The 144179-nt window shown below is 45.2% G+C and overlaps 4 protein-coding genes across 7 annotated transcripts in view; 2 read left to right on the forward strand and 2 right to left on the reverse strand.

Moving 5' to 3' along the window:
- Positions 1–33395: 33395 nt before the first annotated feature.
- LOC137791514 (chemokine-like protein TAFA-2) lies at positions 33396–84752 on the reverse strand. Its single transcript, XM_068586509.1, has 6 exons — positions 84379–84752; positions 51832–51935; positions 42160–42315; positions 38702–38826; positions 38117–38168; positions 33396–34261 (listed from the first exon to the last, which is right to left on the reverse strand). The coding sequence occupies exons 2-5, from the start codon at positions 51932–51934 to the stop codon at positions 38139–38141; spliced, it is 414 nt and encodes a 137-aa protein (XP_068442610.1). The 5' UTR covers position 51935; positions 84379–84752; the 3' UTR covers positions 33396–34261; positions 38117–38138.
- Positions 84753–85831: 1079 nt separating this feature from the next.
- On the reverse strand, positions 85832–110058 carry etv6 (ETS variant transcription factor 6). 2 transcript variants are annotated; one of them, XM_068587091.1, is made up of 8 exons: positions 109692–110058; positions 106174–106300; positions 94023–94187; positions 90090–90224; positions 87742–88347; positions 87409–87551; positions 86497–86597; positions 85832–86402 (listed from the first exon to the last, which is right to left on the reverse strand). In XM_068587091.1, the coding sequence occupies exons 1-8, from the start codon at positions 109719–109721 to the stop codon at positions 86300–86302; spliced, it is 1410 nt and encodes a 469-aa protein (XP_068443192.1). In that variant the 5' UTR covers positions 109722–110058; the 3' UTR covers positions 85832–86299. The 2 variants fall into 2 exon arrangements, with proteins under 2 accessions (XP_068443192.1, XP_068443191.1); XM_068587090.1 differs by having other exon boundaries at positions 106174–106303.
- A 3178-nt stretch (positions 110059–113236) lies between these two features.
- Positions 113237–123013, forward strand: si:ch73-252i11.1 (uncharacterized protein LOC553517 homolog). Of its 2 annotated transcripts, none has more exons than XM_068585951.1 (12): positions 113237–113586; positions 114335–114470; positions 114940–115954; positions 116061–116111; positions 116212–116338; positions 116922–117087; positions 118717–118837; positions 118922–119018; positions 119111–119180; positions 121022–121152; positions 121420–121571; positions 122123–123013. In XM_068585951.1, exons 1-12 carry the CDS (start codon positions 113324–113326, stop codon positions 122671–122673), a joined length of 2880 nt encoding a protein of 959 aa, XP_068442052.1. In that variant the 5' UTR covers positions 113237–113323; the 3' UTR covers positions 122674–123013. The 2 variants fall into 2 exon arrangements, with proteins under 2 accessions (XP_068442052.1, XP_068442054.1); XM_068585953.1 differs by having other exon boundaries at positions 114940–115255.
- Positions 123014–129032: 6019 nt separating this feature from the next.
- The window catches only part of syn3 (synapsin III), a 99995-nt gene continuing 84848 nt past the window's right edge, over positions 129033–144179 (forward strand). For both annotated transcript variants that reach the window (XM_068586233.1, XM_068586235.1), the window contains exons 1-2: positions 129033–129198; positions 143909–144179. The exon at positions 143909–144179 is cut by the window's right edge and continues 245 nt beyond it. In XM_068586233.1, coding sequence (XP_068442334.1) covers positions 143961–144179 — 219 coding nt within the window. In that variant the 5' untranslated portion in view covers positions 129033–129198; positions 143909–143960. The remainder of the gene's footprint in view (positions 129199–143908) is intronic.

Consider the following 144179-nt stretch of genomic DNA (forward strand, 5'->3'; position numbering starts at 1 on the left):
TGCACGGAGTCCACCGTAACAAACGTCTCTTTTCATTTAGCTCAACAAGGCGGTACATGCTACTAACTAGCCGGTTGACTAGCAAGAACACGAATGCTAGCATGGTGAAGGCACGACCCGAATAACTCTGCCTCTCATTGGCTTATCCCGATATAAAATATGAAACCATAACCAATCCAAGCAGGAAAGGCAACAAGTTGAAGTCAATCAAGAGCAGAGTTGGGCGGGTCATTTGTAATTTAGAGAGCAGGGCGACGTGATTGGCTGAAAGGTGGAGGGGTGCACATCGCTCCAGAAGCGATGTAATCAAATAAATGGTGCCATTGAGAAAAATATCATAGAATACAAACAGGCTTTTTTGTAAATATCATGCGGAAGAAAAAAAACACATAATATGACAGTGAAATATTAATTAGAGTGTTAGTAAGGTGTTATAAAATTGTGTAAAATACATTGATGAACAAATAAAAAAGTGAATTATTTGTTTATTTAATATTGACCGCTCAGGGTGGCCGTCCCGCTAAAACTGTCCCGAACCAAACCAGACACCATCTGAAGCTGTGACCTGGTCGAACGTTTGAAATCCACACGCAGGAGAAGATGTTGCCGAGGCGCTGTATGATCTCAGTCTGCATCCTGATCAATATAACATCCTCGTTAGCGAGACAAATTATCCCCGGTCTGGCTGCACGGCTGTGCCGCTGCTGGAACGCTCCGCCTCTGTCCTCCGCCCGCAGCTCCTTTCTAATCACACCTAAAAGGGGAATTTTGATCGAGATTAATTGCATCCCTTGAAACCCTCGCTCCCACCTGCCAGTTTGGGCCCTCGCCACCCCATCCGGCCCCTGAGAGTATCAGTTTAACCCGAGTAAAACACTGAGAGGCTGCCAGGGAGGAGGAGGAAGAGGAGGAGGAGGAGGGAGCTGTGGAGTCTGGGGCAGTAATGCAGGAAGGGAAGTATCGCTGATGGATTTTGGGAATTTGAGTGAACCTGTGTGTGTGTGTGTGTGTGTGTGTGTGTGTGTTGCTCTTTTCCCCCGGCTACCTCATATACCACGCCTGAGTGGCTGCCGGATCTGACAGCCCGGCTTCCCAGGATTCCCGCGTGGCCGACCTCTTGAGGTTGGAGAGTCTCGTTGCCATGTGAACAGGACGCGTCACACCAGGAGCCTTTTTTTCTCCCACCTGAGCAGCGAGGCTGCGTCACACCTGCTCTTCAGGCCCGACCCGACCCGACCGCTTCACCCGGGCGTGTTTCTGGTTTGTTTGGTTTTGAAGAGAAACGGCTCGTGAGCGACGGGACGCCAGCTTGTTTATTGGACACTTCTAGTGACAGATGGGCTGTGTTTTAATTAAATAAACTTGAAATTAATTCCTAAATTTGCATATTGTGTCATTCTAGCAGGAAAGACGCTGAGAGGCAGAGGGGTAGGACTTTTTTTTTCTCTTTTCTTTTCTTTTTTACTGCTGATCAAATTCAGAAATTGTATTGCTTTCTTTTGGCCGCTGAAGTGTGATGATGCGCTGCCAAGACACGGATCCAGACAGAGAGCGCTAATAAACTCCTGAAGTGACAGTAAACTTTGACAAATAAAGGTTTGCTGTGCTTTTTATAAAGCTCCACGCACCTGCTGGCTTTCATTTCTGGTATTGCTCCTTCGCCTTCTTCGGGTTGATTATTTTCTTGGCATGTCTTTTGTGTTTGGCGTTCTTTTGTTTCTTCTATTTTCATTTGGTTTTTCTCACTTTTATTTATTTAGTTTTGTAGTTTCCTTGTCAGTATTCTTTTCCTTGTCTCAGTTTGAAACCGTAACCATTTGGGAAAACAAGTTTTTTCAACTCATTTTGTGCTGCGGGGATTTCCTGTGAGTTGGATTGCCGGCCTCCACGCCTCCACGCCTCCACGCCTCCACGCCACTCCAGAGGGAAGTCTCTTCAGCATCTTGTCTCTGGGCATCGCGGACTAATGAACCTGTAGCAAATCACCAAATACCTGTCCCGAACACTAGTTTACGGCATATAATCAGAGTTATACATGCCTCTCTGTGTACGTTCTTGGTCTCCGCCAACTGCACAAACAGGAAAGGGTCATTTTTTTCTGTGTTAACAATGTCATGACCCTTGCTGAAACTCACACACGCTAAGCTAAATATCAAACAGCTTGCTGCTGAACCTTTCAGACGTGTGCTCGGCTAATCATCATCATTGCTGTTGCAGCTTAAAGACTACAATGCTGACCAGTTGCGTTCAGAGAAAATTCAAACCTAATGCTGTTTTCGTAGTTCAAGGCCTTCCAGCTCCATGAAGGTCCTCAGCTGGACAAAGTGAAGCAGGAAACCTGCAACATCGGACAACCTCCAACTAAAATGGACCCCAGACTGACGCGTACGAACGTGTTCTCACGCGGCGATAAAAGGGAAACTAATATGAGACACGTCGCCGCTCAGATTGCTGTCCATGTCTTCGTTACTCGTCACAGTCTGTGTGACCTCTGACCGGCATAATCTTTTAATATCTGAAGATGCGTCTGCCGCGGCGAAACTTCGGGTCAGTCCCACTGTGATGGAGATTTTGAGACGGCGGAAGATTCCTTCTTGCAGTCTTATCGCCGGCCTCAGTTCACCCTTCGGAAAATTAAAAACCGAAGCACAGGCAAAGGAACGCACACACAGCTGCACTATAATGGTGCACACAGTCATCCGGCAGTCCTGCTCAAAAAAAACCATATTTTTAATTTGACTATTTTCTTTCGTTTTACTACAAAGTGCTCCTGAAAGTACAAAGTCATTTGCATGTAAAGTGTCTTGACTTCCAAACCCCCACTGCGTTTTTATTTTGGCTGCAGCGGAGGTAGACGATATCTCTCCCTCCCTCTCACACACAGATGAATGACGTCGCTCGTCTGGAAATTCAGACTGCTTCTGGAACCTCGCGCATGTTTCTGTCAAACCTCTGGTGTGGGACGGCGAGCAGATAGCAAGGCGAGGGGTTTTAGGAGGCTGATGCGGCTCCCTGGAAGCCTCCATTCACACGTTCATGACTATTCTGGGAGGAAAGCATGTGTGCAGTGAACAATGTGAGAAAGAGAAGGTGTGCAGAGTGTGTGACATCTGTGTTGTAGCGCTGCTATTTCCCCAATTACCAGTCAGGTTTCAAACTGTTTTCCCATTGTTATAGGATATTATATAATTGTAGCAAGTTTTCAGCAAACATGCCTAAGTATATATCCAGCAGACCAAGAGCAACATTAGCCTTTATTTGGGTTGCGGCTTTATTCCAATACTCTCCTATTAGCACCATTTTTGTCTCCACCAGCTCCTGAGGGAAGTATTTAGCTCTTGTTAGCCGCTTATTGCTCCATTTTGTTTCATAGCAAGTCACTAAGTTTATCTGTTTAGGCTGAGCAGATGCTGGACAGCAGGTTTAATAAGATTGTGTTTCTCTTGAGTGGTGAGACTGAGCTAAAGAAGAAAATCACGGACCGAAATAGCAAAAACATTGAGCTCAAAGACGCTAAAAAAATGCTCCTAAGAGCCGAGAGGAACTGCACAGTCGGGGGGGGACTTTCTTTCACAAAAACCTTTCCCATTGCACATCTGATGCGATGATATTCTAAAATGATAGAGCAGAGCAGCTATGAGTTTATTGCTGCTCAAAGAGTTCAAACCAGACGGCTGCTTTCCAATCGGCGTGAACAGTAAACATCTGCCAGCAGCAGTCCGGAGTGCATATAGACATGCGACAAATTGTTTTAGGCGCCCCAAGGATCTTGTGACGTGATTTATTTCAACGTCGCCATGACAAGTAAATCTCATGCAATTCACCCAAGACGGAGGTGGCATCAAGCTGAGCAGATAAGGCGAGAACACTCCATCGCCTTTCCCATTTTTCTTTCTCTTATCATAAACCGATGCAGTGGTTAAAAACTTTTATTCAAGGAGCGGCGGCCCACAGCAGGAACCCGTGCGAGAGGAGGGCCGTGACGTCGCGTCTGCTGTTTTCCTCCAGGTCCCCGAAGATTTGAAGGGCAGAATAAGCATGTTGTCATCGCTCCCTACCCGTCGCCTTAATGAAGAAAAGATTAACTCCAATCAGCGCCTGTGACACTGACAGTCGTCGGAGCATGAACCCGCACCACAACAAATGTATTTTTACTTCGCCGAGCTGTGGATTAAAGTCCGAGGCCCGAGGTCACGTTGACTGGGATGTGAAATGCGTTCGCGACAAGCGTGACGCCGTTCCGTTGAACTCGCCGAGATTTGTTAACGAGACGATGTTCACACTTCTGGGAGAGAAGAAAGACCCATTCCCTCCACGACTTATTTAGATTTAAGCCTCCCTGTGCTTTCTCTCCCCATCGCATGGCTAACCCATTTGTCAGCGGAAAAAAGCACATTTCATCACTTGCAGGGCTTTGCTTGGAAATCATTCACCTATATAATTACCGATCGACAAAAGGCAATTTGTACAGTATCTGATTGCAGGTGAAAGACGCATAGGAATCAATATCCCCTCGCCATCTTTTCTTGTGGAATTAAGGTCTTAGGGGTGTTCTTTGTCCCGGCTCAGACACCCATATGGTCCTTTCTTCTGCCTCGTCACACTTTTCTTTTTTCATTCTGTATTTGGTTATATTTTGTCCTGCTTTCAATTTATTCTGCTTGTTCATCTGATTCTCACTCTGCCCCCGCTCCATATTTCATTACCTCAACCGAACCCAAGAGATTTAGAAATGGTGATTGAGCTAACTGAAGGGAAGCTGGTCAATTATAATAACACAAAATATCCGGCTGTGACCGACTTTTTAGGATCAATGACATTGTTTTCCGTCTTTCTTTTGGATACATTTTATTTACCTCGCCAGAGTAAAAAACATCCCTAAATCACGGTCCACTTACTCGTTTTTACCAGAAGAAGTCTGATTGTATAAAAGTCTATGAGGAAACCTCTCACACACCCGTGTTTGTGGTCTCAGTTGCTAGTTTCAAATCATCTTCAATGCATTATGATGTTCATTTAGTCAATTATGGTCCCATTTAGAGCAGAAACTGACGTCACAGCAGGCTTTAGGGCGGGGCTAGATTGTGATTGACAAGTTGCTACCAGAGCTGTATACGGCGTCTCAACCACAACGTCCTACAAATATGGTCACTGTCTCGAAAAACAAGGATGACAGCGGCCAAACCTGAGCATTTGGTCCCTTGATGTTGAACTGAAGATGGCGAGATATAATCCAACGCTCTTGGAGAAAGTTAGCTAGAGAACCTGAAGTTGAGATTATTATTTTCAAGGCCAAGATTGAACAATTATGTTTCATAAAAAGTAATTTCTTATGTCCGCCCACTGAGTTCTCGCTATTTCTGCCGCAAGAAATAAGTTTATGACTGAAACGACATCAATTTACAGAGAATGGATCAGCGGGCATGTCGTCACGACAGTAAAGTTGATTGACATGAGGACATTGATGGTAACGGAAGAATCCCACATTTCATTTCCATCTCTTTACTGAGAGGAATGAAGCAGAAGATAAATACAGTATAATGCAAGGCCAGCTGAGTTTAAATGGTCTACTTCTGTGGTGTGTGACACCGCTGTGACTTGGTGTCAGCATATCTTCCGTTGTAAATGGGAGACATGGCGTTTGATGCAGTGCATGTCTGAGATTGTTTGTCCATTGTGTCATGTGATCGCAGCGCTTGGGAGTGAGTTCAATCCCACAGGACAGAGCAGAATATTGCTGCTGCTGAACTGGCCAACCTTGGATACAGTGAGTGTGATGGTGCCTTTACATTGTATTTTGCTGCCGAGACATGTTATGATTTGTGAGACGACAAAAGCAGACACAATACTTTCTTCTTTGACGGATAAATTGCAGTTTGATCTTTTATTAGAGGAGAAAACTGCTTCTCCTGGGCCGGGAGTTGCACTCGATTTGTAACAATAACTCCTCAGTTATGTAAGGCTTTAGAAGAAATTGCTAGTTACAGAGTGTTTTGGAGAAAGAGACACACAGATTATACAAAATAGACTACCTCTTTGTATGAAGTTTACATCCCCACAAGCACTTTGCAGGAGACGCAATTAGATTTGAAACCTTGCTTGAAATTACCTGCTTCCGTTTCTTTACGTGGGTGTCAGGTGATTGATACCAAGCAGAAATACACAATATGCAGCAGCAAAATAGGGATAAAAACAAACTTTCTCTCTGTTTACCGTGATGGATTATCTCATTTTGTTGAAGCGGGAATGTCTAACAGCAGCAAATGGCTTTTTCTAAAGAAGGAAAACACGCACTCATAAAGAAGTGGAGACTACAGTATCTCCAACGACGCCGACTGTGTGCAGAATCCAAAAGGCTTCTTCATTTCTGCCAAACACCATAGTGGCGTTATCCTCAACACAAAAGCTTGCAAACACGTTATTCTCTTGTTTTCACTTGTTTGCGTTCAGACTTCTGCAAAGTTCAATAAAGTAGGATGTTGTTTAGCTAATTTACTGAGAGAAAATAGGTCTGCAGCTGCCGCTAATCACTCAGTTGTCACGGTGGAACAGAGCAACAGAGCAGCGAGAATAAACGGTGGAAGCGTTTGATAAAAAAAAACACAGCCCCAAAATATACTACATATGGCAGCAAAGACTGAGCTGTTGTATACAATATAGAGCTGAAATGAAGCTTGACACTAAGTTCAGTCATGTGGGCGTTAACACACAGGTGATTCACCACGCTCACATTTTCATGTCATTTTCTTTTCCTCATCTGAAGATGAATATAAAAATATCATTCCCTCACCTTTCCCACATTCATGACTGGCGTACCTAAACAATTACTCAGACGCAAATGAATGGATGCACGATACATGTCCAGAAAATAGACTGCTGTAATCCCCGTATCTTCTTTTATTCACAGTGCAGCACAGGAGTTATGTCTGTCAACGTTTAAGAGCGCATTCCATTATTTATCTCTGGATATTATCGAGGTTGACGGCAGAAAGAGACAAGACATAGTTACAGTAGAAAGAGCGGAGCGAGCCGTTTCCCTCTGCTTCCAGTGTTTTTGCTAAGCCGAGCTAATAGCCTCCTGGGACTAGCTCCTTGCTTGATATCGTGCATCATTTTTATTATCCGTATTTCTCAAACTATTCCTCTTAGTGCTATGACGTGGGATCCGTAGCACCTACCTTCCACTTCCAGGTAAACACTGTTAGCACGTTTGCTGTTGTTAGCACTGTTAGCGCCGTTAGCATCGTTACCTGCGAGCCGTCGGTTCAGCCGACGCCATTTTCAGAGCAGTTCAGCGGCAACATAAATGTTTTTAAACCTGTTTGAAGCACCTTAATTACATTGCTTTTCCACTCCAAATAGTGTAATCACTTTTTCAAGCTTTTTTAAAAGCAAGGACTAAAAGGTTCGTTCACGCTGGCAGTTCATAGGATTTATACTGACAGCAACTTTTCAGAAACAGTGTCCTGGCTACTCAAGATAGTAGTAATACAAAATAGCTCACTGTGAACAGATTCCTTTGGTAGGACATTCAGTAACTCCAATGAACTGTGGGTAATGTCTGTGGGCTTTTTTTAGGTGCAAAAAACCCAATTAAAACCAATAACTGCATGGATACCACGAACGGAATGTAAGAAAATGTTGTTTTTCCAAGTTAGGTGATACAAACCTTGAATAAATAGGAAATGTGGGCTATTTCTAATCTAGGAAATGGAAATACATGGCAGCATATATAGGACATGATACAATCACCCCATGTGTTTATTCATGCACTATCAGAGACAGAAGGCACATTTTTTAGCTTCTCAATCCTCTTGCATTAGAATGATATAATTTGCGTGTGTGTGTGTGTGCGTGTGTGTGTATGTGTGTACATGCAATTTCCCTCTGTGTATCCAAGATGTGAATATATGGGATGTGTCTCTGGCTGACGATAAGAGCTGCAGCTCTACCTGTGGCCGCCTGTCATGGCTCTGTTGTGCTATCGGCCGGGATGAAGGTGACTGAGGATGACAGGCAGCCAAATGCCTTTTCACCTGCAGCTGATTTCTGAACGCAAACGCCCCGGTTTAGACAATTGGGGAACGGGACGCAGCAATTACGTCTGGGCTGACCTTCAGCTTGTGCATGCGACAGCGCTCAGTGATGGAGCTGTCACACGCTTCATGCTTGGCCCCTTTTACCTTATCGCAGTCACAGTGTCTGAGCCAAAGGCAAGCCATTTCTTTTGATTTTTAGTCACTTAAAGTAGATTATTAGTTTTTTTTAATTGTGTTAATTTGCTAGACTCTTCATCACTGCACTTCCTGGGAATTTTTTCCGAGGAAGATCTCCTGGACAGACAAGGGGAAATGCAGCTAATAAATTCTGCATGTAATGATTAAATTTAAATACAGAGGTCAAGAGCCCTCATTATTTGCACTAAAATATTAAAACACTGTTAATATTTTATGCGGCCAAATATGCAGCACTGAATTAATTTCAAAAGAGAAATGTTTGCACAGAATGAAGTGCTTTTGGGGCCAAGCGTGAGAAACTTTTATCCCGGAGCTGAATTCTTAATTTGTGCGTGCCGAGCCTTGTTGCGTCCGCGGGTTGTTCCTTTGCCTCGGTGTCAATGAATGACTCGATGAATCATGGGGGGAAAACGAACAGATTACTCACCTGATTACTCCTACGTACACTGATTTATATATTACTCTCTGTCCATTAAGCACATTAAATGCACTTTAAGTAGAAATCAATGTTTTGCTAGAAATGTGTGCTCCTCTCATCTCGCACGATAATGATCTGATTTAGCTCAGATGCTGACACATGTTCATAGTGTGTGAACTGGAAATATAATTATCCTCACTTTCTATTGAAGGAAACATAGACTATCATGATATTGCATCTGTATTGACATTTCTATTTAAAAAAAAAGGATGAAAACCTCTTTTGGACGTTTGCTAGTTGTTAGCTCGCCAGACCTCCACTAAGAGGAAGATAGCTTCTTCAGCTTCATGACGTGAGGACCGATTCCTGCTCGATGTTGCTTCGTATTGTTCAAACCAAGCGAGGAAATAAAAAACAATAACTTCAACCAGAATTACAAGTTTTAATAGACAAGTTGTGTCATTTCTGGCAGGTGAAGAGTAACCCATAATGACCTATAAATAAAGCACACTCAAATTTCCTTTCACCCCACCGTGCAGCGCGTCCTTCGGCTCATTCACATGAACAACTCGACTATTGGTGCAGTTCACAGCAAAAAAAAAGATCCGCTAAGATACAGACGTCTCTTTCCTGTTCTGAATCTATGGAAAAGCCTGGAATTGTAATCCATTTGGCCACTTTGTACAATTTGCCTCAAAGCCCGGGGCCTCTCCTCGGGGCTTAGCTCTAACTAGCGTTAGCAGTCTAGTTGTTGCTCAAATGACCAGCAACAGGTAACTTCTGCACTCAAACTCCAGCACGGAGTGACCAGCGTACGTACTCACGGCGTAGCAGTGCTTAAACCACGGATGGTGCAAAGTGACGGCTCACTGCCCAGCGGGTTAACAGCGTGTTTGGCCGTTGGAATCGGGGTCATCATGAATCGTAGTGCACACAGAGATAACGCCAAGCTAATAACCAGCACTGGTAAATGTTGTAAATTGAAATAAAACGCAACAAAAATGGTACAAAAGTACTTTGTTTGGTTGCGTAAAAAACATCATGGTTTGGCTTCAAATTAATACAAAATTTAAACAAAATGAAACAAAAGTACTTTGTTTTGAAGTACTACTATTTAGTTATGTCTTCTTGGCAATACACAGAACAATAAGATTCTCACAAATAGTAATCGACAGAGCAGTTTTGTTGAATGTGAACATAATTTGTCGGCGACGGGGCTGGTTATCACACCAGAAGAAAAAAACAAACTACATGTTTTGGGTTATTGCAAATATTGACTGAATAAGTCCGAACTAAAACTGAGGACATGCTCACTTCTTCCGAAAACTAATTCGCAGAAATCAAAGGAGACTGTTTCCAGACAGCTTTTCCCTTCATATCAGACAACATGACTGGCTGACAGTCAGAATCTAATAGACTAATACATCAGTCTAAACCTGTTAATTACTATATAATCACCTCTTGACACACTCAATCACTCTTGCTGATCAATTACACAGACGACAGATGAACTCCACTTGTCTCTCACGGCGCAACAGATCGGCTTCCCCTCGGCACACCGGAGAGAGTCTGCATATGAAATCCACTTTGCTGTGCTTCTGTTCATGGCTTGCACACATTGGTAGGACAAGTCACGCATGGACAGCAGTGGGGGCAAGTCTCTTCTCCAGCCTGATTAGTTCTGCTCCAGAAATGTGGAGAGTGACAAGCTAATCGCGGCCGTGGCGGCGCCGAACGGAGGCCTCCGAGGCCCCCGGAGAGACGGATCGATGATCCGCCGGCTCGGCGACATGCGGGGAGACGCGCGGCTTCATCCTGCAAACAATGTCAGTATGAGGCCTGCGAGACACACGCCAAGGAGGACAAGTTGTCAGGCGGCAAGTTTGGTCCTGCTCCTGTGTCCAACGGCATGTTGAAGATGCAACGGTCTTGGTCCTTTCGTACGCTCCTCTTCAGTGTGATGTAACTCCAGGTGTTTTTTTTTACAGAGCACGGTCTGAAAAGTACCCAAACTGCACCTGGAAACTTGGTGGTTCATGCCACAGGTCCACATGTGGAGGAAATGTTCTGACTGTACCAGTGCATGTGAGAAATAGAAGTAGACTGTTTTAAGTTGTGCTGTATAATGAGCCATTAGCTGCAATAAGATTATGTATTTGATAAATGCATTGATGCTTTTTCCTGTTGACACAACTTTTAAATCTGCCAATGATTTTTGTGTTCAATCTTTTGAGTATCTAGTAGTCCACCGATTGCTACCTCTACGCTTTGTAGTCCTGTACATATTTTAATATGGTAAGAATGGTCATGTGTCATGTGCGTCGTATGATACGCCATCTTGAGCTTTACCTATTGACAGATGTGTGTTTTGGTTTATTCCACCAAAATGAAACAGCAGGAGAAATCTGGAGACGACCTAATAACTCCACCACCAAGTGCTCATCCATTAGTGGTGGAGTTATTCTGACTGACCCACCAGAACGGCCATATTGGTCCCAGTCTGGCCTCTGAGGCTTCAATGGACCAGAACCACCACACAGTTTAACTTATTCCAGCAGTTATGTAGCAGAACCGAAAAACAACCAGAACAAAGATAAATTACAGTTGAAATATAATATTCAGAAGTGTTATCATGTGTGCATTATCACCTGTAACTGAGTGTTTTTCTAAGCTCAGAATGAGCCGGTTATGCCTGCGAGGGACCATGTTCTACAGGAGCCCAGACTGGACAAAAGCAGAGAGGGAAGAAGAAAAAAAAAAGGTGTTCATTTCTTTCTAGCAGTCTGGTCTGAACCTGTTTGAAAGTCTGGGCATGCTTCTTCCCCAAACATGACAATTTCCCAAGAATATACATTCATTTTTCCAATAGTACATGTCAGCTCACGGCGTGGGTGAAGATGAGGAAAGACTACCGAGTGCTGCAGCACGGTGCTGGTGGACGTGCGACTGTTTACTCCGAGACGTAATTCCTGTTATGAAGCAGAGGCACACTTGATGTGAGGCGCCACCTTGTCCTTCCCTGCCCGTCCTGCTTCAGATGAATTTACATGCTCGGAGTGATTTCCACACTAAACTCTTTCTCGTCTCGTGTCAGGACCGATTTAGACAATGTCCCCGCGACCATATTCATTTCTTTCTAATCGTCTTTCCTCACCTGTCCTTGCATCACCTGTCCCCTATACCCATCTATCTCCCCTCCCTCCCTTCCCCTCCTCCTCCTCCTCCTCCTCCTCTCTCCCTCTCGGCTGAGTGACTCGTCGAGATGGACGTAATGAGACGGGTGCATGCAGGGAGGGAGATAGAGGCAGTGCCGCTGTAAACAAGGTGAAAGATAATCAGGTGAGGGTGGACTGCGGCTCTCTGAGGGACCGCTGCAGCCACCGGCGCAGCAGCCGGCACAGACATGCAACAATACATCACTTTCTCCTTAGAAAATGACTTCTTTACCTGCAGTCAGCTCTCGTTAGCTCGCTCACCGTTCAGCTTTTTCGGTTATTTGCTTTTTACGCCCGTCTTGATTTAGCCTCGACTCGCCTTATTACGTGTTTGCGCTCAGCCGATTTGATTATTCCTATAAATCATTTCTCACATCTCAGTCTTTGACCTTTGCAGGCGCAAGTGTAAATTTCAGGTTTAGTGCCGAAGATGGCAAGGTATTCAGTTGTTTTTTTCTGTTTCGGTGGCTGAAAATGCATCAAAATGCACGTCTACGGTGGATGGATGTGTCTAAATTAGCCATCTTTAAACGTCTAAGGCGGATTACGTACATCGACCCATCTGTGTATGGACACAAGAGGAACGTGAGCCTTACACAACATTTATATTCACTCCCCTTTTAATGACGACAACTATGATGAGAAGCAACTCCTGAGGGAAATATCTGGCTCTTTATCTGCCAAATGCTCCGCATGTTCCCCAGCCAACAGTCACTAACTTCTGTCTGTCTGCACTTTGCTTCTCAGCAGGTAGTGTTCAGGGTGTTAGGCTGAGCTTTTTATGCTAAAAACAGCTGCCTGCTTCCAAATGGAAATTCCCCTAATGAGAGCCGAGGCGGTAGAAAACCTGAAAACCTGTTCTCTGAAAAGTAACTGTAGCTGTCTGACAAATGTAGTGAAGTAAAAACCACATGAGATGTGGATGATGAAGTGTATAGTTGAATAAAATGCCTATAGTTTATCCTTAAATATAGTCAATATACATTCCACCATGCATACTAGAATATGAATAAGCTTTAATAATGCAATGCAATAATACACACGGCTTGAAGCCATTTTTACTGAAAATAAGAAAGTCCCCGTGTGAAAGGTAACAGCGTGGAACGATATCAAACGTTCCCACAGTTAAGACGTTGTCTTGAAGTCACAGTTTGAGTTGAGCAAATTATTGTAATATTGGTATTTATGCAATTGGTATTGCATCAACGTAAAACTCACAATGTATTCTCCAACGCTGCAGGTCATGAACACCGACTGATTTACGGGTAGTTTGATCTCCAGTTCTCCATTACTTCATGAATCAACCTTACTTTGGGTTTGACGTTCAGGTCAAGACTTTTAGGCATTTATTCCTTGACTTATATGTCAGTTAGCTGTCATGAAGTCAATTCTTATGGAAGACATTGAACCCCGTTGCTCACGATTGCGGCTCTATGGGCGCATGAACGCGTGTGATTGGGAATGTATTCACCTATAAATAGCTTTGGAAAGGTGAACGCTGCGTGGTGTGAAGCAGAAAGGGCTTCATGAAGACGACAGAGGCGTATTTTCCGTCGGAGAGCAGTGGAGGTCCGACCACGTGACTCAGATGCGATGGTTCGACCCCTCGGTGAGGCCTGCAGACCGCAGCGACTGATGACCCGCCCCGACGGCCGCCGAAGGCAATTAAAAGTGGCCGGTGGGCAGCCTTTCAACTAGGAAACCCATGGAAATGTTAGACTTCAGAAATGCCTCCCAGAGGCCCCGTTTCCTCCGCATTGTGCAGACTGTGAAGGTGGGAAGCTGTGTACAAAGAGGATCCTCTGATGATGAGCCGTGAAGGCGTTAACTTTAACTTCAGAGTGTTTGTCCTCATTTAAATTATCAGAGCTTTCTTATTCAAGTTATCTCAAAAAGATCCAAGAGGACTTTCATATTAAAACTCATGGGAACTAAGTTTCATCGCGAACTCTGCGAGCACATACTTGTTAGGCTTTCCCATTAGACTGTGCTAAATGAGACCCACCGGAGGAAGCCGGCGTCATTTCAAAGAGCGGTCCCTTGGCTGTCGTCCGTCTGTCCGGGTAAAGGTCAGAGGAAGTTGTTTTAAGGTCAGGGTAGGGTTATGTTTTATCATCTTGTAAAATGTGGAAGCGAGAGCGCCTGTGGGGAGAGCCGAGGAGGAGTTCAGAGGAGAGGATTGTTAACAGTCTGATATTTCATGACTGGTCCCAAACGATCGACTCTATCTCACAATTGCACTCGCAAGATAAGGACTGATTCCAGATATTAGATGTTGTTTTTTTATGAAATATAATGTCAATAACAACACCAGCATCGATGCGTTTCATCACAGCACATAGTGCTTATTTAAACGTGTACAGCTTACTTTAACTCTTTAATTTGACTGCCACCATTTGATTAGTTTCAAGAACATACATAACATATTTTCCAATAAAAGCATGTTGTTGTTGTTGTTGTGAGGGTTGCCTCCTCTTGGTGGATTAGTCAAATAATCAGACATTGTTTTGTGCTTTTATGTTCTTTTAAAGAAACCTATGAGCGTATCTCTGGTAAACACAAGATTTAAAGTGGTGCTTTTACATTATTTATTTTATTTAATTAACTAATTATTTAGTTGACAAAGAGTTGCTCTGGTCAAGGACAACCTAGTTGTTGTTGCATTAGCTACAAATGAGTTGTTTGGCTAACACTTGCACATTTAGATTGCTTTTTAAGAGCCACAGATTTGATAAATGTTCGATGGTCCGAAGAAATAAAGAAGTAAACTAGAAAATATCGCACTTGCTGTTAATCAATGAGAGTTAAGACGTTTGTGTTGCTTGGTTTGTCCTCACGAGGTGTTTCAGGAGCCAACACGAGGAGGGACATGGAAACGCAAAATGTATTATAGAATTACAATCTGTGTAGAAATGTTCGTCCTCAAAGGTTTATTTCACCCACCAGCAGTCCGGACAACACTCCTTTGCATGTTTGCATAAATGATCCATACAGGAACAAATCAAATGATCAAATAATGCACCTGAACCTCTCTTGAAATGAATCGTCCTCCACTGAAGTTGAATGTCTTGTGTTGAGGTGACACTACACAATAAAGATGATCACGTTGCTCTATCGTTGAGTCATAAACGATGAGACCAATCACAGCACCAAATGTTTTCATATCTAAACACAGTTTTAGAAATCAAGCTGATTTGCAGGCGTGATTTTATTTTTTCCAGTGTTGCGCTACGTTCACACCAAAAGCGTTGCGAATTTGACGCGCGAGTGGATTACACGCAAAGTCAGAAAAAGCAAATAACAGCGGATAATATTATGAACCCAGACACGATGGAGTTTGATGTTCCAACGTATGTAGAATTCACACAGCAAGTATGAAGCAGAACTAGAGGTTGTATCCATGGTGGATGGCGGAAAAGGTAACCGTTTTTACGGAGATAAGCCACGTCCCCTCTCAAGCGCGAGTAACATTCGCAACCCTTTTGGTGTGAACGCAGCTTCATTGTCGAGCGAGGAAACTGACACACGAATATTCGCAACGCTTTTGGTGTGAACGGCGCATTAGAAAAAGGGGGAGTCGCCCTAAAAATGATGTCATCAAGCACGACAGGATAAGAGAAGGCTAAAAGACACATTTACAAAGTCGGTCGTGTGCTGCTTAGCTGCAAAAGACAAAGACTGCGATGGAAGCAGAGCGCTGAGCGACGGGACTCCATCCCGCTGCTGACTGAGAAGTCGATTAAACCGGTTCAGAAGCTGCCGCCGCCGCCGCCTCTTCCTCTGCTGCATCCCCCGTGTGCTGCACACTTCACTGACGTCACAGCGCTGACAGCAGCCACGCAGGAGAGAGACGCCGCTCAGCGTTCATTACTGAATTATGTCCAGGGCGCACGCTATTATTATTTCCTCGACTCTGTGCATATCTGATGTTTTCACATCGCAGACGATGATCGAGGGCAGTGAGACGTGAAGCTCCACCGTGTTTACACCTCCTTGCTCCAGTGGGCAAGTTGTTATCGTGCTCAGTGCGTGATGGCAAAAATGATTCTGACATGGTTGTCTTTTTGATAGGACTTTGGAAGGTGTCCCATATGCGGCGTCACTTTTCCCCAACTAGGTCACACGCAGGAAGGAAACGGGCATTTGTCACATCCAGTGCTCGTTTACCTGCCTGATGCCCAACATCTGGCTCACAGTCTGCATTTGGTCCTAAAACCCAGAAATGAGTCTGCATTTTTGCACTCCTGGTTCCCTCTTCTTGAGGGCGATATTTACACTCTTGCAACTACAACTGCGGCTGGCCACGCAGTTGCATCGACGGACTCGTTTTGGTTTATGGTTCCCGCCTTTTCCATACGCCAGAACAGCAGGTGACGCAACGACCGTTTAGAGTCGACTATCCCATGCCATCTTTGGGCGTGGAAGTCGTTTGAATTTACCGCCATCTGCGTGTCCTTATCCTCCGTCAGACGGGTTTTATAAATGCTCATATTAGCGGACCTCTTCAGCCAAACGTTCTTCGACGGGATCCTTTGTTCGTGTTTCTGCTGCGGCTTTTAAAAACAGCGGTATGATGCTATGAAACCGGAAATGCGAGACTCAGGAAGGACGTGGTAAGCGGACCAATCCCAGCCTTGCGGGCTGCGAACGGCTCGCGTAGCTTTGACGGACAGTCAGAAATCTTGGGCGACGCGCGCAAGCATGCAAGATGGCTGACAGGACGCAATGGGCCCTTAACCCGAGTATTAAGGACCCTTTAAGAGATTTTGACGCTATCTTTTCTTTCAGTAGATGCCCCTCTCGTGAAGCTTTTTCGCGCAAAAAGACGGTCGCTAACAAATGTTTGAAGAGCAAAGATCAGTGACAGTAATTTGATTCATGTTTATTTCTACATTTTCCTGCATCTTCTGCAGTGTTGCCAGATCTACTGTAAGCACAAGGTCTCTGTTTCCTTGCTGTGAGTATAAACTGACTACAGCGGTCAGCTTTGATCTCCACTGCGCCGCCGTGCAACACTTCAGCATCAACACTAAAGGTGAGCCCAACCAATGGCGTCTTCTGGCTCGTCCCACTGCTACACTGCTTTTTTTATTATTTATCCCAACTCGTGCTATAATCAAGGTTGCAGAGGCTGAATCGATCCAGTCTTGCAGTTCTGCTGTAAAACCATTTATTAAAACATCAAATACTCCACCGTGGTGGACGCGTGCCCAGTGATTACCTTTGCAAATCAATTAAGCTACCGGGTAATTGATTGGATACGAGTCCGCGGTTCCAGGATCTTGTGTTTCTGGAGCGAGTGAAGGTCAGCGCAGTTGCACCAGCTCTCCTTTAGGATCCCTCGCTTTCTATTGAAGGAAGTCGAGTTGAACATGGCGGCTCGGATCGATAGAGTAGGGATTGGATTTATGTTTTGGGCTCTCTGCGGGTAAAGACACTGTGAGGCTGTAATCAGTAAATGGACTTTCACTTAAAGTGAACATTTCTACACCGTAAGATTAAGATCTCAGTTAGTTTTCTGACTGAAAGGAACATGTCGTTCGTGCGTTATGCATTGTGAGGAAACATAAAATAAAAACTTAAGATCAAAATCTTTTGCAGATCTAAAAGATTGCTGTAGAAATAAGTTTGACTCGAGGGTTTCGTCATCAATGTCACGCACGGACTGGAACTCGGCTCCACCGGCTTTACTAAAACATGTGTTCGGCTCTATCGTTCAAATACTGATGGGAGTTTGCGGCCAGTGGCCTCTCTCAGGCGGGGAGCAAATGAAGGCAGGCGGTCAATGAGCCTCCTTCATCCTCCACCGTCTGAACGTGAACATAAAGCACCAGGGAGTCCAGACAACCTGTTATACAATAGCTGAACTCCCTGCAGCATGAAGATGTGAACGTCAATGCAATTAAAACCAGTTCATCCTCACGCCGCCGTCACGAGCTTCACTTAAAAACCGGTAGCAGTCGGAGCTCCGGTTGAGCGTGGGAGCTCGGCTCCACATTAGAGGCCGTATCCTCCGAGGCCTCCGCCATTATACTCGAAGAGGCAGGTTTTCAAGAAGGCAATTATTCATTAAATTAGTGTGGAAATGAGGTTCTGGTGGTTGTGTACTGATGAATTACAGTGGCCAGTAATTTGCACGGTAATTAAAGATTTGAGCTCCTCGCTGCGCCGTAAGCATAAATCACATTTGCAAAGATGTCGGCCAGAATCTGTGAAGCACTCCACCTCGTTAGAGCCGAACGCTGGAGTCCGAGCTGTGTGTGAACTCAAACCTTTACCACAAAGACTTTTCCACAAGCCGACAAGGTTGAACATAGACTTAACGTGTCAGAGTCAGCCCGAATGCGTCGGTTTTAAACAGATTCATGCCGACGCGGTCATGATACAAACACTGTATGTGTTGCTGTACGTGACAACACTGTGATCATAACTAATGAGACAATATGGTATCATATACGACGTAAGACTGATACATGTGCTTTTGTACTTTCTTATACAGCTTTTATTTTGAAGTGGCTAAGATGCTCTTACCCAAATGCTTAGTTTAAACGTACAAAAACAACTTGAGGGCTGATTCGACCAGCCTTCCCTTCACTGTGACACGTATAAACTCTCTGCGGCTTCACGTCTTTCCCTCTCCAGGCTCTTTGTTCCCTGCTTCCCCCCGGAAATAAAAAAGAAACAAGCGCGCCATACGCACGTCCAAGCTCATACCCAGGAGATTGTGAGTGCGAGAGACAGGCGGTCTGAAGAGAAGCAGGAAAGTCAAAGAGTGTCTCAGGCCGGCATATGAAAATAATGACGTGGCAATGAATATTTGTACTTAATGTTCACGATATGGTCATTTCATACAGCCGAGGCAAAAGAAGTCATAACAAATATATATATTCAATAGCTGAAACTATTTCTTGGTGACTAGTGACCAGGCAGCGTGAGTTACACTTATAGTCCCAATACCGCGATTGGTTCAAGGTTCAAGGTTTTTTATTGGCCGTTTGTGCATCGACCAGACGGTCCGGACACATTGTTGTGCAGGGCTCTGAGTCAATAGTCTCGGAGTTAAAAACACACTATGATGAGAAAGAGAAAGAGTTGTTATTGTATTTGCAGAGGCAAGTTTAAGATTTCAACTCAGTTCTTTCGTCATTTGTACAGTAAACACTTGGCTGGTTTCTCATAAAACGCGTGTCATCACGACACAAAGGATCCTGGGTGTTTACCCAGCTACCCACATGGCACCGTGCTGCTGTGGCGGGGAAGTGGATCATTACATCATTTCAATAAAAAAAAAAGCCACTTTGAACTACGCAGCGTTCAAACACTGAAACGAAACCTCGCCTTGAGCGTGTTACAGCGAGCGATCTGGGCCCACAGTAAGTGTGCATGTAAATATAGTTTTCCAGGATTATCCTGATAAAAAAAAACAATTCCTCCTCGCAGTGGCTCAGAAGATTCCTCACCAGAGGACTTTATGTAGCTCCAGCCTATTGTTTGAGTAGCGTGGTGCTTCATATAAACTGGGGTATCCATTACATAGATGGACTAAAGGATGCCGGGAAACATGAAAGCCAAAGAGGAGACACCATGTTAAAATGATGTATTCACTGGAAATGTAGTCAAAGCAATACTTGAACCAATGAGCGGCGGCATGCAGAGTACAATGAGCTCAGTCCAGCTTTGCCTGCTTAATGAACTTACATCCTGCGGTATTAACTCCGACTCTTTTCTATTTTCCCTTCAACAGACGGATCATTTCCACAGTCTGTGTCAAAGAATGTTTTCAGTGCTTGCCATTGTTTAATTACGAGGAGGTGTGCAACACGAGAGCACGCACACTCCGGTTGGATGAAGGAACTCCTCCGCTGGGACTTTATTCGTTTTGAGAGACTCGCGTGGGTGGAAGAGAGGAGATACGCTTGCCAGAGAAACGTACAGTACTCCACCAACACACTGAGCGCCCTGAGGGAGTCAAGGCAAAGAATTCCTCCTGGATTTTTCTCTCTCTCGCTTTTTTCCCTCTCCCTCGCGCCCCAACCCTGCCTCTCTCCTTCTTCATTTGGTTGTGGTAATTCATCACGGAAAATCAAAACCATTCAAATCTCCAGCGCAGAAAATGAAGGCTTGGGAGCCCGCGTGTAATTGGTTTCCGTGAGGTGCCGCCATCCCTATTGATCCTTCTTGACTTCCTGTCCCTAGCAGTGGGTCGGATGGTAAAGAGACAAGAAAAAGCCCGGGAGACACGGAGATGATGACGACAGCGAGAGGACGGAGGAGCCGGTGAGCGGCAAACGTTCATGAAATTACAAGCTTTTGATTTGCTTCTCGTTTTCGGGACATACATTCACATGGCTTCCTTTTGAACGCACACCAGAGGAAACTCGGATCGCGGCCTGAAGGCAGAACATCCGATGGGGCCCTTCTTCTTACTTCAACTATATTTTTCAGACCTGTAAATAAAATAAGTCATCACATCTAACGATACTAATAATAGCAGTAAGAAAATTCACTTCACAGCATAAATTATTAAAATAAATCTTTCATGTACCCAATTTTAATTTAGTCCCTCGACACTTGGATCATAGAGACTATCATCCCACGAAAAAAGGGCCGCATCAGTCGGCAAATCCCCCAAAACGACTTTTAAGTAACAAAGCCCCCCAGCATCTTAGATGTGGCCCGGTGAATGCAGATCATACCGCAGCGTCCTCAAGCCGACAACTAACCAAACCCAGATCCCTCGACGCCCGTGCAATGGTTCCACGCCGTCTGGAGCTAGTCTTGGTTAGAAGTTGTGTAATAGTTGTGTATTAGTCACGTTATCTGGAGCGGTTGGATGGAGATATATGTTTGAAAAAAGTTAAGTTTCTCTGTAAAAACCTCACATAGTAAGTTAGCACATCATTACCTAATGTTAGCACGTCTATGCTATGCTAGCTACTGAAGGTCTACTGAATGAATGCACATGTTGCTTGTGCTTTTTAATGATTGCAACAATAACTTCAAAAGGTGTAAAAGCGTCTGTCTGCAAAGATTAGATTTGATTCAGCGGGTGAAGTTAGTGACAGTGTGGACTCCATGGTAACGTGTACTTTTACAAGCTTTAAGGAGTTGCTTAGGGAGTGGGCTACAACAAAACATTAGTTTTCATGTTTTCCATTCCCTACATCAACAGTGCATGTTGTTGTTAACCATGAACAATATCGACTCTTTCTTTAGCTTCACCAACTCCACAAAACAATGCTGGTCTGTCTGGCTCTTGGTGCTGAGCAGGTCACATGTCAGTTTTTAGAATATTTTCATGTAAAAGAGCTGCCAGCTGTGGATGAAAACTAACCCAAACGCCATTTCATTATTTAATTTACCCCACATGTTTCCACTGTGGTTAAAAAACTTTGTTTGCAACAGAGACCTCATCAAAAGTTAATAATATATTAAAGGCTGCTTCAAAGTACTTGAACATCGCCGTATAATAGTTTGTGTCAGACCTCTGCTGTCTGCCTCTACTTTTAATCACAATCGAGACAGCTTCTTGAGCCTCCGCGACTGCAAAGCGCCAATGGCTTCGAACGCCATCTGCGACTTTGGCTTGACGGTTCCTGTATCCTGGCACAATCACGCCGATGATACACACAGCACCGCTGCAGCGACACTTCCAGTTGGGATCCGACAGTCATCTCCAGCCAACAAGCTCTCCCTTCCTTCCTCCCACCCGACTGCTGAGGCGGGCGAGCCCGAGCATGTCTCCTGGTTTTAACTGAGAGCTCTGCCGAGATGAGAGAGGCTCTCAGTTTACCGTGGCATCTGCTCCTTAAGACGGCATCATCCAGCCTCAGCCTGCAAGCTAATGAAGCCGTCTCTTCGTTTCATTGTTGTGGAGGCGTCCAGGAAGTTTGGATACCGCAGCGCCAATCAGTAGGACTTGCTCTTTGAACTAAGCCGGCGATTACGTGACCGATTAATACATAGCCGTGAGTTCCTGCATGTCTGAATCAGTGGATAACAACTAACAGACTTATGGAGATGATGAGACCATGACTCACTTAAGAGCTGTTTCTGATGTTTTTATTACTTTCTTACTACAAAGATCAGTTAAGAATAGTTGTGTGCCCTCGAGTAAAGTGCTGTGTCATATAAATGTCGTTGGATTGGAGCATTACAGCTGAATGATTAGTAAGACCAGGCAGACATATTCTTACCAACTCTTAGTGAGTCAATATTAAAATGCAGGTTTATATTATTAAGGCAAACAGGAATAACTAAAGTGCAATGAAGACTACTGCTGCTGGCTAACTTACGCCAGCAGATCTGTGGGGCTGGTTTGAGCTCAATGCTAACAGCAGCACGCTAACAATGATCATAACAATGCAATGTTCGCCGTCTTTGTTCAGCGTGCATGCTAACGTTTACTCAATAACACGGTAAAGCTGAGGCTGATGGGATGTTGTGAGGTCGTATGGCTACTTGATCACAAACCAAAGAATTGAACAAATAAATTCTACATCTGACGACGGCGCTAAACGAAAAGTGAAGCGCTCACCAAAGATATTACAACTCCTCCTGGAGGGAACATGAGCATGAATCCAAAAGACAGCTAGCTGGTGAACTCTTGTGTTTTAGTCAATATCGTGATCGTGTCCTGATGCTGCGCGACGGCCACGTCCTGGCAGTGTGGACACCGTGGGCGGCCTTTTTCAGTGGCTGTGTTCGGTCGTCAGCCGAGCCGTTACCGCGTGTGTTGGCCTCCGTGAGGGCGAGGGGATATCCTGTCATTTGGCCGATGCTTACAGGTGCTTGCCATGCAGCGCTCTCGACGAGAGAGCCGGCGAGCCGCGGAAATGAGCGGTCATTAAAGTAGCAGCCGAGTGTCCACATGAGCGCCGCTGCTCGCCAAGGTTTCTGTCTACAAAACAAACAGGCTGTCGGCTGGAGAGAGGGGATCAGAGCTGGAGAGCTGCGCCTCCTAATAAATCCCATGGCCTCACACACTCATGAATAGACAGTGAACAATGGGTAGGGGGGGTGTCGGGATTTACTGTCATTCCCCCGTATGTTAAATCGAGCAGCAGAGGATGTATTCATTAGCGACTCTGTTATCCAACTCCCCCAACACTGTTAATGAGGTGCTGCTGTGTTGTACAGTGTAACTAATGGCAGACATGGTTTCACTGCAGTGCATATTCACGCTGACATCAGTGCAGATCCCCAGATTAATTGTGTCTAATTCATGGGAATGAATGAATGCGCTTTGGGACCAAATGACGTGAACCCGTGTCGAACTGAGTTTAGAGATATTGACACATTTGATTTACATCTTTTTTTTTGTTGAGGCATGACGGTTTTATCTGTATAGCAGCTTTGAAACAACAAAGCAATTGCAATAGCTTTACATAAGACACAGAGGCGTTAAGACACGATATAAACGTGGGAAAATGAAAATGTGGTCCAAACATAACAGATTGAAGAATGTCTGTATTGATCAGACCTTTTCTAAAGGGAGGATCAGGAGACTGGCTAACTCACTTATGAGTTACATAACTAGCTGAGAGAATAAAGACAAAGCATGTTGCAAAAAGCGAAAGAAGTACAAACGCAAGTAGAATTTCAACAAATTAGCTCAATAGTCCGTCCTCCTGTATGTGGAGCCAAGGCCGGCATAATGAGTTTGAACTTACGGTGCAAACAAGACAACGTCGTGAGGCTGCTCTGTATTCGGATGAAGCAGATAAGAAGGGTTGAGAATTTGCATCTTCCTCTCTTAAAAGGTGCAATATCTGAAAGTCAGCGGCAAACAGCTATTTCAGTGAAATGAAGATACAGAGGTGTACTGTCTACCTAAGCTCACCTCAGTGTGTGTCGTGTCCTGAGTTTCTCCACACACATGCATGTTCGTCAGCCTCGTCAGCACTGTTGGCGTTGTTCACACTGTTTGCAAGGAGATATGCTCTGAATGTGGAATTCAGCAGCTTTAAATCCTGCATTTGTGATTGGGATGCTTTTCAGATGCCGTCTTAAAATGATCCTCGGTCGACGTCTTCTGGACTAAACGTAGGGAGACTTTGAGGTTACATAATTCATAAGTCTGATTCTGCGAGGCAACTCTAATGTAACAAGGTTTAAAGGCCACGTATCTTTGGGGATCTCTAACACAACCAACTCTGGTTTGAGTCGTCCATCCCGTACGAATGTGACATTATCGTGGCGTCTGCTCTCGATACTTGTCTGACACGACGTGAACAAGAAGAGCAGAAAGAGACTGGAAGGTGACCAGTTATTGTCTTCCACCTTCACAACCTGTTCAATAAAACAATTTGCTCTTCACAAAATGTTCCCGTGTTAGCCAAAACAAATTAAGTTTTCATCTGGCCAGTCGTTGTGAAAGCACCACGTCCCGTAGCGGTGCTGCTTTCTGCCTGTGCGGGTACTTCATTGCATTCAACTTGCATCCCAGACGTCAAATATTTCCTGATGAGATGGCGAGGAAGAAAAAAAGCCGCCGGACTGAGAACCACTAAATTACCACTCATCTGCTGGCAAAGTGTTTTTATTTATTGCATTTTGTTTTCTCTGCTCCTGCTTTGTACGTCGGGTGAAAACAACTGATCGAAACCCCAGTCACTCACACGGGTCAGCAGGTTGACGCGCACACCAGCTTGTCCCATTTAGAGGACTCTGGACCTCTGCTGTCTCAAGCGTGGCAGCATCCGCTGTTCCGCCTCTGTGCTCCCTTCATCCTCCTCCTCCTCCTCCTCCCTCCTCCCCTTGGCAGAAACCAGCGCAGCGTCCAAATAGAGTTGTAGAAACGCGAGAATCCGGGGCTTAAAGAACAAAAGGAGAGGCCAAGTTCGAGCGAGACGGAGAGAGTCGGCGAGATTAGAGCCGTCAATCCCCGGCATCTTTAGCACCTAGCGAGGCCTCCTCGTGGGATCAACCGCAAAGTTGTTATGGAGGCGAAGGAACTTTTCTTGTCCACCGCCGCACTCTGCCGCCCTACCCTCTTCCCTCCCCGGCAGCGCCGTGCCTGTGGGGGGAGATCGGTTTAGGCGGGGTGAGTGGGCGGGTCGGTTGCGGCGCTGAAGAACTTTCCCTGAACTCTTGCCGGCTTTGTGTCTCCTACTTTCATCTCAGGTCACTGTCAGTGGAGGGTTTATCTCGTTAAGAGCGGCCCGGAGATGAAACGGGGACCACTGCCGCTGAACTTTAAGGGCCCCCGGCTTCCGGTGCTGCGTTTTCCCCCCCACACACACACACACACACCTCGGAGTGAAGTTTTTCTTTGTGCTAAATATGGGCCGTTTAGTCTTGAGACGAAGTCACCCCACAGTCTCCACCTGATTAATTAACTTGTGACTGGAAAATTCCACACAGCGTGAAATTGCAAGGAATGAAATGGATTGTGCGCGGAGGAACCGGAGCCCTGAAAAATATCTAATCCCGTATTTTACTCCTCATAATTGAATGTGTAAAATAAGAAAAGCCGCTGCAAGGGAATAGAGAGAGAAACTCTATTATGATCCCGTAGCTCGGCATATATAGCAGCGAGTCACACTGGGAGGAAAATATCTCAGCCGGGCCTTGATGAATACAGAGGCACACCGAGACGACGTGTTTGGATCAGTCGGATAAAGACACTGTCAGGAAACAAAGACACTGACAAAGCTGACAAAAGACACATTCGTTGGGTTCTGATTCGCCACCAGACATCTGACGGTTATTAAAATGACTTGCTTTCACGAAAAAAGCCTGTGTTTTGTCACGCACGTGTGATTTGGTTATTGTCAACCTCCTCGAACTATTGTGGTGGCGGCGCCTGGTTTTATGATAGCAAATTCATCCAGATAATAAAGTCGTGGGCAGCGGCGGGAGGCACAATGGCGGCCGGCCCTTCCACGCCGCGCAGAGGTGTGTTTGGACGACGCTGACGGCTCACTCGGAGCATCGGCGCCGCGCGTTTGTCTGTAACGCTCGGCAGCGTCTCATTTGCTCCTGCTCCTACCAATTTCCAACCATTTTTTTGCTTTACAATAGAATCAGAAATTTGTGTCAGCGGGCAGACAATGAAGAGGCAGCTTTGAGGAAAACTGATTTCTACAGACATTATGCGGCGCCAGATGCCTTGTGTGTTCTTTGTATTCGTGCCTCCTTAATTTGGTTGCTAAACCTTGCTGGAGCATAATGCAAAGCTGCTCCCTCCTCTGAAAGCACAGCGTTGACAGCTTTTTCTTCTTCTAACAAAACTGGTGCCGATATGAATGAGTTTGGAATAAAATGTACATCAGTGCTTCTGCGTCTTCCTAGTTTTTTTGCTTTCATGGAAGTGAATAGAGCTCGAACTTTTGTGATTTATTCACCAAAAGTGCAGTCGCTGTTTGAGGTCAGCTGGAAGAGCAGATTGTGCTTATTATGCTTTGAATAGCAATGTTACTGGTACAGTACCAGTATTTCTCCGTGGAGGAGGTTTCCATTACATATTCAAATCCTGCAACAAAATCTGAAATCTCTAAAATGCTGGACGCCATCATCGTCCCGACTCTGAAGGCAAATGTTATTTGAGTGTGAGAGGCTGCAAAGGCACTTTATACAAGATGCAAGTAGGAAGGGACAGCGCTTCACGGCTATGAAACGTTACTATGGAAATGCCTAAACATGTTATAATGTACAATTGTGGGTTTGGGACTCCTAATTTTACACTTACACGGCCAAGGAAATGAAGGGACAGACTGTGTGACTTGATCGTCTTCCAGGCTCTGAGCTTAAAAAAGAGCAGCAGACTCGCTTTTGTCAAAGCAGCATCGTTAAAGTGGAACTTCCAAGTCCACCCACTGCATGGTTTTGGAAATAGCAAAAAAAAAAACATGGGGCAAAGGGACTGAGAGATGAAACCACGCCCACTCTCCTTCGCCAAACTCCCGGCCGCTGAAAGACTACTTCGCGTTGAGCGACTCCCGTTTATCCAGCACGAACCTCTGGCACCTGCTCTCCTCCCGGCTGGAGCTTCCCGGCGCCGAGGCAGCGAGGACCCAGTGTGCTCACAGAAAAACTGGAGAGCTCTCGTTACAGCGAGAGCCTCTTCAGGAAGGGACAGAGCAGGCTGTCCTTCCTCTAGGAGACTTGGGTTCCTTGCAGATTTTCTGTCCGTCTGTAGAAGCCAGTTGTCTGTTCTCCGCTGTGGGACTCTGGGACGGCGGCGTCAGCCAAGACGACAAGCCCGTGAGGAAGGCCCGCTGCGTGGTCCGGGCCTGGAACTGGACATGCTGGAGTCGGTTACGCAGAGGAGGCCATCTTGGATATCCTCTCTCAAATGCTCCACGCTACATACTATGCTTTATATTTTTTATATCACGTACTATGTGTAGTGTACCTCATGTGGTACTATATCAAACAGATCACCTTATATTATATTTTACCTCGTGTCCCACACTACAACTCTACTTTTCTGCTGAACGCTGTTATATTGATCGAGGTGTCATATTACTCTACAAGCACTGTGCTTTACTGCTAGTGACCACACCACTGTCACTCGCTAGAGACGGTGTTGCGATACTTACTGTACAACTCTGACTGTGGGTGCTGTTTATGAAGTCATTGCATTGTAATTTTGAGTCTAATTGCTATTTTATATTTTTCCGTGTACCTGTCGTTCTGCTGCTGCAGCACCAGAATCTCCTCTCTGGGGATCAATACGATCTTATCCGTCATCCTGTACAGACATAAATAAAGTACATCAAACATTGTTTAGCGGCCTAAATTGTAAACCGATTTTGCTCTTTGCTGTTTTTCTTTCCCATCCATGGGGGGGATGTCCTCGCTCTCACACAGAGAGGAAGTCAAGTGTTATAAGTGTGAGCGGGATGAATCCCCACCGCTTCCTTTGTCTTATTCACATGTAATCCAACGCCGCGCTGTGAGGGATGTTTCTCGTAGCTCAGGGGAACAAACCGGCGCGATCCATCCCGGTGCTAATTAGAGACGTCTCGGTTGTATTAGCCCGAGAAGGACCGGATTCTGTCGATGACGTCCGCAATCGGTCGGCGTACGTGCTCGGGGATCTATTCCTCATCGAGTATCCGATAACTAAATATAGTGAGAACGCCCCCGAGGGCAGTCTTGGCAACAATAATGGGTACAACCGTGATGCATCACTGTAGCACCTACAATAACAGTAAAGGATGTCCCCTGGGGGAGTTTCAGCATTTATGGAGCGGTTACCGATGCATGTGGTCTGAATAAAAAGTTGTCTTCACGATCATCAGTATGGGGAACACGTCTCGGGCCAATTACACTGCCGGGGTGAAACTACAGCACCTGTTGATTAAATAGAGCAATGCCTTCCATTTATTCTGAACATTTGTGTTTTCCCTTGCAGCTTTTCACAGCTGCAGTGAGACTTCACTGGCTTCTCGCACACGTATTACAGATTCATTTAAAGTATTGATTCAAGTTTTGTTTCCCATTTCCTGTTCGAAACTCCGGGTTTTTCTTTATTGTATATTTTCGACCACAAAGTATTGAAGACTGACGTCACAGTCCCACCCACCTACTTAGCTAACAGGTGAATTCTGGGAAAAGTGGGACAGAAGAGGTTTAAGTGCTTGACACCGAACTTTGGAAACAGACTGAAATGAAACAACGAAATTTTCACTGAGCTCCTATTGGTTTGAAAACTTAAGAAGAGTGTGCGTCGTGCTCAGGCCCACATGAAGCACGGCACCTGTCAGAAGTAATTACAATGTTCAAAGTGGGTGCACTAATTATGGAGCGCTAGTTTGCCAGATGGATGATGTATTGGCTGTATTAAAAATGCATTACCAAATATGTATTCTAATATAATTTATTTTGTATTAAGAGAAGATGATGAAAGCGGACATTTGTATCAGATTCATTTGCGCTACTCAAATACAAAGTGTTACGCGCCCTCAGACGGACATCAGGTCCATCACGTGAAAACATATCGAGGCGGTTGCATTTCAGCTCCGGTCTGAACAAACTGAGGAGGAAACAACAAGTTCTACAGACTGACACACTTTTGGTGATTGTCATCTTGCATCATCAGGACCCGTGAGGGGGAATCCAACGCTGGGAACCGACTGAACTGCTTCTGATTTGTGTTCTTTGATTGACGCCTGATGATAAAAACCTTCTGAGTATTATGAGACTGCAACTTGACTGCACGATACGATGAATAATGGCAGAGACGGGGCTGTGCAGAGAACCTTCGCGCGCTTCCAGATGGCTGGTTCGAGCACATATGAGCACGCGAGGGAGCGCACGGACGCGTGCATGAGGCGTATCGCCGTCACCTTTTATAAGGGACTCAATGACCAGACAAAGTCAGAACAGCTTTTTTACCTATTAATCTGAGAAAAAAAACCCGTCTGACGTGCTTATGTGGCCTTAAACGCACATGGATAAGATTTCACAATCACTCGATGGACTTATCAGTAGTTCAGCCTTTCAAAATCAAGCTGGAATCACATACCTGTCGTCAGAAAAACGAATAAACAGCGACGGAGTCCGCTTGGGGGCGGATCCGTGTCCCGCCTTTTAAAGCAGGCTGGCTTTGGTTGTCTGGTCTGCACACACCAATCCAAACTAACTGGACCAAACAGGTTGGCTGTGACGAGCCCATCGCCAATGAGGCTGTAGCTTTGGCCCCGCCCACTGAGGGCTGACTCAACCAATCCAAATGTCTCCCGCTGCAGTACAGAACTACCACTTCCTTGTAGCTTCAAGCTGTTAACAGGTGAATGTGCCCTTTTGATCCCTGATAACAGATGTTTATACTGACCCACACTCACCTCGTTGTGTCTTTTTCTTTTATTGTGAGACGGGTGGAATGAAGACTTCAGGAACAGCTTTCCATACTGTAAGCCGCTGTTTGTCTGCATTCCCGTCACGGCTGGAGAAGACGGAGGTTTCTCGGCTGAGACGAAGTAAAGTTTCCGACCGGAGTTCCCAGGCTTGGCTTAAAAGGATTTCAACACACAGCAGCGAGAAGGATACTGCGAATCAACACTCCCCACAGCTGTAGCCTTTATTATTCCTCCAGAAACATGTAAATAATTCCATTCCAGCCAGTGTCTCATTCGTCATTTGACGGCCTGATGAATGATGATGAATGCACCGGAGGATTTCCTCGTGCGCATCCATGGAAAAGTAAGCGCCATTCGTTAGCTGTACATCACGCATACATCTTGAGATGTCATACAGACTACTGCGTCGCACCGGGGGGGGGAAACAAATGACATGATCAGATGAAAAATAACACGCGTGTTGGTTCCTTTGCGAGAGACGTTCTCCACGTTCCAACCGGATCTCCTCTGGCCTGGAAAGTTTGCGAAGACGCCACGTCAGAGTGATTTACGTTCACATCTGTAGTTCGCCCTGGAACATGTGAGTCTTTTTGTTATGTAAAACGATTAAACGAAGTGAAATTTCTTCTCCCGGAGAATCAATGAGCTCCATTCCCCTGGTGGACTGTGTAATTACAAAACCCTCATTAGATTATGAAACTATACAACATATGGTGAGAGGAGGAGATTCCTTTGATGTGCTTGTGTAATGACTGCAGCAAAAAAGGAGAAGAAAAAAAATAAAAGAAGAGGGAGAATTGCCTGCCTTTACTTCATTTGAATCTTGTGAAAGAAATCACAGCATTGAAAGAGCGATGCTCTGTGTTTTGCAGCTCCCTCCTCCCTCTTCCTCCCTCCCCCGGACTCTCCTCTGACTCCTCTGAAGTGACTCACACACCAACCGGGAGTCTGGCAGTGACCCCAGAAATGTCAAACTGTTTGGACACGCCGAGGCCAGCGGTGTCACAGCCTTTTGATTCGTGGAGAATGTTTGTCGTTTTTATTTCTTTTTTTGCCAAAAGGACGCCTTCGGTGAAGAAGAATGAAAAGCTCGACGGTTGATGTCGGAAACGTCACGAAAGAAACATGAGAAAACGGCGCTTTGGGCAACGCGTCCACACAGGAGAAGGATGGCAGGCTGGGAAACAGAGTCATTCAGTTTGACTGTGTTTGACAAGCGACGGTGTTTACAGCGTCGCAAGAGGAGCACCGAGGTCCGTTTAAAAAACCTGAAGAAACACGAGCAATGCCTCTTTTTCAAATTGTCTCATTTATCTGTGTCAGTCAAGCGTCTGCAGCTGAATAACCTCCTGATAACACTATTGCCTCCGTTGTGGAAACTTTTTTCTTTTTCTTTTTTTTCCTTGTGATTTCCCGAAAGAGAGGCATTTTAAAAAATGTGTCAGCAATGCAACAAAAAAAAAAGCATGGAAAATCCTCAACAGTAATCTGGAGCCGGGCTTCTTAAGCTGTGGGTTGAGATCCAAATTGACTCACAGGCTTGTTGCTGGTGGGTCCCTTTATGGCGAGGATATGAAATTTTTTAATAAGCCCATTTCCCAAAGCAAGGGGAAGCTAATTTCTCACTGGGGTCCTCAGATAAAAACATTTAAGAAGCTCTCATCCTGACAACAGAATTATATGTAATTTCGGGACATTTGTAGGTGAAATAGTGTCAAAAACAACATACATTCATTTCTGGGAGGATCTTGTCTGTAAGGCAACCGAAGGTTTCAAACATTTAGCCTTTCAAGCTAAAAAATGTTATCCTATAATTCTGGTACCATTGAAATCATGCCAAATTAGCTATTAGAAGTGAAATGTTCAGACGATTCTCCCTGGATTGCTTTGATACTAAAACCCGATGATACTTATGAATCTTTGTCTATGACTTGTCAGCACATTTATGGACGTTTATTCCCAGTGGATGTCAGACATAATGGCATCCACATGAAGTGTTACTCTGGCTGAATCTCAAAAAAAACAATATTGTGTCTGGTGTGTTCATATTTGAGTTGTGAGTCAGAGAAGGAGTTCGGATTCAAAGACAATTTGAAAGAATTTCACAAGAAACTGGCAGGGGGTGGATCTGTCGCAGGGCTGTGCATTTGAGAATAAAGTGACCATTTTGCCTGCTGTTTTTCACCCACTGCGATAACGCGAGTCATGACAGGTCTTTTTTCAAAATTGCTGACCAACTTTGGCTGTTTATTTGATAACTTGAGCACCTGTCATGAGTGAGTAGTGTGGAAAGGGCCACTGATGATAGAAATGACAGATGAGCCCATGATTGAACTCCCATTCAGTCCTTGGTAAATCGTTAAGAAATGGGCTTACACAGCTTTTTTATGGATCATATAAGTTGTTTACAGATGTAAGAAGATGAGATGATGTAATCAGATGTCACACAGCAAAATAACTGAACAGCCAAGTCATCTCCACCTGGATCTGATAAGCTCCATCTATTGTATTAGAAAGGATGTGTATACAGTAGCGGTGTACCTCGCAACCTTGTAACACACCTTTTGATTATCCCCGCTACAATTTATACGATACTGAAAATCCATTAAATAATGATTACAGTAGGGTTGCGTTTCTTTCCCCCTCATTTCCTGTCACCTCTTTAACCGTGAGATGAAAGGCAAAGATACAACAACCACAAGGAAATCACTGTTGAAATGTGCTTGTACATGTCCTGGGAAACTACAGTTTGCCATTGAAGACATATGGAAAATGACAGACAAAGGAAAACATCCCGAGAAATGATTTCAACATTTTTTCCTTGATCTGAGAATAAACTACAAGGCTCTTTATTGGATCGCTCCGAAAAGCATTACTCTGCTATCTGACAGGGCGAAGTTATGTTCAGGATCATATCAACCTTCAAATTGTTGTTTGTGGACGAGATCATTTTGTTGTGGGAACACCTTGAACAACCCTCCAAAGTCACAACACATAGTAGTACATGTGTCATTGGAGAGACGGTTGGATTATAATGAAACACAGGGTCAACTCAACCAATGGCAGCCTAAAACACCGGCTGGCTAACGGTATGGCTAACTACTGGCTAATTGTATGGCTAAATACTGGCTACCGGTATGGCTAAATACTGGCTACCGGTATGGCTAAATACTGGCTACCGGTATGGCTAAATACTGGCTAACGGTATGGCTAACTACTGGCTAATGGTATGGCTAAATACTGGCTAACGGTATGGCTAAATACTGGCTACCGGTATGGCTAAATACTGGCTACCGGTATGGCTAAATACTGGCTACCGGTATGGCTAAATACTGGCTAATGGTATGGCTAACTACTGGCTAACGATATGGCTAAATACTGGCTAATGGTATGGCTAACTACTGGCTAACGATATGGCTAAATACTGGCTAATGGTATGGCTAAATACTGGCTAACGGCATGGCTAATACTGGCTAACGGTATGGCTAAATACTGGCTAACGATATGGCTAAATACTGGCTAATGGTATGGCTAAATACTGGCTAACGGTATGGCTAAATACTGGCTAACGATATGGCTAAATACTGGCTAACGGCATGGCTAAATACTGGCTAACGGTAGACAGATAATGTGGCTAAATACTAGCCATTGTTAGCATTTGCTAAAAAGACACAAGGCTTTAGTTACACAACCATAGTTTATTACTGATGTCATCACTTGCACAGACAAAGGAAGTGTCAGCGATACCTACTGAAAGGTGATCAGCAAATCATACTTGAGTGACGAGTCGAAAACCGTTTCAGGAGCGTTGTTGTCGCCACTCAGCCGGTGACCCGATGCCGTGTGTTTCATTTACACTGCTGTCGTCTGGAATCTGAACTCCAGAGCTGTGATACAAAAACAAAATCTGGCAGAAGCGGCAAGAGATGGCAGAGTGATTCACAAAGGAAAAATAAACCACCACTGGTTCCAACTCTGTGTGTGTTAACACCTGGTAGGTTGTGATCAGCGTCTACGGGCAGGCCTCATAATGGGTCGTAGGTTTCCAATTGAATTTAGTTAATTTGTTGGTTTACATTGATGAATGTGGTTGTGTATTTCTTTGAAATTCACCCTGAATATCCGCAGCTCAGCCACAAGTTTTCATCTAAGTCCGAACCCTCGAAACTACACATTGTTAGAGAAGAAAGCCACAATTGACTGATAAAACAAAAATCACATTTTGTATTGAGTATGTGCGATGTTTACAACAAACTGACCCGCTGCTCACCCTGGTCCACTCGTGATGCAAGTCCCCTGTCATGAACATCTTACTCTAGCAATGAACAAGCAGGCAAAGTTCACCGTCGTGTACAATGTCAGAGAGTAAATCCTGTCGTCCGGTAAGGCTAATCATAAGGAGTCCTTCCAAAAGAGGTGCTGAGTGATCAGTGCTTGATGTCCACAGAGTTCAGGAAGACGCATTCAGGGTTTTCCAACGATTAATTGCGGTCCAGAAGAAAGGAAGTCTCTATTTACAGAAAGGTCCTTTGAATTACTTCTCTTTTGATGATCTGACAAAGGCCGGAAGTGTTAGTTTGCCTGTGGAAGAAAGAAATAGTGTTAAAATGAAGTCAAAGCCATCAAAGCAGCGCCAGCATCAAAACTCAATCTAAGAAAGTAACCCCCACAAGCAACGCTGAATATTTTAGTGTCATTTTCATCTATATTGTACATGAACGCCTGCCTCTCTCGATCTGAGTGGTCTAACACCAAGCGCTTGACGTAAGCAGAGACTGATGCTATGGCCGAGCAGAAACAGGAAAAAGCATGATGTACAGTAATGAAAACAACAACTTTATCAACAGGAAAGTTCAAGTGAGAAGACATGAGACACCCGCCCACAGCAATTGACATGTCAAAGATGTTGGCAAAGCAGCTACGAAATCAGATGCATTATTCAACCTCTGTTGGTTTATTTAAAATGTGAGAAAGCTCATTATCTTCAGAGGAAAACTTAAGATAAAGGTCTAAAAGCCCTTCTCGTGGCCTTCAGAGGCGGTATGCTGAAAAAGAGTTGGATGAGACAAAATGCATGCTGAGCATGCTCAGCAGTAGTTTATCATCTGTATAAGCCACGGGGTCACTGAACAGAAGGGTTTATCAAGGGCCGAGCGATTGATCGAGTTTTATTTTCTATCTTCCAAAGAATATTGGAATCAAGATAACTGAGCTGAAATGACTGTTGTGCTCATTTGGCAGTGATGTTCTTGTTGTGTCTATAAATGGAGGATCCGCTGGCTGGCCTTCATTGGGGCACATTTCCTCCATGACAGTTCGTTGCGACCGACTTTAGGCCGGCTTGGAAAGGCCGGAGGAGAAAGTGGCTTCTGGGAGCTTTACGGCACCACTCGCCGTGGACTTAAGGCCCGCCCCCTCTTCCTGTGGGGATGGACGAGGTCCCCTGCTCGAGGAGGAGTGTCAGCCGTGTGTCCTCACTGCTTCACGGGGCAGTCTTGTCTTTTTAAATAATTTTTTATTAAGTTCCACTAAATGCATAAGGTTTACAAAGTCAATAAGAAATCGGGTTAAATGATCAATATTGACCAAAATAATTGTGATATTTGCCGTGAGGACAACCTTCTTATTGATTGTTTTGTGTGTTTGCATTGTCCGTTAGTTAATGATGCTAGCGGGGGGAATAAAACCATCATCTTTACTGACGAAACATGTTTTCCACTACTCATTCAGTGCAGCCCTGCCGGCTGAGTGAAAGACAGACGAGAGTAAAGGTCAAGTTGTGGAATTCTTTCAGATTCAATATCACTCCAGAAGCTCATAAAAGACTTATATTGGCTTCATGTATCAGCACATCGATCTATCAGTTAGACTGTGATGCAGTATTCAGGGTGAGGGATGCCGGCGAGGCGGGTTTGTGCTTCACACCACGCTCCTCTCACTCTCCTAGTTCGATGCTGTCAGGTACTCTGAAGACCTCCATTCTCCTTGAGAGTAAATTGCCTGTCATGAAGCCCAGTGGCTGACTGGCAGCTCCTCCGAAAGTACATTCTGGGAAAGACTCTCGAGGAACATAACATAACAACCTTCATAACGACGTCCGCTATCGATTCCAGCCGCCCGGCAGCCGCCACGTGAGTTTGACGGACTCGGGGAAGCCGTCGCCGAACTTGCGCGGCTTCACTATCGATGCTGAACTTCTGATAGGAGGCCGGCAGCCCCGGCGGCCCAGTTGAGATGATTACACATGACGAAGGATGAGGAAGAGCACGGGGCCGGCGGCGCACGGCACGGCGTTGTGTATAATTCGTCCTCGATTATGCAGAAGAGGCTAAACAATCCTGAAACCATCAGGCCATCACTTGACAAGAAAACCTGCATAATCATATCAAGCCCAGGCTAAAGAGATTCCATAAATTGAGGTTGTCGCAGCACTTCGCCGGCCTCTGCACAGGCTGTAATAAATTCTTCCCTTTACAGAGTCATTTACATTCTCAGCTGTCACTGTGATTAATGTGGTACTAATTTGAGAATAATTCCACGCCGAAAAGACAAAGAGCGGAGCCGCTTCTTGTCAGAGGAGAAAAAACGTCTTCAGAGATGGAGCTTCGCCGTGTTAGTGAGGGGAGGGGAGGGAGAGAGATCATTAACAGCATTTGAGTGACTGTCTGAAACAATGCTAAAAATACTGAGAGGAAAACTAAGTCTTCAGCGGGTGTTGCGTTCGTATAATTGGTGGCTGACAAGTGCTAATTCAACTGGCAGAGGATTCATTTCCATTCAGGGCCTGAAGTAAGGTTGGCGGAGAGATTTAACACAGCAGGTGCACGCGCCTGTGTTTGTGTAATTCAGCCGTGTAATTGGCACAGCGCAGTGTCCTGCTCAGCAATATGGTTTGTGCTGTAACTACAGAGGTTGGGTTTTTTCATAGTATTGGCTATTTCTTAAAGCGGCACGGTATAGGCGATATTTTCAAGTGAGAATCCGGCTGTGAAATCAGCGGAAACAGACTCTTTTTGACCTGATTTACCGGTTAACGCGCCCCACAAATCAATGTTAGTGTTCTGGAGGGGGACGTCAAAGGCAAGATGTCACTCAGCGTTTATTTGCATGGTAGCGCAGGAATGTAGTAGTTGAGCATCAAGGAGAATATAGGATAGAAGGAGGAGAAAACCTTCTGTGTTCATTTGTCTGGCTCAACTGTTAATGAAAACCTGCGTCTGTTACAAGCTCAGTTCAGTCAGAGCATCCAGAGGCTGAGCAGCCAAAGTGGAGTTGCACCATGAAATTAACTTCCCCGAGTGGCAACCGGAGAACTCTTTTTCTGAGTTTTGAGAATCGACCCAAAACGCCTAATTCTGATCGTTAAAGACAAAAAATATATTATGTTGTTGTCGTGGACTGTTGATTGTCGTTTGTCTGACGTCTCATGTCTAATGTTGCACCTTCCGCCAAGGAAAATTCCTCGTTTGTGAAAACATTCCTGGCAAATAAACGGTTTCAGATTCAGATTTCTGATTCTAAATGACCTGGTTCAGGTCACTGCATCCGGACAGGAGGCCACGGTTGACTTTCAGACTAACATTGTTGGTAAATTACAGCAAAACACGGCAAAAGGAAAAACATCCCAACGTCTTTTTGTTGATGTAACAAGTGAGAATTTCCCCACCGGCCTGAAAAATACGTCCTAATTAATAGCATAGTGCATGCAGCAGCACGTAAACATTTATTTTTTCTCTTCCTTCTTCCAGGATTTCTGTCCAAAAGACACGGTTACCTCTGGCTGCCATTTCGGGTGCTGTCAATGTACATCGTAACGCTTGCAGCTCAACATCTTTGCATGTCATCGCACGCCCCGAGAGTCTTCCCCGCTTGTGTCCTGGGACTCGGAGCCGGTCGCTGCTTTAGCTGCCAGTGTGCATGAATGCATGCACGTATGCTACAGAGCGGTAGAGGTCAGTATCGCTGGAGGTTCCAGGTTCATCTTGGGCTGTTTTTTTCCCAAAATCTCTGCAGAGGTAAAGAAGAAAGCCCGACCCCTCGCTGCTTCAAGCAGCCTGCAGAAGGATTTGAAACTGAAGAAGCGTGTTCCTCCAGCTGAGTTCAAAGGCGTGCGACATAAATCCGCCGGGTACCGCCGACGCTTTGAACGCGTCCATGTTGTTGTCTTTGAGCGGCGTGCCTCTCTTCTCCCTCTCCTCTCCATCCCGGGGGGAAAAAGTGCTCAACAACACCCTTTAGCTTGTCTGTTTTAATGAAAATGTAAGGTGACGCAGTAAATGATGAGCAGGCGTTCTGTTTGTGCAGTGAAGTGAAAACGAGACACATTAATGATCCCTGTTGAGAGTTTCTTTGTGTTTTCCATTTGGAAGTTAGGACCACAATAATTGAAGACGAGAACCTTGTAAAACCTTCACGTATAAAATACTGCGTCATTACCTGGACGGTGGAGCGTCTGACGTTACCAAAGCTGCTCTTTGTCCGCCGAAATCTTCCCATGTAAAAGAAGACAAGAACACAAAAGACATTCTTTAAGGTCTGATCAAGATCTGGTATATATATATATATATATATATATATATATATATATATATATATATATATATATATCCCATTTTGAGGTCCCGACAAGTCCCTGAATCAATAGCCCCAGGCTCCAGGCTCCCGGCTCCAGGCAGGTGTGGTGCGGGCAGTTTAAATAATTAAGTACATGGAGAGGCAGAGGCGAAGGCTACGGGTCGTCATAACACACTGAAGGATGTGGGCCTCATGTTACAACGTTAAAAGCAGGTAATTGGAGTGACTAATTGGCCAGTTTGGGTGCTCAAAGTGGCCTGAAAGTGCTAAGGAGACATGGCAGCCCATTGATTGAAGGCCCCCCCGGGGGGTCCGAGCACCGAGTGCAAACATTAGCTGTTTTTAGGTGAAGGCAGGGCATGGCGAGCAGCCGCTTGACTTTGAGGAGTTGGAAGTGTGCGAGGTCGGGCTCAACAGGTCGGAGCATGGTTTGAATCTCAAACTCACCTTAGTGGTTTTGATCTTGTTCCCCGTAGCACAGCTCCAGCCCTTCAGATCAGGGAGAACTTTGCATTCCTCTCCGTCGAGGCACGGATGCATCTGACACCACCACTTCTGCTCCACGATGGAGGCTAAGGGAAGACATGTAGAGGTCAGAGAGGAAGAGGGCACACGTGTCAGAGTAAGCCCGTTGGCCTTTGTCGAATAAACCTATTGGGTTTTTTTTATTATGAGAAAATGTATCCCAATCCACATGTTTGTGATGTCACTTGGTCAAACTGTATCCAGCAAAGCCCAAATTGAATATATACGATTCTTTTTTTGTCCTGTTATTCGAGGATATAATCTGTGTTTGTATTTCCAGCTCACATTCATGATATCAGGAGCCTGAAACGAAGCGTCTCCTCAAATACCATCACAGCAGTAGTCGTGTCACATTTTGACAGCTGTCTCAGGTAAATGATGCAAGACTTTCTTTTTGACTGGCAACGCTCGCTTAATCTATTTTGAGTATCCAAGCGCACTCCGTTGAGAGTCTGGCGTATCGGCGCGCTCTGAGATGGGAACTGGAAAAAGAGCTCCAGCCATCTGAGGGGAAAACCTTTTAGCGGCAGCGCGCTGCCTCCATGAAGGAGCGCGTTACACTGCCGCTCCTCCATTGCACGGGACATCATTTAAATGCGGCATATGACAGCGGTCATTATCTGCGTTCACACCCCGGCATTAGTGTTCCTCGCCTAATGAAGAGGACTGTTATTGTAATGCGCACATACCACCGGGGCCTCAGCAGAGTAAGTTGCAGAAGATGGATGTTTTATGACGTGAGGGAATCACTTTGTACCGCGCGGACACGGCGGTGGGCATCAGGTCAACTGCCAGCAGATGGTGGTTGTGTAGCAGCGGCTATTAAAAAGCCACAAAAGGTTTCTCCTGAAATTAAATGGAAGTATTGATAACCAGACGTGGGCATAGTGCACGGGATACGTTTCACTTAACGGTTAATGGCGCTTTGGAAACACCAGAGCCGCTTTCGGCTGAAAACATCTGGGGGCCAAAAATAGAGTTGAGCTTTTATTTCCTTGATTGACGCTGTTGGAAATTCCCACAAATCTTTGCTTTGACCTTGAGCTCACGTTCATTAAGGGTCAGTAATGTTTTTCTCCTCTTTTGGTGAAAGCGAAGGTCTGAGCTGCACGCCCGCACACGCTGATATATCATCCGTTATATATATGTGTTGCAAAAATAACCGTTGAAAAATTAAGGAAGAAGTTCAACAGCCTTAACCGCAATCATTTGCCTCGGATTGAAGATAACAGCGTGAGTGGTTCGGCCGAGCGTCTCTGGAGGGCGGCCGGCGCTTCCACAGGAGCAGCGTGACATTAGCTGGCTGCAACAGTAAAGCAGGTAGTGAGTGGTAATTGTGCTGTGAAGGGCAACAGGCGAATCCAAACATGGTTGCTCTGTCTGACTGTCGACATGTGACCTTATAGAGGATCTTCAGCAGAGGTTGTGGGAAGATAAGACACAGATATGAACGCTCGGGGTAACTTCTCCTCCATAATTAAGCCTGTTGATATCATTGAGGTTTGAGCCATCAGCAGTAAAAGTTTAAATATGTTGCCAGGGCTCTCCAGGTTTGAAGACAGGCAAGAGACATATATCCCCCGGGAAACGTTGACAGGGGCGGGGTGGGAGGGGGACGGCTCCAGTCCCGCCTGTCATGACATCTTACCCGGATACAACAGATACAACAGATACGTTTTTCTGATTGGCTATACCTGTAGCCCTCTTTTTTTTTTGATCGGCTGATGAGTGGCTCTTCACGGGGGGAGGGGCTTGATTCCTCCGTGGCGAGGGCAGCGCGACCAGGTCATGTTTGTGCGCTCAGGCACATTAAATAGCCTGCAGGTTTTTTTGCAGCGTGAGAAATCCGATAAGGCGGGAGGGCGTGACTTAAGACCGAAATGCGTGACAGTCACGCTCAATGGGCGACACTTGAGAGCCCTGTGTTACACACTTACGTGTCTGACTGCTGGCTATTCATCTGGGTTCAAGCTACCATCCTTTAACAAGACTTTTCCCCCAAGCCTCGAGTCTTCGTGAGCTAAGCTAAGCTAACAGGATGATATCAATCTTCTCAGCTAACGGATGTTTATGTGCATCTTTCCAAACTCTCCCTCTTCCTTTTGATAGAAGTTTCACTTCTATTCTTTTGTAGCGGTCCCTTGAGAGTTTCATTCATAGAAAACATCAGGTTTTATGATCCAAAAGATGCCTTTTAACTTTTCTTTACCATCACAGCCGTTGTCCAAAGTCACAGTGCGATCGAGACGCTTCTTTTCTCAAAAAACTTCACTTTTCTGCGGCCGCCTCGCTGAATTACACATTCAAATCTATTCAAGTCCTCTCAGATGTCCGGAGGTTCATTTGTCCTCGTATAAAGAGAAGATTGTCTCACACAGGGCTGAGCCAAAGGTAATCCCTGGTTGTAGAAGAAAGAATAATTAAAAGGTTAAGTGCCGAACTTTTTTTTCTTTCCTGAGATCACCCGTGGAGCTTTAAACGGAGGCCAGTGGCTCACAGCTCTAATTTGCAGAAAATGTCAATACTAAAATGTCAAGGAATAGGTCATACACGATTGGGTCCAAGAGTTTAGCCGGGAACCCGCGCCCTTCAGACCAAAGTGAAGCAGCCACTTCGGCTGAGTCGGGGGTCTGACACACTGGCATGCTAAGAGAAGCTCTGGGCTCCTAATTCCCTCTCGATTATACATTTTGTATATCGCAGTGAAACGTCTCCTTCAGACAGCTGGAATCCTTCAAGTTTCTCGCCCAAAAAACTACATTTTACAAGAGAGCGTTAAACTGTAACCTTTGCTCAATACTCCTTAACCCTACGATACTTTGTACTGAGCAGAGCTCGAACGCATCACAATGCAAGTTGATGCAAGCTCCGTTAACGTGTAGCTATATATATATATATATATATATATATATATATATATATATATATATATATATATATATATATATATATATGTTTGCATTAATTAATACACAGTTATCATCAGTCCCGTTCTCATATTGCATGAGCATATCTTTGTGTCTGTACTTTGTGGTAATAAAAATCCCCTTTTCCCTGTTAGGATTTGACTTTTGTGTAATTAAAACCTGTAATTACGCAATAACCTAATTTTCCCATGCAGTTGTAATCTGCTAAATTGATAAATGATGTCAGACTGACGACACTACGTGTCGCCCCCTGACAGCATCTTCTCGGAGAAATTACACTAAAGTGAGTCAGCGTGTGCTAAAACCCTTATCGATGATCTCAGCAAAGCTAATCCTTAAGATTTGTGGAAAGGAGCGTCAGCAAGAAAAATAACAAAGAGAGAGAGAGAGAGAGGGAGAGAAAGAAAGAAAGAAAGGAAGAGAGGCCCATGAAATATTCAGCCCGGAGCGTACCATCCACACACGACGGGGCCGCTCTGGTGGTGCCGGCCACTTGTCCGGGAAAGCAGGAGCACTTCACGGTTTGCGACCGCTCCTCGATTTTGTTCTTGTTGCAGCAGCGGTGCAGCGCCACCACCTCGCAGGTGCCCGTCGGCACGATGTGCGCCGCTGGAGAGACAACAGAGACATGGTGACAATCAGTGAGGATTCAGTCCAGCTTTTGGTGCAGTAGTTATTACCCTGATCTCCACACACACCCACACTGCTGGCCCTGGATTGAAGAAGAATATCTCTCTTGGGTATCTATTGTCTGCTCTGCATTCGGCTAATCCGTCTCAATAATGAAAGAATTACCAAGGAGCGGGCGACCAATTTCCTTTTATATGGGGCCTTTTATCACAGAAGGTTCAATTTTCCTCTCTTTATGGGCCTTATTCTTTTCAAAGTGTCATTTGGTTTGAGTGGCTTACCGTTTCTGGGGGAGAATTGCTCATTTATTCACCTTATTCCTAATATAGGGCACGTCCACATTGCCTCTTTTTGTGTTATTACTTCCGTTTTAGAGCGGTGGTCCGTTTACTCTGCTTAGCCCGGCCAGCTCTGTCATGCAATTACCCTAAAAAAAGATGTTATGAAGTTTGTATCATTTCTCAGGTGATTGCAGTTTATCTAAATGACGCTTATTTTGGATATTTATAGAGATGTTTTTGGAGCTGTGAGGAGACGCCGGCTGTGTTGGCAGTGCCAGAAGGTTGTGGACTTTATTAAACAAGAACTATAATGATAAATAATACCAATAACGATAGCTAGACAGTTTATAGACAGACAGACAGGTTTGTTTAATTCACTCCAGATAAACTGGAATTACTCTGGTCAATGTGCAGTCCCTCGGTGCTTTTGTAGTTCCTCATGGAAGAGACAACGACACCAAAAATGTATTTTTTGATTTCAGGCTGTTTTCACACGTCGTCCTCGCAGTCACTGATGGATAATGGATGAGGTGAACACCCATAGAGCTGTAGCAATGTGTATCAACGCAAGGAGGGAAATGACTTTTCCATTATGGGAAGAAACACTTAACATTAACATAAAAAATTTAAAAAATCCTAGAAAACGTCGCTTTAAGTTCCTGAAGGCATCATCAGGGTTCTTGTCTCAGGCGTCAGAGAGCTCCCCTCAAAGGCCAAAGACAAGTTTCACGCCCTCAGTAGCACTCTTAACTAAAACATTTAAACTTGCAGCATTTGCAGAGTCTTTGTATACCATCGAGTTACACAAAAAATGTGCTTTGCGGACACAGCAGTCCTAATACTCGTGTATAACTGGTTGTGTGTCTCTTTCAGGTCATTTAGCAGCAGCTCTAGTGGAGGTAACCAATCAGGATCTGGCCTTCAAACCTCATTAAAACATGATGTTTTACCCTGATCAATGTTTTCCATTGAGGAAAAACGTGTTCCTTTCCTCTTAAATAAATAATAACTCAAGTATGAGACGGTAGTGATTGGAACTGAAACCCTTCCAGATTTCCCACAACAGGCAGAGAAGCATTAAAAAATTAAATAAATATAAGGATTCAGAAATGTGGAGGGGAAAGTGCAGCGCTGCAGTATTTGGAGCCAATTTCCAGATCACGCTCCATTGTCTGAATTATTTAGAGCGCGAGCTGCTCCATTCTCTTTTAATTGCATGTGACATTTGCTTGAGCCGTCCTTCTGCTGAGATGCTCACTGTTGCAGCAGTAAACAGTAAATCTGAGACGACCGTGCTGAAACTGGTCCGGACTGACTGGTACGGCGGCTCAACTAAAGCCACTTAATTACCTTCTCACTCCGGCGTGTTATATCGGCGGACGCCGGCACTTTCCAGCTGCTGTAACGGGCAACCACTGAGACTAACGGTGATGGAGTCAGCTGCTCTGCTGAGACGGAGGGATATTAAATCTGACAAAGATGTTCTGCAACTGGAGCGCGTCGCTACTCCTCGGAGATTTACCTGCTACTTTGTGTACTGGAGCTCAGAAAACTGCTTTTACTGACGTTCAAACGAAGTGGAGGTCTAATACTTCAATCTTTTCCTGGTCACCAAACCGTTGGGTCTGTGATTGTATACGTATGGAAGCTCGTTACTGCCACAACGACAGCCAGATAATAAAGTCGAAATTATGAGATAAAAAGTCATAATTATGAGACAAAAAGTCATGATTATGAAAGAATAAAGTCAAAATTATGAGACAGCGCAGATAACAAGAAGGAAAAAGCCAACGTCACTGAAGCGCATCCACACTTTTTATGTCATAATTTCGACTTTATTATCTCATAATTCTCATAATGACTTTTTTATCTCATAGTTTTAACTTTATTATCTTATAATTATGACTTTTTTTTATCTCATATTTATGATTTTGTTATCTCATAATTTCAACTTTATTATCTCATGATTACGACTTTTTTAATCTGAAAATTTCAACTTTTTTATCTCATAATTTTAACTTTATTATCTCATAATTACAACTTTTTATCTCATAACTATGACTTTTTTTTATCTCATAATTACTACTTTTTATCTCATAACTATGACTTTTTTTAATATTTATTTTTTTGTGGCGTTAACGGGCTTTCATACATATCTCATAGCTGCTGCTGGAATATACTTCAGCTAACCGCCGTGAGAAATAGTCACATTCAAAAAAGGAAAAAAAAGTCTGTTTTGATTATGCCCTCAAATTATGACGGCGCGCTCCAGCACATCCCTCTTGTCTGTCCTCTCATCAAAACTCCAGCAGGTAGTAGCAGTCGCCCAAAAAGCAGCGAGGTGCTAACTCTGGCCCGAACAAGAGAAGATATGAAAGACAAACACAGCGAGCCGAGTCGCTTTAGATGTGGCAGAAGTGCTGCCAGTATCCCTCGATAAAGGACATGCTTCACACTGAGCCGCTGTGGTTTTTATGACTGGATTGTGAGTTTCTGCTTGGATCCCTGCTCGGCTTCCCCTGCCAGCCGACGCACAGCGTTTCACTGGGGAATCAGTCCGTCCTGCAAACCAGCTTTAAACCTGCTGCGCCTGCCGCTGTGACAGAGAGGATCCCTCCGGCTCTGGACACGCTGCTGCTGCTGCTGCTGCTGCTGCTGCTGCTGATGCCGCTGCTGATGCTGAACTTGTGTTTTGTAGATTTGTGTCTTTCCAAGTTTGTATAAGACAAGCGCGATGCCATGAAATTTAAATAACAGGATTCAAGGACGTCCTGGTGGCCCGGCGGTTAGGAAACATATACACCGAGTGGAGCCGACTTGACTCTGTTGCAGATTGTTCACTTCTCTCTTTACCCATGTGGCCTGCCTGCATCTCCAAAGGAAGAAAAAAAAAATGCATAGAATAAATTTGCATTGATTTGTTGTTGTTTGTTTTGTGTTATTGTGTGACTTTGGGATCCGACACCAACGTGGTGTCCACAGCAGCGCATTTCTTATCTTCTGTGGCGGTGTCCTCATGTGTGCTTTTCCAAATTAAGTTACTGTAGGTTATACATACTGACTATGGATAAGGATATATATATATATATATATATTAGTTACATCATCACAAACCCACGCCAGAGGCACATTGGAAACATTTTTGAAGAAGGGTTTGAGAAAATAACATTTCAATGCTAAAACTGTACAAATGTACACATTTGAATACGTAAGTAAACTAAACAAAGTGCTTACAGAGGTGTGACACCGGGTCTGACGGGCCATGCAGACCAAACAAGGACATGTTTGTAGTAATTACATGATAATTAAACAAAGCAGAAATTCCTCTAAGTGCAATATCTTTGCAGAGAAAGTCCAATACAGAACATTACATTTTAACTAGCAAAGTAGTCTAAACTTTTACCTTCGTGGGCTCAATTTAAACTCCATCCATAAACAATTATGTTGTCTTGAAATATATAATCACCATAATAAGTGTTTGGCCATTTTCTACCTGTTTTAGACAATTAGTAAGATTGCTCTTTATTGACAGGGTGAACATCAATTCCAATGATTTCTTGACGGGGCGCTACGTGACATGTCTCTCTTCAACCCCCTCATGAAAAACAAACAAACATCTAATTAAAAAACTTGCTCGAGCACCTTTTTTTATGTCTGGATGTGGATGTCTGTTGTTGTTTACGGTGGTATTACAGTGGATGTTGTCTGTTTATTTATCCGACAATCGCTGAATGGCACATATGTATCTACTAAGCAGGAAATAACCCAGGTACTCTATTTGTATTTATAGTATCAAATTGCCTTAAACGTGATATTAAATTGTTGAGGCAGTTTAAAAGTGGTGGAGAGTAACTAAGTAGCTTCATTTATGTACCGTAATGGAGTACAGTTTTGAGGTAGATGGCATTTTGCTTATGTACTTTATACCACACGACATTTATTTGATAGCGATTTTAAATAAATGAACACATGACGATTCGTTCCAAACTAAAAACAGTGTTTCCCCGATGACGAGCGGTGTCTCACATTAGAATTGTTCAACAATCTATTGGCATTGGTAGTGAATACTTGTTGCTCCATTCAATTACGTAACGTTCATTTTGTGTAGCAGTCAGTTAGCTTAGCTTAGCATGAATGGAAAGAGGGTGACATGGCAGACCGTTCTCTGGATTAGCGTGTTGTATCTCGTTGGTTTCAACCATAAAAGAGACACATCGCTGTCAGGTCCTGGAGAAGCTGGTAACCTTCCTGGCCATGAAATAGTCCGACCCCTCGACGAGCAAAGATATTGTGTAAGTTGAGTTGAACCCCAACCGCAGCTTCTAATTGCAACAGTGACTCTCAACCCCTGATGCTGCTGATCAGACGGCGTTGTGTTGACCACGGCTTTTGTTCCTTTCAGCGAATCCTTTGAACCAAAGTTGCTTTCATGAAGACGTGATGGGCCATTTCTCTCTGCGCGCAGCTGAAATGACTCCGCTCGAGAAGCTTTTATACGCTGGCCTCCGGAGACGCTGAAGAAACTGCAGATGATGCGCGCTTTGTATCATTCATGAAGCTGGTGTGAATGATAATGTAATCATTGCTTTGCTCCACACACATTGCTGGATGTGGCCGGAAATACCAGCTCTCATAGGGAGGAAGGATGTTTGATGAGCGTGTACAACTGTCCCGTTAATAGTGCAGAACCCTCAAACTATTTGCTGCCAGCAGTTTAGAAGAGTGACGGATGAGGATCCATCTTTGAGCCACAATTACAAATCGGATTCAGGGAGCTGAACTCAAGGTACTGAGCATGTGGATTGATTGTTATGTTTAACATGGGGAGTGTCTCTGGCTGTTAGTTACTGCTCCCTCAAGGGTGCAAGCAGTGTTTTCCTTCCCTGGCAAGATGCTTCTTATTCATCACATAAGTCATTTTTATTACAAAGTGCAGAAAGTGGAAGGTGCAGCGCAAGCAACAATCTTTGATGCATACAACACAAGGAGGACTTACAGTACATCAGACATGGAGGTCACGCGTCAGTGCAACATTTACAACCAGGAGGGGAAGCGGCTCCGCAGACGCGCCACAAACTGAAACCGGCGCTGTTTGTTCCACCTGAGTGCAGCGGTACGCGTCCGCCAAAGAAAACGAAAGAGTGTGAACTGTCAATTTCATTCCTCTCAGGTTCAAGTTCCCCTCAGCAACCCGCTCGCTTTGATTCCCGCTAAGTGGTTTCTCGTTGTGGACACTGAAATCCAAGGCCGCTGTGTGTCTGCGGGGATCACGGCGGCACAGCTTTGAAGGTCAGATTTTAAACTCTCGACACCCATTTGGGCAACCATAAAAACCCGACGGCGCCGTGTGCAGAGACGCGCTGCGGTGTGGAAGCCGGGCGGAGATGTATGGCCGCCATCTTCCTGATGATGTTAAGTAGATTTGAGCAATAGCTCACCACAGGCCACGGTACGTTGTGTTTCTTTAATATTTCTGGAGCATTTTATGCCTTATTAGACAGTGGACAGTTTATGAATTGAGGGGAGAGAGACAATGGGGAAGAGGGTGACATGATCGAGTAGTGCTGGCAAGGAAATGAATGAAAAATGACTGGAGTGAGATTGGTACGCCCAGGTCTGCCTGCGTCTAGGACGTCTGGAGCAGAGCTGCATCCTCTGACCAACAGCAGCCGTGGCCTACAGCGGAGATACGCCTCCGCCGTTGAGGTCATCAAGTGTCGACTAACCCGTCTGTCGACACTTCCTGTTCCTGGAAATACTCACTGAAGCAAATAGTACTACTTTGTGTTGATCATTTACTTTTTATTGTCTCCGATCCTTTTTCCCTCCTGCTGCTGCTCCGATAAAGCTTACATACGTTGTAGAATCAGCACAATTATCCCAGGAAGTAAAATGAAACAAGTTAAGCTTAAAGTAGCCTTACACTTAATGTTGTGTAATAAGTAGAGTTTGGATGGTGGCACGTACGCACTCAGCAAGGCCGCTAACTCAAGGGATCCTTCACAATAGATGCCAATGGGAGTAAATCAGACGTCACTGCAACAAGCCGGCCAGACTGGACTGAATCCTGTTGGACCCCATGATCTCTCCGCTCCACCGGCTCTGTGCTCAATAAAGGACACTCACACCGGCGACACTTTCTACGTTTGTCTTGTAAACATCCCCAGGAGCAGAGGATAAATCAACCCTTTCTTTTCTCAAGCACCAGAAAACCGAATCAACATAACTGTCAGAGAGTAGAAAAGCATGTTTGAATATGATCCTCTCTTTGCCCGGTTATTTCAGGAAGTGAAAGCTGTGCATTAGAACATCAACAGTGAATTGGCCCTGCTTGTCAGAGGGTTAGGCTTAGTTCTCTTCTCCTTGTGTTCTCACAGAGGAAATACATTTCCTCTACTTTGGACATGTTCTGGGTTCATTTCATCCGCTGAATGCTAACGGGTTTACGGCATCAGAAATAACACCCGGGGGAAATCAGGGCGCGGCGGCGGCGGCGGCGGCGGCCATCGGCGAGGAATTGAATGCGTGTGGGATTATTCTGATCCACTTCCTGCTGAAATGATGAGCGCCTTGTGGTGAGGGTGCGGGGGGGGGGGATCGCTGCCAATCACAAGCGCGCGCTTCAAAGCGCCGCGCTCCCGTCTAATTGGTCGACAAAGAGAAGAGGGGGTACTCGTGGTTTTCTATCACGCTCGCAAATAGACACCCTGTTCAGCGCCAGCGCCGGCTGCACACCCCCAATTACCTGAGGCCGCGTGTTGTCAGTGGGACTCCCAACGATGAAGCATGTGGGTCGGCCTCCACTTGTAATGTTGCTGAGTTGCCATAATTGATCTCCCCGGGTTTACTACTGACGACTCGACAACACTTTTAATGAGGAAGGGGTTAGACAGGTTTGACTCATACCTCCAAAATAGCTGTTCCAGTCCAATTTCCCGCCGCCACCATTTGCTCCGGTGACATTTTATCTGGGAGGCTGCATGGTTGAGAAGGTCCCTTCCCAACACCTCGCATGACACAAGCGGCGGCCGCTTCGTCCTGCGTGTCTCCTGGGTGTTGGAGCAGCGGCGCGCTCTTGTTTTTGGATGGCGAGCTGAGGCCCCAAACAAGCCGCCGCCAGTCCTTTTGCTTCCTCCAGAGCCGAGTGAACAGGTGGGCGGAGGCTCAACGCGCCCGCGGACAGAGACAATATGTTTGACCTGATTCGCTCATCTTGAATGAAAGATCGGAGCGATGGTTTCACTTTTTGGACCATCTGTAGAATGACGCAATGGGAGGAAAAGCACGGCCGCCAGACACTTTTTCAATTATCTCTGGCCGTCATCGGACTTCTGCTACTTCCTTGTTTTCCTTGTTCTACGCACGGAGGCTCACCTGGCACGCTCCCCGCCATTCAAAGCTCCTCAGCCCCCCCGATATCTGCTGGAATAAACATCTCAAAGGGGAACTCTTATTTTACACATCAGCATCAGTTTACGAGTCATACAGAGCGCGACTCGGCATGTGAGAACAGTTGTTTGTCTTCTCCGGCTCCAGAGGAGCTTTGTCAAGTCTAAGAAAATAACCCTTCGTGATGTCATGAGGGATGTCTGGGGCCGGGCTTGCAGACTATATTTTAATGGTAGAGTGAGCCTGCTTTAAAAACTACATTTGGCGTTTGACAGATGTATTAACAGAGCAGAGAGCACGAAGCATTAGGACTACAGCCTGTGCTGCCGGAGCGGTGCTAATCACTGTGTATTAGTCTCTTTCTGCAATGGCTATGTAATGTACAATGTATGTTCTGGGGGCACATAATGCACACACTGTGGGAAGACATTTCCCTCGTGGGGACAATTAATATCTATTGAGATGCGTTATGGGTAATATAGGATGCAAGATTTTGGAGCTCGACTCACATAAGGGACGACAAGTCAGCACTTCTCAGGCTCTGATGCATCTATTGTTGACTATTTTTGTAATTTGATTCGGGTAAAATTACTAAAGCAATTACCGCTCGCTCCCTGGAGTAAATGATCTGATAAAAGTGATTCAACAGAAAAGCCTGGCATGATGAAGGGACCACAACCAGTCATTCCTCCATCGCTCAAAACATATACACATTTAAAAACAGGTCACAAATATTCATTTATTCTCAGTAATTCACTCAAACAGCTGAGAATCACAGTTTTTTTTTTAGCAAATATTACTCAACCAGGAGTAACTGGTGCATTAGTTTAGGACTACTTTCATTGGGTTAATACGTGTTTGGTGCTGTATTAGTATTATCGTATTCTCAGGCAGCGGGATGGTTCAAGTGGGATCAATTACACAAAACAACAGTGTGTCCTCTCTGGCACAGAGGAATTACATAAATCTGACTTTAGCCTCACAGAAAACACTTGTTGGTCGTTTCATGGCGATAATACAAATACAGAATATCCCCATCTCCATCCTTCCCACAGCCAAAATCAATGACAGAGAACAATATACATTAACCGCGCTCGTCACACTACACGTATGTAGTGCTAATTATGAATTATGATTGTCCACAACGTTAGGAGGACAGCAGCTTTGGAAAGGTTTGAATGAGCCGCTCACCTGTTGCGTTAAAATGCAGCTTTCATGGTTTTAATGAAAGCAGTCGCTCCCTGCATGTTGTACCTCCTGTGACTAAGAAACCAAGCCCTGCGATGATGATGATGATGATGATGATGATGAGGAGGAGGGCGAGCTAATTGAGCGGTAAGCCTCACTGACCACACTAAACAAATTCAGAAGAAAGATAAATGGATTTCCGGCGCCGTAAATCCCTCACAGTCGCTTCACGGCTCCATTTGTCATCTTCGGTTGGGTTGACCTTTCAACCGCACGAGGGACAGACCTCAACGCTGTGGGCAGCGCTGCACTAACATGATGAACTATACGGAAAGAAAGAAAAGCTGCCAGCGGCGATAGGTCGGTCCTTGTCACATGACATACGAGCGGCGTCGCGCTGACATTTGAATTCTCACGATGTTGCGTTCGACACAAACTACATGAAGACTGAAGCAGGCTGAGAGGCCTTCAACCTCTTTGTTGACGGCCTCATAGCGCATTTGTTTCCATCGGAAACTAGTATTTAATTCAGCATATATAAAGTGATAAACTCCGTCGGTGTACGTGGGGAGTTGGAGCAATGGGACATGACAACAGACAAGACTATGAAACAACAGCAGTAGATGTAGTTGCTCACCTTTCGCTCCTTCTGTTGGTACGGTCATCTCCCAGACACTGATCACGAGCACCATTACAAGCAGAGCCCCTTTACTTCCGACCTGCGTGTACCGCTCACTCATCCTGGGGAAAAAGCAGAAGAGGAGCAACCATGAGTCACAGCATTCCCGCCTTTAGACTCAAACCATATTGAAGTGGAACAAGAAGGCGCTCCAGTCGCCCTCACTCCATCTTCACAACAGCTCGCGACGTCTGACTGCATGTTGGCGTCCATCGAGACAGAGAGAGACGGGGCCTTTCACGCTTCCTCTTGCTTCTCCGAACAAGGCGCAGCTGTGAACGTGCCCTAGATCGGCGTCTCCGCCGCTCTCGTCCACCGGCGCAGCCTCGCCTCTCGACCTGCGCCGCGCCGCTCTCGCCAACAGAAGGTGGAGGCCCTCTGCCGACCCAACAGGCTCCAATAAGCCTCTCAGCGGAGCGGCGGGGAGCGAGCGGGGCCATCTAATCCACCCCTCCGCAGTGTAGCCTTCTCCTCTGCACTCCCTCTCCCTAATGAAGTGGCCGCAACTCGCCATCTGGCCCGGCGCGTTATCATCGACAGACAACGATCGGATTTCCAACGGGGATGCAGGAGCGGCGCGGTAATTACTGGAAGAAGGCGCGGTGTCGTGTGGCGCGAGCGGACAAAGTTACAAGCTGCGTTTACGCCTTATTTACCGCCTCTTATCTGTCTGCCTCATTGACGTATGGATCGGCCAAACCTCGTCGGGGCTCTCGGATTATTTGTGTAATTAAGTTTATTTTGGCGAGACCGGCGTGACCTTTTGCCCAGATTTTCCCAGAGCCACCCGGGAATTAGCATCATTAGCGATGTGTCAACAACGCGCTGACAGGACTCGCATGTGTATTTCTGCATTAGAAATATTGCTTCGACACGAAGGAAGCGGTTCCTCACGCTGAATGTATGCACATATAAAAAACAATTTGTATTGTTGACTCAAATGATTACATACATTGTATTTAGGTAGGTTCACTGATTGAATTACTACTTTGTAAAATCTCAATCTAATGTGCATTTATAATGATTCATGAGTGACGCATTTCAAAATTCTTTTAATTCACATTTGAGCCTTCATCTCCTTGTCCACAGGGTTTTTTTTTTTATCATGAAGCTTTCTTTAAAGTCTCAACATGAGCGCTGTGAAGGATTCATTGATGCTGCATGTGACGTTTATTAATAAGGGTTATTGAACACGTTGATGGCTCGACATGTGATGAAACTGACGTGATGAAACGCGTGTTCAAGTAGCCACAGCCGTGCGCGGTGACAGCTGCTGTGGTGCTGTTGGAGCGGCGGCGCGAGCACAAGCATCAATATGGCAAACTGTGGGAGTGGAAATGACATGCATGTGCTGTGTGATCGGGATTTATGAAAGAGAGTCGTGTGTTTGTGTGGGCTTTTCATAAACCGCCTGACAATAATGTCAATGCATCTCTCTCTTGCATGTAACCTCCTGTTACCAGTATTTGGAATTTTAAGTAAGTAGCTTTACACAAGTAAAATTGACTTTTCTGGTGTATTTATGTATTATGATATTTTACACTTATCCTCCACTGTTTCAAAGAAAATTGTACTTTTTAATTGTATCATAGTTTAGGCGACACAAATTGATGCATTGTTGTAAGATTTAATTGGCCCATTAATATATAATGTTTCCTCCAACAGCAAAATGTTCTCAATAAAACCATTTAACTATTACAATTAGGTATTTATGCCCCGACACAAACATACACAGCTATGCGTTGACCAATAATATAGCAGTCACATTACTTTTAGTATATTCTAGAAAGTTCCCTGGGCATGCTGCAATTATCTAAACATCATGTTTAGATCCGTTTAGCTCACCGGAGGAAGGCAAATGCTCCCAAACAAAAGAGCTCCGCTGATCTTTTTGGGTGTCATGGTGGAGATATTCATCGCCAGCGTGATGCAGATCTCCACACAGGCCGTGATTGCCAGTTTCAAGACTCTTAGGAGGGGAATTCAAAGGCAGCTGGAGAGACACGTGGATGGAGAGTCACTCAAACGTCGACGGCGATGGCCTCGTCATGGTGAGGTTCATGTATCTGCTCAATTGGACCTCACACTGTACACTTAAGCGCTCGCGTTACAGCAGCGGGGGCTAATGCTCCCCTCCACGGCCACAGATTTATGGCCGCTGGTTAGCCGAAGAATTGGAGGCCAGGGTTGAAACAGTGGCCAGTCAATGTGGTGTGTGTGTGTGTGTGTGTGTGTGTGTGTGTGTGTGTGTGTGTGTGTGTGAGACAGAGACAGAGAAAAGGTGCCATCAGTGCAGGGCGGAGCACTACAGCGTCATTTGTTGGGTGCCGTCTGAGGGCGCAATCCTGTAAACGACATCTCATTGTCCCTGAATGTGCCGTGTTGTCATTGGAGCGCCGGCGCGCTCGGCAGAGCGAGCCGCTGAGGATTTGTTACAGTTTGAGGCCATTTTACATCTCGACCTTGAATCACAGCGCTTAAGCATCTTTGGAGAAATACGGCAATTTATTTTTCTTACAAGTAAACGTCTGTTTGGCTGCTCTCTCTGCGCCACGTGATGCAGCCCGAGTGCAGCTTCCCAGAGCTCTGCCAGCTCCTTTCTGCTGCACAGGAGGTGTTGCATTTTACATTTATGTTTCCTCAAAACGGTTACAACTGTATGATTTATATTCTACAAATGATTCATGTGACAGTTTTGTGATCTGCCATTTCTTTTCTTGTGGTTTGGTGGGAGAGCCTGACGGTAAATCATGAAAATAAACCAACATGGACCGACTACAGAAACCATAAAGCTTCTCTAATTCACGTGTGTGAATCACATGAATATCCATTTAGCATAGAGGAGCATTCAGCAGTGAGAGATATTTCTCACAGGAGTTGGTGAAGCAGGAGGAACGTGAGTATTTGGAGTTTCATTCAACTCCCAATTCATGCTAACGTCGCTCTGTGTCTGGATGTGTTATCGGGTAATCATTTTCTCACATGATCGGCATCAGGACTTTATACAGTGATAATGTCAATATAGTGCAAAATAAAAGACAACAAAATGTAAATAAATTCATATTACTTTAACGCATTCATCCAGAAATGAATTTGACTCTAAAAGGCATCATCTAAATGCTTCTATACATAACTGGGTAAATTGGAGAAAACCAAATCCCTCAATATTGAAATGGAAACACAGTTATGGGGTAGATCATCGGTGCTTTTCCAAAATATTTGCACAGTGAACTTTTGATATATAATAATCAGTAATGTGGATGCTATGCATAAGTGGGTAAAAGGTGTGCGCTCATGAAATAATCCCTTTAGTGTGGTGTAGCCTTTCACACCAAGAGAGACAGAACATTTTACCATATGACAATATCCCAAATTTGTCACAGTAACTTCTGTGAAGTATTGTCACAGGCTTCATTTGTTCACGCCGCGCGTTTGACGAGTGGAGTTTTTATTGCCACTGGGTTTGACGAGGATTCGGAGGGGTGTGTTGGAAGAAAGCAAACTCTGACTCACAAACTGTCTGCAGCGGTCGGAAACTTTTAATTGTTCATTTTAGTCTGACAGCCCTTCATGTATAATGTATGCCCTTTGTCACAGAATGGGCCCCGAAGTGAAACGCATAATGTATGCAGATGATTGCCATAAGCTCGAAACATGAACTGCACATTGAAGTTAGGAGGGTAGCACATGGAGAAACAAATACTAATAAAGTCAAGCTGAAATGAAACGTGTAATTACCCTCTGATTGTCTGCAGCACTTTGCGTCTCCTCCTCTTGGCACGCCGTCTTTCCTCTCTCCGCTATGTTGCGCCGCTGCACTTGAGGACACTTTCAAATGCAAATGAACACCTTTAGTGGGGAGTAATATTCTTTTCACCGGTGCCACCTCGGTGGTTGGCCTGGATTTGCGTGCTCAAATTTATCCAGAGATTGGACTTTTATCCCTTTGTTATGAGTCGGCTCTGTTGTGCGGCGGATAAGCCGGCGGTGTAGATCTTCGGATTTCCTTTCAAGAGTACAAAGTGAATTTGTTTAAAACTGAATGAAGCGAGAAATCCCCGTCTCTGACGGGAAAAACTCTTGATCGTCTGAGTCGTTTCGTCCTGTCCTCCCACTCCCACTCCTCTCTGCGTGCACCGAGCCGAACGGTAGGAGACCAACAACGCTGCTTTTAAAGACTGCGCTCGGTGGCTGACCTTGCTGAGCAGCTCGCGCTACTAAAAGATGAAAACACCTAACTGTAACAAGCGCCGCAAAGTCCCACCTCAAGTAAATCAAACGAAATAGCTGCATTCTTATTCTGCACTGCGGCCACCTCATTACACCCATTCAAAAAGAAGTAATGAACAAAGCGCGTCAGATTTCTTTACTTATGAGTTTCTTTTTTGCAATTAAATCCATTTTCTCCAAATCTTTTATCTATTAGAGTACAGTTAACACTCTGAGACAGTTACAGTTTTTCGCCAAAGGTTTTTTAACTGCTGAAAAGAAAAAGAAATGAATGGAAAAGTTTTGACAGGGCAAAGTGCAGCACTGCCCAGGAGTCTACTTTCACTTTATTGCTGTCGATGGAGAAATAATAACATATTGTTTACTGTTGCCTTGAGACACAGGGAACAACCCTCAAATCTTCCGGCTTTGTGCAATATATTTTTTCCTCTTGTACCGACAGTACAGACTGAACAATACATTAAAAAAAATTCCAGATTACGTTCTCTTGTGTTATGTTTCCTTCTGCTGCTGGCAGCCATTTTGGGTCTTTCTCCTCAGCGTGCTGTTGTTCCCCAGCATATTTAAACCGTCCCAATTACACACTTAAATGTGAAGAATTCATACAGATCAGCAGTGCTGTATTTTGAGGATCTGCTGATATACATCAGGGCCATCGTGTAAGATTTAAGGGGAAATATTGGCACATTTCCTTTGACATAACTAACCTGCCGGACCTGCAGATGAAACTGATCCTTCATGGCTAAATCTATGTAATTTAAACGATGGCTCATGTTCATCAATGTGCATTGTCCCCTCTTTGATCAAATAAACATAAATGTAATACAATATTCTTAACTATGTATTCAAGTGTATAATCTCCGAAAAGTTTGAATCGTTGTGTTTCCATTAGTTCAGAATGAGCCCTACATATTAGTAAATAGGGCTACATTTCTGTATTTTACTCAACATCACGCTAAAGAAAATAGGAATCGTTAGTACAATTGATGGCAATATAAATGTGCTTCATTTAGACATTTTTTTGATTGCATGTTATTACTCAAAACCTGGAATTAGCAAATAATTAGTCGTCAAGGTCAGCGTTAGCATGTACGTTAGCAAAATAGCGCCTTGTTCCGGTAGCTGACAGTTAGCGTAGGCTGTCACGTTAGCTTACTTTTCAGACTTCAACTCAGGTTGTTTAGATGTAGAGACTTAGACAACAACTTCACTGGAATACAGTGACCTTCACTCTGACAGGAAGTTATTGCTTAGCTGTTGATGTAGAGCGCACACACACACACACACACACACACACACACACACACACACACACTCCAAGCTGACACTGGGTTTCAGTTGTCAGATATAATTAACTAATGATCATTTCTACACTGATTTTCCGTGACAGAGAGACTTGGCTGGTGGCAGATTCTGATGTCTCTACAAATGCTGTGTTTGTATGCACAGGCAGGTGACAGCTTAACAAAGATTTAGACTGACTAGACAGACGGAACGTAAAAAAGATATTTCTCTGCCTTTTGTAGCGGAGGTTTGTCTCATTGGAAATTCAACCTGAAACACATGCAACGTTTGCCAAACATCTGCAGTTTGCAAACATCAACAGGGAACGATGAGCATCTTAAGGATATTCTGCCGTCATGCTCGAGAACCGTGTTAAGATGCAAGAGGGAGAATATAAAAGGTGTATTTGATTTGGTGAACGCTGAACACTTCAGTGAAATCAAGTGCCGCAAGTAACTCCAGATTCTGACCTCTTTTCTCATTTGGCCCATTTGTGTCACTTATTTTCCTACTTTGATGGGCTCACACAGGCCGACGATTCTTTTCATTAGCGAGTGAAAGACTCCATCGCCCTTGGCCTATTAATAGTAAATGTTTGCAAAGGAGGAAGAAAAAACTGGGGAATTCATCCTTCACCTGCTTCCTGCTCAACGAGGACGAGTTTGTTCGGGTGGCTGGAAGTGAAATGCATTCATGAAGCATGCAAATCTTGTATTATACGTTTTTACACAGACATGATAATAACACTTACATTGTACGTGGCGCTTTTATGAATATTCAAATGCGTATTATGCGATATGTCGCGTACGATGATCCTTCAAAGAGAAAATAATTGACAGTCACAGGACGGACTCATCTGGACATAAAGGTCCAGGCATTTAAAAGAAAGTATACGAAGTAAGAAAGTATTTGAATGTGAATAACACTCAACATAAATATAGAATGTTTTCGCCCGCTTTTTCCTATCAACGCCTGGAGTTTGTGCTCAAACCACAACCGCATCTGGAGGACTTAATTAGCCAGAAACGCTGCAGTAACGTCAGTGAACTAAATGTCTTCTTTTCAGTGGGTGGAGGTGTTGCAGAAGTTCAGCGACCGCTGCGGAGCTCAGTGTGTTGTTCCCGAATTGTTTTCAAGAGAATAAATCCCGTTGTTTTAATGCAAAAGGAGAAGTTAAAAATCCTCTCTGGGCGCGTTTTGTCGGACATGGCCGACGCACGTCCTCTATGACATCACACGCAACCAGTCGGCCCGACTGTGTCAACAACGAACGGAGAAACCGATAACACAACACACACACAGGAAGAGTGACTTCATACTCATGTCGACACTCCTCTATATATCTTTTACTTAGCTCATAGTTGTTTGTGGTCACATCAATGCTCTGAACATCACATAAAGAACCTTTACGGCTTCCAACACTGGCGTATTTATGCCATAAATATCTCGCCTGCAAAGCAGCTTTAGCAGTAAACCGTAATGTGTTTACTTGGTAATCATTTAAAAAATGTAAGATTCAATTTCCAGCTCCCCTACAATTGCAGGAAGCCGCTCCCTTGAAATGCACGAGGCGTGCGTGTAATCCACAGTATCACAGAGATTGCAGGGCGGGCGGAGGGAGTGTTGCTAAACCGTGGAAAAGCTGGACTTTTCCTCTCCGTCTCTGCAGTGGGATTCGATACAGGGATTACCCCCTCTTCCCCCTTCCCCTCCGTCTCTATCTCACTCTTTACTTGGACCGTGACAGAGACTGTCACCTCGGACGGCTGCGGGGAGCCGATTGCTCCGTCGCAGAGCAAACATCGCTCAGTCGCCAAAACACAGCTGTTCCCTTCTGACAGTCGAAGGAGGGAAGCTCTCAACCCTGTCACGCCAAACAAGGGAGTTCGCCCACTCTTTGTCACGCGCTGCGCGCCGCGAATCCCGCTCAGTTCACTTCATAAACAGGACAAGACAGCTGTCGGGGCCTCGTTGATGCACGAACTTTGGACTATAAAAGGAGCGCCGCTTTAGCACCTTGTCCTGACGCCTCGCTAATCAAATCATTACACGCCGGCCTGCAGCGCCGCCGAGCTTCTCCGCCGCGCGGCTCCCAATCCAAACGCTGTCATCACGAGAGCCTCCTCGGGCCTTAGCGGTCGCTTCTGATTTGCGGCTCGTATCTGATTCTTTTTTTTTGTTTTTTTGTCGGGATGACTGTTTACGTCAATTCTCGGATGTAATCCATATCACAAACCACGGAGCTGACAGCTCGGTGGAATATCTACACGCCATAAATGTGTTATTCTTCCACTCACTGGCCTCTTAACGGATTTCGCTCGGATGTTTTTTCGGGGGTCTTTTCCGAATCCTGCTTCAATGGAGCGCCGCATGTTTGCGGTTGCCTTCGTCCTCCAATGCTCCAATGTTTTCTCAGAAAAGGCCGACTTTGAGGACAAAAATCCTCTGATTTCATCCGGTTCTGTCCAAAATTGGAGAGAAATCATAAAAGCGACGACCGCTTGGAGCGCCCCGGGGGCCTCGATTTCAAAGTTGACCCAAGAAGAAGCCGAGGCAGAGCAGATATCAGCGCCGTTACCCGACACTGGTGCTGAGTGCCCTTTCAGAGAGTTAACCACCAAAACGACCTTCCGTAACGACACGTGGAGATGCTATCTGAGAGGCCGCGCTCATCAAAACCGCAACAGCCAAATGGTCCCAACCTTAGTTTTCCTTTGATCAAAGTGTCGATGCATCAGCGTCTCATGATCCCGAGCTGCTATTTCGGTCCAACACCCACCTTCCAATATTGCCTGTCACCGTCAGCACGCACAGCAGCGCTCATACAGATCACAGTGTTCTTCTCTGAAACCTTTTTATAGTTGAGGCCTCATAACTCAGCAGCCTACTGTTTGCCTCCCTGTAATTGCTCTCTTGGCTGAGGCTGTATGAATTATCAATGAGGACAGTCTAAACATTTTACTGAAAATAAGTTTGTTTGTTTCTCGTTAGAGAGCGGAACTGGAGAGATTTTAAGGAGACGTTACTTTTCACTGCAGTACATTTTAACACTTTAACTTACTAATTCTCATTCAAATAATCATACAAAATGATTCAATGTTATGTATAAAGTCCAAATATGCTCCATCGTAACCAAGTACAACGGTACAATACTTCACATCAGTGGTTGCAGTTCAATAATATGATGAACAATAGTGCAGCACTCACAGAGTACTTTATAATATTAAGTACTTAGTTCAGTACCAAAGTCATTTTGGGAAATATTTACTTTCTTTCCCATTGTTGGAATAAAAAATCTTCCACTCTTCATTTGCATTGCGTAGCTACACTCTGGGCTTTGAGGTATTACTTGTACTTTTCTTTCTACAATGTGTTGTTAATACTTCTACTTAAATACATTTTCAAGCTAATTTCTTTTTGATTACAACTGAAAGTGAATAAAGTGAGTAGTATTGTCCCATAGTGGTCTAAATGTAAACTACTTTTTCACCTGAAACTAGGTAGAAGGTAGAATACAACACGCGGGTCACCTAAACCAACAAAAAAACAATCTATAAAAAAGACAATATGAAATTGTCATACTTTGAATACATTTTATGATAAGAATGTGTTATAACTTTACTTCTACTGGAGTGTTTGTTCACAGTGGTATTGATATATTTACTAAAGAATCTGACTGTCCTGGACTTGTATACAACACTAATATATATATATATATATATATATATACACACACACACCCTAATGATACATTAACTATGTTCATAATGTCTCATGATGAAGCTTCATTTCCACCTAAAACTTGTCTTCTTCCCCGACAAAAAAAGAAACAAACGGTGCATGATTAAAAAAAATCTGTTGTTGGTCATAATCTTCAGTAAAAGTGCAAAAGCACGTCCAATTCCATAATCCCAAACAGCTTCATGAAGGACAAGAAGTCAAAGTGTCAGACCGGCATCAAGGTCCAAAGTAGGTCGAGTCCCAGAGTGTGGCAGCTCGTTTAAAGAACATATACGAGTGTCACGTTGTGTTCTCGTGGAGTCCGTCCTGGAAGTGGAAGGACGCGGGTCCGATCCCCGCTGACGGCCCGCCGTCCTTCTGTCTGATGAGCGCGTCAGCTCGATGGCTGCGGAGCGACGCGGAGGAGGATAAATAAATGATGGATGAAAAATTATATTTATACCTGACAAGCAGCCCGGTGTGTGGCCGTCAGCGGGAAGCTCCCGGGCCGACGGGGTTTCAGCCTCGTGGGTCACTGTGTCACGCCGCTGCAGTTTTTGAAGCGTCGTCTGTCTGCGTTCAACGGGCTGCAGCTCTTACCGTCTCACTGGCCCTCCGAGAGAAACGGTCATTAAAACATCCGCGGCAGGAGCCGGAGCGGCTCACCGCGGTGCAAAGGGGGGATGACGGGACATGGCAACCCGAGTTGGAGCCTTTATTTTATTTTATTTTTTGCCCGTCCCTCGGCTCGGCCGTCAATTATGTGATGAGCCAGAGGAGATTCAAAGGCTTTTTGATTTTCACATGTATCAGAATATTAAACGCCATTTTTCTTTTGTCCCTGAGAAATGACATTCTGTATCAGAGAGCAGACGGGACCACTTTGGTTTCCACTTCAGACACGCTGCGTTTCATGCCTGTATACAAGGTGGATCTATTATTTATACATGTATTATATTTTCTTAAATACTGCAACTCGTCCCCTGTTTAGGATTTATAAGCAGTTTACAATGCGCTGTAATGTAGTTACCGTGTTTATAAGTTTAGCATGTTTTATTAATCAGAACATTTGAATACATATTTTATATTGCGGCCTCTGTGTTTTCTGATATTGTCATTAATTATCTGTTGACAGCATGCGCTTCTCCCACAGGACGAGTTCAGAGACGACGAATCAGCTTACAGCTACGTTAGCATCTATTGCTAACAATTATAACAATTATAAACCCAACCCCTTTCGTATGCCTCAGATTATAGAGCCAGTGAAGCCAAACAGAGAAACACAATGTTACCTGCCTTTACCTGCTATCTGCATAGTGTGAAGGAGATATATATATATATATATATATATATATATATATATATATATATATACATACATACATACAGTATATAAAAATATAAAAATATACACTTTTATAATAATAATTTACACACAAGCTTTACATCCACACACACGCACACATGCACACACACACACACACACACACACACACACGTGTCTAATGTAGAAAATGGATTTTGAGGGCCCTTCAATGCAGGCCCTTCTCTAAAGCTACCCTCGGCTTGGCTGATTGCGTCTCGTGGTATTTTTTCCCAAGACAAAATGTACTTTTGCCGGAACAAACGACAACCTGGTGTGAATCAGCCGCGTTTGGTTCTGCTCCACAACGGGCTTGAAGTCATTTCTGCTCGCACAAACAAGCCAAACACAATCAAAGTGCAGCTCAATCCAGACCGCGGCGTGGAGGGACGGATCGCTGCTCCTGTACCGGGAACCCGCTATTCATTAGCGGCTCGCGGCGGGGCCGACTTCTCTTTCAAAAATAAAGAAGAAAAGCTATTTAGGAAGTCGCATATGGAGAATAGGAATACATTACACTCCGAGGTCGCACGCCATTTATCATCGTTATGAGACTAACAGCCAGGGCCCGAGTGCGGCGCCTGCACGTGTCGGAGCGTAACGCTCTCTGGATGCGCTCGGGCCCTCGGCCCCGACACCTTTAAGCACACAGAGGAGCGTTTGGCGAGTTTTCTTTGCTCTGTGAAATAATTACAGGCTGCATCACGAGGTTTTTAAGTGTGAACCCGCGTGACAAATCCTTGCTGAGCTTCCACAGAGAAGCCATTTTCATATGGAGGTTCAACACGGAGCTGAAAGAACGTGGAAGCTACGAGAACAGAGGAAGAGGAGCGCGTCCGTCAAAACATTGGGATATCTGGGCCGCTCCGTGTGAAATATCTGTCTAGATTGGCGCCGCCGTGCTTTTAAAGTGACGTGAAGAGAGGATTGTGCGTGTGACAAAGACAGCAGATGGCTAAGTCGCTATGAAAAGCAGGGATTGTGAGTTCTCAGGTTGTCTCATAACGTTTAACAGCAATTTTTCTTATTTAATAAAACATTTTTTTTGTGTCTTTTTCTCCTTTGCAACTCCGTCGTGCACTTGTGACTATAAACGCTCACTCCGGTGACAGGCTCAGCCGGCTCAGCCTCGCCGCACTTCCTTCTGTGCGTGCGATCGGAAACCCAGAAATTCCCACCTCGGATTAGTAGCATCCAATAAGCGCGCGGGGAAACATGAAGGGAGTGGGCTCTCGCACGCTTTGATGAGAAGAAAAGGTGAGGAGCGAGGTGTCGGCGCACGGGGGGGAAATCTATTTTTAGGCGCCTAATGAAACTTTGCGACGGCGCGCCGACGACAGCAGAGGAGTTGACAGGCGATTATGAAACTCTTTAATTAGCTCCGGTATGCGTGTTAGCCGGCGACGCCTCCCACCCGGGTCTGATGAGAGCGAGCCGAGGATCTCTGGATTCATTTAGGACTCGCTGTTACCGCCAATGCGTGCATGACTTCTGATGTGGAGACTTCCTGTTCCACCTTCACCGACAGCAGCCGGGGCTGGAGCAAAATGTCAACGACGGAGACCGCGGGCGTCGCTCTGCGTGTCGTTTTAACGGCGTTGTGGAGGAGCCATGGAGCCCGACGAGTGCCCCCACACAGGAGGAAGAAGACCTGCAGCCAGATTGGGTTAAGGGTCCGGGGTCAGCTGGGAAATCTCTCACCGCCGCGGGCTTCCTCTCCTTCGCTGGAAAACCAGCAGCTGACTGCAACATATTCAAACCACTTTTTGTTGTTGCAATGCATGCTGGGAAACGTAGATAACACTAAATGAGGCAGGCTGACGGAAATATCGAAGGACAACGAAAAGTAAATTACGAATGCTGCATTTAAATGTGGATCTCGTAATCAAGGATGCAACCCATTATTTATTTTTATTATCGATTCATCTGCTGGTTATTATGTTATTATGTAGGAAAACGTTGAACTACGAGGCCAAAATGGAGAAAAACATCTTTCTGCATGCTTACAGCTGAAGATTTGCAGCTGAATCATTTGAAATACTGATTGCAGTTGAAGTGGAAAAAGTAGAATTGGTCAGGAACATGGGCGAAAAGAAGGACCAGTTTAAGTGCTGAAAGGAGTTGAAGTGTTATTTGAAGTGTGTTGAATTAAGCTGGGAGGTCGGTTAAAGTTGAAGTCTTGAAAGAAATCAAGGCTAGTTTAAGTATATCCACTGAAAGATGTCTGTTGAAGTGGGGGATTTCTGCTCCAGGGATCCATCATTAATTACTTTCAATGTGTTTATTTAAATGTATTTTCTTTTTGGCCGTCATTCCTCTTAATGATCTGGAAACAGAGAAGCTTCCTTGTGCACTGAGGGATGCTTATTGGCAGTTTGAGTTTGTTCACCTCACGCTTCTTCTTTACAACTGACAGGGCGCTCCCTTGTTTCTTGTCCTGTTGGACTTTGTTGTTCTGATGCTGCAGTTTCCAAAATCTCCGATGGACTTTGTTGAGCACTACGGCCGCCGGCTAAGAGTCCAGGAGTCAAATCACCCATCAGCCCACTTCAATTTCTTCAAGTCAAGACGTCCTTCTTTGGTTCATTGTTCTCTAGTTAACAGTTTAATCATCACTCAAACTCCATGTGTTCATGGATTTAATAACAACACTACTCAGGTTCTGGTGCAGCCCTAGTGAGCACACTTTCATAACATAAATGCTGATGCAAAAAAATAATATTGCTTCATTGTGTTTCCCTGAAAGAGCAGCTATGAATCTGTGTTTTTTTCCCCCCTCAACTTGAACTCACCAGTGACGTCGCTCTGTACTGCAGAAGGTGTCAGCGCAGCGTGACTCCACTGTCGGCGCTGAAGGTGCAACAGCAGACAGAGGTGGAGCAGACGGGAAACCAAACAGTGATTCAGTCTCGTTCCCTTACGACCACGACTGAGGTGAACGATTCGACAGCGAATGAAAAGCTCTTGTAATTGTGTTAGATTGTGTGAGGAGAAGAGAGCCCAAAGAAACCCAGCGTGGAGCGGCCGGGCGGCCACGTCAGCTTATCGTAAGTGATCCTCGCGCAGGACGCGGTCACATTACGACCGGCTTTTGCATTACGACGCCGAGAGCGCTCGTGAAAAAGCGCCGCCAGCGAAGAGCTGTGACCGCGCGAGCCGTAAATCCACGGCGCCTCTCGTCCCGTTATCTCCTGCTCTTTGCTGTCGACCTCTCGCGCGCTTCGGAGCGGGAAGCATGGCGGCCGTGCGCGCCAGAGGAATAGGGCCGCTGATAGGGCCGCTGGGACGGAAAGGCCAGAGGAGAGGAAGAGGAGAGGGCTGGAAGGGAGGAAGGGGGATCAATTTAATTACTCAAGGCCATTGAGCACAGCGCACAGGCTTTAAAATGAAATTGCCCCTGGTTTTTTTTATTTTTCTGGTTACACTCGGCTCGCCGCTGTTTTACATCACAGAACAACGAGGCTCGAGTTATTTTAGCCGCGGCCCTCGTGAGGCTTATAATCCAGGCTAAGTGACAGGCTAATTTGTGGTATTAGATTGCTTTCATCGGGTCGTTTGGGCCCGCTTTGAACGTTAGCGGTATGAAAAGGCAGCTCTGCCTCAGCGGTCACATTGACTTGTAGGCTGCGTGACTGCTGGGGGGCGGGGGACGGAGGAGGAAGAGGAGGAGGAGGAGGGGTACAGCGGCTCTCAGGGGCCATATTTCGTCAGTCGTGTTCAATCTTCTCACCGCAGATAGAGAAGAAGCAAGACGGACTGAGGCAAACTTTCCAACCAGAGATCAGTCGAGCGTTCAGTCGAACCGTAACGAACTCAGTGGGTTCATGACGAGTGGCGAGACTTAATTTGCACTCCGCGGAACGAGAAAATAGTTTTATTCCGCCGAAATCCATGAAAAGGGACAAGAGGCGACTCTCGCGGTGTTAATACGGCTCAGAAGTGAGACAAAAACATCCCGCTGAAGAGCTCTCCGTGAAGAAAGCAAAGCCTGCGAGTGTGTTTACGGGCCGTGAATGTGAGCTTCAGGATATATACCCTGAAACACCGACACAGGGCCGCTCCCTTCAACAACAGGATGGGAGCCGCGGCCAGTCGACTTATCGCGGATGACCATTCACAGTGTCAGAGGCCAGAACAAGTAATTAAAGCCAATAGAAAAATGGAGGATTAGTTCAAATTAATCTGCAACTTTTCCCCCATTTTTCTCTCAGAAAATGCTGAAATGGAAGGATATGGAAATCTGGCAGCAAAGCAGAACTAATGGTTTGGCGGCGCTCACCCTGAAATGAGAAGGGACTAATGGATCCGCCGCCCTGGCTAAGATGGCTGAGCCAGATTGCATGTGGATTTAAGTGATTAGGAACACGGTGGCCCCCGGTCCGTCTTTAGTCGGAGGAAATGTGATGTATGACAACGAATGCTGAAATGGGAAATTCCCCTTTTGAGGAGAATTCGGGGCGCAATTCACGCCTGAGATGAGGAAAGTTTCCGCTATTGGATGCAGTCAGAGGGGCCGCAGCAGGCTGCATACTGATAATATAGTTATGATAAAGTTGTTCTGTTGCTTTAAAGGGATTTACCTCATTCCCACTGGTTCACAAACACCTGAAATAGGATGTGGGATTATCTCAACCAGGTTTATTTTCAGATATTGGTGAAATAAACAGTTATCACCAGCAATATTTTCATCATTTACTCGATGCATTTCAGCAATTAAAAATATTTAGGAGCGTGTTTTACTGTGCTGTGGCAAAAAACGTATTGAATAAAAGTGCTAATGAAGTCAGCGTTGAAGCACATCTCCAAGTGAACAGCAATAATAAAGCTGCGTAAAATATGTTGACAAGGAACGGAGGAAATTCATCACATTAGTGACCCCTTAATATTGTTAATGTTATTATTGGCTCACCATTTAACATGTCTGTGACGGCAGATAATGTAATACTGTGATGTTATCTCATTGGAGAATTGATTGCCTCTCAAAACTTTATTGCATTTTTAAGCCATGTTAAGACAATTTATTACATTGCACCAAGTTATTACATCGTCTATCAACTAAATAAGGGACGAGTGTGTGTGTGTGTGTGTGTGTGTGTGTGTGTGTGTGTGTGTGTGTGTGTGTGTGTGTGTGTGTGTGGCTGACACATCAGAGAAGCTGAATTCAAATGTACAATTCACAAAGACACATTTCTTTAGCAATGTTATAAAATGAGATATATCTGAGTTATGAAATATGTCAGATCGAACCGACAGTGGGACGTTTGTCACAGCAGCTCAAAAACAACTGAAAAAACTATTTATCGACCCACGCGAACATAATCCCTCACAGCCATCACTTCTGCCCCTGAAGGGTGCAGCGGCGTCTGTTTGACCCTCTGACCTCAGGACCTTCTGTACTTCCTTCGTTTGTCGTGTTCGGGACGTTTCTGGGCTTTAACCTCGATGAAAAACAGTGAGGAATATTTCACCGTCATGATTTGAGACCATCTCCATCTCAAACATCAGAGTCCCGCTGACTTCATGCCGCTCTGTGACAACATCACAGCAGTTCTCTCCAAATAACGTTCATGTTTCTTTTAGAGCAAAATCAAGATCGAGTGTCTCGGGGTCGGGTCAGGCTCCAAGCTCAGACGTCGTGTGGTCCTGACCGCAGTGGCGGATGTTTCCTAAGTTATTCCACTTTCAAAGATTACTCAGAGAGATCAGTAAAATCAGAAAATGCACTTATATGCGCTGCACTAACCTCATTACTCCACAAATCTACAATTAGATTTCTCCTCTACCAAAGAACTTCCCTCGCAAGATTCAATGAAACTACACTTCCTGATAGTGTGTGTGTGTGTGTGTGTGTGTGTGTCTGGAGAGTGAGAGGACAAACAACTACAGTGGTAGCTTGAATGCCTGAACATTCACATTAAAAAGGTGTGACTATTTTAACTTATAGAGGTTGTTTTGTGTTAGTTTATTCTTTTGCCAGACTTTTGATGGAGGTGCATTGAATATGCTAAGACGTTACTACATGAACATGTCTTCTTGTCGCTCTGCTGCTACATTAACCCCCCACCCCTCCCCTCCATGAATGCAGCACGGCTCCACAGCTGACTAATGAGGTAAAAGTGCGAGTGGAGTCTTCCCAATTTAAAGGCTGCAGAATAATCTCGATCGAGTCCAAATCCGATTGAAAAAAACGCTCGAAAACCTGGACAATCCAGAGAGGAGTGAAATCCTTTCAGAGGGCTTCTTTGAAATATGCAATTCATATCCCCCCCCCCCCTCTTATAATAAGAGAGCAGAGGACGTACAGCCGAGAGACGAGGTGTGGGACTGCGTTCTCGCCGTCTGAAGGCCCCGCTCAGTACAGCCACGACTGACTTCGACAGGTGCCGGCGGATAATTGGGCGCCGTGCCGGCTACAACCGCAGCGCTGCTGTCTCCTGGAGCTCATTACTATCACTCAGAAGTTCCCCCTTAAAAAAAAAAAAGCTGCACAGCCACATGACTCGACGCATTTGGTAAACCGGCGACTGAATTCTCTTGAAACGCTGCCATTAAAGGGGCCCCGTCACTCCGAGCGGCTGAGCGGCTGTTTGGACGGGTAAATGATTGCGCTCAGCGTGGGATCTGACACGCGGGTTCAACTGCTTGCAAACGCATGTACGCGGCGAGGCTCCCTCCATCAGTCCTGTTAGCAAACAGACGTACACATCAGCTGGTGATCACTACTGCTGCATTTCTGCCCAAAATGTTTGCAAAAGGTGACGGGTTTGTCGAAGCAGCTTCAGTGAGCCAACACTACGTTCACACTCACAGTTTCTGTCTTGAACTCCTCCCTTTGTACATTTCATTTGCTCGCTCATGAGGTTATTTTGAGGGCGTTGTCTCCTCTTATTAGACAGACGTAGATGGCGACAATAACGCTGACATGTGGGAAGACTCGCACTCAGAAAGAAGGACCTCGCAATTACCCTCATGACTAAGTGTCAACCCAGAATGCCCCCCATTAGGGTGACTCAGACCGAATGCGGCGCTAAGTAAATCATTGCTGGGTCCACGCTGGTGCGTTCCCAGTGAGAAGATATAAACCACCGAGTCTGGTTTCAAGGCATGTCAGACACCGAGACACTGGATGAGTTCACAATAAACTTCATCAACGATGGTTTGTACAAGAATAAGCAAGCATTTCTTGCTCCATCTCAACGCTCGCTAGCCTTTAAAATGAGCAAAATGCTACAAACTAAACTAGTATGGCGGGTTTGCACATCATTTTAAGAAGATTATTTTTTGCCAGCCTTCTGTGGCAGTAGCTCCATCGTGGTATTGCTTGATGACGTCACGTTGCAGCAATAGTTAAACCGCGCTCAACTTCTTCGCAGATGACGCTGCGCTGTTTAAAATCGGGGCTGAAGGCGACCGGAGTGCAGCTGAAATAAAATGAATGAGGAGCTCGTACTTTCAACATGATTGGCGATGCAAACTTCCTTCGCCGGCTGTTTTCCTTCACCCATGAGCAAGGAAGTGGATATTTGGAGAATATTTTGTCACATTGCTCTTAGCGGTTGCTAAGCATTGTAGAGAAGTATAAAAAGTACTTTGTGGCTCTCGTATTGTCATTCAACACGTTGTATAATAAAATGTGCTGAGCAGCACCTGAGACGGTACCGTTAACATTCCACACATGCTCACACACACCGCACATTGAATGAGAGGAGATTGGAGTGTTTTGGTTGGAAGAGATAAACTTATTTCAGCCGCTATTGCGGCCCTCTTGACTCCCTCGGGACCTTATTTTCGGGAAAAAATCCAAGCGGTATCTTTTAGATTGAGAAACCTCGTCTGTGTAAATCAATGGACAATTCAAACGAGATCAAAAGAGGATGTGTCTCTCACCTTTGACTACATGTTTACCGAAAACTTGGTGGTCCACTGGAAGAGGAGGAATTTCATCTCGGTCAATGACAGAGATGATAACCTAATGTCCCTAAAGCTACTATCATGTCATGCTATTGAGTCATGGATTTCTGAAAACTGTTTTGATTTCTGTGCACAACACGCTGGCCTTGAGGCATCATTAAGCTTCCGAATAGACGTCAAAGCCTCTGATCAGACGAGTGGACTGCTTCTTTTTGGTCTGATTGTTTGCTCGTTAGACAGCAGACTGAAGGGGACTAAAAACATCCCATAAGTGAGCAGTCAAACTCTGTGATTAAGGAATCGCAGAATACAATCTGAAGCATCTGACCGTCCTAATAATTCCCATAAAGCACGGCTACCGGTGCGAAGTTGTTATTCATGGAGTTAGTAATCGATTCACGTCCTTTTACCATAAAAGTTCCTCCACTTTGGAAGAGAAAGTTAATGAATGTGATGGCCATTGCTGAGTGAAATGACAGCTTAAATAGAGCAAACGATTGCAGCAGCTTGATGAGGCTGAGATAATTGCCAGGGCAGATGTTATATTTGTAAAGTCACGAAAGCCGATCTCTTCTAATTCAAACCCAAATCAAAAGTCGATATTTCTGCATTGGTTACGAAACGGGTGTTGATGAATTCTCTTGAGCATCTGATAGCAGTGTGTTCTTGTAGACAGGGCCCTGATACCTTCATGTGCAAGCCCTCACACACTCACACCTCAGTCTCATTACAGACAGTGCTGAGCAGATGCTCCTCAGCATGTATCATATCTTACACCTCTGAATAAAGCCTCCTCGGGATGCAACTGCAGATTGATGGAGTGTGCTGATAACCTGAGCGCCTCCATGAAGTGGATGGGACGAGAAAATGTACATTTTATTAAAGTTTTAGTCTTTTCAGCACATCACGTCTCTTCATAATCTAAATCCGTAAACCTGTTAAGTGCAATTTATTAGGGTTTTAGTAAAATACCAAGAAAAGGTCAAGAGTTGGCGACTCACGAGAGAAAGATTTAACGCTTCAGAACCTGCCGACGCGGATCCGCGTTTTGACAATGTTTACGTTTTGTAAATATTCATATCTTCGCCATAATCCAACCCAGAAGGATGGTTTGTATTTCTTACGCAACTCGGCGTGTCATGTGACGCGGTGCAAAGAAAGTATTCGTCACATGATATCCTCCACTGTGATTCGTCAATTTGTATATCTGTCGACATTTTGTGAAAAAGCTGACTAATGAATACTCAAGAAAAATCGAAAATAAATCCAAGAATCCTTCAATTAAGATAACGCAACTCGGCAGTGTTGTAGCACTCCAGATTGGTCTCGTTCTCGAGGTCACTTTCATGAGCGCTTTGTGAAGGACTCAACAACTTTGGGGATTTCTAAAATACTAAATTGTTGGTGCATTGTCTGATTCATTTCTTACCATCATCACCGGGATTTCTCATCGATGACAAAGGAACATTTGGACACACAACGTTCAAGAAAATCAAAGTTAAAAGACAGTTTGCAGAATCAAACCATTAAATTATAGCCATTTGGATTAAATGTTATGGAATAAATTGGTTTTTGATTGTTTTATCAAGACATGTGTGTCACGGTGCACTTACACATACACACACATGGGGGAGTGTTTGTTTTCTGGTCTCGGCCTTGACTTTAAGGCCACTTTAAGGGTCCGGGTGCTGGTGCTGGAAATCAGATCTAGCTTTTTCAAACAATACCCGTCCTGAAGTTCATCTCATTTTAGTTAGTGACTAGATTCATTCTTACCTTTAGGTGGACGGGGAAGGTTACAGACAACATTGTTATATGTGCTAATGTGATGAATGTATAGCAGCTCACCTGGTCAGGATGGGAAAGTCTCCTCTGGTATAATTGAGAGCAATAAAAGTACCGTATGTACTTCTCACGCGTGCCGTCTGAGAAGGTGTCTGCAGGTGTCTTTTCACTCCCGGCTTTGTAATTAGCTGTCAGCACCTTAAGATTGACCATATAATTGGTTCCGATGCTGCTTTGAACTCATTAAAGTGGACTATTTGAGAACTTGATTTGCTCCGTGTCCTTCAGAGTGACTGAAAAGAAAACATTCAGCTCAGGAGCAAACCCGTCCTCCGATGCTGTGCGCAGGTGGCTGAGAACGAAGACGCCGGCTGAGACGCTGACTGGGCCGTCCAGTCACGACCAGTACTGACTGGTCACAGGGCATCGTGTGGCACTGCTTTTCATCCATCGCTGACAAATGTGACACCTTCCCTCAGTGCGGTAGATCTCATCTTTTTTGAGGATTTCACCGCAGCCTGTCCAGAGCTGTGACCTGCTGTACCAGAGAAACACGCCAAAGTGATACAGACGCCGCCCTGAACTGACCGTCAAGACAATCCTTAAATGAAGCCAGACTTCTGGTGCTGATGTGTCAGCAACTTCATGAGCAAGTGTTGTAACAAGTTTGTACACGCTTAATGCCCACCGTACACATCGAGATTGAAGGTGCTACACGTTGCAACGTGTGGTTATTAAATGACGAAGCCTTTGCATAATCATTGGAAACCACTCGTCTTTCTCGTAGTAGCTCTGTGTTGGTCTCCAGTAGCTCCTGAGCAGTGTGAAGGAGAAAAACCTCTCAGCACCTCCTGCGTTGCATGTCATCCGGTGCTGGGGAGCAAATGTACAGAAGTTCCATCGGAGCTTTTTGCTGAGGAGCAGCTGCCCGCTGTGCCTTGAAACAGCTTCGACAGTGGTGGGACTGAATCAAAACAATAAAGTTGTTGGCAGTAAAACGAGAAGATCGACGGCACTCCTATATCTGTCAGCTGAAAATAAAGCTGGGTCTGTGCAAATAATCTAATCTACTGTATAATTCCAGTTTTGGCTTCCGACGATGACGAAAACAAGACAATCGTCATGAAGCGACGATTGTTTTGTCTCGTGTTTTAAATCCAGCGTGCCCCAGGTCGAAAACACACTGATGATGAATATTTGAAAAGGAGTCTTTCCGGCAACTATAACAGATTGGCAACTGTCTCAGGTGGCACCTGCAACATCTGGCACGTACGTCAGCAAACCAACAGATCCCAGAGCCTTGAGACCGGAGCTCAGAGGGTTCTGCAGTCTGGGGGCTTCCTGTTACTCATTTCTGGCATGTTTCTGTACACGCAAGCCAACGTGACTGCATTTCTTCTTGTTCTCTCACTCCCACATGTGTATAGTAGCCTGACGTCGAGCCTGTGCCAAGAGGGAGCTACAAAGGCAAGGACGTGATGGAGAGTATATTCATCATCACCTCCATTGCTTCCTTATTCTCCCCCAGAAATTGTTTTTGGTTTTTTTTTGTCTGTCAGATTGCAAGAATGGCAGCTAATGTAAGATCACAGGATCACACTCGAATACACAAGGCAGTCTGTGTGACATTTGATTAAACACTCCCGGCCCACCGTAGAGCAGCTTCCACATCGACTACTTTTATTTTTACACTTACAAAAAGTGTTTCAATGGATCATAAAATAGAGGCTTGAAAGCCAAGCAACCACACACGTTTATAAAACAACAGTGACTTATTTTATAGTCGTTGATGCCCGTGGCCTTCATGAAAGGTCAACAAGTTAGCAAACTGGATTAGCTGTGGGCTAACACGGCTAACAGCTGTGAGCTAACGCGGCTAACAGCTGTGGGCTAACACAGTTAAGAGCTGTGAGCTAACACGGCTAACAGCTGTGGGCGAACACGCCTAACAGCTGTGGGCTAACACGGCTAACAGCTGTGAGCTAACGCGGCTAACAGCTGTGGGCTAACACAGTTAAGAGCTGTGAGCTAACACGGCTAACAGCTGTGAGCTAACAGAGCTCACAGCTGTGGGCTAACACGGCTAACAGCTGTGAGCTAACAGAGCTCACAGCTGTGGGCTAACACGGCTAACAGCTGTGAGCTAACAGAGCTCACAGCTGTGGGCTAACACGGCTAACAGTCCGCTGTATTTAGCAGCAGAGTTTAAAGCGTTATAATATAATCTCTGCTCATGTATTTTGTTCCTTTTCTTGAGGTTCAATAAACACCAATACTACCAATACTACAACTTGTTTTGAGCATCAGTGGGATGCGAACAACTCTGTTTGTATCTCTTTGAAGAGTGGAGGGAAAAAACCTTTCTGTTGTCTTCAGGTGTTAGATCACGCTGTGGGTATAGCTGCTGGCTGTAGCTTCATGTGTAACGCACAGACAGGAGAGCAGTATTGATCTTCTCCTCCGACTCTCCAAAGAACACAAATAAATGTTTTTCCCCAGAAATGTCAAACTATTACTTTAATGTTTGGCAAAGTGTTTGGTTTTAATGGAAATTAAGAAGTAGCCTCACAATGTCACATGTACATGGATCAGCATGACACGTTGCTCTTTTCTACATGATTGCTCAAAAGATTTATAATAAAAAGTAAATCAAGACATATTGTATTGGTGGTTTGAACTGTGGCGTTACTTTGTGTTGTTAATGCCCACAACTAGTTCAGTCTGGAGTCACTTCAACCTTCATTACCAGCTTGTTTTGACCATTTATGAACGGCTGTACACACTGCATTGACACATTATCCCCTCATTGTGTTGATGTGACTAATGTGTTAGCTCACAGTTGCCTATTTACACATCTGACATCATTAGCATTCATTTGTGTAAAATTCACATTTGCAAAAGTGTCATTCTTTCCATTGTTAATATGGAAATAAATATTTAGCAACTTTAACCATAAATTAATTAATCAAGGCTCCGCCCTCTGTCGTTTACTCAACCAATAGCTCTATTTGCACAGATTTAATATTCCTCGGGGATGTTAGTGACATATGAATTGCCATCTCTGTGGTCTGAGGTTGTATTTTTTTTGTTTTCTCTTTGCCTTTTATCTGATTTTTTGCTGGTCAGTGGTCAGTGGTAAATAAAGCTTTGACAACTCAGGAAGTTCATCTCGCTTCTCACATGAAGACCAGGGCTGTACTTTCATGCAAAGCTTTTATGGAGATTTTCCTATGAAGCCCTGAATGTCTGTTGTCATATTTATGATGTCATCACCATAATATGGGAAAAATATGATTTACTTAGTTTTTGGGTTGTATAAATGGAGTTTATGTGATTGCTGCTAATTAATCCGGTCAAACATTTTGTTTATGGAAAGCTGAACGCCAACACATATTGATTGAAGCAAACTATTTTGCGTGATCAACACAGGTTCTTAATTTTTGAGATGAATACTATCTTTAAAAAACGTGGGGGACTTTTGGACTTTTCAAATGGGACAATGACATTGACGAGAGCGCCGCGTCGCTCGATGCGTGAGAAAGACAGACGGTGGACTGTCGGACGCAATGTTTCTGAATCCAGGAGAAACGTTTGCAAACCGAAAACTAACCCGTTTTCTCCTGCTGCCTCTCAGTTTCTCCAGCTCCCTCCCTCCCTCCCTGTTTCCACCTCTCTCCCTCTCTCTCCTCATATCTCCAGCTGTCGACTGGTAGAATGTAAATGAGCCTTTCAGCACCGAGCCTATGATGGTGTCAGCCCTCTCCTTAGTCTCTGGTCTCATTAGAGGCCTAGTGTAGCTGACATTTACCCAGCCGCTGTGTTGACTAGCTCTTCATGCGGGCCACATGGGTCAAAACAATACACAGCCAAACTTCAACAATCCAAATCTCTTTGGAAAAGAAGGTCGCTGGGGTCGGTAAAATAAATAACATGCCAATATAAACCTTTAAATGTAAAAAGATCCCTCCACATACCTTTCTAAATGACCTGTGTGGACACCTTGAAGCATTGACATGCGCGATGCCCTGTATCCTGGCTCTATTGTGTGGACTGTAAGCATCTGTAAGTTGTCAGTGTGTGTGTATGTGTGTGTGTGTGCATTAATTCAGCAAGATCCCTGGCAGCTGGATTAATTAAGATTCTGACTTAACGGCAATCGCTCCACATTCGTCTTAAAATTGTAAAGGTCGTTTTGCTCAATAACCTGTGTGATTCTACACATTATTTACTCCGAGTCTGTGCCGGCTCATACCGCCAGCACGCCGCACACCATCATCTTCAGGAGATAATTCAAATTTTCTTGGATTTCTTTTTTTTGGGGGGGGGGGGGGGGGCAACAACAGTCGTCTCCCGAGCCCTACAGTAAGCTGGAGGAACGGCTCTGTGAGTTTGAAATTAATAGGATGGCCACAGCTATTTCCTGACTCTGCGTCCTCTCGGGACCCCGCAGCTCTGTTTTTCTGCGGTCCTCTCATCCTGTTACTAATGCCTGAGTCTGTGTAACCCTTATCTCCATGCTCACTACATGGCCTGATAGGGCTCTGTGTGTAAGCAATTAAAACAGCTTATTTGCCAGATAAGTGGGGGAGAGCGGTCAGATTGGAAGCCACAGGCTGCCAGTATCAGGTCTTTAGGTTACAGGCCCCCGGGTTAGATTGCCCGGGGGCACAGAGGGAGCCAAGCCCGGCTCACAGCTCAGTGCTACTGTGTGGAGGGGCTGAAGCTCTGCCAGAGGGAAACACACACAAGGCCCCCTCTGTATGTTTTCCACACAACCAAGATACACCCGAATGAATATTTAACCATGTTCATGAATACATATATGGGTAGCTACATGTAAAGGACACCTTCCTGTGTTCATTTGTATGTGGATTTAAGTAGCTGTGCCTATATAGAATATCATATTTTCACATTATATCTATATGTCAAATGAGTGAAACTAATTCTCTGTGAAGAAAATTCTGTCTGTATATCAAAGCCTGTTTCCACTTTCTAGCAGGCAGACAGGTGCAATCCACTGTATCGGGGATAGGATACGTAGTAAGAACTTGCTTTAATATTACAGTCGTACTAATCACTACACAGAGATTAATTTAGTGCTCTGGCGTCCAAAATGGAGGTCTCCAGCTCTGAGTTGTATTGCTGGTAGCTGCACAGTTAACTCAATGTTTGCTATTTTATGTTTAGTCCGCGCTCGGTGTGAAGTTTGTTCTTATAAAAATTTGACCTTACCGGAATGAAAAAATGTCACGTCCCTAAAAAATCTTTTTGCTGAAGTTCCCACAATACAATGACTTGCTTTGCCTTTGATGCATGAGCACACTGCAGCTGTCATCGGTGGTGCAAGGCTATTTATAAGTGTTCAAAATCCCCAAATTTGTGATAAATGAGGGACAAAGTTTGGGTGGCCACTGTCTCCTCCTTAATTGACGCGTCTGTTGATATTCTCAATTATTCTAATTGTTCAATAATATTATGAGGGATCTGAAATAAATAGTATTATTTATGTTGAAACACTGATATAGCGTATTCCTCTCTGAGCCGACCAAAAACCATTAAGAACACACAACGTGCCACACGCTTACACTTTGTCACGCGTTGCATTATGATGAAAATGGGCACTGGAGTTTATTTTGACTCCTACAGAAATCGTCCTGCTGCCAGAAATACTCACGAGTCAGAATTAATATGCAGTTATTATTGTCCGCAACAAATTCACGTTTCTTTTCCTGCCTGTGTGAATACTGCTTGCTAAAAACTACAGCGCCCAGCGGATTAAGGGACTTACTTTGCCGCATAAAAGGGAGAGGAAACATGATATTTAGGAGCAATGATGCTAACGTGAAGCTGGCTATGCTAGCATAACTGGTACCGAGTTAGCATCATGGTTGTCTCTGCACGAGCTGGATGGCTAGTTAGATTTATCTGCTCTGGTCAGCTAGCAAACTCTCCTCAATTATCAATAGTTTTAAACCTTTTTCGTGTCCTACAAAAGCCGGTTTCAAACAAGTGACTAAATGACACAACAAAATGTCATCGCTATAACACAAGTTAGCTTTGTTAGCTTTTTACTTCTGGCGATTGTATTCACGCTTCAAAAATAATAAAAGGGAAGATTATCCAAACGAGTAAGTGTTATAAACCTTGTTAGCTACAGAGCTTATTTTCTGCAATAATCCAGAATCCGATGGAGGAATCCCGTTGGCTTCTTGTGGAGGGAACCGGAGCGATGCTAACTTCTGAGGTCGGCCTACAAAGATACCTCATCCCTGCTGCGCGCTATTGTCTTTTTCATTCTTCTCCACTCTATTCTGCCAATTTGCCTCCTGTCTCATTTGATTGAAATGCAACAGACGGATCACATCTCCCTCGTGACTAACAAAGGCAGCAGCTCACAGCACCCTCAATAAGATGAACAATAGGAACAAACAGAAGAAAGACAGACCAATAAAATAGAAGAAAATAAGAGACCTTAAGTGGAAAACAGGAAAAGATGAGTTAACTGGGTCACAACTACATTTTGAAAGAACTCTACCACATCACATAGTTTTATTTTTTTTGCAACGTTTCAGATCTACAGGCAATATCAAATAGCTCACTTCTTCAGCTCAGTCAATTATCTTTTGGACCAACCATAACAGCTTCAAACTTGGCTCCCAGGAGATTTGCTCAGAAAGGATGACATGACAACATGTGTAGATTGGAAAAAGAGAAGAAGAAGAAGAAAAAAGAAAAGCCGCAGTAACAGAGTCTGCTCTCTGAAGACGGCGTGGCAGCGTAACGGAGAAGGGGAAGACCTCGACCTTGGCCGTGACCTGAACAAACTGTAATGAGTTCTGAACTTCTGCCTCAGCTCAGTATTGTTGTGGTTTTCAGAGTGCTGAGAGCTGGTAAACAGGATATTGAGTCCCAGATGGGTTTAGCTCGCATCATGAAAGTACTGGAGGCCCACAGCTCTGCACAAACCGTCAGCCATCGAAATGTGGAGGGAAGGGGATGGAGGGGAGATAGGAGCGAGGAGGAGGGAAGAAGATGTTTCTGCGGTCCAAAATGCACATTTGTTGGGAGGCTGTCGGAGGCTCGACTTATCCTGCGTGACGGGCACATGTTCATGAGCCACTGGGCCACACACAGAGCAACGCTAAGACGCTGCTGAAGAGATAAAACGTCCCACGCGGGGAAGAAAACCCCGGACGCACACCAGCGAATCTCCATTTTCTCTCACTGTCGTTTTCAGTTCCTCTCGCTCGTCGTCTGTCTCCTCCTTTCCTTCGCCCGCTGCATGAAATAGGATCACAGTTAACTGGAGTAAGGCTGTTTGATGAGTGGGAGGACAGCGTGATCACTAACTACAAAGACCAGGGCTGTCCCCGCAGAGGAGGATTCTGGGACGACGCGAGACAACAAGAAATGTAGACCGTCGAAAGCATGTGCGCAGAAAGCAGAAGTCCATTTTTTTTTCTTTTTTTTTTTAAAGGCTTCACTTCTGGAGGAAGGACCGGCCTGCTGATCACTGCTGCAAAACATGACATTTAACTTCAAGTCGCTCCATTTCTTTAAGAGGGAAAAAGGAATATTATTTTTTTCAGTCCTCTTTGGGGAGGTGAGGTCACCATTCACCAATAGCATTGATGTGATCAATAGCTAGAAGTCTAATCTTTAACTACACGGTAGTTGCCAGATTGTGTAGAAAGAAAGACGTTGACAAAGACAGTTATTTAAATTTCCCATCGCGTTTTTAAAACGTGCCACTCGACTGAACATGATCCAAGTTGTACACCAGGGTGACAATTTGGTTGTAGCTTTTAACTTCCCTTTTCATTTGGTGATAAGTGTTTTAGTTCATTTAACTTGACTGTGTAAATGTTAAAGCTGGCATTGTAATTGTCTTCCAGGTTGAAGCCACTAACCCTGTAATCACAACGGCCCCAAATCAAGTCCAGTCGATCCTCTCTTCCCTCGTTTCCTGTCACCTCGACACTGCCCTTTATCGAAAATAAAATCAAAAAGATCCACTGGAAAACAATAAAAGAGTATGGATGGTCCACACTTCATCATATTTTCATCAAGATGGTAAAATAAGTGTAATTATGCCTTTATGCCCAGAGAGCCTCTGCAAGTATATTTAAAAAAAGACACTCCAATTGAGAGCTACTTTAAAAGCGTGGCTTTTGTTTGATCAATGCTGGCTCATTAAGATGGATCTTCAGATTCATATTCTACTAATGGGCCCATTTTTCAGTCTATAAATTATTAAATGCAAAAACAAAACATTATTTTTTTAATTAGTAGGAAGACAATATTGCCAGATCTGTGTCTGTACATCTGGCCATACTTTACTGCACTGCCAAAAAACCACATTGCAATGTGATTTTTTTATTTTCTTTGGTATCAACAGACCAGAACTCACCACGCAGGGGAGAGGATTAGAACCAACAACCTCCAGGTCACTCGTGTGGGGCTGCAGAGTCTACAGCAGTGAGGCTGGAAGACGTTTCAGCAACAGAAAGGCAAAACCAAACGTAGTGCTTCTCACTTCATCCTGAATATAAGTCCACGAACAGGCATACGACCAAAAAATATGACCAAAAATCTAATCAGACGATGAGTCAGCAGAAGAAGACAGAGGTCAAAGGGGAGAATGCAGAGGAACCTTTTTGTTATTTTGTATTTCCTGCAGAGCTCCGGTTTATTCAACGGCTGGTAATTTTCTACTCCAAATGAAACGGAGAGAGAAAGCGGAGCGAGCCGCAGATCAAATAGAATGTGAAAGAGTGTGTGTGTGTGTGTGTGTGTGTGTGTGTGTGTGTGTGTGTGTGTGTGTGTGTGTGTGTGTGTGTGTGTGTGGGGAAGTCCTCGCTTCCTACTTACATCAAACGCCCGCTCAGTGGGTGCCAATCAGCCGCCGATATTTTACAAAAACTCCATAGTTTCAGGAGAAGAAGAAAGCACCTGACCTCCTCTCGGGGCGTTCATCTGCAGCGACGATGGAGAAACCCGACACGTCCAGTCTCATCTTCGACGCCGTTCTCTGAGAACAGTGACGAAAAGACGTGCCAGTTGCAATGCCGTCGTTTCTGACTCCGCCGCGGTCTCGCCAATTAACAGCAGTTACTTGAAAAGCGGTGAGGACGCGCTGCCGCGGACCGCTCCATCATCAAGGTGACGACTCAAGAGAAGCTGGACCGAGCGAGCGGCGTGGAATCCGTTCACGGTTGAGTCGACTCCCACGACGACGACGCCCGTATCAGAGATGACACCTCGTCAACAAACTCAAACTGAGGGGATCACTGTGGAGATCTTTCTCAGTCTGTCCCTCACATGAACACACTGACTTGCCCGCGAGAGCGCCGCAGCCAGCTGGAGCCACAAGTGGAACTATTCACATCACGGTTCACAAATCATCTACGTTCGTCTTCCACTAAAAGCAACCTTTTGAGCAGGTTGTAATAATCAATACCATTTCAATCCAAGCGTTAGCTGTACATGCTTATCCTTGATAGCGGCAGGATGGATCCCGGCTGACGGGAGGTGGACAGGTCTCGGGTTAGTCTCGGAGCTGTGGCACGCTCACGTTCACACCGACACGCAGACTAACCTCACCTGTGTGTCTTTGAACTGGAGGACGGAGCTGTTGCACCTGGAGAAAAGCTCGCCACACAGAAAGAAGAAGAAGGACAAGACGGCCTGCAGAACCACAGCACCGCCGGCTCCGTCCAGAGGGAACGAAACCAACATCCCACACAGGCCTTTCTCACAGCAGGCGTTTGGACTGATCGCAGAAGGAAGAGCACAGATGGAGCAACGTTAATGATGGTGCTGTTTTATTCTAGGGCTCGTGTCTCGATGGCAGGCCTTCACCTCTCATACTTAAGGTTGGGCATTGACCTCAAAAGGTCAGGCTTGGGACAGGTCATCAGGAAGTTGAGTCCCACAGGAGTTTTGTAAGGTTTCACAGGTTGTGGTTACCAGCAGGCCCTACGGTTAACTTTTCTACTGTAATAATGAAATATAATTAGTGTTAGTCAATATGTATTTACTTTGTATTGATGTTTATCAATTGTTAAAATGTTAAAAAGTCCTTTTGTGTCAGATTGTAGGTAGGTATCGCCCCTTACAGGACGATGCTACGACACGTTAAATGAAACATAACTTTTTCTTGTGTGTTTTGGTATCTTACTTCCTCGTGCCCCTTCACTTGCTTCAGCTGCAGAGCTTCATGCCGTGACCACCGCAGACTCTCCAAACCACAAAAGTATGAATTAATGAATGATGTAATTCCGCCACCTCGGAGACAGACTGACTCAAAGACCCCCCACAGCGGCTGTGTTGCATGTCGCAGCTGTTCGGCGGCGGCGGCGGCGCTCAGTCGACCTTGTTGGCGAGCGGCAGCGGGCCGTGACGCCGCGGTGTCACGGCTTTGGATCAATGGCGTGGCGGCGCGAGGACGAGGTCACGCGACCCGCCAAAAAAAAAGAAAGAAAGAAAAAAAAAAAAAAAAAAGAGGTGACATTGGCTGATCCGCCTGGCGCCGGCCAGACAGCCGGCACCGGGTCGCCCCGGCTGGGAGGGGGAACCGGTCTGACCGAGCCAGGAGCCACGCAGCCCCAAAACCCATCATCCACGCTGCTCGGGCCTCCAGCTAACTGGGGACCGGCCGGCTGCCAGTTCCTAGGAAGTAGCTGCTGGCTGCTGAAAAAGCTGCTTCAGGTTGCCAGGTGACGTCATGTGTGATTTGCTGAATCCTTCTGCCGTGTGCCGAGAGACAGTTTGTACAAGAAAACACCCTCCATCCAAGCGAGAGTCCCATTCACTCATGTAGAAATACTATATTCCCAGTAAAGGTACCACGACAAAACACCCTGAGACGTGTATTCTACTTGTTTGTGACTATTCATATTTAAACTAGGAGGTCCGGGGCCTCCAAAAGGCCTCAAGATGAATCTGAGGAGTCATGAGATTATGAATATGGCAACAAAGAAGAAGAGAACGTTCTGCGGCACAAACTTCTCTCGGGTTTGGTACGAGTCCTGCTACCGAGTGGGAGGAGAAGTGGAGTTTCACAGTTTGTTTCATTCTTTTAAAAAAGGCACAAAGCTTCTCATTGGTCACCTTGATCGCTCCAACAGTTTACGACGTGGGCCCCTTTGTGACGGTAAACCGAAAGGTCAGCGGAAAAGGTGATCAAGGAGGAAGCGCTTGAGTTTATTATCAACCATGCAAGTCTGCTTATGTAATTAAGGCGGCGGGGGAGGCGGGTGTTCTTTGAGCAGTGATGGATGCAACACACTACAATCTGCACACCTGCATCCCGCACGCTGTATTTCCTGTCTCCACTTCCTGTTGTCCTCTGAGCACTTACCGTCCCGGTGTTGTTGTAAACTGACGGGATGTCGTCTTGTTCCCGTTGTACTTAGCAAATGTGTGTGTGTGTGTGTGTGTGTGTGGGTCCACCTCCTGCAGCTGTGTCACTGTATTTCATCATCACAGGACTCACTGCTCTGCTTCAGGTGCTGGCATTAGCCTCGGTGCAGGAGGTCATAACGATACGTTCGCTATTAAAATGAGTTGACTTCCTGTCGGCGGTTACAGCGACAGACCGCGAGAGGTTTACACACCCAGCATCAGCTCTGAGGAGCTTTAATGAAGACGAGAAAGTAGAACAGAGATCTGACAGGATACACGGAGACGGGGATATGTCTTTAGACTGCGTGGCGTTGATCTGCTCCACGCTTTGACGAGGTCACGCTTCAAAGAGCTCAGGATGGTGGAAAACAAAATGTAGAATTTGTCAAATAAAATTGGAATACACACACACACACACACACACACACACACACACACACACACACACACACACACACACACACACACACACACATGAAGTATGAAGCATCACTGCACTGTGTACAAGAACGCCTGCAATAAAACTGCTGATCTGATGCCAGCTGGAGGAAAGTTGTGCTATATGTTGTAAGAAAATGTCCTTTAAGAATCAGTAGAAGAATATAAATTAAAAGTATAAACGTAAGCCTCAAAAGATTGAAGAGTGGTATTTATTTAGCGGTACCAGTTCCAGACCTGGTCCATATTGATGCCATATTGATGCTCTACAATAAAACACTTGCTGGGAGGCTTTCCGCGCGCATCAGCCGGCGGCAACCTGAAACAGGGCATGGAAACGGGCGTGCGTGTCTCGTGGATGCTCTTACCTGTAATTGTCCCACTCCCTTCCCGCACCTTGACGCCCTCTCAAACCATCGGTGGGGCTGCTGCTACAATCCAGTGGTGTGTCTGTGATGTGGAGACATTTACGTCCTGGACCGGCGCAAGAGAAAAGGAGAAAGAAAGAAAAAACGGGAGTGGTTGCCTTTTATTTTCTTCTTCTCCTCCTTCTTTTCTCCTTCTTCCCGGATGAAATCAAACGGCCTCGTCAGAATCAGACTCGAGTCTTCTTATTCGGCAGCGTTGGCGTCTCATCCGCCGCTCAGCCGAGAGAGATGCTCCTGCATCCAGACCTCCCCTGTGTCTTCACTCCGTTATAGTCCAGAAGCAGCCCGCTTTAGCTGGTGCGCCCTGCTGCCGGCGGACACTCCCCCCCTCCCCCCCCACACACACATACACACACACACACACACACACACACACACACACCTGGACGGGATCACGGCGCACCGGTCGTGTGTGATGATGTGTCAAAAGTGGGATCGATTCCCGGTCGATCACTTCGGTGCGCAGTGTCTGCTCCGCCGCGTCTCTCCCCGGTCTGACAGCTCCGCTCCTGCGCGCACTAACTTTTATGGAGACTCCGGAGCGCGCGGCGCTGTACCTCCGCGCCAAGGACGCGTGACAAAGTATCCTGATTACCCACACGCACGCACACGCACGTGCGTGTCGTTATGGAGATGTCACCGGTTCACTTGCGCGTCACGTGCACTGGTCCGGAAAAGGAGGATGCGTTGCTTCCGTTGTCACCTCAGACTGAAGCTCAATATGATGATCAATAATGATGTCATTAGATATGGAGACGCACAAAGTGATGGCATGATATTCTCAAGTCAATGACCTGCGTTATTATTATTATTATTATTATTATTAGTCAAGGCTCATTTGGACATTTGTAGGAGAGTGATTCACTAATTAGAATGATTCAGATTGCGTCACAAGACTACAAACTATTACTAATTTAGGAAGTGTAAAGGCAAAAATACTGGAGCACAGCTCAGCTGCCAAGACACCAATTAGAGAATTACTGCATTGAAATGGCAATTAATAAGTCATAAATCACATTTGATTAATAATTAAGATGAATAATTGATAACTGGGGTAGTTTCCCACTGAGACATCGACTCCACCAAATGCAGGAGGTTCACAAAAAAAAAAATAATCTGATCGTTTCTCCCCTGAAAGTTGCAGCCGCACCATGTGATGAAGAGCAGCTTTTAATCCTGTAAGTGTAAATGACCCTTGAGATGAGGAGCATGTTTGATTAACTGCACACAGAGAAGCCTCCGCTGCTCCGCGCTCATCAACCACAGAAGAAGAAAGGTCCAGTACTGCCACCACGTGGACGCGTGGAGGAGTTGCAGCTCGCTGACGTCAGGAAGGTGTTCATGGCTTCAGGATTAAGGACAAGTAGAACTCGCTTTGATCAAAAATGTTTATTCCGTGGTGAAAACATTCCAGCCACACACACACACACACACACACACACACACACACACACACACACACACACACACACACACACACTCACACACGCACACACACACACACACACACAATTTTCTTTTTACAAACAGCAAAACTCCAGTATAATGCATGTGAGGAGACAGAATAACATCATCAAAGTGACAGAAGCTCAACATGATCGGCTTTGCAGTTCATCCAGAAACGAAAGAGAAAGTCAGTTAAGCTCCGCCCATCGGGAAAAGCACAACAACTGATGCTGTTTTTTCTTTTTACTTTAGGAAAATATCATCCCAAGGTAATCTTTGAGAGAGAGAGTTCATGTCCGTCTGCGTGGGACAGACCTCAGATTCAGCGTTGATTGTTTCCGGCTGCTTCTGAAAGGCATCCAGCGGCTGTAGTAGTAGTAGTAAGTAGTTCATGGACTCCTTTTCCCAGAGTTCCTCAGCATTCCTCTTTGATGTAGATTTGTTCGTCTGTGTCGGACTCCATGTGCTCCAGCCGGTCCGTCTGTCCGTTCATTATCTCGTCGGGAGTCTTCATGAACCTGAGGAACGCGACACATTCATCAGAAAAAAAGACCCCAAAAGAGTCCTGAGCAGTGAGACTTGCTGTAGAAAGGCGTCTTTAAGGGGATGTACCTGAATAGAAGTCTTTGTCCGGGCTCCTTCCTGATAATGTTCAGCTTGTAGTAGTGTCTCAGTGCTCGCGACATCTTCTCGTACGTCATGTTGGTCCGGTTCTGAGAGAGGAAGAAGAACGAAGAGCGTGGTCACTCAATGACACGTTCTGTCACCCTGAGATGACCTGATGCCCTGAGTCATGCTGTGGTCACATGGGAGAACCAGCTGGAAAACACGTCCACCATCACACACACATCACACACACATATCACACACACACACACGTCACTCATGAGGGTGTTGAGGAGATCGTGGAAGCAGGCGGAAAACCAAAATGAATGAGCTCATGAATCACCGTCCAAAGTTTCTGTTTTCTTGAGTGTAAACTGCTAGTCTATCGTTGTCACTACCTTAAAAACACAATTTAGATTATTAGGAAATACAATTATTAAATTCATGCGTCAATATTTGCTTGATAAAAAAATTGGAATGAGTTGTTTTAATGTATCATGAGCTGCTAGTGTTAGGACGTTAAACAAGTCACAGCATCTCTTGTGCTTATTTAAATTTCTCACTACAAACTGAATTTTACAAGATTACATTTGAACTCACCATGATTTTTGCACCGAACAGAGCTCTTGAACTAACTCGCTGTAACCTCTTCGTGTGTGTGTGTGTGTGTGTGTGTGTGTGTGTGTGTGTGTGTGTGTGTGTGTGTGTGTGTGTGTGTGTTCTGCGTTAGCAGCGTTATTTAGCCAAGCAGGACGGTGCGGCCCGCCGGCTGCTAGCAGCGAGTCACACACCTGAGCAGCCGTTGGTCGTGATGGAGGTGGATGACACACACTGTTGTGTCACAACACCCGCACACCTGGAGCCCGCTGAGTGTGAGTGTGTGTGTGTGTGTGTGTGTGTGTGTGTGTGTTTGTTTACCTTGTGATTTCCCCAGAGCCTGGCCAGGCCGTTGGGGTCCATGATGCGGAAGACTTTGCTCTCTGTGTCCTCCCAGCGGATGTAGTTCTCGTACCTGCTGTCTGACAGGAGCTGGTAGACGTAGTCCCACAGCAGCCTGCAGTCTGCACGGACGCGACGGGGAAACACAGGCGGAGTTAGCGAGAGATGTGAGATGGGTGGCTTTTGTGTTGCGACGCTCAGATGAGTGACTCCGGCCGCCGCCGGCGTCTGCTCGCGGTGTGACCGAAGCAACAGGCGTGAAGCCGACCTCTCGTGGCGCCGACCTTTGACCTTGAGGGGGCTAAGCGTTACCTGCTATCCGTCCCATGGGTATCTGCGGCTCTTCCGGAGGAGACACGGGCATGATGACGTGGTTCCTGTAGAGCGCCTCCTCCTGCTGCTGCTGCAGCAGGAGCTGCTGCTGATGCTGGGTCAGCGGCATCGGATGGTGGTGGCTGTGGACTTTCCCCTCGCGGCCGTTCTCCAGCATCGCCTGAGACGGGGGTCCACCGCGACCGTGCCTGAAGTCCATGGCGGCGCCCCCGCCGCTCCGGCTCGGGCTGAGGAGCAGGGGGTTCATGATGGCGCTGGGCATGAGCTGGATGACGCGAGGAGGGCCCGCCTCCTGGCCCCCCGGGCTGCCCGGGCAGGGGGCCTCTCGGGGCGTCACGCAGCGGCCGTTGGGCGCGGCCGGGGACACCGACAGAGGGTACATCTCCTCGGACAGGTGGTGGTTGCTGTCGGGCAGCTGGGAGAAGGTCTGGAGGTGGTCTTCGGTGGCGGCGCCGGGGTGGGCGGGCTCCGGAGGCGAGCGCCTGGCGGTCGGGTTGTGCGGCGAGCGGGAGCGGTGGCGCAGCTCGATGGTGGGCGGGTGCTGGGGCAGCGGCTCTGAACCTCGCGGCGCCCGCCGTACCGTTTCTGCGGTCATGAAAGATTCAATAAGTGAGCAATAAATTCAGCTAAATCACAGCGGTTTATGTTAAAATAGAGCCAACGCAGTCGTTTTATTTAATTATATGAAATTCATAACATTTGATGGTTCCAAGACAAATGCTTCAAAGTAAACTGAATGTCTTTGGTCAGTTTGGAGACGTCACCTTCAGCTCAAGGAACTTTCAAAGACTCTGGCCGACTCTGACCTCAAAGAAACTACCACACCTCTTTGATGGTGACGGCCCGAATTCAACTTTATGATCTCAACGACGGCGTCTGTGATTTCTGTTCAGCGCCGGCTCGCATTTTGATCTAATCCAGGATGTTCACGTTTGTCTGAATCTAAAGCCGGTCTCCGCTTGTGTCTGTTCAAAGCAGCAGAGCGTGTGGATTGTAGCTTTTCATCGTTCACAGTCGTTTAGAGATTCCTCAACTCGAGCAGTACTGTGTTCACACTGCTGAGGTGCTTCATGTAACTGGATCCTGGGCTCTCTGTCTTCTGGCGTCACACAGAAACAGACCACTAGGTGTCACCAGTACCCTGCAGCGAGGCTCAGCATGCTGATTATAATATGTATTTTTTTAAGAGTTTCAAAAGTTTTGTGTCGGAAGTGGTGGAAATTTTGCTTTTCGATTCCTTCCAGGAACAAGCAACGGAAAAATAGTTCAAAGTGGTTTGAAACCAGGAAGACGGGTGCGACATAAAGCAGGAAACCTGCGTCTCGCGCTCTGTGGTTTCTTTAAACTCCGCAGCGTTTCCTCGTGGAGCCGGTTTTACTACCATCATGTGAAGGTCCTAATCCAACCATCTGATTGTTGCTGGGTCACAGCCAGAGCGCACACTCAGGTATTACGCTAAACAGGAGCGCTACTTCCTGGATGACAACAAACACAAACTCCCTCTTTTACTTTTCAAGAAAATAACCCAGAGTGTAATTAGTCTGAACAATTAAATCCAACTTTATATTTGGAACACGTAATTACAGTCTTCACAAGCAGCATCAGTTATAAACAGCTACACAATGATGTAGCAGAGTATCTGCCACTAATGGGTCCAATCAGCCGCCCTAATATTATGAAAAGGTCAATGAGATTTCTGCATTGGATTTTGGATTATTAAATTCTGTGGCAAAGCGTTCATGATACTTACACTCACAACTTGTATGACTTTTGAAGTGTGAACACAATTGGAAGAAGTGAAAAGATCACGTTCGGCTATAAACAATGACATCACGGTCACATGAGCGCGAGCCTTAAAGACATGTACGAACTTAAATGATTATTATTATTACTATTAATCACTACATCCTTTTACACAGCGAGACGATCTTACAATCTCTATATGAGAAAGTGATCACAGCATCTGCTATTGTAATGAAGTTGGTGCAAATATGTATTGATCGCAGATGACAGCTGTGCAATTGTGCGACTGTATACTTTTATAAGCATATAAATAGCTGCGGGATGATTGATGATGGGCTATTCACAACATCATAATCTGAATCAGAAACGGTTTATTGCCGCGTGCGTTTGCACATACAAGGACATCGTCTTGGTGATTGGTGCGTGACCATGAACACTGTGCGACAGAGTAGCTGCTGGATGGAGCTGAACTCGTCTCAGAGGCTGGAGGGGGAGTGGATCGCTGGGGTTTTAAGATCGCAGTTCTTCCATCCTTTTGATGACCAAGCAAGGGTTTGTGGGTAATTCTGTTTGAGGGGACTGACCTTCAAGCTTCAGGTGCTGCGCTGCGCTTTCGGGCAGCGAGTGGAAGGAGTTCCCGGGGAAGTAGGCCGACGGGTAAAACACGTGGGGCTTCCTCTGCTTCAGGATGTGCTGCAGCAGCTCGTACAGGACGTCCCCTGCAGAGAGACAAGAGGTCAGAGGTTAGGCGGCCTGCGTGAAATGAGAAATTAACATTGACGTCATCCACAGAATCAAGTTCCTCCTTCTTCTTCTTCTCTTTGCGTTCCAGGCAGCTGGGAGCTTGAGCAATAATGGAAGAGCCTCCGACGGCGCACGCAGCATGTTGGGAGTGCCGTTTCAGGACGGGGCGTTATGGCAACTCCTTTATTATTAGAAAAAAACCTTTTCCAGCTATTCCAACAATGCTTAGCGGCCCGACCTGAACGGGCTGTTGACACAAGTCAACGGCCCCGTGGCGCTATATGACCCCGGCCTTCTCCTTTAAGTGCTCATACAGTAGTGGTGACACCGGGCACACAGCCGCCGGCAGGAAGCCCACTCAAATCATTAACAGCTGTTTGTTTTGCCTCGACGCGGACGGCTCCTCTCCCGCCAGCGGAACGGAAGACTTACGCGGTTAAAGAGTAACTGATTTTAACACAAGCTGCCATCACACACAGCCTGAGGACCTTTTACTGCTCTTGCTTAAGGGATTAACATAACAAGGAAATGATTCTCTTGAAGGAAGTGATGGTGATCTCACACACACACACACACACGCACACACACACACACACACACCCCTTTCAGTTCTCACTTTCTCGTCTTGTGGCGTGGAGTTGCATTATGGGGGGGAAATTCCCGCTTCCTGGTGCTTGAACGTTTGCTTTGACTCTAGATTGAACGAGCGCTTGTTTTAAACTGCAGGTGTCACTGAGACTCACGATGACGAAGACTTTGAAGAGCAGCAGAAGGTGTCATGTGACAGTTCCCCTCAGCTGATCCACTCACGAACACGTTTGCGGCTTTACATTTCAAGTCCGAACCTGTAGCTCCGCAGACTGTGTGGCTTATTGTGGGACGTGAGGTTAAGACGTTCCAGGGGAAAGAAAAAGAAAAAAGTGTTATTCTGAGAGCTTCTACAAAAGGGAAATATGCCACTGAGCCGAGACTGATGCGAACTGCACTCTTACGATCCCCTGAAGGAGGAAACAGACACATCAGCGGCCAAATAACTCGCTCGGTTCCCGAAAATGACTTTTTCTCCTGATGTCACTGACGACAGGGCCAAGACTAACTAATATTAAAACGCAATCCATCGCTGTCGGCGTTATCTCTCCACATGCTATGTTTGAAAATAATGTTATCGGAGCGTCCACAGCTGCTGATGCATGAAGCCATTTTGCAACTAAACGATCTCAGTGTCACGTTGAGACGACTGAAGACAAGAAACAAAACCCGCGATGATGAATCACGCTTTCCAATTTCTCCCCCTGCGCCCGCCCCCTCCTCCGAAAAACCACAATTTCTTAACAGGATGTGAACATTTTTGCAGAGTTGAAATGGAAACAGGAGCCTGACAACAGCTGTCAGCTGGGCCGCGTCTCTCTAAAGCTCCCGTTTATTCCTCACAACGTGTCATGAAATGTAAAGGAGAACATCGAGGTCTCTGGAGGAAATAGACACTGAACCAAGCTCACTTCCTGATTGGCTCTACGAAGGATTAATGACTTGATAAGTACTTTGAATGTTAAATAAAATAAATAAAAGCTGAATCAAATACATCAATAATTGAATAAAATGCATAATAAATGAATAATTAATAGATGTTGGTAACTGATTGCTAAATAAATAAATGTCTTTACATTTTTAGTCTAAAGCGATTTGATGTATTCGTCCCCAGACCGCGCAGCGAGCGAACAGCGTGGAGCTCAGCTTCATATCGATCCTGTGACCTGCTGGTTCGCTTTTCATTCGTTTATTCATCACTTCATTGATGTCCATGTTTATTTCCACATTGATTATGCATTCATTTTCAGTCCTATGCACAACTCCCACACTTCCTCTTTCCATTTCCAGGCTGTGGAGCGTTCATCCTTCGTCTGATCTTTACATTTCACAACGCTGATGGCTCATTTCATTTCCTGACCCACACAGTCCTGACTTCAGCCCCTGACTTCAGTCCTGACTTCAGTCCTGACTTCAGTCCCTGACTTCAGTCCCCGACTTCAGTCCCCGACTTCAGCCCCCGACTTCAGTCCCCGACTTCAGCCCCCGACTTCAGTCCCCGACTTCAGCTCCTGACTTCAGTCACTGACTTCAGCTCCTGACTTCAGTCACTGACTTCAGTCCCTGACTTCAGCCCCTGACTTCAGCTCCTGACTTCAGTCACTGACTTCAGCCCCCGACTTCAGCCCCCGACTTCAGCCCCCGACTTCAGCTCCCGACTTCAGCTCCCGACTTCAGCCCCTGACTTCAGCCCCTGACTTCAGCTCCTGACTTCAGCTCCTGACTTCAGCTCCTGACTTCAGCCCCCGACTTCAGCCCCCGACTTCAGTCCCCGACTTCAGTCACTGACTTCAGTCCTGACTTCAGTCCCTGACTTCAGTCACTGACTTCAGTCACTGACTTCAGTCACTGACTTCAGCCCCTGACTTCAGGCCCCGACTTCAGCCCCCGACTTCAGCCCCCGACTTCAGCCCCCGACTTCAGCCCCCGACTTCAGTCCTGACTTCAGCCCCCGACTTCAGCCCCCGACTTCAGCTCCCGACTTCAGACCCTGACTTCAGCCCCTGACTTCAGCCCCTGACTTCAGTCCTGACTTCAGTCCTGACTTCAGCCCCCGACTTCAGCCCCCGACTTCAGCCCCCGACTTCAGTCCTGACTTCAGTCACTGACTTCAGCTCCTGACTTCAGTCCCTGACTTCAGTCCTGACTTCAGCTCCTGACTTCAGTCCTGACTTCAGTCACTGACTTCAGTCCCTGACTTCAGCCCCTGACTTCAGTCCTGACTTCAGTCCCTGACTTCAGTCCTGACTTCAGTCCTGACTTCAGTCCTGACTTCAGCTCCTGACTTCAGCTCCTGACTTCAGCTCCTGACTTCAGCTCCTGACTTCAGTCACTGACTTCAGTCACTGACTTCAGTCCCTGACTTCAGTCCTGACTTCAGTCCTGACTTCAGCTCCTGACTTCAGCTCCTGACTTCAGCTCATGACTTCAGCCCCTGACGTGCTGTGAACAGTTGAGAGGACGCACAATCAGACTTTGAATCCGGATTCCTGTCAAAACAGAGAAGTCCCAAAAGCCTTACAAAGGAAATCAGTTGACTTATTTATTAGCATTTTGTTCATGCAGCTAGCGTTGCCGGGGAGACAGTTGAGGTTGGTTTTGCACTTCCTGATAAACCGTCCCCTACTTCCTCCCCCAGAAGCCTCGCTGTAACGGCTGCCTGCTCTCCCTCTGCACCTCATTGATCTGTTTTAAAGGGTGCAGTTCTGCCGTCAACACATTGATTTTAAAGCTAGATGGTCGCAGCTTTTCATGTACAAATAAACTAGAATATTGGTCGTAACCACAAAGGGCCAAATGGTCAAAGACCCAATTACATTTTGTTGAGAGACAAATGTGTTCGCTTCACTCAAACTATCCCCTTTCAACGTGATGCAGTCCCATCAGCCTTTTTAAGACCGCAGGTGTTACTTTTTATCCTTAGAAGAAGAGCTTCTAAGTATAATTGCACTTATTTTCCGTGATCTTTGTGTTTCCATGACCTAAAAGTGCTCTTTCTCTCTAGTTGCCAACTCCTGTTTTCCAGTCCTGTTGCAGCTCCAGCTGGTCTGGAAGAACCATCTCATGCAATCAGTGAAAGTGACTCATTTGTAAAACTTTTCACTGATGTCTCCGGCTTCCCTGGTCCGGACTACACCCCTGTGATCTCCGTGAAATTCAAGAGCAGGTGGACATAAGTCAAGTACCAGAGTGGGGCGATCGGTAGCGGAAGTCCTCCTTGGTGAGCAGCAGCAGGGCTTTGCCGTTCATCTGGAAGGAGCCGCTGGTGATCGGCCGCAGGGCGAACTCCTTCTCGGCCCATCGCAGCCACTGGGCCACGTCCTCCCTGCTCCAGAAGACTGGCTGCAAACCTGGAGGTGGGAGGGGGAAGGAAATGGGAGTTGAGACCAGGGTTTGGTAAAGAAGCAACAAAGCAGAGAGGACGGGGGGGGGGAGGAAGGAAGAAAAGAAGGATGAGCTCAGCGGAGAAGGGTGCAGAAGGACGGGGGTCGGCGGAGGGGGGGAGGACGGAAGAAAAGGAAAGGCAGGAAGGAGGGGAGGGTGAAGGGGAGAGAGGAAAGGGGGAGGGGGGAGAGGAAGGAAGGAGGCAGAGGCAGTAAAAAGGATATTGAGGAAGTGGAGATAAAAGCCAAAAGGAGGGAGTGATTACGGGAACGGCAGCAGAGATAAAGAACAAAAAAAAAAAGATGAAGGAGGAGACAGTCAGAGAGGGAGAGGAGGTTAGAATAAAAGATTAGAAGATGATACGTTAAGGGGAAGAAAACGGCATGAATCACATCAAAAAGGGATATGAGAAAGAGTGCGACTGTTATTCTATTTGATGTGTTGTGATCTGTGCAGTCGTGCACATCAGAGCACGGACAGTTTATTAGTTTGTGTACAAACGGACAAGGACACATGGAGGGAAAGACAGCGAGGAAACAGCAACGATGGTATCGCTTCTGTTTCTCCCTCCCTCGCACTGCCAAGTGTTTCTTTCACTGCCGTGGGAACAAGAGTGTAAAACATCTGCGCCGGTGACCAACAAGCATTTTAGGAGGCGTCGCTGAGAAAACTATACTGGGTGAAAAAAAAAGGCTCAAGTGGAGTGTTGCGCAGAACGGTCGCCAACGCATTGCTCAGATCAGGTGCGAGTGCAGAAATAATCGTTCTGGTAAACAGCAAAATAAAAAGGGAACCGATCAAAATCTAAATAAAAACAGAAATCAGATTGCATTTGATGTCATCCAGTCGTGGTATTGAAGGGATAACTTGTGTGCGCGCTCGCTGAGCGACAAAGAAACCTCGGAGGACGAGCAACAATATTGATGAACTGTAAAGTGTTGCACTGAACCGGGGTGAACTTCCACCCAGTGGAAGCATGTTTTCCACTCGCGTCAGAGGGTCGTTGTGTTGTAATGTGTGCTGAGGACACGAGCACTAACCGCTGGACGGTATTCGATGGCACATGCACTTTACGATGATCCACTTATCCGTCCACTTGTGATGGGAATGTTTCTCTGGTTGTTTTAAATGTTTGTCTTCCCCGCGAGAGCTGCTAAACTGTTTTTCGTTGTTTTCGTGACTGACAATAAAGTGTTCAATTCATGGCACCATCTTGTTCTTTATGTTCAAATGTATTCAACATGTGGAACCCTGCTAATAATCCTCGTTTGCACCAAATAAATCTGTAATCTGACGTCTTTTTGTATCCTTATTGCGTTCTCTCCAACCCTGCTCATCTTAGCTTCCTCCATCAAACAATTGGCTTTTTTATTAGAGTCAGAACAGAAGTTCATCTGGCTTGATACAATTTGAATACGAGATGCATTTTCAACCACTGAGACTATTTTTTTTAAATGTTCTCAAACTCTGATATCCTTGATATTATCTGAGGTAACATGATTTGCATTTTAGCGTTGCACACAACCGTGTTTTGACCCTGGTTTGCACAGATACCGCCACCGCATCGTATCCTTTTGCAGTCTTGGTGTAACCCAAAGACTTACAGTACGACTTAGGACTCGCCTCCCTTTCTCACACACACACACACACACACACACACACACACAAAACAGACTGGCAACAGTGCACAGCTCCGATCAGAGCGTCCGTGACACCCACACAGAGCACAACTACTCGTTTCTTACATCTCACTTATCGCCCGGCCTCAAACACTTCCTCTGGGAGTCGGACAGCTGTTATCTCGGGCCGCCAATGTCACCGTCAGACAAGTAATAGGAACCTTGTGCTCGCTTTCACCCCCCCTTCTCCCTTCCCCTTCCCTTCCAGCCACCCGTCAAACAGAGGAAGTTTTCACAGAGAGCAATCAATAAAATATGAAACCCTGTCTAGATTCCCATTTCTCCCCTTCCCTTCCAGTCCTCTACGTTCGCGTCGCGGCACGAAGCGCTGCCGATAAGCCCGGGAAGGCCTCGGTTATCTGGAGCGCAGCTTACAACCTGTCAGGCTCTGACCCTCAGCTTGTCAACAGACGTCCTGAGAAAGTGTCAGGGAGCGGGATGCAGGTGTCCCACAAGCACAGCAGCGGCTGCTGGCAGATAAGGAAGCGTGTTTCTTCTTGCTGGGTTTCTGGGATTGGCTTCTTGGTAGTAGAAATCATAGCCCGGCTGCAGGATCTCTAGGCCCTAGTGTGTTTAATATGCTTTATGTAAGTCCTTTTGATGTGTAAGGAAAGCAGTGTAGGTGACTTTAATCAATAATAGAAGAAAAACACGTGACGTCGTAAGAGAACGGTTGTTTTCTTGAACATAAAATGTGTCTTTTGTAGCTTGGACTCGTGATTTCATGTTACATTTGACTGGATGCACTGGAATACTCCTACATCATTGACCCTAAATCAATATTGGATCGAGCTGCCATCTGCGCTGGATGCACCAGCTGTACGTTTGTCTCTGGTGGCTGACTTGTGAGAGCGCCGAGGCCGTGGCGGGCAGCAGTGAAGCCCGGGTCGCGGGGTCACGGCTGCGGTACGCTCCCTCTCCAGAGCCGGAGAGAGGTGCTGCTCTGCCAAAACCCCTCCGAGATCCGGTCTGCCGGCCTCGGCCATCTGCACAGAGCCCGAAGGAGGAAGCAACAAGGGGAGCAGAAAGGGAGGAGGGAGGAAGGGGGAGGAGGAGGGGGCCCAAACAAACGTGTCCCACAACGCACTTTGGCAGGAAGCAATCCAGCGTGGGCTCCGTTTCAGAACAGGAAACTTCCTGCGGTAAGGTTAGAGAGCGACGCCGGGAGGAGGTGCATTAACAGACAGCGAGACGGAGACCAGGAGAGCAAAGAGTGGAAACGGAAAAGAAAGAGTGATGAGCGCAGCGGCGGCGGCGGCGGCGGCGAGCGAGCGGACCGAACGGAGACGCAAAAAAATGAGGAAGGAAAGTCAAACAGGAAGAGAAAGCGGATACTTGGCAAGTTCACAGAGTGGGACACTCACGCCCCGAATGTTCTCGCTCAGGTCCGACTGCAAACCTTCTGCGGGGTGGAACCAACGAGGGAGGCGAAGCAGGAGAGCCCCGTGCCGCGTTCTGACGCCCCGACGCATACCCGACAATGATATTCAACCCTGTACTCGTACGCCACGCTAAGATGCGTTCACAGTGCGCCACAAAACGCCACCATTTCTTTCCCCTCTCTTCTGACGGCAACAACGCTCAGCGAGCCGCCGGAGCGATCACAGTTGCAGGCGGATCACAGAGATGCGTCTGCGGCTGCAGCGACGCTCGATCTTATCTGATTTCAGCTGTCAAAAACAAAAACAGTCGCGTTTGAGTTGCACGGTTCCCGGGCTCCACGTGACGCAGACAGAAGCTGATTTGAAAGAAAAACTTCTGTCACAGTTGCGGCCGGCGAGACCGAGACACGCTCTGAAAAGGAAACTGGACGGGGAGCGAGAGGAGAACAGCGAGCGCCGCGGTCCCCGACGCCGCGTGTTCCCGTCGCACGTTCGCTCACTCCCTGTGATGAATGTGTCCTTTCAGGTGTTTCCTATCAGACAATCTGTTTCAGACGTGCCGCAGGTTAGAGGACGGAAATCAATTCTGGCTCTTCCTCGTCATCCGTCTGCCTCCGTCCATCGCGCCTCGGCTTCGCGGTGCTGGTGAGAGGCACTGTGTGCGTTTCGGAGGATGTGTGTGTGTTTACATTGACTAAAACCCTTCGAGCGCGACGACAGCAGCAGGATCCCAAAGCCCTCGACTAAACCGTGGGCTCCTAATCCTCTCTGATGACACATAATTTTCACTTTGTGGTTTCTCGGGCCCCCGCTCACACACACACACACAAGTTGCCAAGGCAACTCATAAGCGCTCGGGATGAATGGAGAGAAGAGGAGGATGAGATCACTGGTATCTTGTTTCCTTGTGGCGGTACAGAAGCCCTCAACTTCCCCTCGCAGCCAGACGAGTTAATGAGGTCCGTCCTGCTGTGGAGCGCCGAGGCCTCGTCCACACTCGCCGTTTAGCACCAACACTCACGCCGCCGCTGCCGCACACAAAAAGAGTGACCTGCGGGTGTGGACCCTCCGGTTTCTGATGGGGAACCGGTCGTTTGTTTGTTGCTTTGTTATTAGCAAGCTAACTCTTCACATCCACGGGTCCTAGCACAGGAGCTAATGTGTCAACTGCTCACGACGTGAGCTCAGAGAAATCAGTTCCCAGTGCATCTATACGCGGTAACAATGCCAATGAAGGACGATGAGGATCCTGAGTGTTAGTGGGACACACACATGAAATGCATCCATGTGCAACAGTCAGAGTTAGAAAGGGAGGAAGACTCTGGAGGGATACGCAGGTGGACGGGTCCAACAACCACGCGACTTTCTACTTTTCAAAAGGTCGAGCAGACCCGTCACAACATACTCACTCACTGTATTTTGGAGGTAAAGTTTAAGCCACACCTCCATTTAGACACAAATCTGCCTCCTGACCAGTTTTCCTTCTGGAGCTTCCTGAATGGATCGACAAACACTCAACAGGCTGTTTGTAACTGTAGTTATCTCCTGTATTCAGCCATGAAAAGGTTTCAGTACCACGAGTTGATGAAGTCAACAAGCAGGCGCCAAGATCTCAGCTGCAGAAAATGAGTCCAGGGACAATAATATATGTTAATTGAGCTTGTATTTCATATCGCTGTCACAAAACAAGTGATGCTTACCACAAGTAATGTATAGTCATTTAAAAAAATGAAAAAAAACTGTTGTCTTCAGATTTTCTATTGTGTCACATTTCCTTCCTGCACGCATGTTGTGTTTTGAGTCATACTCAAAATCAGAAAAAATACTCCGATATCGTTTTCTGTTCAACTTTTCTGTCTCCCACCACTCGGATGTAAAGTGATGCGCATGAGAAGCTAAGCTGCGCCTGACCCGAATGAACTCCAACTACACAAACAAACATGCAGGGTTGCATCGGCTCGGCGGTGACTTTGCTCTCAAAACTCAAAGCTCTTCAGTCGCTCAGTTCTTCAGTAAATGTTTGGCTATTCTCCCGAAGCAGAAGTAGGCGGATATTGGTCTTGCTATCTCAATAAAGACACTTTTTTTTTGTTCCTTCCAGACAGGAGAAAGAGGAGGAGGAGGAGGAGGAAGAGGAGGAGGAGGAAGGAGGAGGCTGACAATGACCTTCTGACACCCTGACTCAGGGACATGTGGGTATGAGAGCTACACATTTCCTCAGTCAATGGTCGCGTTGTTCATCTCTCCGCTCTGAGTGTCTCTGTACATTGATTCCCCGTCAGGTGGGAGCGGCAGGGGAAACTCATCACACACACACACACTCACACACTCACACACACTCCCAACCCTTCTCTCATATTCATCCTCTACTTCCTCCACCGACATGCGAGTGCCCGTCCCCTTCCAGCAAACCTGGACTCCGTCCAGTCAAAACAAACATAAAACAGATCATCAATCACGCAGAACTTTTACGGCCAGGAAGTAGCGCGACCTGTTTTTGATAGCTTGTTGTTGAGCTCGGGAGCAAGCCGGCTCTTGTCGGTTAGTTCCTGAATGCAGCGTCAACTGCCACTCTTCCTTTTGTTCGGGAGCCAATTTTTTCCTCTCTTTTTCGGGGGGGGAGAGAGAGAGAAATGCAGAAGCTTCAAAGACGTTTGTTCAAATCAAAAGGCCCCTGCTTGTCTGCCACACACACACACACACACACACACACCCTTATACTATACTTCTTTTCTTTCCATGTGGAGAAAGTGAAGTCAGCTTTTTGAACACTTAGGTGGTCACCTCTCCTGCAAAGCTTCCAGGCAGAGCGTCACAACCTTTTGGTCCGCTCTCCTCCCGGGTTGCACGCGTCTGTACGGAGGTCAATCAAACCGCTTCTCACGTTTAAAGAGTTTTTACAACAAAAGCTACGCAGTCGACATCTGCTTTCAGTTAGCCGTCTTGACCTTTCCACACATTGGGAAGCGTTGCTCACTGATTAATGTCATTTATTTCCATGTTTTCACACTGCAGGGTGTAAGGGCTTGCACTGAAGGTTCAAGTGGAAACCATATCCTCATCTCGGAATATTGTTTCATTTCCCAGAATCACCGGTCAACTAAAGGGGAACTCCACTGGTTCAACTCGTCAGAAGCAACTCACAGTAGTTTACTAGCGATGCTCCAATTCCACACTAAACTACTTTTGTTTGTGTGCAGACAAAATAACATGAACTGACATGCTCTCCTGACTACAAAATGCCAAAGTAGTTTATGTTATTGATACGATATTATATGTATTGTATCATATCTTCTGCCACATAAAACAGTGAAAAATGTTGCTATGAAAACATGCTGCATATAATACGGTGCAGACTGAATTGCAGTTAGCACAACGTATTGAACTGAGATAAAGACATGAAGTTTGACTCTGAGTGTGTTGCATGATGGGAAGAGTAGGATCCAGTGGTTTTGCATACTGGACCATATTAGGCAATAGAAGTCAGGACATCTCAGTCGCAGCTGTTTTAGGTTTGATCGTCTCCAACTGAATGAAAGTGCAATATTAACTCTGCAGAATGGCCCTTTAACAGCGTGCCGCTGGACGATGTGGGACTTTACGAAGGTGGTCTGTTCGCTGCTCACAGCAAACACCGAGCCGCTTCTGTCTTATTCCAAACATGTCGGATATATAAAACACATCACGACCAACCGCTCAAGTGTTTATGGATTAAATGAAAAAGATTGAATTAGCCGGATATTTATCAAGAGGACGAGCATTTGGGCTTTTGGGTCCGTTCCTGTTAAAGCCTTGAATCAACCATCAGTCATTAAGACGTGTGTGTGTGTGTGTGTGTGTGTGTGTGTGTTTATTGTGACGCTGAGAGTGAAGCAACCCCCCCGTCACAAACGCCATGTGGAGTGTGTCGCGAACAGGAAGAGAGCAGGGGGCTGCGCTCAGCTTACTCGCTGGCATGCGAGAACAGTTTCCCTTTCAGAAGAGAAAAGAGAGCGGGTTTGAACACACACACACACACACACACACACACACACACACACACACACACACACACACACACACACAACAAAAACAACAACATTTATTCAGGAAGCGCCGTCTGCCCACTCAGGAAATTCCTGAGGACAAGAGCAGCTTCCAGGGGCAGGAAATTTCCCCTCAGAAAGACCAAACACACACACACAACAAAAAAAAAAAAACACACACACACACACTTTATAACACCAATTCCCCCACACAGTAAAATGGGTAATATACCACAAAGAGACAGAAAGAGAGACCAAAGGAAGCTGGTGAAAGGAGGTGGAGGGGGGGGGGTTGTAGTCACGTACGGTAACACAAACACACACTTACTAATACACACACACACGCATACAGTACACACCTACACTACCTCTGGCAAGCTCTGCACGGAGACACAAGATTCACTCGCACTCATCCACCCACTCACACAAGCATGCATAGTGCAAAGCCAGCTGTGAGCAAAAACACACACTCTCTCACACACACACACACACACACACACACACACACACACACCAAGGAAACCAGCCAGTCTTGTTTCCATGGACATGGATCTTTTAAATCATCAAGTAAGATATTTCCACACTTCTTGGTATCTCATGCATGTTTATTGTTAAATAACGCTGGAGCTTGTGTTTTAGGCCTTTAAATAATTCAGTGCTTTCCCACTGACTGGCTCCGAGTTGCGTCACGCTCCAGAGTACGTGGGAGCCGTGTCGAGCGATGCTGCCTGGATTGCGATCGAATTAAAACCCGACGAATCCGGTTCCGTAGGTTTGCGTCAGGCAGCTTTGTTGTGCGCGGTGGCGACATCCCTCCCAGGCCTTTTTAGTGTTTGACACACAAACAAACAAAACATCACGGGTGGTTGACAGCACTCCTCCGCCGGCTGCTTTAAGCTGCGCGTTCGTCTTCTCGCCGACTAACACGCTGGTGGATTCCTGGATGAGTTTAATATTTAATGGGGGCTTTAATTCCATCAAAAAGTCACAACTGTGTGATTTCTGTGTGTCAGTGTGAGTCTGTCCACTTGTGTTTCCAATGCTGCCGGTCAACAAGCCCCAACTCACTGATGGTAACTGTCTGAACCTCAAGATCATTCACTGACACGTTCCAGGAATTTAAAACGTATCTGTTGTGATCTATTGAGCAATATGACAACGAGGTGAACTTGATATTGTGTTTGTTTTCTAAACAAAGTTTTGTTCCCGGCCGAACCCCACAGTCTATTTCTAGAAGTGGCTAAATAATCCATATAGTTACACACATGCATGTGTTACACAATGAAAGAACTGCACACAGTCCGTGTTTGCTAAGACTTAGATGGAAGGATTGATGCCTCACATGTCTGTATGCTAATAATGACACCGCAGCTAGTTAGCTTAGCTTAGCATCGAGACTGGGAATGCAGGTAAACAGGTGGACTGGCTCGGTCCAGAACTCTGTGTTGCTACGAAGCTTAACTACGAACTAAACTCATGGATCTGACTCTGAAATATGACTCTGGATCAATCTGCGGTTGTTATTGTCTCTTCGTAAATGTTTCACAGTTTAGAACGATGCCTCCCTCTTTTTATTACGTCCCCACATCTTGATTCAGCGTCACATTATGCAACGACAATGCTCAGTTTTGTTCACTTTGTAAACGAGACAAAGCCCACTCACATACGAGATGTATGCTGTACTGGAGCACAGCCGTTTGGTTTCTAATGAACCAATGTTTAAACATTTGAGTGAATGTCTACAGTTTCTTTGCGTGTACGTATAGTGCATTTTAATATGTATGAGTTTATTTTACCATGAATTTCAAGCACGTATCTTAAATAATCATCTAGGCGCTGCACATATTCAGAGGTTCGTATTTAAATGTATTTTCCGATGAATAGAACAAATGGTCCAACTATTTAATTAAAGGTGGCACAGACGTGAATAACAATAGATCATAGGGAGCGATTACAAAAGAAGACCATTTATCCCAAATATCTTTTCACAAGGTTAGGGCTTTGTCGTGTGATGTCTGGCTGGAAGGGTTAAAATCGAGCCCGGTAGCATTCTTCAGTGTGAGGAGCAGGCTGCAACTCTCCCCGATCTAATCCACTTCCTCCCCAGGAAATGGAGAAGGCGGATTTCTGCCCACACTGCAATTTCCTCCCTCATTCTTTTTCTTTCTGTCTCCCCCCCCCCCCCATCCCTCCTCCCTCTTCCTCCTCCTCCTCCTCCTCCTCCTCCTCCTGCTGCTGCTCTCTTCCTCCTCTCCCCCCCTTCAGGACAGAACTCCCTCTGAGTGTGGGGGTTAATGGACGGCTTGTTTTCCAGCACATGTGTGTTTAGATAGGCAGCAGGAGAAAGGACGAGCAGAGGCGTTTGAGACTCCGCGCTCCGTGACAAAGACATGTTGATGTCTGTCTGAGAGTCACGAACCAGCAGCGGCCATAAACTAAACACAGACGAGGGGAGAGGAGCGAGAGAGAGAGAGAGAAAAAGTGACATTTTCCTGAACAACAGTGTGAGTCACGACTGTGTGAGGAACTGCGTCTGCAATCTGATTAAAACAAAGAAGGACTTCCACATGTCTGCGGATGTGAGCTGACCCACCGGTTTACTCGACAGGAAGCTCAACGCGGACCTGTTGAGCGCTCTTCCTTTTTCTGCAACAATGCAAAAGGGGAAGTGGGCCGAGGGAGTTTCCTGCGCGCCTCATCCAGCCTCGGCCTGTGCAGCCGAGCGCCCCCACAAAAAAAAAAAGCCCTGAACTTCACACTTGCACGAAGAAAAAAAAAGATAAATAAATGGTTAAATATTGACGGACGCTCGGACAAAGCAGCCCAGGGTTGCTCTTTGAACGCAGAGGTCTATCTCTCGGCACGGCGCCAGCCACGCCTGCTCCACGATTGGTTTGGCAACAGTGAGCTGATGCAAATCACCCCAAGTGCATCGACGTGAAAATATGGAAACATATTTGCAGAGCGTTTTCCTTTACTGGCCTCGCCGGCAGACTGTTTGCTTCCCTTTTGTTTTCTCTCGTGATTCATTTGATTCCACAAAGTTCAGGAAGTGTCACATCTGACACTTCAGGTTAATATAACACCTACAATTGGGTTTCCGCCGAGCGGAAAGGTGGCCTTTGTTGTATTGCCGCTATACGTTTGGTTCGTTCTGATTTAAAGTAGACATATAAATAGACAACCGGCGCTCATGATCATACACATGACTTCCAGTGAGCCTGTTAACTGGTCTCATCAAAACCAGTCTGATACCCAGCAACACCCGCTGGAGCGCATCCTGCTGTCACACCAGCAGCCGGGGTTAAAGCCTACAGATCCAGCACGCCAAATATTAAAAAGTGCTTTGTGGAGTTGTGTTTCCGTTCAGTGTTACTCACAAAAGCCCATTGTGTGTATCCTTCATGACTCGTGCTGCATGTATCAGGAAAGCGTTTGTAAAACCCTGCATCGTTTACACGTGTGTTTGTTTGCCTGCTTCTTCTTCGTCGGCGCATTTCGACATTCATTCATTTAAAGCGTGACCGTGCAATGTTTTTGGGGTAAAAGGCACGAGGAGCACACGGAGAGAAGAGGCCTCGCACCAGCCGACCAACTCAGCAATGACAGTTTTACTACAATATCTTAACTAGCAAATGATTAGCTGCCAGCGCTGTGCAATGGCAATAAGATATGTATCACAATATAGACTATTAATATAAAAAATATATCACGAAACGCACCATCCCAATACTCATGGGTATCTATATTCTCTCACGCCATGATTTACTACCATGAGGTCCTGGTCACACCAGACAAAGTACGGTTGAATCAGCCGTCACTATTTCTATATTGCACTGTTGCGTCGATACATTTTCTGTCACTATTCTTCAGGCTGCGGCTCAGGTAGATGACTGAACCCCGCCCACTAAGCCCTGATTGGCTCCCTTGTTGCTCCCTTCAACAGGAAAATAAATGGCTGTCATCGAGCACCCATCCTTTATGAATCGATGACAAAAGCTGAGACGTGGGAGGCACTTCACTCCTGATTTTATTACAGATTTTTCCGCCTTAATTTTTCTCGTCATTCGATTATTCGTGGTGCTAGCAGGGACGAGCTCGCCATGCGGACGCATTCAAGGAAGCTCAAGGACGAACTGTTTGGCTTTCCGACTAGAACGAATCCTGCTCCAGTGTAATCCCGCCCTCCTCTTCTAAAACCTTTCCTCTTCCCGATCAGTTTGTCATCTTTCCATTGTGTGTTCGTCCCCTGCACATGATCTGTACCTGACTGTTGTGTAACTGTTGGTTGTTCCAGTGCAGCAGGCCTGTCAGTTCCAGTTCAGCGGTTCAAGTGTGTACGGAAAAGGTGTCTGACCCTTGGTCATGCTTCAACGCCTCTCAGCTGACAGGGTCAGCATGACGTAATATGTGTAATATGCATGCCTTATGAGTAATATGCATGCCTTATGAGTAATATGCATGCCTTATGCGTAATATGCATGCCTTGTGACGTATTATGCATGCCTTGTGACGTAATGTGTCGTCCTAATTGCACGTGATGGGTTTGAACTATTAAAGTGATATCTCGGAACATATGTAACTATTAATGTTGCCTAATAACACCGGCTATAGTGTGTTTGTCGCTCTCTGAAAGCGCCACTTGTAGAAGTCTACGCCACAGTCCCCACCCACACGGTTTGATTGGCGGGTGATTTCTGAGCGGAGACAAATAAATAAGAAATCAGACTTTTTCCCAGATTACAACTTCAACCGAGCAGAAATACAAAAATATCAATGTGTCCTTTTTAAATGTCCGACAGATCAATGCGTGCACTGCTCGTGTGTGTGTGTGTGTGTGTGTGTGTGTGTGTGTGTGTGACTCACGCAGGTGCGCAGGCAGCCTGGCAGGCTCGTCCTCCATTCGGCTGGCTGGCCTCGCGGCGGGAGCATGGACGGGGGAGGAAGTGGAGTTTGGCAGCGGGTTCGCGGAAGGACTGAAAGAGCTCCTCTCCTGCTATGAATAGACACAGAGACACAAAGCATGGCTCACAAAGCTCCACGACGCACCGGCCTTGAACCCAAACAGCCCCACGCCAACTCGCCGTCACCTCGGCATGCACCCACGACACCCCTGAGCCTCGGCGCTCGTGCCCGCGCACACTGGAGTACCTGCTCCTGGTGGACGGTCGAGTCGCGTGGACCCATTCTGGGGACGCACACATCCAGAACGCCACGCGTGCTTTATGGTGTGTTGCTCTGCAAAGTCCTGCACCGATAAATGCCCCGTTTGTCGAAGTTGTCGAGCTCTGCATCTTCGAGATGCATTAGTGGCTCGGGAACAACACAGCTGGATTTTGCTCATCAATCATTTGCTGTTTTTAATAAAATGTCTGAAAATATTGAAACATTTCCATCACAGTTTCCTGGAGCTCGAGTGTTTGACAATTTTCCTCAAAAGAATAAAACACTTCATCCGCAATTCTAATGTTTTGGGGATGTTTTTTGGCGACTGATGAATAAATGTGTTATTTCAGAACTATCTTTGCAGCAAAATCATCAGGTTGCACAGATGTGCTGATACGGATATTAGTCAAACAGCTGGAACGAGTATCATGACAATGGGCCGAGCTGGTAAGGATACCATTATATCTGTTTATTGGTTACATTTAGTTTGGAAAGCAACGTTTAAGGCAAGTCAGATGTTGCATTACACATGAAATAATGATCCCAGTCACTTCCACAGTGAGCATACAGATAGTTTGGGCATCACATTAATACTTGATATCGGCGATATCCAAAAGCCCCGGTTTTAACATCCGGACTGGCAACAAGTTGAACTGATGTCTCTGTTTGGTGAACACGAGGCCGTCTGCAACAAGCACTTTTTGTTTCTATTTGATCTTATATCGCACCGAAGGTTTGGAGGTTTTGTTTGAAAAGAAATTATTCAGAGACGTGACCTTCATGGGCATCTTTCTCTGGCGTTTTATATAAATGTAAAGGAGAAAAGCAGATATTTTCACCCCTCAAACAAACCTACAAGTTAAAGTCAATGGCCCGTTTGATTTTCTGATCTGAAGTCCTTATTAACAACAATATCGGTCATTTTAAATCTCGTCATGGAAAATTGTGATAATTGTTTCTTTCGAGCTACAATTTAAGAAGTTGCATCCTCTGTATTTTCTTCCTTTAAAAAAAAGAAAAGGAGGACAAATACAGTCCATTTTTCTTCATGGATGAGTACAGGACCGATGTAGCAGCAAGAAGAAGTCATCGATGCACTTTGTAAATTCCCATTTCCATAATTCAATAAGTATTTGGAGGTTTTCAAGGACATGAAAACCATTAACTGAAAAGTGTTTCTCTGTGAATTCAGATAAGATTGTTTTAAAAATTGAACAGTTGTTTGAGCCATTTATCACCCCAAAAAAAGAAAAGAAAAAGCCAAACACTCCCAGGTGTTATTTGCTTCATTTCTCATTTTGAAATAATTCTACATGAGATCTCATTGGATTTTGGACTGTATCCATTCATATATTCATATTTATATATATATATATACCACCAATGTGTAACGATACGCAAGTAATCAACTCTTTCCATGCAGACAACAGTTGTGAGTTGCTCTCAGGATCCTCTGAGACGTTCAGACCCTCGAGCGCTGCTATCGAACACTCATTGAACCTGGCTTACGCCGCGAGGGTTTCCAGTCCGCGGTCATTCTGTGGACTGGTTTCCTTTCCCTGCAAATGAGGGCAGAGCACGAAGCCACTTTAGTTTCTTGAGGAAATGAAGCTTCTTTTTTTTTTTTTGCTGCTTCTGCCTCCAGTTTCAGCCGGCTGTCACCACCCAGCCACTGCGAGACCTGCACACTAACTGTACGCACCAGGAATTTCCTTTGGAAGCAAAGCAATAATCTCTCAGGCTTCCATTTCCTCCGCTCGGAGGAGACTGCTTCTCTCCCATCCACCCGCTACAAAATCCACTTGTTTAGAAAAGAAGGGTTGGGTTAGTGAAAGGTGACGGGGGCAGTCGGGACAAAGCTAGGGAGAGGGACGCTGCAGAGAAGTGTGGGGCGCCGTATTAAGGTGACGGGGAGTCCGGGTGGGAAACTCCTCAGAGTGGAGTGCCGATCGTTTTCCAAATGCAACCGTGCGGGAGACGGATCAGAAAGCATCCCTCATTAACAAGAGGCCGTATAACACAGTCGATGAACAGCATGGAGGCTGGCATTGACTTCCAAGTTAATAGTTCTATACTTGTCCCGTCAGGGCTGCGACTAACATTAAAGCAACAACTAACCTGTTGAATCATTCGTCACCAAAAGGTCAAAAGAAAAGAGACAAACACCTGTCACAACTGTCTTCCTTCTTCTCACCAACATCCCTTAAATCCTCACATTGGGCAAGCCGAGGATCTGTGAATATTTGCCTCTTTTGCTTAAGAGCACGATGGAAACAATTAAAAGATAATGATTTTTGTGTGTGTGTGTGTGTCTCGTTTCTATTGGGACTCACAGCAAGTCTGTACAGATCCTCACTGAGTCTAATCGCTCACAATCTTCTCTCTTCCCGGGGCTGCGATTATAGATTATGTTCATGACTGATTGATGGCTGATCACAGATTACAACACCTCAAACACACAGTGACGCACCACAAGCCCCAAGTGTCTTCACATTGGCTACAGTCGGATCAGCGACCCCCAAAAAGCCACAATATCTATTTTATTTTATTTAACACAGAAAATGAGCAAATCAGAGACAAATATTTGGCTTTTTTTTCTTCTTTCTTTCGGCTCCATAATGGATGATAAATTGATTGACTAAAAGTTGGCCATTTATCTTCTAACCATCCAATTATAACTGTAAAAACAAAAAGGAACCGTTCACTTGATTTGTTGTTTCTATGGTCGCTCAAGTTGCAGGAGACTTTGTTGCTCCTTTTATCCCACCTGAGTAACCTGTCGGCCTTTAACAGACGCGTTGTGTGTCGGTAACAACGTGTTCGCCCCACTGGCATCAGAACTATTTTATTATCATTTATTGAAATATGTGTTTTTGTTGTTGTTGTTGTTGAGGCGGTAGATCGGTCGTTTTGATCAGCGTGTCACCGGCAGTCACGACTTCTTCCCATCAGCAGGAGTGGAGGCGAACTACACACACACACACACACACACACACACACACACACACACACACACACACACACACACACACACACACGCACACACGCACACACAAAGCGTGGAGCCGCGAGCAACAGATGACTAGCAAAACAAACGCACCTCAGCTGAATGGCGCTGCAGCTCGCGGGCTCGACGTGTGAAAGCCCCGCGGTTTACACCGAGGGGCTCAAACCCCCGAGTGGAAAGTGTCACGGGGAAACAAAGAGGACGGCGTTACCTTGTTCGCGGCGGAGGAAGATTCAGACATTATCTCCCGTCAACTTCTCTCCGTCTCCTTCCACTTTTCCGTTGTGCCCTCTTCTTTCCCTCCGTCTCTTCCCGACAGGAAGCCGCTGAGCAGCGGCAGCAGCAGCGCGACCGCTCGGCTGGTTGTTGTGCGAGAAGTTGTTCGGGTTTTGTGTCTTTCTTTCACATAACCTGCTTGTTTCTTTTCTTTATCTGGTGTTATCTGCTGGCCGGCTCCATAGCGCGGCTGTCGGGCTGAAAACTTCTTTTGTCTGCGTGTGTTTTCCCTTCATGCGTCGGCAGCGTGCTGGTTAATAGTCCCTTCCTGGAAGAGCGAGTCTCTCTCTCTCTCTCTCTCTCTCTCTCTCTCTCTCTCTCTCTCTCTCTCTCTCCACCCTCTCTGGCTGTCTGTCTGTCTCTCGCTCTCTCTCTCTCTCCACCTACCCCCCCCCCCCCCCCTCTCTCTCTCTCTCTCTCTCTCTCTCTCTCTCTCTCTCTCTCTCTCGCTCTCTCTCTCTCTCTCTCTCATTGATCTGGATGTGTGTAAAACGGCGAAATGACGTGAATTCCCAGCATTGAGCCTTGCCCCCTTTTAAAGGGAAACCCGAAGCAGGAAATCGCAGCGGGTTGCAGCTGCAGACACACAACTAACAAACACAACTGACTTCTATTCGTTTATTTATTTGTAATCAAAACTTCATGTTAATGCGGTTACATAACAGCTTTAATTACACAGCGTGCGGGGGGAAAGCAGCAGCTAAAGTGTAACACATCACAGGAGATATGAAGGGATGCCAGCGTGCAGTGTGCGGGGACTCCATATGAAACACATTATGTATCACTAATGAATACACATGTTATCTGCATCGGGCTTATTATTTACAACCGTTGAAGTTACTCATTGTCTTTCACTCAATAATTACCGTAATACAAGAGACATCTGCAACTGAAAGAATACTTCATGTAAAATAGAATGTATAGTACACGCTGTATAGCAAAATAGAATGTATAGTACACACTGTATAGCTAAATAGAATGTATAGTACACACTGTATAGCAAAATAGAATGTATAGTACACACTATAGCAAAATAGAATGTATAGTACACGTTGTATAGCAAAATAGATTGTATAGTACACGCTGTATAGCAAAATAGAATGTATAGTACACGCTGTATAGCAAAATAGAATGTATAGTACACGCTGTATAGCAAAATAGAATGTATAGTACACACTCTATAGCTAAATGGAATGTATAGTACACACTGTATAGCAAAATGGAATGTATAGTACACACTGTATAGCAAAATAGAATGTATAGTACACACTCTATAGCTAAATGGAATGTATAGTACACACTCTATAGCTAAATGGAATGTATAGTACACACTCTATAGCTAAATGGAATGTATAGTACACACTCTATAGCAAAATGGAATGTATAGTACACACTCTATAGCTAAATGGAATGTATAGTACACACTGTATAGCAAAATGGAATGTATAGTACACACTCTATAGCTAAATGGAATGTATAGTACACACTCTATAGCAAAATGGAATGTATAGTACACACTCTATAGCTAAATGGAATGTATAGTACACACTGTATAGCAAAATGGAATGTATAGTACACACTCTATAGCTAAATGGAATGTACTCGTTACTTATTAGAATGTATGTTGTCATGGTGATTCTAGAAATTAATAGGCTGCATTAGGTCAAGTGGTACTGGTTAATGTTTTATCACTCATTTTCTTTTATGTTAGCAGAATGTGTCCACTTGTTCGCAGGATTAAAAGGGATTTTTTCTTTTTTTGATACATTTGACTGATCAGTTCATGGGGAAAAAAGGGCCTTTAGATGAGGTGGTTGTCAAAGTGAAGTCCAGGGACCAGCCGAGGTCCTACAGCTTGGTCCAGTTCTCCACAAGGGTAAAAAGTCTAATGGTTACCAATATAATCTAGATGTAGTCTGAATATCTGGATCAGCGCTGCACCCATGCACAATGGATTAAAGGAGTAATGTGATGGAGGGACTCTAGCAGCGCTAAAAGGAGGGTCAATATCAGACTTAGAACCAGCAGGTAGCCAGAAGCACGACTCCGAATGAATGTCAATGTTGCTCTGTGTCTGCTGTATGTCTAAATAAGCACATTTAATTAATAAAGACTTAATAAGATGTCAATGTTATGTCTAAAGTACAGCTTGTGCTGCTGCCCCCAGGTGGTCAAAAGGAATATGCTCTAAATATATTCAACCGCTGCACAAAAAGTCATTTCCACAGACTGTCCAAGTCGTCTGAAACGCCTCAGGTGGCATGATTTCTATTCCCCCTAAAGTTAGTACCTTCATTTGTGTTTCGATGATGATTCAATAATTTCTCAAATCAGGTGTTTGACTTTGTAGAGATGTGGTGACTGCATATGATTTACGTTATCGGCCTTTTCATGCCCTCCACAGCATTTGACAAGCTGACAAAAGGTTCTCGGTCTGGAGCAAAGGATGCCTCTTTAATTTACATTTGGCCATCGCCAGCCTTTTGACAGGGAATCTGCAAACGGCACAAAACAAAGCAAAGAAGAGAAAGAGTGGTCTTGTTCTTCTAGAGCGCTGAAACCTAGAGCCACAGAGATTCTGAGAGCAGCAAATCACTTCCAACATGTACTGCATATTGTCTTGAGGGAGAGGGAGGGAGACGGAAAGCAAGGAGGCTGATGGGAAATGTGCAGCGAGTTAACAAGCAAATGCAGATGAGTGAAGCTGAGGGTCATGGCCGTTCATCCTGATGCTGCAGGCTGAGACCGGGCAAATAATTGGACTGGCTTGTTTTAAGTTGTTTCATTTAGTCAGTCACTTTGTTGAAACAAAGGGGTTCAAATTAGGATTCTTTTTTTATCACCTTAAATGTCAAGGCGAAAACAAATGAGCAGAGGTGGATCTAAACATTAAAATGTTTTTAATAGGTTTGCAAACTTTAACACATTATGCGGCACGTCAACATCATCAAAATGTGTTAATAATAAAGAGCTCACATGCTAAAATATAATGAATAAATACAATATAGTTTCTGATGGGTGGGATTGATAGAATATATAATAACACTAATCTTAAACACTAATCCTAATTTTGTTTTTTTAGGTGGCAAATGTAATCATACTTAGTAACACTTATTGTTAACACGGTTACGAAAGTAATTACTGCCAGTCAAGAACAGAAAATGCAGAGTAATTAATATAGATGATTCAATTAAATATCAAAGCGCCTTTTTTTCGTGACCCAGGCGACTAAATATGTGAATAAGAGTTTATTGGTTTTCTTTCTGGTTCTCCTGCAAAAAAATAAATACAATATATATATATATATTTGTAATGTCTTGTGTTGTACTAGTACAGGAGTGTGTGAGGTCATACAACACTGCGACGCCCCCAAGCGGAGGAGAGCGGCGTTACAGCACCAATGCCTGCTAAAAATAGGCCGAGTTAAGTTTCGGTTTCTAATCATCAGAAACGACACCGTACTTTCCGACTCCACTGAACCCGACAGACGCAGGCGCTCAGCTGCAGTTGTCTGTCCAGTGGGTGTCGGGAGGCGGAAGGATACGCGGAAGGAGCCGAGCCCAAACCATGGAGTCCGTAATACTGAAGTTCATCCTCGATAATCAAGGAGCTGTCGACGCCGATTATTTGACGTGTAACCTCGGCTCAGGCGACGCTATTGATGATATCATCCGCAACCAGGAGAGGTTTGCCCTGTGTTGTCCCTTCGGGCAGCAGAAGGTGGTGGCCAGGACCCGGCTGAAGATGTGCAGAGTCATTGCGTGTCCGGGGCCCTGCAACAAGCTGCACCTGTGTAAAAAGTTCCTCTTCACCGGAAACTGTCCGTTCAGGTAACTTAAATAGGTTAGGCACGAGGCTTAACGTGAGTGCTGGGCAGGAGAGGCCTGCGACTATACTTCAAATATATCTTAGTTGTTGTTTTTAAATTTAAATTCGATTAATAGACATTTTCTAAATGTAATTAAAGCCATTCAGTGCATAACGATATCAGGTTCGTTTCGGTGCGTTTAATGACGTGTTTGAAAGGCCTCGACCTGCGTGATGCGTTCATGTACCTTTGTTATTCAAGTTGGCCGACGGCGCTGTTGTAAAGTCTCGCAGACGCCGACGGGCTAGTGGCCGTTTATCAATACCAAGTACACAAAGTACAGACTTGTGTACTCCGTCCAAACTGTCAAGGACAGGAGGACGGAGGACGGTCTTTCTACAACTGGAACAGCAGCTGACTTGATGACATCATCATCAGCTGGTGTGTGTGTGTGTGCGGGTGCGGGTGTGTGTGTGTGTGTGTGTGTGTGTGTGTGTGTGTGTGTGTGTGTGTGTGTGTGTGTGTGTGTGTGTGCGCGCGCGCGCGCTTGGGCAGCGACTAATGACAGTCCACGAGTACAGAGAAGAACACATATTGAGACACGGCCTTTGTGTGTCACCCGAAAGTAGGGGCCATAAAATAAGCATATTTTCCAAATAGTCACTGTAAATTTTGAACCAAATTCTCACACTTTGTATATACCATACCTTTTCCGGAAGCAACCGTATTTTCTAACTTCTGTTTTCACGTCCTGTGCTTTTTCATGACAGTACAAGATGCAAGTTCTCCCATCAGCTGGACTCCGATTACAATATGGCGTTGCTGACAGAGCATAAACTGGAGAGTCTGAGTCGGACGGAGCTGCGCACGCTGCTGCTGCAGACCGACAACTTTCTGCTGCCCGACGTAAGTTGGACTTCAATCAGAGCGGGTTTTCCAAATTCCGATTCTCGGATCAGTTGCCACCGCCTACGGAAGGGGCCCTCCTGAAAACATGATGGTTTGAGACCCTCGAGCCGGGGTGTCAAACATACGGCCTGGGGCCAGATCTGGCCCGCCAAAGGGTCCAGCTCGGCCCACCAGATAATTGTAAAAAACTTTTTTTTCAATTGCAATTACAAGACAGAAGGTGCACCATCAAGGATCTTGAGAAAAACAGCCGTTGTGACAAAATTCAGGGACAAATTACAAGCTGCAAATGGAGGATAAGTTTTTGGGACAATTCACTGTATTTTTCACCACGAGGGATTGTGTTACAAGTCTTTAAAAATGGTTCACGCCTTTGGGCTTTATGTTTCTAGTCTATTGTAGGAAGACCTTGTAGAATTTTCTTGCCTTGCTTGATTGTAACCACCCTTTTTTCTCCCTTTACCAGATATGTCACAATTTCAACAATGGCGGCGGCGAGTTCGGCCTGTGCGGGGATGGCTATGACTGCAAGAGGATGCATATGTGCGAGAGGTATATGAACCGCGACTGCAGCTGCTCCAAGCCCCATGATTTTACCTCCTCACAGCCGTACAAGTGCCTGCATGAGAGAAACGTGCCCGATGACCTCATTCCCTCCCTCAGGGCTGTTTATGCGAACATAATGGCCTTGAAGTACATCGACAGAAAGAGCGCCGACAATGGTCTGGACCCAGAACGAGGGCAGTGGAACCGAAGAGGAGGTGGTCAGCGGGGCAACAGAGGTAACATGGGCAACAGAGGTAACATGGGCAACAGAGGTAACATGGGCAACAGAGGTAACAGGGGCAACAGAGGAAACGGGGGCAACAGAGGCAACAGGGGCGGCAGAGGCAACAGGGGCAACCAGGGCGACAATCCTGTGCGGCAACGAACCACTTCCCCCGACGACCTCGCCGTGAATGTTGATGATTTTGACCTGTACACCGAAGATGGACTAAGCGCCGCGCTGCCGCTCAATTTCTTCGCCAGTAACGTCTCCCACAATAGCCAGAACAGAAAACTAAATCTGGATAAAACTTCGACAGCCACCAGCGGGCGAGGCGGCAATAGCGCCGACCATCAACCGCTGCAGCAAACCAGCTCCACTAACGACATGCTCGCCGCTACGGCCAAAGCCTACGACGCCTTTGCCAAGGCAGAGGATGGCGTTGGCGGCAGCGGCGGCGCTAGCGGCAATGGCGGCGGAAAACTAAATCCCACAGCTGCCAGGGAGCGATGCGGCAATAGCAGCGACCATCAACCGCTGCAGCAAACCAGCTCCATTAACGACATTCTCGCCACCATCGCCAAGGCTAAGGCCGCCGAGGTTGGCGGAGGCGTTGGCGGAGGCGTTGGCGGAGGCGTTGGCGGAGGCATTAGCGGAGGCATTAGCGGAGGCAGTGGCGGTGGCGGGTCGAGCACAAGGCCAAGGCCCGTCAGAGGTGAACTACGCCCGCTGCAAACTCTCTCATTACAAATGTCGTTTGAGAGAAAATGTAAAAAATGAACACAACACTTCACGGTGCTCTTTTTGTTTTTGTCCTTCAGATAAAACGGAGATATGCATGTTCTTCATCAAAGGACACTGTAAACACGATGGTGAGTACATGACATGTCGTCACATTAAACAGAAATAAATGCAGTTGTTTTGTGATTGTCAAACGTTTTTTTTTTGTATTCATGATCAATGTCTTCTCAGAGCAATGCTTTAAAGTCCACGACAAGATGCCGTACAAATGGGAGGTCAGAGAGGGCGATCGGTGGGCCGCCCTGCCTGAGAACGAGGCGATCGAGAAGCACTACTGTGACCCTAAAAACACATACAGGTACAGTATGATATACCCGATACATATAGATCTGGGTAGATATGGAGGTCTATATGGACTCTGAGGCAAACAGCTGGCTCCTCTCAGCCTCCCTAATGCTCTCTAATCCACACGTTACATTTTGTTTGTTTGATCCCGACAACAACTATATCATGAGAACAAGAATACCAACGTAAAAATAAAATCCCGATGCAGAGATATTTGAAGCATTTTGCGTCTCTAGTTCAATATAATACTGGTTTGTTGGGTTGGACATGCAGCAGAGGAGCATCACTCTGTGTAAATCAATGACATAGTTTATTTACTGAGAGAATCTGGTTGTTTAGATTTCTTCTTACCAGTGCAGAGTGAACTCACCATGAAATATTGTTTAATTTGTCCTTCTGTAGCTGGATTAAAAAGAAAAAACACTTAAAATATGATTTAAGACCCGTAAACATGAGCTGTAAGGTCATGTTTTGTTGGAAAGAAATCTCAATATTGATCCAAATAAAACCGATACTTCTGCACGTAATAGATGACTCGCTGTTCAAATGAAGTGAGCTGTATGAATTAATGGTTATTAATTTCTTCTGTATGTTAGTACCGGCAGCCCACCAGTGCATTTCGACACGATGACCCGCGGATCGGACAAAGTGCGGCGACTCTCGACCACAAACTCTGTGCTCGAGCCCACTTACCTCCACACCACCGAGTGGGTTTGGTACTGGGAGGACGAGTGCGGGAAGTGGACCGTTTACGCCTCGGCTGTGAGTATCTGGAGTTATTGTCGAGGCCGGGTGACTTGGAGATGACAGCAGGGCACGCTAGTTTAAAGGCTGGTGCAGTGGCCTCGTCGCCTATCCAATAAAAACTAAGGTCGTTACTTGGTTGCTCCCTGATGTGTAATTGATGACCAATGTCCAGGTGTACACGTCCAGGTAGTTTATTAACAGTTGCATATTTCTTGATACAAAACAAAATGATAACTACGTCCTGGCAGAACCTTGGCAGATGATCAAACCCATAAAATAAACCCAACACATATCCCTATGTTACCATATTGACATCTCCTGTACCACGGTCAAAAACAGTTTGCTTCTGCAATGAAGCAACAGCTGGCACTCGTGCGCCTCCTGATTATATTGCCTCGTCTCACTTGACCGAATACGTCCCTCAGTGGTGGGAGGTCCAACATACCAAAACACAAAAAATGTCACGAATCTCCTGTGATCTGTCACATTCTTTTTTTTTTAATGCTTTATGGGTAATATTCTGAAAAGGGGACGTCCCAGTACTCGAGCTAACCCTGGTGTATACTATCTGACCATTACACTTTGTCTGATCAAGGTTTGAAGTCGTTGCTCCGATCACGCCACGCCACACAGGCCGTGTAAACATTGACACAGTTCCTCATCGATAAGGAACCGGTGTGAGTTGGCAAACGGAGGAGCGGCATAGGGAATGGCACCAACAGCGGAAGAAAAAAATGTACTCTGTAACATTTTGCAGTCGTGCCACAGCCCTAAACGCTGCTGTGGCGTCTACAGCTCACTCCGGAAACCTTTTGCACACAATGAGAAAAAAAAAAGAATAGTGAAGCTTTGCCAAAGTACAAGTCCTCTATCGCATTATCAGTTTGTAGATGGCGCTCCGGCTGCATGGCGGTGAACGCCAGGAGAGAGATTAGCAGCGGAGGAGATCGTAGCCTGGTTGCATGAATTATAATTTGTCACGCTCGTGTCGGACGATTGAATTGAGACATTTTACTGGAGCGCCCTCAGCTGAAGCGGATCCCACTTTCAAAGCTGAGCTCGTCTCAACAGTTGTACTTGTGTCCTCTGAGGTTGCAGATTTCCTACATTCAGACACAGCATGTGAACACAGCGTTATCATTATGAATTAAAAGTGTCGGGATACACGTCCCAGTTCTGATGAAAACCCCATCAGGGATCAGACGGCATGTTCACGCTTAGTCAACTGAATTCAAGTGCTGAAATTTAAATTTTTGTATTTTAAACTTGAATTCATTTACATTTTATTTTAAAATGTTTTTGCTGGACAATGATGCAAACATATTGCTACAAATACACCATTAAGTAACATAATCTATATTTGCTTTCTTGCAGGGTTAGATTCAAAGATTTTTTTGTCTTCATGTAAAATATGAAACTAGTGCTGGAAGCTGGTTAGCTTAGCTTAGCATAGAGCTTAGCATAAAGCTTGCTGTGGTTGGCGTATGAGATAAGTGTGTAACGATGGGCATTGCACTGAATTAACTGCAGCAAACAATTTGAGTTCTGCAGGTAAAAGTCTTTTTCAGACACAATAGCAACTCGCTCCTGATTGGTCACTCGTCACGTTTTGAGGTAAAAAAACTTCTCTGTCTCGCGTTGCAGGCGGCTGGACAAAAAGCAGCGAACATGGACAGCGCCACGCTGGAGCTGAGGTTTCTGGCCAATGACAAAGATGTGGTGGACTTCACCGCCGGTTCACAGTCATACTCACTCAGCTTCCCGGGTAAACAAATATCACACAACAGATCTCTCCGTTTCCACTCTCGTGCATTTTGAAGAAGTCATGTTAATATCTTCTTTTCCCCAGACATGATACAAACAAACAAGCATTACGGCACCAAGAGGCCGGTGAAAAGACGACCCCAGTTTGTCTCCGCGAATGACGTCCTAACAAGAAGAGTGAGGTACGACGTCTCAAATGTGTTGTGTTGTCCCACTCGTGTTTTCCACCTTCACCTCACAGTACAACTAATCGTGCTTTGCTTTCGAAACACAGAAGGCCACAGATTATCACCGGAGTACCCGACAGCTGGGACAAGAAGCAGATTCCACCAACGGGATTCATGGTATTGTGAATGCACCACGTCTTAAAAACTGCCTTGGAAACGTAACTTACAAGCGTCTATGATTTTGGCTAACATTTGTGTCCACTGCTTAGAAGTTATGCGAATGTAAATGCTGTGACGTGTTTTCGAAAAACAAGACTTAACTGCTAGAAATAGCCGAATCCACGACATCATTGTATAGAGAATAAAAGTCAATATTAGCACTGAGCTAAATGTATTTTTCCAAGTCCAGCAATGGTGTTTTCTAGATGTTTTCACTATAGTCACGACGTGAAGCAGACTGGGTTTTCAGAAAGTCTATTTATCTTTCTTTTGTCACTCAAACTGGTTAAAAGGGGAACAAGTGTTCTGTGCCGCTGAAGACACATGGGGGTGAGTCACTGATGCACAGGGTGGGATGTTCCTTCATTACAATGAACATGACACGGTTGCTCATCAGTCCCATTCTGCTGCGGTAGATAGTCCAAATACATATTAATCCGCTGCTGAAAATAGTCCCCAACAAACACACAGTTGTCTCTTGTTGAAGTAATGTTGGATAAAGATCACAGGGCCCAGCTGTGTTACTTTCGGCTTTAGATAAAACTATGCATTCATGACTCATTTACATTACATTTATTCATCTGATGCTAAATAAACTCAACCATGTGGGAACCCATTCAGAAAGTGAAGATTTACATCTACAGTAGGATCCAGTGGCATAGTGCCACAGACGGAGTAGTACATTTCAAAAGTAGAGACCCTCTAACACACTGTTGGCTTTGGTCTTTTTGTTTTTCACAGTAATAATAAATAATAATTAAAAAAAATAAGGAGCAAAATTGCTGCCTCGAACTAATGGAGGAAGAAGGACAGACTGTGTCATCAATGTGAAGCCAGGTCGACGGCCTGCAGTCCAACCCGCTGCACCTGGAGGCCAAAGGCACAGCAGCAGCAGCAGCTTTGACCCGTAGAGGTGCTGATGTGTCATAAAGAAAAGTCATAAATGCTGCAGGTCGTTGTGCCACCAGCAAGAGCAAAGCGGTCGTTCTTCAACATTGGCTGCAGGTGACTCGAGCGCTACAGCTCCCTTTCAGCCGGCAGCCCGTTTAAACTGTTTGCTGTTGATACATTCAATGGAGAAGACAGAAATTTGACTTAGTGTTGCTTAATATTCACATCAGGGCGTGTGTGTTGTGACGATGTCTGCATATTTCTTGTATAACTTGGAGAGGATCTGTGTCTGAACCTTGTCCTCTCACTACTGGGTTCCCTCAAGTCTCTGTCCTGGGTCCTCTCCTCTTCTCTTTGTACACCAAGCCCCTTGGCTCGCGTGGCTTTTCCTACCAAAGCTATGCTGATGACACCTTTCGTATCCCCAATCAGAAACACAGGTAGTAGCACGAATCTCTGCCTGTCTGACAGACATCTCTCAGTGGAAGATTGAACTACCTTTCCTTCAAGGAAAAGGCTCTCCCACCAACAACCTGACTATTACCTTTTAACAACTCAGTGTTGACCCCGACTGCCAAGAACCTCGGTGTGACACTGGACAGTCAACTCTCCCTGACTGCCAACGCTGCTGTGCAACATCAGGACAATATGTCCCCTTTCACTCAGAAGGCGGCACAGGTTCTGGTCCGGTCTCTGATCATCTCGCGCCCTGACTCCTGTAACTCCCTGTTCTGACTTTGTACTCATGGTTGAATGCACTTAGTGTAAGTCGCTTTGGATAAAAGCCTCAGCTTAATGAAATGTAATGTCGTCACAACTTGTTTCTGCTGCCCCGAGAAAAATATGTTGAAGCATTAATTGTACGCCTGTTTGAAAAATAATTCTGTTTTTCTTTGTGTGTCTTCCAGCGAGTCCCCCTCCTGCGGTCCTTGGATGAATTTAAGGAGCTCGAGACTCTTTTCCGTCAATCTCTGAGGGGCTTTGACATCGTCAAAATTGAGAGGATTCAGAACAAAGCCCTTTGGGAGCTCTTTCAATGGTACGTGTGGGATTTTAAAATGTCATCCATCCGAGTGGTTGTGTGTTTAACATCTTCTCAGGTTGTCATTATAACAGATAACCGGCACTCTCAGGTTAATAACGCAAGACTGTGCAACTTTTTCAAAGAGGAAATAACACGTTCACGTATTAGTATTTATTATTACCGTGTGGTTGCCAGTAGGTTCCAGTTCCTCTTAATGTTAGCACTCGTTCCCAAAGGTATCGGCTTGACTTACAGTTTCTGATTTATCCTTCCTCAATAAAGGCAGAAGAATCAGATGAAGAACAACAACCACGGGCGCAACGTGACCGAAAAACAGCTTTTTCACGGCACCGACTCCAAATACGTAGACGTCATCTGCCACACCAACTTTGACTGGAGAGTCTGTGGAGTTAATGGAACTGTTTTTGGTCAAGGTGAGCTGAAGACATACGCGCTGTGGGCCACTTACTGATTTAATAATGTAAAATGTGCAGTTGCTGTATTCAATTAAGAGGATTTAGTCTGAGAGGACAGGACTGTTTCTTAGATCAGAGCCTTTCACATAAATCTAAAGGAACAGTTCACCCAAACCAAATGGAACTTATTGTTTACCTCATGTGTTGTCAGCTGACACATTTGGTCTAATATATGTTTCTGGGGCAGTTTAGATGTCTGTAACCAGTTTCATGTTGGAAATATATTCTTTCTAACGGCTTCAACCGCGTCACCAAGCAGATGCTGTAAAACATTAATGGCGTCCTCTTTGCTAGCTTAGTGGCGTTCGCCCTGAAAACTTCTTATTGTGAGAAAGGAAAAAATATTTTTCTTTTAGCAAAACAAATAATTGTTTATTCAACAATACAGATTAAGCAAAACGCTTGAATAATCCCTGGTTTATTTACGCTATCAACCTACTGTCTTTCCACATACTGTGTAATAGCGTTACAATAATCCCCAAAATGTTAATCTCCGTGTCCAAACACAGGTAGCTACTTTGCCCGGGACGCAAAATACTCCCACAGCTACACCGGTGACGCTGATGTCAAATCTATGTTCATCTCCCGGGTGCTGGTGGGCCACTACACCAAGGGGCACTCCAGCTACCGCCGACCTCCCGCCAAGGACGGCGGGGACATAAACTTCTTCGACAGCTGCGTCGACGACGTTATGAATCCTTCCATCTTCGTCGTGTTTGACAAGCCCCAGATCTACCCCGAGTACCTGCTGCAGTACAAGGCCACGCAATCATCCGTCACCACCATGTACCCCGCGGCGCCAGCACCGGTGGCGAGACCAGTGCCGACCCCAGTGCCGACCCCAGTGCCGAGACCAGTGCCGACCCCACTGCCGAGACCGGCTCACCAACCGACCTACAGCACGAATTTTTCTCTGTCCAGTTCACCCACATACAGATCCAGCTCATATTCTTACACCCCCCCACCACTCTCATATTCCCCACCCACCCGTCGAGTACCTCGACGAACGCCATCTCCTCCTACACCCCCCAAGAAGAATGATTCCTGTGTCATAGCTTAGGGACGAGGGTGCCGTGAGGGCAGGCCTCTTTTTTCTCTTCTTTATGAATAATGATAATTCAAGGAGCTTGATGGCGCTTGTGCAGACTGCGTTGGGTAGTTTGACAATGGTATCCATTAAAGAGTGCAATGAGGAGTAGAGTGACTTTCACACAGTTGTATCACTTAAGAGTGTTTGTTTATGTGGAAGAACATGCTCACACTACAATAATCAATCACCAGGATGAAGACAGTCGAGTAGAGGGAAATATAAATTCAGTTCACAGCAACCGATTTTTCATCCTAAAGTAAGTTGACTTAGCATTTTTTCTTTTATCGCTACATCAACTTTTCCCTTAAAAACAAAATTGTTGTGATATTTCGACTTTCTACTTTATTTCTGTCCCACTAAAAACCGACAGGTGGGAAAGCGCTTATTGAGGTGTGGTTAACCTAAATGTTCATGAAATGCAGAGACAGACATTTGCTCAGGGAATTGTATTCATCACAACGGCCTTCAAATCGTCCTGTCTCTAATGACCAATACATCCTGTATAGCAATCATTACAGACAATATTCTGCTGCATAGCTCCTCAACCAGTAGAGGGCGACAGAATCCTTATCTGCGTCCTAAAATGAGTCATGACACTAATAGCTTTTTTTAAATACGGTTTTGTAATATGTTTGTAGGATGTTTGAAGTTAAAGCACCTTTTCTAGCTTTTTTCGGTTTGAGTGTGTAACAGTAATTTCCAAATTGTACTGTTGGAAAACTCTGCTGATTTTGTGCTTTTAAATCAATAAATCAATAAAATAAATGCGTAAACTGTACACAGAAGCACTGTTTTCCTTTCAGGGTTGCGTTATATGGACTTGTTTGTTGCCGTTAAAAGCTGCACTTCTTCCTCCGTCTCAAGTGAATTGAAAAGGCCACCAGCGGTCGGGTGGATCCTCTTAGGGAAATGAGGCAGGGCATGAAAAATGATCAATATGACCGCTGGAGTTTTCCTGTGACATCAGAGATTAAGCCTGGAACCCCCCCGCCGCACAGTATACATTCACTGGTAATCACCTCCTGTTGTTTGTCCTGACAGTCAGCAGTGGGAATGTGAATATGGCTGCATGTCAAGATGAGAGTTCCCTCTACATTTCTGCAATAATCTATATGAACATGAGTTTGCTCTAAACTCGAGCGCATTTGTGACAAAACCACTGAATTATCACTGCAGTTCCCCTCAGCTCCACGAAGCATTATAGCGTCTTCTAAAATACATTAAAAAATCAAGCACAATATCTAAAAGCAATTCAAGAGAAGACACTTTGACAGATGCGCTTGAGAACTCAGCCGTCTCCATCTTGTTTGTTTGCAATGTATTGTAATGTATCTCAACCTATTAACTTGAACTGTTATGCAATTTCTACAATGTATTTTCTTTTTGTTTTACTGCTTAGTCTTTACATTTGAATGATTAATGGCATTTTTGTTTCTACATATTCTTTCCTTATATTTGTATCCTTTTTATTTTCAAATACCACTATCGACGTCGAAGAGTGGAGGTTCACTCTGTCCGTCTTTAGCTTCCAATCTCTCCTGCATAACTCTGTCAAATAAATAAAAACTCTGAATGGGATAACTCACAGAATGTGGTAGACCTGTCATTCACAAGATAGCCACACCCTGAAGCGTACTGTGCTTTACGGTATGTTATACTTTACGGGACCTTTTATATTTCGTACATTATGGGACCATAATTTGCTAAATGAACATCATGCTGTATGGAAGAAGACTTGAAACTAGCGACTGAGACCATAAACTCATGTTTACAATGTTTCCTGAGGGAATAAATTAAGTCAGAAGTAAAGTCATTTTCTTGTAGACTTCCATACAATCAAACTTCTTGACCAGAAGAGTCGCCCCCTGGTGGCCATTAGGAAGACTGCAGGTTTAAGGCACCTCCATGTTGGCTTCCCTTTGGGTGTGTGTGGCACAATACAAGTACTTAATAGAAATCATTCCAGCTGGTTAAATATCATGTTCTCAATGTATGCAAACCCGTGCCATTTCAAAGTAAAACTACATGAACAATTCATGTGCTAACCAAACAGAGGATTTACAAGCACTGGTGGATATTTGGGGGTTGGTGGTGGTGGAGAACTGTTAATCTCCCAAGGGACCCGTTCTGTAAACGTTGAGCACTAATTAAGAACATTTATCTCCCTTTGGTTGAAAACATATAGCCTTTTCTTTGTGCAGGAAAAAAAAGGACAGACAGCTCTGAGGATACAGTAGATTACGGAGAGACCATTCCCAGGGCGAGAATGGATTGGGCTGTCACTACCGGTGCACGCAATCCTCCGGCAACCGTGCTCCATTATGCATTTGTTGTCCATTAAGATGGAGCTGTCCTATGGGAAATGCGGCTGTGCCCAGCAGGATGCAACAGCCCACCCAGCGGCAGTAAACATCCATTGACATTAACCAGCCTTCTGCCTGCGTCTGTCGCTCCTCCAGAGCCGACTGCGAGGAGCTTCCAGGCCTCGGCATATCGGGAAATCTGTTTTTCCTGCATTACAAGAGCTTATGAATTAAATATGACTCCTTTCCCTTGTTTGCGCGCACCCCTGCTGGTGTGTGAGGTGTTTATGTTTCTGCTGAGTCACGGCCGTTTTGTTCCAGTTGATGGAAGAGTGCTATAGTGGCAAAAAGTCCCCGAGGGTGAGAGGAAGTGAGTCAGATATTTATTTGGCTGATAGCAGGAGGGGTTTCTGACAGGTCTGTCTGTGGTGCTTTCAGTATCAGCTGCGGCCAGCAGAGCTATTGTATGTGCAGCCTCCATGGGTAAATAACGCACCTGTCGATCAGCCAATTGTTAAAGGGGAACGCTAACTATGTCTCGTATTGGGCGACAGCAGGCACAAAAGTGAAGGCAAATGAATCATTTTCTATTTTCTTAGATGTATCACTTACTATTGAGGGATGTGGGGTTTGTAAATAGCTTTTTCGAGAGACAGTGCTTTCTTCTAATGTCAGCTTTTTAGTCCACCAATTTGATCTGGGTTGCTGAATGTCAGATCTGTTGACATTAGACGACTTATCCTGGTAACCCTTTCAAGGTCCCTCGGTTTTTCCTCTTGTGAGGTTGACATTTCAGTTTGTTCATCAAATGATAATTAACCCTTGAATGAATTATCATTAAATTTGGTTCATCCAAGTCCCCCTCCGATTGAGTTATAATATCATCCGTGAGCTCTTCCTTTCATTTAGTGGCATTATCAGATCGAATATGCAATATATTTAATGTGTAGGTATGACAAAAAATGTGTTGAGTTCAATTAGCAAATGTTGTTAATGTTTAATCTCCTAAATATCAACATGTTAGCATTGTTGTTGCCAGCATGATAGCATGCTGATGTTACCGTTTGGCTAAAAAGCATCAAGTGGAGCCTCACAGAGCTCCTAGCATGTTAGCATGCTGATGTTAGCATTTCGCTAAAAAGCATCAAGTGGAGCCTCACAAAGGTGCTAGCATGTTAGCATGCTGATGTTAGCATATAGCTAAAAAACATCAAGTGGAGCCTCACAGAGCTGCTAGCATGTTAGCATGCTGATGTTAGCATATAGCTAAAAAACACAGAGCTGCTAGCATGTCTGTAGGCTGTTGTGGGCTGAGTCCCAAATAACTTAGTAGTTCATTACCATGTGACTATGCTGAGTCCACAGGAAAAGTTACAGGCTTTCAAGCAATATATATATTTATCTTTCATAGTGACCAAATGGTAAACAGAGTCAGACGATGTCACGTGATGCCATTGGGCCCCAAAAGCCTTTTCCAACAGACATTTTATGTTTCTAGTTATACAACAACTTCCTCTAATATAGAACGCTTGATGTTGTATTTAAGTGAAAATGTCTTGTCTTGAGTTTTAGGAAGAAATACAGAACAATACCAGGAAATGGGGTCCTAATGCAATGTGAGATAGACTACCAATCCTCTGAGACTGTACCCACAGCATAGTTTCTACAGTATTTTTGTGCAGCTGCCGTATGCAGATGTGTCTCGCTGTGATTGGATGACAACATTTGTGCTGCACTTTAGGGTGCAGCCTGTGTCTCTGTTTGTGTCTCAGATGCAACATCTGTTTCACTGATTCGAGAGGGATCCGGGGTAACAACTGCATTCATGGCAGAGAGTTGGTTATGTTATGAATTCAGGCCGACACCGTTAAACATCCAATCAATGCTGAAACATAAAAAAGGTGATTTGGCCTCAGATTCCTATACTTTTCCTGTAAATACTCAACTAAAGGCTGATGAAAGATTCCACTGCATTGTACCAATAAATGTGGAATTAATTAGTTGCTATCGCAGCATCTGTGAATATGCTAGTTTCCTTCAGAGGGTTGGAAGGTGGACCATCGTGTCTCATTAAAGTGTAATTAGCTCCAACACAATCCCAGGATTTATACATTCATTCACACTGCTATCCATGAATTAATTAGAGGTTTTCTTAATCCTGCTTTGTGCTTATGATCCTGTTGTGTAACGTGTTGACAGCACACTGCAGTGTCATAATTAGGCTCTCATTATTATCATGAACTTCTGAAATAAAACCTATGACCCGATATTTAATTGAATAACTTATAAGACAAACTCCATCTATATGATATCGGCATGCATGTACAAAGATAAAATAGTTTTTTGACCACACAGAGAATACTTATTCATGCCAGCCAACTCCACAACAAACAGACTGGGGCTCCTCAGTGGCGTCACGGCTGGCGAGTGTGGGTTACATGAGATTAATGATGTTGTTATTACACTCTGTTACATCAGTGACAGCTGTGGGTCGACATGTTCTTCCGTGCCTGAGCACTGTCATGAAATATTTACCTCTGCTGATATCAGCATGACAGATATTGTCATCATTGAACTTTTTGTTTTCTTCAACTATTTCGTAGTAATTGATTATGACAGAGGGCAAGGCCCGAGAGCGCACCTTGATGCCCCCTTTCAAGTATTATTAGGTGATTTATTCGCCACGGAAGGGGCGCATTGACGTTCCTTACAGCTAATAGGTCAGCAAACACTGACCTATTTACACATCCAGCAGACACAGAGCAACATTAGCATGTATTTGGAGTTGTGTTTTCAGCGACCGGATGAATGTAAATCAATATTCACTCTCCACCAACTATTGAAGAATATATCTGCTTCTTTAGGTATTTAGGGAATGAATTAAGAGCTCAGATCGTGCTGACCCTTCACCTGCCTTCACCTGGCGGAATAGATGAAGTGAGCGTGAGAGTGCGTGTTTGACATACAAAATAGATATATGAAAATATCATCCATTATATTCCCAAGAAGAATAAAACACGGTGTGAACAAGAGTATATACAAAAGATATATGGTAATTAAATTACATGAATTATATTCACAAGAAATATAAAATGTATTACAGGGCTTCCATACAAAACAAATGCACAGTATATTTTCTAATTATGAAAGCAGAATAGCGCGTGTTTTACAATTTACACCTGCACCACATGTGTATACGCTGCCTATTACGCTCCGAAGGAATTTGAGTTGTAGAGCATAATTGTGGTATTTTGCTAATCTTGCTCTGGACTTTTTCGCTCAAGAAATTGTCTTAAAGCTTCAATTAAACAGCAGTGAGTGTTTTGTCCACTTTGACACAGACATACAATGTCAATATGGCTAATACATTAGCAAAGAGTGGTTATAAACATATTTTGCAAAGTAAGAGCAACATTATCAATAATCTGGAGTGTTTTTTGTCCACCTGACTATTGTCCAACAGCCTGTTTACTCTCTAAATACTTATCACGGTCTTCATTAAGTCCTTCAAAAAAATATAACTAGTTCTTTAGCTGTCAAATGCTCCATTTTGTTCATTAGCAAGTTGCTAACTTGAGCTGTTAGATGTTTACAGTGGGTTCATCAGCTGCTTCGCTGACCACCACTTTAGTGCCATGGCGGTCCAAATGAGAAAAATAACACTGTATATAATACAAAAACTACAATCTTTTATTTATTTAATTGCAAATGATTTAAATATATATTTCACAAGTGTATGATACATTTCAGAGGGCTTTGGGAAATAAGACAACACAATATGTGTATTGAATTAAATGTAATTAAATACCATAGTATTTGTGTAATTTGTTATGTTATCTGTGAATTATTTGCCTCCTTCATATGTGATACCCCTTTACTGATAGATGCTGAGCTTCATGGACCGACTGCAGTAATGAAGGCACTACAGACTACACCCCTCACGTTCCCGGCATGCATTGTGGAGAGATAGAGAGAGAGAGAGAGAGAGAGAGGGAGAGAGAGAGAGAGAAAGAGGGGGGAATTGGCTGGGAGGCTGAGGAGGACCGTGGACCTGAGCGCAGAAGAAGAAGCAGCAGCAGCATCATCATCAGAAGAAGAAGAAGAAGAAGAAGCAGAAGCAGAAGAAAAAGAAGAAGAAGAAGCAGAGGAAGGGTCATCATCCGATACTTGCTCATCACAGACAACCGCTCAGGTAAATATATTTTGCGCATATGTTCCGAACCGCCTTCATACGTTTTATTTCCAACATTTGTTGGCCGGTGTGTACGTGTGTGTCTCGCGCTGCAGGCTGCGCTTATGGGAGAAATTAGCTGCTTTACACAACGAAGCTCATCTTTTTCTTCTTCTTTTCTTTCATGAGCCTATTATTCCTCGGATAAAATGGGGGACCCGTGAGCGCAGTGTTTTGCCGAGTCAGGCCGGTTTGAGTGGTGTGACAGCTCGGGGATGTACTACATAGTAGGTCTGTGCAGGGATTCCCTCAGCCATGTCTCTGCAGCCTGCAGCCCGGTCCCTCCCCCGGTGAGCGGCTCACTGGGGGGGACGGGGTATCCATTTCATGACTGTGACCGTGGATTGCAAAGGAGAAAGAGAGACGGGGGGGATTATAAAGTCAGTTTTCTGGCATTTCTCGCAGTGGTCAGTCTTCATCACAATGATAGACACTGAACATCCCGCGTGGAGGCGTGGATCCGATGGAGTGAAGCCCACCGTAGCGCTACTTTAGCTGATATGTTTCTCTCAGACCTGTTTGGCCACTTTACCTGCCACAACATGGCCAGACTTCACCCACATTTTACAGATTTGACATCACCAAAGTGACCGACCAATGTTGAATATTGTATCAATATTAAATAAAGTCTATGCCCACTTTGGTCACAATGTAGCGTCACACATTGAAACATATTGTCATTGTCACCCCTTTAATTTGACAAGTTCAACCTGTTAGCAATGGTTGCTTATTAACACATGGATCCAACAATTACTCCTTTGTTTCTGTAACTAACTCTATGGTGCAAGGTCTGCTTCTTTAGTGACGTTTCTGACATGAAATGCTCCATGAAGTTAATTTGCTGGCTGCTGACCACAGTGACAATAGTGTAACATAGTTTTATTAGCTTTCTGAGGACAAGCCCCTCTAACAGTACTTTTTGCTAACCCTAACAGCTTCTGTTATTCACCAACACGTGGGAAAAATAGCTATCTGTTTTAGTTTTTTCGTTTCGCTAAGTGCTCTCCCATGTCCACTAACATGTTGTGAAGGTTGAAGCAGAAAATGGAGCATACTTGGAGTTTTTTTTAAAGTTAAATAAATAAGCAAAAACAGATGCTAACGTTAGCGCAGAGAGGGAGCAAAACCTGTAAATTGAAGGCGGGAAAAGCAATTATATTAAAGACAATAACATGCCATGAGGGATATTAATATACATATAGGGATATAAATATATTGTATATTTCATAGACACATGTCCTTTAACCTTGATTAAAAAGAAAAAAACGCTCTTTAACCACCATATTTTACGAGAAGTGAGCACAAATGCCACCCAAAGACCCTTCAAAGCTATGCTTTTACCTATCAGTGAGTGATGGGGTCCGACATGAACACACAAGTTAGTCCAGTTCCTCCAGTTTTTGTGAATCAAATCTGCTGAGCTGCTGAGTCATGTTTATTCTTCTCTGATCTCTTCCAACTAGATTTAATTGGGGCAGGCTCAGTGAGAGGATGCCACACATTTCTGTTCACCAATTAAAATGTAGTCATTTTTTACTCAGAATCTAATCATGTTTGCAGGGTTATTTGCTTTTGTTGCTTGGCTGCTGTCAATCAACTCAGATCAAACCACACCCAGTGTTTGTCTCCATAATAATAATAATAATGTCAATCTATCGCAGAGGAAAAACTTTGATTTACTGTAGCTTCATTGCTGTGTTCATTAGCAGATGCTGTGTTACAGAGCAGATTGGCCTTTAGCGCTGATGACAATGACGCCGCGCTGAAAAACAAACACAGTGAAATATTAATCCGACAATCAGGAAATAGGCACAAGTCTTTCCTTCATAACGAGTTATCTATTTTGGCTCCAAACGCATGCCCTCAGCATGAAAGGCAGGTTACGGACGCTAATGATCCCTTTTTTTCTGGTGACCTTATCGGCCGGTCTCCGTGTGCACCAGGCCTCGTGGAGAGAAGTGCCCAGTTTGTGATGGGAGGAGACTTTGATGTAGAAACAAGTTGTAGTAATGTGGGGGCTGGTTTGTTGTGAATGGAGATGTGAATCAATATGCTGCCGGTGCTGTTTATATGGAAATGATTCATCAGCAGTCTGTTAGTCATGTCTTAGATATGAATGAAATGGATGGTGCATTGTATTAAGTAGGGCTGTAGCTTTGTTTTGAAGTGCAATATTTTGTTGGTCGATATCTCAACAATTTGTGTATGATTTTATGAAAATCCTAAACATATATGTTCCAGTGAAATCTCTGATTATATCGCCCACATCTTTTTTTTTAGATTGTTTTGATTGAACCGCTCTCATCTCTGGATTAGTCCAGCATGCATAGGGAGAAAAAAAAGGTCAGAGGTCACTTCTACCTCATTGTCTTTGTGTGGATATGATGTAGGATCTGCAGTGAGGTCACTGTGCGGTGACTCGGCTGTGGCTCCTCGCCTCACCAGCTCGTCGCTGCTGCTTCTGCAGACACTCTCGCAGACTGTTGTGGCGCCGAGCACACTCTGTCACTGCAATCGACGAGCTTCACAGGATGACTTTCTCATTCCCGCTGGGCAGTTCTGCAAGTGCAAAAAGCGGCACGATTCTCAGATAAGGTTTAGCTCCAGTTTCTTTTTTTAATTACAAGAGGATCTATCTGTGATTAAGTGTTCTTGTCGAAATGATGTCCCCACTTTCTTATTATGTCTTGTCTGGCTACACTTGAAAATGTAAACTCTGTAAAAATAGAGGCACTGGTGTACTGAAAGCCTTTCACAGCACTGAAATCAACAGCCTAAGCCTAACGCTGTCTTCACAAGCTGGCATTTTACAAGTTTTGCTATGGCTGATTAAAATAAGCAGCAGGCCTTCACACAACCTCCCACAACAATTTTAACACCATCTTCTCTGTAGATGTGCTACCAGAGGTGGCAGCATTAATTATCGTGGCTTTAAATTCCTGCCATTAATGAAGTTTAAGATATGCGCTCTGTGGATGCTTCTCGCTGGTCATATTTGTGGTAAAACAGCATGCAAAAGATGCAGCAATGGTTTATTAGTTTTATTGTAATCTGTCCCATGCTTTTCTGACCATTAAGCAGTTCGCTGTGAGTTAATCAGCCATGAATAGCTTCCCACCCTTAAATAATTTAATTGGGCTGTGATTCAGTGATTAGTTTTAGTGCGTAATGATCCTCACACAATTGTGAGAAATCACCAAAACGATTCTTTTGGAGGAAACTGAATATTACTATTTACATACAGGTTTAATTCAGGCGAGGCGATAAATCAATATAATTTATCCATCTTTATCTTTCAATATCGTATTGTGATAAAATCATATATCAAATGCTAACATCAGCATGCTAACATTCTCTCAATGTAAAGCCAACATGTTGATGTTAAGCAGTATACCATGTTCACCATGGTTTAGTGTGCTATGCTAACATTTGCTAATTTGAGGCTAAAAGGGGTCATATATCGTTTTATTTTTAGCCAGTGTTCAGTTATAAACCAAAGCATTGGATAGTTATTTCAATTTGATGAAGGCGCTATGTAAAAAGTCCTTCATCCTGAGAGATAAATCAGAATTTTTGATCCCCAAAATTTTAGATGCCCAAAATCAGTAGGTTTCCTCCCACGTTTATTGGTAATCGATTGAAGAGTGAACTTGAACTGAAAGTATACAGTTGAATTATTTAGGTCTGAACTGAAGTGGTGGACAAACGGGCCGACAGACTGACATGTCCATCGTGTGGACATGGTACAGAACAAGTATATGAAAGATTTCAACCATTTGGCTCATTGTCATATTTAGAGAAATAAGCTTACCATCAGTCGAAGATGAACTAAAGATAACAAAGTGTAATCTGAAATGCTGTAAAAAAGTGAATACAAATTAGGAAAGACAGGAGAAAGCCGCACAGTCTCCTTTTAACTGAAACATAACTAATAAACTCAACCAAGGCGAAAACATTGGACGGAAACAAAAGAATAATGATTTCATTATTCTCAGAGCCTAGAGGCAGGATGGACCTACGAAATAGGTCAAGGAAATATATTCAAAAGGGTCTAAAGAGAACAAGATTGGATTTCTTGCGTACTTATTATATTTAGATGTTTTGTGGATGTAGTTTTCTGTAGAGATGTTGGACCAATTGAGATGTATATGAAAGTACACAGCAAATGTTATATAAAAACTTGCTTTTGAGATCCCTTCACTGACCAGTGCATTGGTGCAGGGGAAACGTTGGCCTGCTGGTGGCGCTGGAGGAAAGGATAGAAAATCAACAAAATCTATAAGTAATATTTAAAAGATTTTGAGATGTTGAGGTAAATGTTGGACATACGAACAGACCGACCAACATTGATGAGCAAAAAACATACTACATACGGTAATCATGGCAACAGCTCTGACTCTGAAGGAATTTTTACGGGAAAACTCCAGGTGGTAATTGTCATTACCGTCCATCTGGCAGCGAGTCCCACACGGTTATTTATAATCCCCCCAGAATGCCTTGGGGCAGGTTAAAGCCATCTTCCATCACAGTGTTTGGTCTCCCTGCTATCGCCAATCTATTTCATTTCCATCTCCTCACTTTGACTTGAGCCCAGCGACCCTCTGCTCACATCGGTCCCACTGCCAGCCCTCCAGCTCACTGTCATGAATAATAAAAGCAACGTTTGACTGCTGAACATCAGGTGACACGAGGAGTTAACGAGTGTTAGACAACGGCTGATGATCTGGCACGGTGTGGAAGGCAATGACAGTTATCATTTTAGGGCAACATGTACGCTCATGAACACTTCATAAAATGCTTAACACATTAAAGTTAATGGTATTACATTGTACAAACACAATGTGAGACGAGAGAATTGGTGAGTAACATTTCTTTATAGATTAATTGACAGTATTTTATCGATTTGTTATTAGAACATTGAAAAATGCCCATCGCTATTTCCCAGACCCTAATTTGATATATTTGAATTGATTATTTTTATGGATCCAACAATCCCAATACCCAACGATATTTCATTCGTTATCAAAGTACACAAATAAATATTCATGTTGTAGATGCAGGAATGGATACATGTGTGGTACTTGAACATTAAATTAATAACTTCCGAATAGTTGTCGATACATTTTCTGTCGATCAACTGATCCATTAGTTGACCGATCGTCTCATCTCTAGCATCAGCATATGAAAGCATGCCTTTTTTTTTGAGGTGACATCAGGTAACTCAAAAGAAAGAAAATTATATTAACAAGTAAGTGTTGGCTGTTAAATTACATGAAAGTTGCCTGCAACGAAACATGAACCTAGAATACAACAAGCGGTGGCCACCGTGAGCATTTCTGCCTCTCACCACCAATTAACCACACTTCCAAAAATAGATTCACATAGTCCACATTACTATGCCAGCTGTACAATTATTGAGGAGCACATCTTTCATTCAAAAGCAACCCTGGAGTACGCCCCATCATTGTTCTCATTAAGGCAACCAACATCTGGTTGGTTTGCATTTGAAAATGCATATTATTGCATAATGTGGATATTTGGAGGTGAGAAACAGAAGAGCGAACGACAGCACTGCTTGTTCTGAACAAATGTGTCGACAGCTCTAACAGGCTGTGGTGTGTAAATTCACAGGAGAGCCATCCCAATATGTGATAGATTCAGCAGATAATCGGGACGCAAACACATGCAAAATAAATAATTGAGACCAGCAGGAAGGAACCGCCATCTCCCTGAAGCTATGTCTTCATCAATTCCAAGATTTGTAAATGGAGAATAAGTAACACACACGCTGCATAGCAGCAGGGGTCCCAGAGTCTGGTGAGGCATCATCCGGCTTTTCCCCGTCATTACGGAGCGAAGCCTGTGATTACTGCTGAGCCACACTCCTTTTTTACTGTGAGAGGTTTAAGAACTCCTCAAATATTTCCTTTATATGGGGCTTACTGCACCACTCATCAGCTTTCAGTGATAGCTTTCTCTCTGGGTGGATAGCAGTGTGTATGTGACATAACCCCAACCTTGTTTATAGTTAGCACCAACACGTCTTATTTAGTGTGGCTTCAGCTGCATGCGGTCAGAGATTCGACCGTCCGTTTTCCCGAAAAATGGTGCAAAATTGACCCATTGACTTTGAATGGTGTTTCGCCGCGAAGAGAGCAAAAAAGACACTCACCTTTGTGCCCATAGTGACTCGCCATAATTGAACGTAGAGAAATAATTTAAAGTTTAAAATGTTGACAAAAGTCTGGAGTGTATTTGCCCAATTGGGCATTTTTTGATAGCTAGAACAGTTTTCATGTAATTATTGTTCACGTTTAGGAAAAATGTTCGGACAATTTCAGAGTTTACAATGGGTGTGTATGGCACGGAATGTTCGTGGCTAGAGTGGAGCACCAACTGACAGAGTGAGAGGGAGCGACAGAAACTGTTAAAAAAATAAAACGTATTTTGTCTTTAGTCCCACAATTTCCACTCTTCATACACCATTGTTGGATAGAAACACAGGAAATATTGTGCTTGTGGTACACATGCGTCTTAAGACACTCACTCTGGTTTCGTCACCGTGATGACGACAGCACACGGGTGCTCGCTATGAGCCAATCTGTTTAACAAACCAACTGCTCAACAAACAGATTGGTTGCTTAGTTACAAAAACACATTCTATTTTCTGACAGAAGAGGGAGGAGTTAAGCCTTTGAAGATTTGTGAGGAGTTAAGCCTTTGAAATTGTCCTTAAGATAGACTCCTTTGGGAAAAGTACTGCATGCTAATTTTACATTTCATGTAATCTAACCGACCTTCTTCTAGCAAGACACAACTAGCATTAGTAGTCAACCAACAATACTATACTCAACCGCCATTATAGTATTCAACCACCAATACTGTACTTAACCACTAGTACGGTATCAGCGATTCAACTTTAAAAATGCAGCACCAGAGAATGTCCGCCTGTGAAAATAATTTTCAGCTCTCAAAGCAGGGAGGACAATTCGAAAGAAAGCACAGGCGACTATTACAGTCATTGAGAAGAAACTGCAGGACGATACCAACGCTCTGAAGCAAGAGGTGATGGGTAAGCTGAAGGATATCAAATTCACCAAAGGCCAGTGGAGTGCCATGTCCCGCCAGGCTGAAAAGACCCAGTAAGAAAGAAGTTCAATGAGGAGAAGGCATTCTTGAAAAAAAGGGTGAACCAGGTGATCCTAGAACACAGTTATTTCATCACAAAAACATCCAGGGAAAGGAAGGCTCTGGAGGAGAAGAACATAGAGACCGACTGTGGCACAGTGGTAAGCAGGGGATTGTCTTTCAATCAGAGGATCGGCGGTTCGATCCCCAGCGCCGCTAACCCATGTCGATGTGTCCTTGAGCAACACACATAACCCTAAATTGCTCTGGTAGCGGCGCCTACGGAGTATGAATGTGTATGAATGATTGACTATACTGATGTGGCACCTTGCATGGTGGCTCCATCTATCAGTGTGTGAATGGGTGAATGATGTCATGTAGTGTTAAAGCGCTTTGAGTGGTCGGAGGACTAGAAAAGCGCTATAGAAGTACAGGTTCATTTACCGTTACATCCAGGGAAAGGAAGGCTCTGGACCGGAAGAACATAGAGACCGAATGTGGCTCAGTGGTAAGCAGGGGATTGTCTTTCAATCAGAGGATCGGCGGTTCGATCCCCGGCGCCGCTAGCCCATGTTGATGTGTCCTTAAGCTAGACACTTAAGCCTAAATTGCTCTGGTAGCGGCGCCTACGGAGTATCAATGTGTATCAATGATTGACTATACTGATGTGGCACCTTGAATGGTGGCTCCATCTATCAGTGTGTATATGGATGTGAATGGGTGAATGATGTCATGTAGTGTTAAAGCGCTTTGAGTGGTCGGAGGACTAGAAAAGCGCTATAGAAGTACAGGTTCATTTACCATTACATCCAGGGAAAGGAAGGCTCTGGAAGAGATGAACATAGAGACCGACTGTGGCTCAGTGGTAAGCAGGGGATTGTCTTTCAATCAGAGGATCGGCGGTTCGATCCCCGGCGCCACTAGCCCATGTCGATGTGTCCTTGAGCAACACATTTAACCCTAAATTGCTCTGGTAGCGGCGCCCACGGAGTATGAATGTGTATGAATGATTGACTATACTGATGTGGCACCTTGAATGGTGGCTCCATCTATCAGTGTGTATATGGGTGTGAATGGGTGAATGATGTCATGTAGTGTGAAAGCGCTTTGAGTGGTCGAAGGACTAGAAAAGCGCTATAGAAGTACAGGTTCATTTACCATTACATCCAGGGAAAGGAAGGCTCTGGACCGGAAGAACATAGAGACCGACTGTGGCTAAGTGGTAAGCAGGGGATTGTCTTTCAATCAGAGGATCGGCGGTTCGATCCCCGGCGCCACTAGCCCATGTTGATGTGTCCTTGAGCAAGATACTTAACCCTAAATTGCTCCCGTAGCGGCGCCCACGGAGTATGAATGTGTATGAATGATTGACTATACTGATGTGGCACCTTGCATGGTGGCTCCATCTATCAGTGTGTGAATGGATGTGAATGGGTGAATGATGTCATGTAGTGTTAAAGCGCTTTGAGTGGTCGGAGGACTAGAAAAGCGCTATAGAAGTACAGGTTCATTTACCATTACATCCAGGGAAAGGAAGGCTCTGGACCGGAAGAACATAGAGACCGACTGTGGCTAAGTGGTAAGCAGGGGATTGTCTTTCAATCAGAGGATCGGCGGTTCGATCCCCGGCGACGCTAGTCCATGTCGATGTGTCCTTGAGCTAGACACTTAAGCCTAAATTGCTCTGGTAGCGGCGCCTACGGAGTATGAATGTGTATCAATGATTGACTATACTGATGTGGCACCTTGCATGGTGGCTCCATCTATCAGTGTGTGAATGGATGTGAATGGGTGAATGATGTCATGTAGTGTTAAAGCGCTTTGAGTGGTCGGAGGACTAGAAAAGCGCTATAGAAGTACAGGTTCATTTACCGTTACATCCAGGGAAAGGAAGGCTCTGGACGAGAAGAACATAGAGACCGACTGTGGCTCAGTGGTAAGCAGGGGATTGTCTTTCAATCAGAGGATCGGCGGTTCGATCCCCGGCGCCACTAGCCCGTGTCGATGTGCCCTTCAGCAAGACACTTAACACTACCACGCACTAACGGCAATAGAAGCACGAATGACTGGTGAGATTGCCGCCAAGGACAGCAAAGTTAATGAACTGGAAGATCATATCAAGATCCTTACACAAGAAATTGCTGACCTCCAGGTCTCCAATCTGAAAAACTGACAAGCAAAAGGTGCAGATAAAGAAAGACGCAAAAAATGCTACAAAGGACTAGCAAAAGAGGCTGACAAAAGAGAAGAAGGAGAACAAAAAGAACAAAAAGAAAACACAGAAAAAGGAAACAAAGTTGCAGCGCGACAGACTCCCTGCCCCTCCCCTGCCTCCCCCTACCCCTCCTCCATGGAATCCACTCATCCATTTTTATAATAATTGTCGAGTGAGTCGAGTTAGGCGACTCATTCTCCTTCCAAACAAACACCCTCTCACTCTATCAGACTCCCTCCCCCGCCTCCTCCTCCCCCCTCCATCGATCCACTCATACATTCTTATAATAATCGGCGAGTCAAGTTAGGCGAGTCAAGTTAGGCGAGTCAAGTTAGGCGAGTTGAGTGAGTCAAGTTAGGCGAGTCGAGTGAGTCGAGTTAGGCGACTCATTCTCCTTCCTAACAAACACCCTCTCACTCTCTCAGACTCCCTCCCCTGCCTCCTCCCCCCCTCCGTAGATCCACTCACACATTCTTATAATAATCGGCGAGTCAAGTTAGGCGAGTTGAGTGAGTCAAGTTAGGCGAGTCGAGTGAGTCGAGTTAGGCGACTCATTCTCCTTCCAAACAAACACCCTCTCACTCTCCCAGACTCCCTCCCCCGCCTCCTCCTCCCCCCTCCATCGATCCACTCATACATTCTTATAATAATCGGCGAGTCAAGTTAGGCGAGTCAAGTTAGGCGAGTTGAGTGAGTCAAGTTAGGCGAGTCGAGTGAGTCGAGTTAGGCGACTCATTCTCCTTCCTAACAAACACCCTCTCACTCTCTCAGACTCCCTCCCCTGCCTCCCCCCACCCCATAGATCCACTCACACATTCTTATAATAATCGGCGAGTCAAGTTAGGCGAGTTGATTGAGTCAAGTTAGGCTAGTCGAGTGAGTCGAGTTAGGCGACTCATTCTCCTTCCTAACAAACACCCTATCACTCTCTCAGACTCCCTCCCCTGCCTGCCCCCCCCCCCCATAGATCCACTCACACATTCTTATAATAATCGGCGAGTCAAGTTAGGCGAGTCGAGTGAGTCAAGTTAGGCGAGTCGAGTGAGTCGAGTTAGGCGACTCATTCTCCTTCCTAACAAACACCCTCTCACTCTATCAGACTCCCTCCCCCGCCTCCTCCTCCCCCCTCCATAGATCCACTCATACATTCTTATAATAATCGGCGAGTCAAGTTAGGCGAGTCGAGTGAGTCGAGTGAGTCGAGTTAGGCGACTCATTCTCCTTCCTAACAAACACCCTCTCACTCTCTCAGACTCCCTCCCCGCCTCCTCCTTCCCCCTCCATAGATCCACTCATACATTCTTATAATAATCGGCGAGTCGAGTGAGTCGAGTTAGGCGAGTCGAGTGAGTCGAGTTAGGCGACTCATTCTCCTTCCTAGCAAACACTCTCTCACTCTCTCAGACTCCCTCCCCCTCCCGCGCCTCCTCCTGCCCCTCCATGGATCCACTCATCTATTCTTATAATAATCGGCGAGTCGAGTGAGTCGAGTTAGGCGAGTCGAGTGAGTCGAGTTAGGCGACTCATTCTCCTTCCTAACAAACACTCTCTCACTCCCTCAAACTCCCTCCCCCGCCTCCTCTTCCCCCCTCCATAGATCCACTCATACATTCTTATAATAAACGGCTAGTCAAGTTAGGCGAGTTGAGTGAGTCGAGTTAGTCGAGTGAGTTGAGTTGAGTGAGTCAAGTAAAGCGACTCATTGTTCTTCCTAAAAAACACCCTCTCACTCTCTCAGACTACCTTCTCCTCCGCCTCGTCCTCCCCCCTCCTCAGATCCACTCTTCCACTCCCTCACCTGTACCCCTCACTCTCAACCCAAAGGCCGCAATAGAATGATGAAACAAAAATAACAGGTTGTAACACAATTGAAGGATGCGAAGGAATGGTGAAACAAAATGATGTCCTGATTTTCTTTCTCACCATTTGCTTATCCCTGGTTGTGATACAATTTCTGTTTTTTCTCCACCTGTTTGTAGGGTTTTTACTCCGGGCAATCCGGTTTTCCCCCAAACTTAACAAGCATATCACAAACATTTAAGGACACATAAATGTTCACAAAAGTCTTATCTCTCGCATGATTCATGTAGTTTTTTTTAATCAAATTCAATAGTTTGATAGGTTTATTTCCTTAAATCCACAGTCCAGTCTGCCTCTAATCAGTCTGCTGGCTCTCATTCAGTCCTCGGTCACCATGAAGACGAGAGCACACGGGTGCTTTATATGAGCCAATCAGTTTAACGCACAAACCAACTCCTCAACAAGTCTTTTTGAGGAGAGACAGCGTAATAAACAAAAGCTATCTATTGTGACGTTTTGAAAGCCACACTTTCAACATTTCTTGTGAAATTTTCTAGTTAAATATAAACCCCGGTGCTTGTTTTTCGCCCTGTTTTTCTGTTTGTCAGCCTGTGTGTGAACAAGCTCATGTCACTGGATGTTTGCCGGCAGGTCGGCCCCGTAACGGAGCAGAGGGTTTCCTCCAAGTGTGGACAGACTGGAAAGAGGACTAAGAGGAAACGCATAACTTGATTTAAGAGCGTCACTTGTCCTCAGGCAGAGAGAGAAAGCCAGGCGGGGAATGTGCCAGCGGTGTAAAGATAGTGATTTTCAGCAGACGGCTCCTTTTCTGTCCGACAAGATCAAGTTGTTACAAGGAGGGCCGAGCTGGCAATCAGCGTCCCCGTGACTGTAATTGCCCACTGCTTGTTACTTGTCTTCATTCTGTCTGTTTTGTAGCAATTTTCTATAATTTGACTCTGTGAGAGCCACGTGGTGGTTGACACATATGCGTGATCCCCAGGGGGGAAGCCCCTTCTCTCCAGGACGCGGCAGGCCGTTTAGCTCGGCTGCTGGAGGACATTTACTCTCCCATTTTGGTCTTACTCCTCATGACAACAAGCATCTTCTCCGCTGAAATTCCCTGAGGAAAAAACACTGAATCCCCAAACTCAAGTATTAAAGGATTAGTCTAATTATAAACTCTTTTATTATTGTAAACATACCCTTTTAAATTCCAGAGCAACAATGAATTAACATTGAATAACACATCATTGGTTACATAGTCGGTCAATACCAATAACGTGCTCGATCAATGGTAACATACTCAGAGAGCATCAAATGGGTTTTAATCTTGGGATGATAGTACCTTGATAATGTATTGTCGTTCAATGGAATTGTATTGTGAGGAAATCATATATCGACAAATCATGATATACAGTTGATAACAAATCAAGAAAAATCAAATGAATTTCCCACAAAATAATCTCCTCAGTACATATCCTCTACTTATATACTCTACTACTCTACTCCATTGGTTCTCAAATGGGGGTACATGTACCCCTGGTGTATGGCAAGGCACTTTTCAGATTTAAATTATTTTTTTTTAAATTAGCATCCATTCAAAAAATCCTTTAACATGTGAATACATATTCAAATATTAGTGTATAAGTAAGTTCAGAAACATAATTTAATATATTCTATAATACATCAGACACTGATGACACTGTGCTGTGTATTGCATCTTTTTTTCAAACCAAAAAATACATCACTGAAAACAGGTTGAGAACCACTGCTCTCCTCCTTCTCCTTCTACTTATGTATACTATTATTTGTATTAAGATGTGAAATTACCTTTATTGTGAAAGACCATTTTGGCCATATGGCCGAGCCCTTTATTGAACTACAGATAAAAATAGTTAATTGTCAATGTTTTTGGATAAGCAATTTGAAGTTAAAGAGTTAACTTGATGTGATTCTTCAAGGCTCATTTGTAGGTTTTAAAACCTTAGCTTTAGTTCCTTTAGCTCTCTGCGGCATGTTGCAGCTCATTGTTTTGGTTTCATGCCCCACAACTTTAATGTTTCCAGTTAGTGTTGCCGGATAATGAGGAACACATAGCTGAAACTAATTCAGTCTTAAAGTTTATTCAGTTAAAATAGACTTTCCGTCCTTTAGGAATCAGTGCAGTATTGGGCCAAAAAAAATAACTACATTTTTACATCTCTGCTGCAACAGCAATGATCAGCGGATATTCCTGCAGAAGCTTCAACTTTCGATCTGCGCGACGACTTCCTGACAGTGATCGTTTGACCACATTAACATGTCAAGATGAAACGTTTGCCTCACATCCTGGGCCTCCTGTTAGCCCCTCCCCCTTTAACCACAAAGCACGCCGCTGCAAACACTGGGTGCATCTGTCTGAGACGTCACACCTCAATAAGAAATGCACTTTCATCTCATCCACGACCGCCGCACAATGAGAGCGCCCTAGTTTTAATCAGGTTTCAGGGTGTATTTTCTTCTCTGCTGGCATGCTGGCTTCCTCGCTGTTTGATAGCTAATCTGTTTGAATGTGTCTTCTCCGCCACGCTGCGTTACATAACTGTTGTCTTTCTCCCATCGGGCTCTATCTGCTTTACGAAGACACGAGCTGTGAATCACTGCTCCAACTTTGCATCATCGCCACTGCATCGCTGAATTATTGGCCTGCGGTTTCTGTCCCACCCTGTGTGTGTAATTATGCAAATCAGGATGAGCAGCTTCGTAGCTGCATCTTCGTACACCTTTCCAATAGAACAGCTTTTGTTTGGCATTTACTTAACATTTGTTTCCCAGGTCTGACTCTAGACCTCAGGTCGGACGCTTGCTAATAACTGTGAAATTTCAGAAAGCAGAAAAGTGTCACATGTTTAGCTATTTACATCTGGACTATTTGTATGTGTGTGACAAACTCTAATCCTTAGTGACAACCACGAGGACTGTAGCTTGTCAAACTGAGGGGGGCGGGTGCAAAAACGTGTGTGTATGACACTGTACTTTCAATTCACCGCTAATTTCTTCTCACCAGCTGCTCTGAGCGCCGTCACCCCTTCCCTCTGACGCTCGAGTGCACACAAAACATACGTAATATGGAAATATGTGGATTGCACTTGAACCTCACCGAGGCCATTTTCATACGGTAGTAGGGCTTACTGCGAGCGTCTAATCTACTCTACTCGCTTTCATAATGCAGGACAGGGGCGTAAAGTGTGTGTGTGTGTGTGTGTGTGTGTGTGTGTGTGTGTGTGTGTGTGTGTGTGTGTGTGTGTGTGTGTGTGTGTGTGTGTGTGTGAGGGTATGGATTTAAAAAGTGTTTATCTGCACCGTAACTCCTGTTTATACTTAGTTACATAATGGCTTACAAAATGATGACCAATGTGTATCGGACAAAAACAGTGACGCTTTACGTTTTAAAGTTTAGCTTTATTAAAACAAGATGTTACAAATAATCAGATGTGAACAGCGTTACAGAACTGAGTGTGAACAGATCCTTTGTCCCCCGCGCAGGACTTTCTTCCCCTAACTTCCTCTGGCCTGACGGACGCACCAGCCCATCACCATGAACTACCTCCGCCGGCGCCTGTCAGACAGCAGCTTTGTGGCCAACCTCCCCAACGGCTACATGATGGATCTGCAGAGGCCGACCCCTCCAGGCTCATCCACTTCCTCCACCTCCTCCCCCGCCTCGCCGGCCACTGAGAGGCGGCAGCCCCCGAGCATGCCGCCGCCGGCCTCCAACCCGGCCCCTGCCCCGGCCTCGGCCCCGGCTCCGGCTCCG

This window comes from Clinocottus analis, unplaced genomic scaffold (assembly GCF_023055335.1).
Source record: "Clinocottus analis isolate CAN_PGR_092001 unplaced genomic scaffold, fCliAna1.0.p SCAF_20, whole genome shotgun sequence".
In the NCBI taxonomy this organism is placed as follows: Eukaryota; Metazoa; Chordata; class Actinopteri; order Perciformes; family Cottidae; genus Clinocottus; species Clinocottus analis.

Excerpts from the sequence above, each read along its gene's own strand:
- LOC137791514 (XM_068586509.1), bottom strand. The coding sequence starts at position 51,934 with ATGAGTGAGCGGTACACGCAGGTCGGAAGTAAAGGGGCTCTGCTTGTA. Across the intron at positions 38,827-42,159 it reads GGCCCCGTCGTGTGTGGATG|CCTCCATCGTGGAGCAGAAG; the intron begins GTACGCTCCGGG and ends GTCTTCCCTTAG. Across the intron at positions 38,169-38,701 it reads ACAAGATCAAAACCACTAAG|ATTTCGGCGGACAAAGAGCA; the intron begins GTGAGTTTGAGA and ends TTACATGGGAAG.
- etv6 (XM_068587090.1), bottom strand. The coding sequence starts at position 109,721 with ATGTCTGAATCTTCCTCCGCCGCGAACAAG. Across the intron at positions 86,598-87,408 it reads GGCTCTGGGGAAATCACAAG|AACCGGACCAACATGACGTA; the intron begins GTAAACAAACAC and ends TTCCTCTCTCAG. Across the intron at positions 86,403-86,496 it reads GGACAAAGACTTCTATTCAG|GTTCATGAAGACTCCCGACG; the intron begins GTACATCCCCTT and ends CGCGTTCCTCAG.
- si:ch73-252i11.1 (XM_068585951.1), top strand. The coding sequence starts at position 113,324 with ATGGAGTCCGTAATACTGAAGTTCATCCTCGATAATCAAGGAGCTGTC. Across the intron at positions 116,339-116,921 it reads GACCCTAAAAACACATACAG|TACCGGCAGCCCACCAGTGC; the intron begins GTACAGTATGAT and ends TCTGTATGTTAG. Across the intron at positions 119,019-119,110 it reads GTCCTAACAAGAAGAGTGAG|AAGGCCACAGATTATCACCG; the intron begins GTACGACGTCTC and ends TTCGAAACACAG.